Source organism: Drosophila nasuta, chromosome X (genome assembly GCF_023558535.2).
Source record: "Drosophila nasuta strain 15112-1781.00 chromosome X, ASM2355853v1, whole genome shotgun sequence".
Classification (NCBI taxonomy): Eukaryota; Metazoa; Arthropoda; class Insecta; order Diptera; family Drosophilidae; genus Drosophila; species Drosophila nasuta.
Window position 1 is genome coordinate 18,891,138 of NC_083459.1, and position 144,179 is coordinate 19,035,316.

At 37.3% G+C, this 144,179-nt stretch overlaps 2 protein-coding genes and 1 non-coding gene across 3 annotated transcripts; 2 read left to right on the forward strand and 1 right to left on the reverse strand.

Moving 5' to 3' along the window:
• Nucleotides 1–38,464: 38,464 nt before the first annotated feature.
• LOC132796441 (dopamine D2-like receptor) lies at nt 38,465–121,203 on the forward strand. The gene is given in 12 exon segments (XM_060807614.1): nt 38,465–38,647; nt 66,467–66,541; nt 83,793–85,307; nt 88,097–88,287; nt 110,910–111,019; nt 111,092–111,131; nt 111,133–111,345; nt 111,693–111,991; nt 114,901–115,149; nt 117,641–117,781; nt 118,046–118,146; nt 118,272–121,203. Coding segments are annotated over 10 exon segments (2,883 nt in total). The 5' UTR covers nt 38,465–38,647; nt 66,467–66,541; nt 83,793–83,980; the 3' UTR covers nt 118,484–121,203.
• On the forward strand, nt 39,810–40,563 carry LOC132796481 (ubiquitin-conjugating enzyme E2-22 kDa-like). Its single transcript, XM_060807660.1, has 2 exons — nt 39,810–39,871; nt 39,926–40,563. The coding sequence occupies exon 2, from the start codon at nt 39,944–39,946 to the stop codon at nt 40,493–40,495; it is 552 nt and encodes a 183-aa protein (XP_060663643.1). The 5' UTR covers nt 39,810–39,871; nt 39,926–39,943; the 3' UTR covers nt 40,496–40,563.
• Trnap-cgg (transfer RNA proline (anticodon CGG)) lies at nt 76,580–76,651 on the reverse strand. The gene has a single exon. It is a non-coding gene; the product is annotated as a tRNA-Pro (tRNA).
• Nucleotides 121,204–144,179: the final 22,976 nt, after the last annotated feature.

Consider the following 144,179-nt stretch of genomic DNA (forward strand, 5'->3'; position numbering starts at 1 on the left):
GAGGAGGGAAAGAAGAGGGAAAGAGGAGGGAAAGAGGAGGGGAAGAGGAGGGAAAGAGGAGGGAAAGAGGAGGGAAAGAGGAGGGAAAAAGGAAGGAAAGAGGAGGGAAAAAGGAGGAGAAAAAAAGGATGGAAAAAGGAGGGAAAGAGAAGATAAAGTGTAGAGAAAGAGGTAGGCAAGAGGAGGGAAATAAAAGGAAAAGATTAGAAAAAGAGGAGGAAAGTAGATTGGAAAACTGAGGAAAAGAGGTGGGTAAAACAGAAAAAGAGGGAAAGAAATAGGTGGGTAAAAGGATGGTAAAGGAGAGTTGGGAGGTGAGTGTAAGGCGGGGAGGGGAGTGGCGTTGCATGCGATGCATGCTCGTTGTAATTGCCATAAATATGCGTGTTATATGAACGCATTTCCGTTTCCGGCAGCGGGCAAACTGGCAAAATAGCGTCTCACACACACACACACACACACACACTTACAGATGGAGCGAAGGACGGGGAAGGGCAGCATATTTACCGTTATGCTAGGTTTTTAATTGCACAAGTACGAGCTTTGGTATGCGGTTAACCTTGTTTTCGCTCGCCATCCTCTTCAGCTCCCTCTTCTCTCCTCTTCTGAGTTGTGTTGCGGTTATGCTGAGCTAATGATGCTGGCATATTTTATCAGCATGCTCTGCGTGTTCTTTTGGCATCTCAACTTGCCCTTTGACCCCCGCTCTTCAGCGCATTTTTGCATCGCATCTAATTTGCCCTCGCAAATACTCGTATTTATTATTCAACTCAATAGCAAAAGATAAAAGAGTTGCAAAGCAACACTCAAAAAAAATAAATAAATGTACAACACGCAAAGGTTTTAAGTATTTCACAATTCTGTTTTTATGGCTTGACCTTGTCAACGTCAGCATAATAATAAATCTAACCGATTTTTTAAAGCGTCTTCTGCACATTAATTTATGTGTATTTCATTTACAAGTTTATTTCTCTTCGTTCTGTATTTAATATTTTTTTTTGCAATATCCGGTGAAATGCGAACAACAACAACAAAAAAGTCCAATCAAATTCTATTAAGTTGTCTGCTGACCTTAAAAAGCATTTGTAAACTCATATGCGGGATTTATTTGCGGTCATCATGCAAAATAGCACACGGAGGCAGAGAGTTCGAAACAAGTGTGCGTATACTTAATATTCGGAATGGAATTTCTATACTCAATTGAGTTTGAATTTTGTAAAAAATTACAATTTATAAGAAGGAAATTTAATCACATTTCAAATTTCAACAATTTCTTAGTCGCTTTTCTCATTTATTTCTCAAGATTTTTTGCAGGGTATTTGCCAGACAATCATCAAAAGAACTGCTCATTTTTTTGCAGTTATTGTTGATGGAGGTTTATCAATTGAATTTGCTGTCAACTGCAGTTGAAACTCATAGCAATCTGTAACAGTATTCATTTTAGCAATTGACAACTATAAATTTCCAACGTTGTTAATTTGCTTTACACAGAACTCAATTACGAAGTTGAACGCGAGCAACAAAAAAAAAAAAGGAAAAAAAATGCGTGCAATCAGAGTGAGATTCAGGCAGAAATATTTTGTTAGAGTCATGCCTGAGAAGCGAGAGAATAAATACAATAAAATAGTTTGAAGATGGGTTCGACTCATACAATATTTTGTGGGCGCTATATAAATAATTGTAATGCATTTGCAATTGACATTTTCGGTGGTTAAGTGATTAATGCATTTTACCCACATAGTATTTAACATAAAACAAGCTAATAAATAATATTGATTGAGAAATGCGAGAGTGAAGAATTATGTCAGGTTGCGAAAAGTATTTGTAGAATATAGAATTATTTAAAATTAATAAATGCAAAGTATTATAAATTAATAAGTTTTTATTTTTACTGCTTAGCTTATGTTAACAAACGATATTTCTAGGAAAATGTACCAGCAAATAATGATAATTACGAATAATAATAAATAGTGTGAGAATGTCGTTTATGAATAATAACATCTTGATGGGGATAAATGTCCACTGCAGCCAAAATGCCAGCATTATTTAAAAAATTTAAATATCAAGTATCTGATGCTATCCTTAAATGTTCTGCATTTACGATTTTTTTTTATTTATTTGCATAATGGATGGAATGTTGAAACAAATTAAAGTCCAAGAAATTAATTGATACGAAAGTAAATTAATAAAAAATCGTTTAATTTGTTTAATCTCATACCTGTTTGACTTGCAAATATTTGAACTTGTATTTTCCTTACGAAAGTTGAAAGAGTTTTTTATGTGTGTGTTAAGCTATAAAAAAGATTTCGTTGCACCAAAAGATATTGGATGCGATTATGTTTATTTCTCGAAATGTAAGCAAAATTAAAAATATTTCAAAAATACAAGAAGGGTGCGATTTACTGACAAATGATGTTCAATCTTTAGTCCTAAACAAATAAATATCTTTTAAAATAATGCCAGCGCCCGCTTCGGGTCCTTCTCTCACTCCGAGAGCACATTATGTGACGTTCCGTGGAAACGAAAAGAAACTTTCAAGCAACTCCCATAAGTATGCAATACATTTTGCTGTCTCCTAAATATTTCTGTGCTCTGCCGTGCTGTGCTGTTCAGTGCTGGGTTTTAAAGCAGCAAAATAATGAAATGGCGCCCAATACACACACACACACACATACACATGCAGAGATACACACACACTCAGCATCCACAAGCACATTCACAACAAGTCCTGTGCTGTGTGTTATAAACAAATTCACACATTTCGAAATTCGAATTTCGAAAAAAGCCGAATCAACTTCGTGGCACACTCTCTGTCTCTCTTAGAGCAAATCCATCTCTTTCTGTCTGCAGCTCTCTCTCGCTCTCTTTGCCAAACGGCCAAATGCTCTCTTTGGCGACGCAATTAACGTCACAAACACAGGAGCAGGAAATTGGTCGGCAACGAACTGGCGGGCCAACTGTTTGTTGACAAGCCAAAACACACGCTTACACACACGCAGACACTAAGTGGTAGGAGAGAAGAAAGAAGAGTGGAAAGTGAATGGAGGGGGGAGGAGGCGATACACACCACATGCTAATCAAATTTCGCATTAGCGATTGTTTTTATTCGCGTTTTTCGACTACATTTCGTTGATCCAGCTTGCCGACTTGTTTGCCAATTGCAATTATCGCCGCCTCGCTGACAATACCAACAACGTCTGGCTGCTGTTTTGGCTGCTTTGGCTGCCTGGGCCAATGCCAATGCCAATGCCAATGCCAATTTACAGACGCCGCGCCAACTTAATTGCAACAAATAAATCATAGCAAACCAAACGACGGAGTTAACGCGGCCACAATCAAGCCACCAAACAAGTTCAAACTGCCATTTTGCACAATTGGCGGATATCTTGGAATTCTTTTTATGTTCGAAATTAAAGTCAAGAATCTTTACTTTATGCGCTTTTTATTTATTTGACTTCACATGAATTATGTTTGTAAATATTTAACTGCTATATATCTTTTAATTTCTAGCAATTATTTAAGGCTATACTATAACACATTCCATTCATTCACAGGGTATAAAAAACCTGGCAAACTTTCAAATTGTTTTTAATTTATTGACTTCGCCACATATTTAAGTTAAAGTATTGCAGCTTCTAGCTTTTTCCTGTTCTCAGTAATGTGCTCGGAAGCAATAACCATTTATACTCGTACATATCTAAGGAAGCATAATTAAAATGTAGCTACTATAGCTGTTATATCCTCAATTTTATGCCAAATAAAGCATAGTAAACTTATATATGTTTGTAACGGAGGTGGAGGCTAGTCGATTGATCCTATCGGTATCGGTTGGCATTAGTATCATCAGTTCTTTAGTCGTAAGAAGTTGATCAGCAATCGTATGAATAAGATCATCAGTCGTCAAAAGCAAAACAGAAGCAGTTGTCAGCAGGAAGCAGTATTATTCTCGTATTATCACGTGTTGACAGAGGATTGCTTTTTGAAAGGGGAAAATACATTTGAAGCTAAAAACTGGCTTGGTAAATAGTTTCCGGACACTGCCCCACAAAAATCAACTATAAAAGATTATATTGTATTATTATTATATATATTATAGTTACATTACAATATATCATACATTCTAGTACCTCAGATAAAAATATATGTTGCACATTCGGCTTACAAGTTTTTAATTCTTAAAAACTTGCTATCAACTTTTGCTTGAACAATGCTCTATAATCGTATTAGAGATTTTGTATAGGCTTTGCCAAAAAGTTTGCTAGAATTTCTGAGATGTAATTAATGTTATTTGAATACCCAAAATAATATTATTTTACTTAAATATCAGAATACAGAACAGAATAGAACCAAACAAACTAATTGATATGCTAAGTAATTCCCTTGTATTAACTTAAGAGAAAAAATTGTTAATTACAGAAATGTATAAAGTCTGAAAATAATTGTAAGTTCGCAAAATATAATATATATTTTTTTATTTTATTTAAGGCTTCAGTTAGAAAGTATTGTTGAGTTGTCATAACTAATGAGCTGCAGCTGCTGTTAGTGTATTTAATGGTTCGATATGCTGTAGCTAATATTTCAGTCTTATTATTGTTACGGTTATTATTGTGGTAACTGTTGTTGCCACTGTTGTTGCTGATGTTGTTGTTATTATTGCTGCTGTTCGTGTTGTCGTCGTCGTGTGCGTGAGTAAAATGTGAAAGAAATTATTGGCGGGCAACGTCCAACGCAATGGACACAGCGCCAAGCGGACAATGTAGATAGGTGTACAAGTGTATGAATGTGAATGAGTGTGTGTGGGAGTGTGAATGTGCAAGAGAGTCTGAGTGTGTGGGCATCAGTGCTATAGCGGCGTCGGCTTCAGTTGCTTCACTTTCGCACATAAATGTCAAGTGCGCGTGTTGCTCATGTGAAGCTCACGCTCTCACACATGACCACGTACGCAACACACAGAGGCAAGTTAAGTAGCTTTGTACACACACACACACACACACGCACTCTTATTCGCCATTCGACATCGCAAACACACGTACACACACACACACACAAACGCTGTCAATGCAGCACTAAGTCCACACACACAGACACAGCGATGAACGAAGCACACGGGAGAGAAGCATTCCTCGATGATGAATGCGCATAAAGTCGCCATAAATAAAATTTTTCGGCCCCAGACATTTCCGTCTTGTTTGTTGCTGCTGTTGTTGTTATTGTTGTTGTTATTATTGTTGCTATTGTTGCATGTTTGTGACGTTGGTATTATGCCGGAAAGAAAAATCACACGCTTCAAAAGTTTAAATGACTTAATTCCCAGTAAATGGGCGTGGCCCGTCACCACATTTTTATCCCCATACTCGAATTCAATTCAATTTCTTTGCCTCGACTTCAAATTTGTCGATTTTTAGCTTTTGCTGCTTTTCTTCTCTTGTTTATTTCTCAATTGTTTTTTAGCTTTCATAATTGTTTTTGGTACTATTCAATTTGTGGTTTTTATTTGCATTCTTTCTGTATTGTTCGAACTTTTTATTTGTATTTTTCTTTTCTTTTTTTTTTTGTTTTTGAGGCAACAATTGATGGCGGACATCCTTCAGCAGTATTTGTGGCTGACAGTGCTCGAGTGTGTATGTGAGAGAGAGTGTGTGTTTCGGGTGAGTGTCTAAATGTGTGTGTGGATGACACGGAAGTGCGCTTCACTGACACCATTTCAAGTTATGGCTGCCCAGGCACGAACCTTGTGGTTTTTTTAGCTGCTCACAGCAAACATATCGAATAAGTTCGATGCGAGCTCAAAGGATTCGACAACTTAGTCTCGTTTAACACATGTAATCATGCACATACCTTGGCGACACAAGTTCACAATTAAAAGTATGCAATTCGATGTCTCATTATAATTGATGATGATTAAATGAGTGAGGATTCCATATTACTTTATACAATTAGAGAAGTTTAAATTGTGGTTGATAGTATATTTAAATAATAAAGAATAATTCATGAGAGACTTCTTCATTTTAAGTTTATAAAATTCATGTGGATTTGCAATGAAATTTGTTGCTGATGTCAAATATCTTTGCACACCAAACTAATATAGTTAAAATGATCCAGAATTTAACTCAATCTTGTTAAAATTCTAGAACCCAATGAAATCGTTGGACAAGTGAGCAATAACCGAATGAATGCGAGAACAAGTTGAGAGTACTACATAGAAACTAATCTGATTAGCATGCAACATGGTTAAACCCTAACAAAGCTCGTTTGGATCAGAGAGTTGTCAGCATCCCGTTTTCAGTGTCATTCGCTGTAGCCGAGATGAAAGCAAATTCCAGTTTATCACGCTTTTTCCATGTATTATTTTTTTGTTTTGTGCTTTTCGTTGTCGCCGCTGTTTTGTTTGCCAAGTGCTCGTGGCAGCCACATAGAATTTGGCAAATAAAATAAAATGCCTCGACAATTTTTTGGGTACCAAACGTAGGGTAGCGTTAAGTAAAAAATGCAGCCAGCTCCGAAAAGTCGATAAGTTTGTGGGGTGTTGCTGGATGCGTGGGTGAGGCAACGGTGGGGAAGGGTGCTTCAAAGCGATGGGGTGGCAAAAGGCGAAGGTGGAGATAACAATGGCGCAATGGCGACGGCGATGGAGGCGTGATCGGGGCCCTAACTTATGCAAATATGCGCGACTAGGCGAATATATAGGGCACATAGAATCAGAATAACAGAATCAGAATCACAAACCAAACAACAGCAACAACAACAAGAATATGAACAACAGCAGCGGCAACAACAACCGCAACATCAATAAGAGCAACAGCCAACAGGCAAGAGCAACGACTAGGAGCATGTGAACAATGTCTAGCCACGTTCTCAATGTCGACAATCAACTCAATTTGAGGTGAAAGGTGGCAGCAACATTCAAAACTCAAGCAAATCCTCGACTCCAGCTTGACTTGAGCGCGCTTCCGCTTTGCTCTTCCCAAAATTCCCCTTTCGGGCCTGCCACTTTTCTTTTCATTTTATTTCCCTTTTTCTTTTTCTTTTTTTTTTTTTGGAGGCGGCAACAGTAGCCAACATTTGAGCATTTCATATTTTGAATTTAATGCCTCCTTCCAACCACATATAGATATACATGTAGATGCAAATACACGAAGCCATCGCAACTGCTTAAGCAGCGTAACATATGCACCTCAAATTACGACCATGGATGAACATTTTGTGCTTGCTCCTTCGTTCCCTGTTCATAATTCTTGTTCAATTGCTTATTTGCATAAACAGAAGTTGAAAAGAGGCCGAATGTTGCTGATATATTGTAGATAGATATAGATATAGATATAGATATAGATATAGATATAGATATAGATATAGATATAGATATAGATATAGATATAGATATAGATATAGATATAGATATAGATATAGATATAGATATAGATATAGATATAGATATAGATATAGATATAGATATAGATATAGATATAGATATAGATATAGATATAGATATAGATATAGATATAGATATAGATATAGATATAGATATAGATATAGATATAGATATAGATATAGATATAGATATAGATATAGATATAGATATAGATATAGATATAGATATAGATATAGATATAGATATAGATATAGATATAGATATAGATATAGATATAGATATAGATATAGATATAGATATAGATATAGATATAGATATAGATATAGATATAGATATAGATATAGATATAGATATAGATATAGATATAGATATAGATATAGATATAGATATAGATATAGATATAGATATAGATATAGATATAGATATAGATATAGATATAGATATAGATATAGATATAGATATAGATATAGATATAGATATAGATATAGATATAGATATAGATATAGATATAGATATAGATATAGATATAGATATAGATATAGATATAGATATAGATATAGATATAGATATAGATATAGATATAGATATAGATATAGATATAGATATAGATATAGATATAGATATAGATATAGATATAGATATAGATATAGATATAGATATAGATATAGATATAGATATAGATATAGATATAGATATAGATATAGATATAGATATAGATATAGATATAGATATAGATATAGATATAGATATAGATATAGATATAGATATAGATATAGATATAGATATAGATATAGATATAGATATAGATATAGATATAGATATAGATATAGATATAGATATAGATATAGATATAGATATAGATATAGATATAGATATAGATATAGATATGGATATAGATAGACAGATAAATGGACAACCAAACAGATGCTCGTAGTCGGAAATGTCGAAAATTTGTTTGGGTATCGGATTTGAATTATTTGCGGGTGCTAGTCTCGACAATTAATGCGAGAAATTTGATAACTCAATCAGATTGATGTTCGGCTACAGGTAAAACAAGCGGGGCATGAAGCCAACGGCCAGACGATGCTACAGCCACAGCCACAGCCACAGCATCCCTAGTCATGGTCTGAGCATCTGAGCTGTGGAGGAACACGAGTTACTGGCGTAAGCGTAAGCGAGTTGTATAGTAAAACGAAACATGAATTTCAAATGAAAACGAAAATGAAAATGAAAATGGAGCTGCGAATGAAATCCGTTATCCTTGTCGACGTTTGCCAGTCGCCTTTTTGTTCGTTCTGTCAGTGAGAAATCACAACTGGGCTACGGCAAAACAGCACTCAAAATGGAGGAGAAGGCGTACACTGATGCCAAGGCCTGGAACTGAAACTGACGATGTCGATGAAGCCAAAGCTGAGGCTGAACCTGAAGTCTAAGCTGGAGGTGGCCTAAGAGACGGGTCGCTTTTGTGGCAGTGTGTCTGTGTGTGTGTGTGTGTGTGTGTGTGTGTGGCACTGCTGTGTCCTAAGCTTGGCTGTGGATTCATTTAAAGGGGAGTTCAGGTGTGCCAGCAGGTCGAATGCATAGCTGTAGCTGTAGCTGTAGCCGTAGCACTTGAGCTCATTTTCATGCAATGCAGCGCCTCCTTTTAGCCATTTCACTCGTAACCACTTTTTTCACTCTCTCTCTCTCACTCTTTCACGCTCTCTGTGTTTTTATGGATGGCCAACTCTGGGGCAGGCAACACATCCACTTTTGCGGCTGGCAGGCAAACGTTGCCTATGGAATGGAAATCAGATTTGTTGGCCTTTATTCATAGTTTTGTTTCACAGCATTAGAGACGAAACTGTTCTACTGAATGGCACATTCTTCTTATTCCCTCCACTTTGCGACTTATTCTACTCAACTTGTTCAATTGCTTTGCTTTCTTTTGTGTCGTTCAATTGGCTTAAAGTCCAGATCAGCTGCTTAATTAAGCAACAACAACCAGTCATTAGAACAGACGAATATGCCTCACAAATACCTGATAACTTTGGTCATATTCTAAACTTCAGCTTTCAGTTCCTTATTGTACTCAAAACGATGCAATTTATTCTAATTTGCTGTGCCGAAATAAATGAAATACTTGATTGATTCGTATAGATTTTATGGTTACGAGATAATCTCTAGTGCTGCAGATATTCTACTTGTGTTGTATTTAAATTTTAGTGGCTGCAAATATTAAATTTAAAGTTTGAACACATTATTTTAAATATACATATGTACATATTTTTATTTATTGATATTTCTTGCTACTATTAAACAAGTATTACACATTTGTGTGAATGAAAGAAGAAATATTAAATAATTTGCAAAGAAATATGTTTTTTTTTTTTTATATTAATACTACTTACTGTTTGTTCTTCTATTACTCAAATGATTTATCATTATTTTAAATTCTGACTTCGATTTATATAATTTTTTGCTTTGCTTAGCAACATAATATTGTAATACAATTAAGAAGCAAATCAATAAAGTTCAATGCTTCTCTATGCATTTCAAAATGAAAATTCTTAAAGAATTAGAAAAACTTGAAAAGAAAATTGTGAAAAGTGCGGGTAAACGTAATTAAGCTGATGGTGGAAAGAGACGATTGGTAATTGAATTATTATCAATGTTTATGGAAGGAAATACAGCGGACAGAGCGACCGACAGGCGGATAGACAGGTGGAGTGTAATGAGTATCTGTGAACGATTGTGCTTTGTTAACGGCACTTGACTTCAGCTTGACTTGACTTCGTTGCCTTGTTGCGATGTGATTAATTGTTGCGTTATCCTTGGCTAAGGAGGCTGCTCATTAGCGAGTGCTGCAAAACGGTAATAGAAGAGACGGAGAAAGGGTGTGTGTGCGAAAGAGAGAGAGAGAGAGAGAGAGAGAGAGAGAGGGAGAGAGAGGGAGAGAGAGCGATGGAGTGCGAAGGAGAGTGAAAAAGGGCGAGCATCAGTGAGTGAATGATGTTTGCTATTTGACTGACTTTGACGCCATCTGCTGATAAAGTGTGTGCCACGAGTGTATGTGTGTATGTGTGTGTGTGTGCTATTCCAGTGTATGTGTGTGCTGATGTATGCGTGTGTGTGCTCATCTAGACAAAGTCAGTGCAGACTCGATCAAAGCAAAGGGAAACCACTTGCAAAACCTCAGAATGCAATTTTCAAAGTATCGTTGTGGCAGCGCCACAGCCACGCCCATCACAACAGGCGCACTCACACCCACACCCACACCGAACACAAACACACACACACACACACATAAACTCAGAGACTTGCACGCAGATAGTGAGATTGAACGACTTGGCTGCTAAGACCCCGTTGGCAGGATCACAGCGGCAAAGGGAGGCAAATAAAATGCGCATAACACGCCTCATCAACTATAAGCTTCGAATGACAGCAGCGCAACAAAATAACTTGCAGTTCTACCGCACGGTTACGCCCTCCCTCCTCCCCAAAAGCCAACAGCCGCCCACTCGTTACTCACACACGGTTTCGCTGCGCGCGTGTGTGTGTTGGTGGGGTATGGATGGGCCTTTCAACATCTTACAAGAGTTGTGCTCGAACTGAGGACAGACAACCATGATGAGTGTCTTAGTGAAAACAATTTCTATATTCTACCTTGTGCCAGGAGCTTGTGAGGCAAAGAACAGCAGATGGAAAAGGCACCAGACAGACAAGATATACATGCATAACTCTGAGATGAGTTAGTTCAGTTTGTCAGCTAGTTTCAGTTTCAATTGCAATTGCAATTGCACTGTCGTCGACGCACAGTAGCGACCGTAGAACAAACAGCGCTGAAAAATAAAAGCAAATGTGAGCTTTCGATATATTCAGCAAACTCATCATACAGGAGACTTGTTTTTAGAATACAAAATCGATTTTGAAGTGATAAGGCAATTATTTGATGTTATCATGATGTTTTTTGTATATTAAGTATACTTAAACCATATAAAATATCACGTATACGCAGTATTCGCAGTATATTTGGTATATTGTGCATACGTAATATTATGCAAAATATACGCTGTATATCTGGTATAATGCGTGTATGACAGTAAATTTGGTATATTACTTATACGCAGCAGTACAGAACCTATTCGCAGTATATTTGGTGTATTACGTATACGTCGTAGTATACAACTTTTTAGTAGTATTTTTGGTATATGCAGAAGTATAAAACCTAGCGGTGAATTTGGTATATTACTGGTATATTAATTTGGTATATTACGTATACGCAGCAGTACACAACCTTTTGGTGGAATATTTTCCATGTGAAGTATACCAGAATAAGTGGTATATAAAGTATACGTTAAATGTAGCATATTTAATATACGACGATTTTGGGTTATTAAGTATAAGTCGTATGTTCTGTAATGTAATATTTTTGTAGTAATTCGGTAGAGACATTTACAAAAAATGTGAAAATTGAAAGTGCCCAAAAACGTTTATTAGCTTCAAAATTAAACTTCTGCATTATGAAACGAATATCTAAATCTGACTTTAAAGTTGAGTCATTAATTCGTTATGAACTCCACTACAATTTATTTTTATCAATTTACGAATATTTTTTTAATCTTTGATCTAAATTTCTTTGAGTGTATCAGAAAATTAGTCTTAGAATTGGGTAACACACTTTGAAAAAATAGCTCGGTAAGGTTAGGTTAATAAGCGTTTCCACTGTATCAACATATCTGAAGTATAGTTAAGGTATATAATATATACAATAAGTATGTATGTATGATTGTATGAAGTTGACATGAAGACTATACTTTATGTACACTTTACATTTGACTCAACGCATCAGCATGTGTTGGATGGTAGCCCTCTATTCATCATTCCTACTCGACACACACACACACACACACACACATACGCAGCTCCATAGAACGCACTTCTTGAAATCCCTCCACTCTCTTCTCTCCATACGCCTTGCGAGCGCGAGCGCTTTGCCTTTTGTAAATATTTATAGAAAGATTGTTGTATGATTTATGACAATGATAATCTCGCATGCACAATGACGTGTAAGAAATATGAGTTGATATATTCTAAACAAATATTTAATTCGCATTGCCGGCAAACAAGAAGGATATGCGGCCCAAGAAGGAGTACACAGACCTTCAGTTCCAACTGAGTGAAGTTCAGCTAAAGGGCGAATGCCACGAGTATCACGAGTATTCTCATATGACATACACGCAGCTGTAAGTGTGTGGCAATGTTTGCAAAAAGTCTCAGGTAATTATGGATTAAAGGTTAAATTTTAATGGCATGCTTTTAGCATGAGAACATGACAAATGGTTGGCTTAAATACTCTTTACTTTCGAATCGCAAGAAACGTGTCTTGAACCTGTCGATTTCTGATCATTGAGTTATCACATTTCTCTCATAACTCTTATTTTTTTTTTTAAAACATTTCATAGCATGGTGGCCAATTGAAAGTTCTTTTGGCTATTTATTGTGTTGTCTTGTCTTGTCTGAACTTAGACATTACTCGAACTGGCAGTTTGCCTTTTATTTGACAAGAGTTCGCTGTGTATCCCTAACTAGGCTGTCGCTTTCATGCTGGACATGTTGCGATACGCGTTGCGAAAGCACATCAGGGTTGAGCACAAAAATATTGCTGGCAAATTGACATGTGATGGCTATGCGCATGCACTATAGGAAATTTGACCACTTTCTCTGGCCAAAAGTCATTTTTTTGAAAGTTGGCAGATTGAACTAATTTTAGGTGCAATGTGTTCACAATAGATCCTTCATCAATGTTGCATACCAGAATTTTCGATAGATGGCGCCACTCAAGAAATATCAGCTGATAAAAACAGCTGTGTGAATGGCAGTTTACGTGTTTTTGCATATTGCATTTTTCTTGCAATTTTCCAATTGTTAATAGCGAAAAATTAAAGCACATTGCTAAAATTTTTGAAATGAGTTCTATCCACAGTAGTTTGTATTATGTGTTTGTGCTTGTCAAATGAGTAAAAAATTCGTGTTGTCCCCTGAATAGATTAAAATTGTTAGTAACCTAAAAAATGGATATTTTTGATGGAGTTTCATTTTTCGAAAGCTGTGTAAAGTGAGGGCACCCGAGGGACTCGATGAAATGTTTTCTATGTTGTAGAGTATTTCATTCTTGTTCAAATGAGAGTAATTAAAAAAGATCACAAATAACCACAAACCCCTTAAATTTTAATTTTTAGAAGGTAATCTAACTGCAAAAATTTAGAGTTTTAGGTTAAATGAAAATTAATGTCGAGAAAAAACAAAATTGATTTTTTTTGTTAACTCTTATATGTAGTATGTGATATAAGTAGGAAAAAAGCGATTTTACCACAAAAAACAATGAAAAATATCAAACAACAAATTGCATGAAATTTTTTTTTGTAATTTTTATTAAATTACGGCGTGCCACGCCCACTAATGTTACAAAATATATAAAATAATTATTATAGAAACATTTCTTGTATATTAAAATAATATTTTAAACATTTTCGCAAAATTGCTTAAATTAAAAAAAAAAGGGGGCGGTGCCACACCCATTTTTTTATTATTTCAATAGATAATGGTTGTCTTAACCTAATGCAAAAAACCGATTTGAATTATCTTGCTCCGTTCTTGAGATATTAATTTTGGCCAGAGAAAGTGGTCAAATTTCCTATAGTGGCATGGTTTGGCAACACACACAAAAAAAAACAGCAGAAAAGCGGATACTTATTTAACCCAGTTAGCCTCGCCTTCTCGCTTGCAACCAGCTGGGGCCAAGGAGACGCCTTTGGCATCCATGCATGAGTGTCCGTAAATAGATTCAGAGTGTAGTGGCCAGCATCCTGCGTCCTGCATCCTGTTTTTTTTTGCTACCCAAACGAGCGGCTATGAGTCGATTTGCCCCTTTTTTTTTGGTGCTGTTGATGTGCTTCATTTTGTTTCATAATCGATAAATGATATTGTTTAGCGTTGTTCGCTGATATGAATTGTTAAAGCACACACACACACACACACGTATACATCTATAGCATGCAAAATAGCCATAGGCCAGTTGCCGGGACAACTGGTAAACTAAACCCCGGCAAAGCCCAAGCGAACGAACCAATGCCGCATGGCATAACAAAAAGGATTTGGACTTAAGCAGCTTACATGTAAACAGCACACTATCACACACACACACACACACACACACACACATACATACACAGCTGGGCAAAATGTATTGCATACTTTTATGCAGATTATGAACATGGTTGTTATAGTTACGAGTTACTTACGAAAAGGGGTTGCCGTTGCCGTTGCCGTCAAGGTAGCGCGTCTATCGCATTGCAGCTGGCGCCCCAAAAGCGAATATGTGTGCTTCCCTTTCTGCTCTCGCTTCTTCTCCTCGGAGACACACCGCTTCATTTCCATATGCTACAAAGTTGTCGCTGGCAAAAGTAAAATCCCAAGTCATAAGCCATATTCCTTCATCATCCACTTTGAAGTCGACAAAAGACAGTAGTAAAAACAGTCGCGCCTGCGCAACGAAGAGAAGTGGAGAGGTGCTTGGAAAGTAGTAGCATGGATAAATGGCAAAGATGCAGAAGGAGCAAATGGCAAATATGCTAAATGCAAGCTGCCTCCCCAACTGCCTGTCTTCCTGCCTGGCTTGGGCTTCCGTTCTCTGTTTACCCTGCATGTAAATGAGTGTCATATTTTCTCCAGCTTGTTCTTAGCTGGCTTTGCCTTCCTTGGCTTGGGTTCAGGCATCATCGACGTCTTTGGATTGTCCCAGCTTTTACACATTCCAACCGTTTCTTCTCTGCATCTTTACCTCTTTTTTCTCTTTTTCTCTGTTGGCAGCTGTTAGTTGTTAAATCAACTACTTTGCATCAAAATATCAATGCATACTTTTGCTATAGGCATAAATTACCAAAGAGATGAGATTTACGAGTGTCAATTCAATGCCCAACAAGGGTGCAGCATCAACTGACGGATCACGATGGCATGTTGATTTGTCGTTTCCATACCTTAAACTTTGTCCTGACTTAATGCCTCTTACTATTTGACATTATTTTTAAATATATACAGAATTACAGAACAATATGCGAAATTGAGCTTTAGGAATTAAAGCGCAGTTCAAATCTTAAAGCGTGCTTAAATTTGCTGACAAAGCGAGAGAAAAAATAAGACGAAAAAGACTTAAAAACGAGTGATGGATGCATTTGATAGTTGGAAATATTTATATATTGTCAATTTATTAAAAATATTTCATTATTCAATGAACTATTTCAGGTTTTATATTTAGTATATACAAACATAAACGAATATTTTAACTCAAGTTAAATAAAATATTCTTTAAACGATTGAAGTTTTTGTGTGTGTTATTAAAATAATATTTTAATTTTTTGATTTAAATGTAATTTTATATTCCAAAAATTAAAATAAAACCCCTAGTATATTTGCTTTATAACTAAACGGAAACAAATAAAAAAAGATAATCAACAAAAAATTTAATATTGTAATCAAAATGCAATGTATGCAGAATAATTTTTATTCTATTCCGAGAGTTCGGACAATTTCATTTAACTAATATAAATTAAAAATTGCAGAATAAATTGCTAGAAATTACAGCTCGGCGCATGTTTTTTTAATTTAATAAATCTGAATATTTTAATGAAACTGTGAAACTGTTGTAAACCGAATGCACGAGTTTAAAGCTTAACTCTCTGCATAATTGATTTGTCCCCAGAATAAACGATTAATCTGCAACGCATTTATATATATACATATGTATGTAGTATACTTCAGCATGTGTAAATCATAAAGTGGCGCACCAAATTGAGCTTAGCTGTGACTATATGTGCGCATTTAACGCATAATTTATAGGAACACGCATGGAATCTTTAATTAAAAATGAAAAAATAACAAACCGACAGCCTGTGAGAGGGAGAGAGACAAAAATAGAGAGATGCAGCAATGGAATACACGTGCGTCGAGTAGATATTTATGACGGTGAATCGCAGTGACTGCAGATAATTGCATATTAGGCATACGCCACGTATGCCATGGCAGTCGCTGTCGCAGTCACAGTTGCCATTGTCGTTGTCGTTGTCCTTGTTGCTGCGCTTTCATATTTCGATGTGCATACTTGGCATAATTTATTTATTTTTACTTTATCTCCTCTTATTTGAAACTATAAAGCAGTTCGTCGCACACACACACCCACACACACAGAAAGAGAGCGTGCAAAAACAAATTGCAACAAAATTGTGAAAAATCAAATGTACTTAAAGTTATTTATATTATTTTCGCTTGGCAGTTGCCGGCAGCTGTAGCGCTTTCTAGTGCACACAAACAGCCAGCGAGCGAGTGGGGTTAATGGCAAAGGGGTTGCCAAGTGGTTAGAGGGGGGGGGGAAGCAGAAGACGAAGAAGAAGAGTGGCAACAGCTCTTGGCAACTTCTTCTGCTTCTTCTGGCATCCTTTGCTCTGTAGTCTTTGCTATCATCAGCCAAGTTGATGACTTCACACAAGCTGCAATTTGTTGTTGTTGTTGTTGTTTGAATTTGCCACATCCCTCGACATGTGTGTGTGCGAGTGTGCAAGTATGTGTGTTCTTAAGTGCATATTGCACTTGCACTTTGACTCAATCTGTCTGTCTGTCTCTGCCTCTCTTGGCATGCCTCAGCGGACTAATAGCTTGATAAACTGTATTTCGCGCTTTCATTATGAATGACGGTTGACACTATTTTTCTCCTCCTCCTCCTCCTCCTCCTCCTCCTCATCTTGTATAGCTCATGACGAATGTGGTAGATTCTTTTTCGGGTTAAACACTTAAGCGAAGCTTGTGCAATAAAAAGCATTCACTGTTAAAGAAAACTCCTTTAAATTAACATAATTTAAATCATTGAACCATAAACTTGATCTGTGATTCGATGCACGAATTCGCTTTTGTAAACAGTTGTCTACACTTTTTTACTGCAAAAACTGAAAAATAATTTACAGCTGTCTTTAGAATGTGGAGCACTCCATTGCGGGAATAACAAGGCACAAAAAAATATGATAAGCTCGCGACGTTGACGTTCGTTCAATCGCTCGATTGCCAAAGAATTTTACATTCGACTTTTGTTTCTTTCTTTCGCTTCTTATTATTTAAATTATATTTTATTTTATTTTCATTTTTTTCTTCTCGTTTTTGAGCGAACCTGGCGGAATATAACGGGCACACCACACGGCAGACAAGTACTCATATGATGAAATACAAATTAAATTTCCACGCACAAAAAATCAGATATGAAATGTAAAACGTAACGTAACGAGAGACGTGTCCCGAACTGTGTATGTGTGTGTGTGTGTGTGTGGGGGACAAGCTGGAGACATTCGCCGCTCGGTTAAGGAACAGAAGCTGAAGCGACGGCCGTGAATATTGCCAACCTTATCCGTGGTCTTATGTATATGCCTCATGCCTCACGCCTCATGCCACACGACATGCGACGTACGCCACATGCCTCATGTCTCATCCCTCGACGTTTTGCATGACACCAACGAAGACGCTTCATCAGCGACGCGTTTCCTCTTGCAGCTGTTGTCTTTATACCCAACAAATATCAACGTACAACGGGGCGTATACGTGCGACACTTTTAAAGCACAAATAATTGTGAAAACTCTTTTTGTATTCTCCATTATTTCCATTACTTTTTTTAAAAATGATTTTCGCATTACATTTTAATACTTCGAAGCAACTACGGATTAAGCACAGGGTTTATTGCTGTTGAGCAGCTTATTAAGCTTACCATTCCCCCAACCAAGCAAAATAAGAAGAAGAGCTCCCACTTGTTTCATTCTGCGTAGGGCTCAAAATTCGCAGCTCACAGCAATTGAAGGCAAATTTAAATGGAGCTCTCCTGCTCCTCCAACGCCAGCCAACGAGACATCGTCGTACGCATGCCATCAGCCACAAGCTTTGGCATATTGCATAAAGGTGGAGTCGCCGCCGCCCCCCAAAACCTGAGCTCAATCGAAATCAGCACTCAACGTTGCCACAACTTCGTCTCTGTTCCTGCCCCTGCCTCTGCCCCTGCCCCATGCCACTATCATTGTGTAAATGCGTAAAAAGGCGTATAATTTGCATGAGATTTGATTTCATGCCATCACCGTAGACAGTAACGGCAAAGTTTCTTCTTTTTCTCTTTTTTTTTATACTACAGACACTTAGTGTCGTTGCAACTTAAATATAAAACTGTGGCAAGGTGCAAGGCGGTTAAACGTTTATCATAGCAAATAGGAGCTGCGTAGAATGTGAAACTAATGCCGCATTTCACTTGTGTAGCAGCTTAAGTGATATTTTGTTTAAAACAATTTAAGCTGTGTGGGGGAGTGAAACTAGGGACGAATAAAAGATGATCTGAGAAATCGTCTCAGTAATTGTATTGTGAAATTTTTGGTAAATTATTCTTAATATTTCTCTATCTTGCAATGCCATTTAAGAAGATTACTAAATACATCTTTTTCATTTAACAATTGGTAAGATTTTATGCAGTAAATAAATTAGGGATTGTACTAAGAAATTAAAGAAATGTTGCTGTTACAATTGGAGACAGAATTTTATTTTTAATGTGAATAAAAGCGTAGTCAAAAATTAATATTAAATTTTCAGTTTTTTTTAAAAGTGAAGACATAGTTTTTTTTAGTTGAATTTTAAATGAATATAGTACAAATGTTAAGGTTCTTAATTAAGATTATTAATAAAACTAATCATAATTCTTAATTATGTAATACATTCTATAAAAAATATAAAAAATGAAGGCATTGTTGCTGTTTGAATTTTAAATAAATAGTTAGTAACAAGATAAATAATAAAACATATAAAATTTTTTTTAGTTGCGTGATAAATTCGTTTATAATCAACTTTTTAACCACCCAATTGGTAATTTTTTTAAGAAGAACATAAACTTTGGACAGCAATAGATACATATAAAAATATAAAATAAAAGTGTTGTTTCTGAGTATTTTTCTGTTATTTAAATATTTGTTAAATAAGTATACAAAATTAATATAAAATAGTATGTAAAATATTGTTGCTGACTTTTTTCTTGCTAATTTAGGAGTAAATTTTATTTGTTATTTACATAAACACTAAGTATAATAATTAAGATTACTGTGTGATTTTATTTGTAAATAATAAATAAATATATGGTTTTTATTCTAATTAGTTATAAGAAAGATAACTCTTGTACAAACCTTTATACATTTTTCTATAATACATTTAATTCCTGTTAAATGAAGAACAAATTTGTTTAACCCTTTAGTCTTTTAAAAAGTGACTTTTATTGGTTTTATTTCGAGTGCAAATTGCACAAAAATTGCAGCAGTTAAATCCGGATTAACCGAGTTAAGGTTCGCTCTCGAGGGATTCTCGCTACCGCACAGCTGGACGTGGCTTCCTTTTGTGGCTGCTGAGCTGAGGTGAACTGGTTGAGCATTGATAACCACTCACGAACACATTGGATAATTTACGGTTGGAGTGGATCTAAATGCAGCTAGAAAAACGCTAGATAATTTGTATTTACGCGAATTTCATGCACGTGCTAAGCTCACCTAGTTGACACCGTCCCGCTCTCTCCTCTCTCACTCTCTTTGCTCTCCTCACGCCTTTCTTCTCTCGCCGGGGTCTGACTCTGGCCTTGGGTCACCTTTCGGAATGGCTCCATGGCAATTGACAGCTTCAGATACAATGTTGCAAATAGATAGCAGCGTGTATTGCAAATGTGTTTTATCCCTTGTCGTTGATGTTGCTCTTGCTGTTGTCGTAGCTGTTTGCTGCCGTTGAGTACATATAAAAACAATAAGCAAAACGCCAAAAGCAGCAGAAGTAGCATCCACATTTGCGACGTGGCTCTGTGGCGATGCCAATGCCAATGGCAATCGTTGTGTGCGCTACGTTATGAGTATCACAATGAGAACGACAGCGAGAGCAAGAAGAAGAACGAGACTGAGACAGAGAATGAGACTGAGACAGAGTCTGAGTATGAGCATGAGTATGAGAATGGCGATGGTGGCAAAGGCAAACAAATACAACAATAAATATTAATAAATTTCACATGATCATAAAAATGAATTTGTGAATCCAACACGCACATACTGAGTTACTCACACGCAAAACGAATACACCCGTATACTCACACACTCACACACACATGCATACAAACATATTACATTATATGGCTTAACCATAACAAGGCAATCACATTATTAGGCAGCACTGAGCACAAATACGACAGCCACAGCACCTTCTCTCTGTCTCACTGTCTTACTGTCTCCTCTCTCCCTCAGTCAGAGTCGCAGTCACAGTCATTCTGTCTCTCTGTCTGTCTGTCTCAATGGGGGCGTGGCTGGTGGTGGCAGGTGGGCTGGCGCTTTTGGGCTTTGGGTTTTGCTTTATTTGGGGCGGTGTCGTCTTTAAGCATCAACGGCTGTTAGGTGTTTTCGCTTCAAGTGCACACACACAGACACAAAGACAGGAGGCACGGGGAAACACTTGGAGAGATACTGGCACACGCATGGCTGTAATATAAACATATGCAATAAGGTTATCTTATTACCAGAGAACCAAGAAGAGGCTGAATCACCACACGTTGGGCGCCACAATGCGCGTACAGTAAATCGAAGCAGATAATTTTAACACCCACCAACACCCTCTACCCTCTTCCTCCACCACTTGTGTCAGTGGATTTTAGGCAATTTGTGTTGAAACTCCTTTCAACCGCTGCGGCTGTCATAGAATTGTTTAGCCATATCCGATCCGAGCAAAGCAATATATCTTTGCACACTCGCTAACCATAGTGTTGAAGGATTTATGCTCTTGAGCCGAGGACACGATGTCACAGATTATAGCTATAGCTCGAGCTGCTGCGATATTTGGTCTTGGTTCAGTTTTGTCTTTTCATTTGTTGGCCACTTTAGTTTGCTTTTCTTCTAGAATCAAGAAAGAAGGCTAAAGTTGAGTGTGCTCAACTGTAAAATATCCACTACCACTTTTTATTAAAAGCAATTTAATATACAATTTAATATACCGAAAAAATACTACCAATGTATGAAATTCTTTATTTGGTGCAAAATATGCTATAGACTTCAAGCCATACCATAGAGTACAAAATATACTATAGAGCCCGAAATATACCATAGAATACAAAATATACCACAGAGTGCAAAATATACCATAGAGTGCAAAATATACCATAGAGTCCAAAATATACCACAGAGTGCAAAATATACCATAGAGTACAAAATATACCACAGAGGGCAAAATATACCATAGAGCCCGAAATATACCATAGAGTACAAAATATACCATAGAGTGCAAAATATACCATAGAATGCAAAATATACCATAGAGTGCAAAATATACCATACAGTGCAAAATATACCATAGAGTCCAAAATATACTATAGAGTGCAAAATATACCATAGAGTCCAAAACATGCCAATTTGCCAGCCAAAGCAGCTAAGAATCCAATGCAGAATCCAATCGCAATCAAATTTTGAGAAATCATATAAACTATAGTTTTTATTATCTGTGCCAAAATTCAAAACTCTAGCTTCAAAGTCGATCTTATGAATTTCTGAATTGAAGTTTTTTCATTATTCAAAATTAATGTAAGCATCGTTGGGAAGTCTTTTAATCAATTAAAACATTAATATCAATTAAGCAAAACAACGAATTTGAGTATTCTTGGAAAAGACAAGCCACAAATTCTGAGAACAATTTGCCGAATGCTTTGCTGACTTGTTTTATGGCATCGCATCGCATTGAATGGAATCGAATCGAATCGAATATGCTTCAGCGATCTGTCAATTTCAAAGTAAACGAATTATCACAACATTGGACATATGAACGGAATGGACTTTACCTTGTGATATAAAGCCCCGCAATGTGTTGAGCTCACACTCGCATTGTGCTCTCGATTCCCATTTGGCTTTGGGCCAGGCTGAAGGAGGCAGGATAAGGATGCGCAGGAAGTGGCTGCTTTAATGACATGACTTGGCCAATGCCAATATTAACGTATGTACCGGTGTGTACCACCTTTCATATGTTGCGGGGCGTGTTTATTATATATACGGTAATTTGAATGTGTACAACAATAACAGCGAGCGAGCGAGAAGAACACGAGACGTCGATGAGCAACAGCAAGAGCAACAACAACGGCAACGGTTGTTGGAACAACAGGCAAAAAGCAACCCAATGTTGCGGCTCTTCTATCGCAAGACGAAGCAAGGGGAAAAGGGAATGAAAGAAGGGGAGAGTGAGGGAAAGAGAGAGGGAAGGAGAGAGGAGAACTTGGAAAAAATGGACCAACCGATAAGAATGTAATTTGCCATAATTCACTGAAATTTGCTGGGGATATTGGCTTTATTTTTTTATACACACACACACATATATATATATATATTTCTGGCCGAGTGTGTCGCTGTGTGTGTGTGTGAGCCATTTATGTAGGTGTGTTTGTGTGTGTGTGAGTGAGGCTGTCCTAACAAAAAATTATTAATGGCAAAAGGCAGTTGGTATTAAAATTACACCTACTAAAGGCAAAGGCCCCCAAGTACAACACAGTCATACTAATTTACGCTGTCAATACTCTCTGTGTATGCGTGTGTGTGTGCGTGTGTGTGTGTGAGTGTGCGTGTGACATATTTATGCATGTATGTGTACATTATGATGTTGCTCTCAGGAGCCTCTTGCGCCCTTGCATGCATTAAATTGACATTCATATTACTTATTTATGCATGGGAAATTAATTTTGATATGTTGATTTCTTGCATGAACAAATCCAGCCACACTCATACTCACATTCACACGCACACACACACACACCTTGGACATGTGTTCAACACGTTTCGACATGTATTTGTAGAGAACAAATTCCGTTTTGTAGCACACAAAAATCAGTTATACGATTCACAGCTTCCGATCTTGTGCAAGCGTGAAAGTTGAGAATTCCGGAATTAGCAAAATAAAAATAGAAAACAAAAAAACATTTCCTTTGCATTTGTCAAACGAATATTACATAATTGAAAATGTTTCACATTAACAAGCAAGAAAACAGGAGTCGAGTGAAATATTCGCTTCCAAGCGTCAATAATAAGAAATAGGAAAAGTAAGTGCAACAATTGCAGCTGCGTATTTATACAGATTTAAATTTATGTATTAACATTTGAATTCAAGTTAGGCTTGCTTAGAAAAAGTTTATAAGGAATATTAGATAGGCTTTCATAAATACATAACATATATGTGGCTAGTTATGTTTCATCTAGAACTGCAACTGTTGTTAATTATAGTTATCGCTATTCTTGTTGTCTATTTAAAGACCTCATTAAAGTCGAAAAAGTTCTACACCTTGAGGCAAAGTATCAAGCACACATAATTGAATAGCAAACAAAAACACAACAAATTCTCATTCAAATTCATTGAGTGACGACATCTATCGTCTGGTTGGAATTAAAAGACTTGTTATTAAATAAAAGTTTGTTCAAATTTTCTTTTCATTTTTTTTCACATTCCAAAATTGCAATTTGATTGAAAAATTATTCATTTTTGCTGCCTACTTTGGGGCTGCTGTAATATAAATGGTTAGAGCCATACAACAATCAAGTTCTAAGATGGGGATCTTGGGATTAAATTTGTAAATATGTTCATATTATTTTCATATACTTTCTGTTAATATGCGCATATGATATTATTACCCGTAGTCCAAGTTTCTAATCATAGTAACAGTAGACAACAGTATAAAACTACAACAATCTTTAAAAATTATTCAGAAATTCATGCTTGCTGCTTATTTCTATTTGCCAGGTATTTCACAAGCAACTTTTTATTAATAATACTCTATAATTACTCTACTCTATTCCTTTATTAGTATTTATAATACTAAAAAAAAAACAAAATTATTAAGATGAAGCCTATCATATGCTGAAACTAGAATATTCCATCAAATATGTAGCTGCAAATCTGCAAAAAGTTTAAAACGCACAGCAGAGCGCACTTAAAATAAATAATATATTTTGCGATTCACTGCATTAAAGACAAGTTCGATTAAATTAAATTATGTTTATGCTCCACATAAATATATTATAATTCGTAAGCTGTCAGAAAAGAAGTAACAATCAATTTGCGATTGTAAAAAAGCTTTCGACTGCTGCTGATGGCCGGCATTCATTCTATGCTCGAATAAAGGCACTTAACATACCTTATCGAGTCGGCTGCTGCTTTTGCTGCTGCTGCTGGTTTCATTAACAAAATCTAGATGAATTTCGAAAGCCTCTCTCTTCAAACGAGCCTAAAGTGAATGAGTGAGTGCGAGTGTGAGTGAGAGAGTACTCGTACTTCACCCCCAACTGCACAATTTACTTATGCCTTGAGCACCCTCTGGGTTATTTCAATCACTGGCTTTGTTCTTAATTTATGCACGCCATTTACCAACACTTTGAACACGTTCACCGAGAGCGAGGGAGGGAGAGAGGGAGACTGTCGTTCGTATACATAAATTGCTAGCTGGCCCATAATAACCATCGCCATTGGCATCGATCCGCGGGCAATGGACATCGTCCACATCCAATTGCCCATCAGAGGTCGTAGTCGGCATCGTCGTCGTCGTCGTCGTCGTCGTCGTTGTCGCACATTCCCCAAAAATGAGGTGGACGGGGCGGGGGAGCAGCAGCAAAGTGGAGAGACTTTGGCTACGCTTTCTAGTGACGCTTCCGTGACGTTAATTCATTATGCGCACTTCCTGTCATCCGGTTCGTTTCTGTTCTCGGTTCGGGACTTGCAATTTGCCATTCCTCATTGCCAAGTTGTCTCGCATCGCTATTTCATTGTTTTTAATCACTTTTCAGTCAACCCATCAAAAAGCCCCGAGCAGCGACGCACTCTGATTGGCAATACAATGATTAGATGAACAGAGCATGCTTCGTACTATATTATGTCATAGTTATTAACATTTCATAGCCCAAAGGCATTGGCATTTGCATTACTCATTAAATAGAGCGCACATCGTACATCGCACATCGATTGAGGCAGGCGTTTACCTAGCGAAATTTTCAATTAACTCCACTTCACTTCATTGTCTATTTTTAGTTGCCCCTTCGTTTGCTTGTTATATACATATAATATTAAAGTCACTCAACATTTAAAACTTGCAGTCCTTCAAAACTTTACACCCACCTTCTTTTTTTTTTTGGCTGGCTGGATTGTCTTTGGTTTCGCCAACTTCTTGACCCGATTCGAAAGCGACTCAAATGTCGAAAAGTTGTCAGCGACATTGGTTGATGGTTTAATTCTTTCTTTGCACTCGCAATTGAATATCCAGCGTTTCGAGTTATTTGGCTGCCAAATTCCCTCTAAAACCAAACTGTTTGAGTTGTGTTTTTTTTTTTATACCCGCTACCCATAGGGTGGAAGGGTATTATACTATTTTGTGCCTGGAGGAAGCATATGTACGAGGCAGATGGAGGTAACTCCAACCCTATAAATTATATTTAAAGTTCTCTTGGTATATTTAAAAAGTAGTAGTATTCTTATAAGTCATATGCAGTATTTATAGCCTCCGGTCCATTTTAACATTTGTTTATATACCATATGTATAGTCTTCGGTATATTTAAGTATATGTAGTATATGGATATACTAAAAAAGCCTTTGGTATATTTGTATTTGGTTTATTTAATGAAATCTGATACTGTAAAGTTATATAACACATTCTATGGAATATATGTATATATTTTTCTGGTATATAAGTTTAGTATTGTATATTTATTATGTATAGTATATAGTATATCTACATACTCAATATATCCTTCGGTATATTTTACTATTTTTGCGGTATTGGTATTTGGTATTTGGTATATTTAATGAATAATATCGCAATTTTTATTTTTACTTAAAATGTGTATCGGGTATTTTATAGTCGAGCACACTCTACTATAGCTTTCACTTGTTTTTTCCGGTTGGTTGATTATTGGTTTCGTTGCGAGTCGTGTTAATTCATTGGATGTTGTTGCTTCGGTTTCACGAAAACTCCAACTCGAATGCTAAACACTCGAAAAGTTTGTTGCGCAAATTTTGATAAATTTGGTATTTGTTTTGTATATTTCGTGTGGCAGTTGGCTTTAGTTTGTGGTTGTTGTTGCTGCTGTTGTACGTCAAGCAATTAAGCGATAAGCATGCTAAATACACAGCACTTCCATTCCCCACGCTCAAAGTTGGGCCACCACAAAAATTTGTGCCATGAAAAGACATAACATTCGAAGTCCAACAACAACAAGAACAACAACAAGGACATTATTATATGGATAAGGTTCGGGCATACATAGAGAACATGGACAAGGCAGTAAGCAGTAAGCAGTTGGCAGTTAGCAGTTAGCAGCTAGAAGCTAGATGAAGATAACCACTTGAAAACTCATTACTCGGAATTATAATTAGACAATTATTAGGTTTTTAATTTGTTGTTCGCTCTGCCGCTAATGCTAGTTATAGTTATAATGACTATTTGCTATTGCAATTACAATTACAAATACATTTACACTCACAATTACAATTATGATTATGATTATGATATTATTGTTAAAATTGCTCATACGCACTGTTGGCGCAATAATTGTTATTACTTCTTGATAATTGCAAAGGAAACTTCAGCGCATCATTAACATTACTTTATGTTTGTTTGTTCAAAAATGTATCTTTGTTTTATATATAATTTATTTACAGTTTTTCTTGCGATAATAATTAGAATATGGTTTGAGAAAATAAAAAAACTAATTTATGTCGGTTTATGAATGTTAGAGATGTGTAAGATAATAATCAATACGCATCAACCATTTCTGCATTCCTCTGTCTGCCACAGATTATCGATATTTAGCAACTTTCAGAAGAATGAGAAGAAATGACGCGACATGAAGAAAGGCAGTCGTCACATAATTTTGTAAGAGAAAAGTTGTCATATAGAGCCTAAAGAGTTAAGTCGCCGCATAGAGTTGTTAGATAAATGTCTTAAAGTCGTGAAAGTGAAGTCGCCATTAAGTTCAAGTTAAAGTGTTTAATTTAATTAACACTTGTTAAATTAAACACGAATAAAATCAATGTTAATTTGTCATTCCTACATTTACAAAGTTTTAAGAATTGCTTAAAATCATTCTTCCATTCAAGAGGATGAAGTATTAAAGTGTTGCGTATTTTAGTTGGTCATAGAATATGCATATTGGATAAAATGCTATTAATATTATATAGTATATGATATTGTTGCAAGCGACAGGAGCTTTAACAGCTTATATAGCTGGCATAGAAAACAAAACTGGGGATTAGCTGCAGATCCATAAAATGATGTTGAATGTTCAGCGATGGAAATTTTTCGAAAACCGCTTGAAAAGCCTGGCAATGAGATGTGAAAATGACGATAAGTAGAAGTGCTGGTATTATTTCAATAATATGAATAAAATGTAAGTGCCCCCTGAATGTGTGTGTGTGTGTGTGTGTGTGTGCACTGAAGTACTTATGGCACGTAGCTGTGCCCCCAAATAGTCGACCGCAGAGTGGAGCTCAAACAAAAACCAACTCGACTCGACTCTGACAACAAATGCGCAGACAAAAATAAATCTAAAACAGAGCCAGTGAAAGAGACAAAGAGAGAGAGAGAGCGACAGGGAGATGCTTGCACGTGGCGTGTGTGTGTGTGTGTGTGTGTGTCGCTGTGTATGTGTGTGTGTCGGGTAATAATCTTATCTTTAACTCGGCAGAAACAGAAGCCGTTGATGTTGCGCTGTTGCTGTTGCTGTTGCTGTTGCTGTTGCTGCTGCTTCTGCTAGCATTGCCCGTAGCCAGCGACTGTGAAAGCAGCAACTGTGACTGCGACGACAACAGCGACTACGACTCTGACTGGGACTGTGACAGCGACTGGCATTGTATGGTAAATGTGCGTGCCACTCAGAGTCATCTCAGTGTCTGCACAAGAGTGTGAGTGTGTGTGTGTGTGTGTGTATGTGTGTGCAGTGCCATTTCCATATGGCGTCATATTGCTGGCTGTCATGACGGCGGCTTCTGCTGCTGCTGCTGCTGTTGCTGCTGCTGTCGTTGGTTTCATACAATTGAAATTTGTAATTATTCAAATCGGATTTAAATACACACACAAACACAGACAGAGGCAGAGCTCACAGCTCGAAGCTCGAACCTCGAAGCTCGAAGCAACCGTCGACAGGTGAGGGAAGCTGCAAAGTGCGGGCGGACTTTAGTTTTGAGCCGGCGAAAAGCGACAAAAGGAAAAGCAGAAGCCGAAGCAAAAGCAAAAGCAAAAAAGCGACGCCGCCAGCTAAAAAATAAAATAATCAAAATTATAGTCTGCCAACAGGCGAAACGAGCGAGCAACTGATGAGAGGCATCAAGTGGAAGAGGGGAAGTGAGAGGGGGGAGGATGAGTGGCAGACAGGTGCATGCTGAATCAAGATGAAGGCCATGCGCCACACTTTTGCAACTCCTCTTGCCTGGGCCTTTGTCACTGTATGTGTGTGTGTGTGTGTGTGTGCGACAACGTCAAATTGGATGAAAATTAATTCATTTTGAAGCGTTAAGATTCTTTACGCGCTAATGAGTTGAAGTGTGTGTACACACACACACAGAAAGAGAGAGAGAGGGGCAAGCACAGATTTGTTTGCAACAGATGCTTTAATGCCTCCGCCTCCGCCTCCGCCTTCGCCTTTTCTTTTTGGGCATGTGGTTGCTAAGATGGGCGTGGCACGCTGTGGAGATGAACGACCAACGAATAGTCCACAGCATCATCTTTGCTGCCTTCGAGCACGCTGCCAAGCAAGAGACCCACTTGAGCCCTGCAAAAACCACAAAAAATAAGATGAGCAGCAACAAGAAGCATAAAATACTCTGCTGGCATATGAGCAAAATCTTCAGCTCCAAAGCAACCGAAACGCTTGGCAACACCCAGGTCAAACCTCAATCCGTTTCACTATCCACAGCTTGTGAATGAATTGCCATTTATGTATGGGTGGAGTTATTATGGCCTCCATTCTTTTGAAAATACGCAAGCCACGAAAGCAAAGCAAAATAATCGAAACGTGAAGTAGAGAATAGGAAATGTTTTAAATATAATAATATTTCCACTGTTCATTGATTTGTGGATAAATGTCTTAAATAATGCCTTGTATTTTTTGAGTTTACATTTTCTTAAATTATTTAATGCTTATTTATAATCTTTTTGTGCACAACTTTTGTTCTGTTATTGAATGTTTTCCAATTTATATTGTATATTGACTATGTAATTTTTTAATAAATTCATTTTAAGCAACAAAACTTTTTTTGCATTTCAGTTATTCTTCAAGATTTTTAAATGTTTAAGTCGTTCTCACTAATTTACTTGTATTACTATTTTTAAATATATTAAAATACATTATAAAAACAAATTTTAAAGCTGATCAATATAATAGTAGAAACTTTATTGTAGCTTATTTTTTGTTTTATTTTTTTATATTTTATTACAGTTTTCTTTTCTTAACTTTTACAAATATTTACTTTAAATATGAAATTCAAAACAATTTGCTAATAACAACCTATTTCAAGTATCTTTAAATGTAAGGTTAATCTATTTGAATTATTTTGTCATAAATTCTATCCAACTAACTGCGTATTTATTTTTATAAAACCACTTTCATTTCTTTATATACCTCTTCGTTTTTACAATTTAAATAATAACTACAAAATAAACTATTTCAACTTGTTATAAAGCCTATTCCATTTAATTCCTTTTTTTTAAGCCCACACTATAAATTACTTGAATCACCTTTTAAATTAAAACCAAACTTTCGGTCTTGGCATGGTAATTTTCAATTGATTTAGAGTGAAATGCCACACATTAAACTATTTGCTGGCTCGTCGGATAGTCGTAATCATGAATACAATTTGCAGCGAATATATGTTTGTGTATTCGCATTCGTATGCATGCGCAGCGGGGATTCGAATCTGCAATTAGCAATTACGCACTTTCGGACTATCTAATCGACTCGATCAGGAGGAGAGCCAAGAAGGAGGACTTGCAGCACTTGCAACGGCGGCCAACGTTGCCTCAGTTGTGGCAAAAGGCGAAGCGAAGACCAAGCAACTTCGATGTGGATACGGATTGTAGAGCACGAGCATAAGAACTGTGGCAATGACTGTGGCACTTATCGGCACTTGGCCATCTGGACAGCATACAAGTGGACTGCGTTCGGCTGCAGCAGTTGCAAGAACGAGTGGCGAGTGGGAAGGGGGAGGCAGAGGGAGAGAGGCGAGACTGGGGCAATCTACTGCCAAATTACTTTAACTCGATTCATTTTGCAATTGGTTCTGTTTGCTGGCTGCGCTTGCCTTTTTTTTTTTTGGATACCCCTATATAGGTGTGTGTTGTATCTGTGTATATGTGTGTGTGTGTTACCCTTCCAAAGAAAGCAGCTAGCTTGAGCTTGAGCTTGAGCCTGGCAGCGACAGGTAAAGGTAAAGGCAAAGCTAAAGATACTTGGACGAGCCTTTTTACGGGTGCTGGCTGCGTTTTTGCTGCTTGCGTTGCTGGCTATGAAACAGATAAATTGCAAAAGTTTTTCCAAATATTTTCACAAGACGTCGACGACAACGACGACACACGACGGGAGAGGGGAGAGGGGAGAGGGGGTGGAACAGCCTTTGAATTGCGGCAAAACGTGGTTTGGTTGTTGGTTTGTGGGTTGCCGAACCGAAAAATGGATCTGCTTTTGGTTTCAGTCTTGGGCATAGCGCAAAAATCTGCAATAAAATTTTACCAATAAACTTTAGACGAGCACACAAACATACACATAGATACACATACAGACACACGTGGAGACGGCACGTGGATGAGAATGCGGATGTGGATGCGAATGCGGACAGGTGGAACTTTTTTGAACTATACTAAATTATTGTAGTTGCTGAAAAAGTTGGCCCTCTGCAGCAGCAGCAGCAAAAATGAAAATATATAAAAAAAACAAGAGCAGCAGCAACATGTCCTGCCATATACACACATGTTTGCTGTTTGACACACTCCCACACACACACACACACACTCACACACGCACACACGCGTGGCGTGTTGGGACAACGCACCTTTTGACATGCCCATAGAGCCCTCTGGGCGTCTGAAACGGAGGAAGGCAAGGGAAAAGGCCGCTGGCATAGATAACGCTGCACATATGCGAGGCGTGACGATGGCGGAGAAGGGAGATGGGGGGAGATGGGCTAGAAGAGCTATAAAATGCGGTGAGCTAATGGCAGAGCAACCTCTGGCCCCCTCTGTCCGCCTTCGCTCTGCAGCTTCCTCTCTCTCTCTCTCTCTCTCTCGCTGTTGCCAGCCACTTCAGCCTGTGGCAGTTATTAACTTTGAGTGATAAAAGAAGTGACATGCAACTGCGCGTGGGAAGGGGGGAAGGAGTGATGGGAAGTGGGGGGTGTCAAAGGAGGGGGAGACTGTAGTTTCAGTGCCATTGCCTCATGTGTGAGTCTGCAACATTTCATTGCACTCAAAATCTCTGCAATTCTCATCGCTCTACATTTTTATACCCGCTACCCATAGGGAAGAAGGGTATTATAACTTTGTGCCGGCAGGAAATGTATGTACCTGGTAAAAGGAGGCATCTCCGACCCTATAAAGTATATATATTCTTGATCAGCGTCAACAGCCGAGACGATATAGCCATGTCCGTCTGTCCGTCCGTCCGTCTGTGTGTCTGTCCGTCTGTCCATATGAACACCTAGATCTCAGAGACTATAAGAGATAGAGCTATAATCTTTTTTCGACAGCATTTGTATTGTTTGCACGCAGATCAAGTTTGCTTAAAAATTTTGCCACGCCCACCTCCGCCCCGGCAAATCAATACATTCGAATAACAATCGTAATTTTCAAGCTAATGCTTCGATTCCTGAAAATTTTGTTGCGATCAGATAAAAATTGTGGAAGTTATTAAAGAAATACTGTTTTCTTTTTTAAATTCAAGTTTATTAAAAAACAGCAGCAGGTATTTAAAAAGTTGATCAGACTCTATTGGCGCAATATTTGACTTGATATTGCAGTTGTTGTTGCTGTTGTTGTTGCTGTTGTTGTTGCTGTTGTTGTTGCTGCTGCTGTTCGCCATGTCCGAAGTGACAAATGTGCCAAACTTGTTTGAAATTTCGAGATGCACAATGGCCAATGCCATCCACAGAGCGCAGAGCAGAGCAGAGCACAGGGCACGAGGCACTGTTGAGCGTCGACTTCTGGGTCAAATGCTGTATTCAAGGTCGCTAGCAACAACAATGTGTGTGTGTGTGTGTGTGTGTGTCCAGCTGGTCTATTGAAACTTTCTGCTCCCAACGGTCACACTACACTCAAATCACACACACACACACACACACACACACAGAGTCACTTGCATTCATTCGGTGCTGTGAATACGCTGTTTTAGTTACGCGTCCCGCGTGGCATCTGACTTAATTTATTGATTTGGGACACTCGCAACTGGCCAAAAACTTTTGACACTCCGTTGACCACACACACACATACACACTCGCTTACACACACATACACAACTTAAATGTGATTTGTGTAATTTCCGCAAAATGCTGCAAAGCAAACCCAGCCGATTGGCGATTAGAACTTACGACCTGCTGCTGCTGTTGCTGTTATCCAAAAAACTACGCGATTGCCGAACTGGCTTTACCTGTATGATTTTACTCAATTCCCAAAATGCTTTCAGCTTCGTGTGTGTGTTTATCCAAGTGGGCAAAACCACCAACTTCAACCATTTTAATTATAACTTTCAATTATCGCACTGTGCAGCTGCTGGCCAAAGCAACGGAGCGAGTTTATCGACAATTTATTTATTGTTTCAATTGCAGCTAAGCTTTGTTTAGCACCATAAATTTCGAGTCAAATGTTTCGATTGCTAGAGCACTCTTAATTCTAATATTTATTAACAGCATTCTATAGTTATTTTATTTAGTTGACACTGACCTCTGGGATTCCACAAAATTGTTTGCTATATTTTTGTTTATTTTATATATTTTTCGGTTCATTTATTTTAACAAAATATTGTTTTCATTTAGTGGCATCATAAACAATATATTTTCTTTATATATTTAAAGTAAAAACTTTCGATTAAAAAGTTTTTATTAATAATATTTCTTAGTTATTTGTTCTTTCTGGATTTAAGTAAATATTTTCTTTTATTTTATGTAGTTGTGTGTTCATTTATTTTAATGAAGTGTTTTATGAGATTTTTATTAATTATGTTAGTACTCCTCAATAAAACTTTTTTTGTTTTTCATATTGTGTTTGTTTAACAAAATCAGTGCAAATAGAAATTTAACTTTGTCTGTGTTGTTAGAAAAACCAATCTGGTATATTTTATATTCAATGGTATATTTTGAATGTAGTCCACTACCAATATACCAAATATAGCAATTGGTATATTTTTTGTTTGTTTTGTGATATATTTTAAAACTATTTTGTTTTAATTCAATATGGGTAGCGGGTATTTTATGGTGAAGCACATTCATTCCTTTTTACTTTAAAACACTTTCTCTTATAAAATTTAATTTACTTTTATTTTTAGGTCTTTCCATTTTTGTTTGATTTTAAACTTCTGCTCAGAAAATAAGCATGATGTCAATTATTCTTTTTCTTACAAAAAAAAGTCTTTTTGTCATTGTATTCTATGAACTTAAACTCTCTCGATTGCAACCATTCAATTTATTAACATGTTGGAAGTGTTGGAGTTTTATTTAAGTCTATTTAATATAATTATTTTTAGAAATTTACATTACTATTTATTTAATTTGCCAAAAAAGACGCTTGTGTCCGATACACAATCTAAATTTGTCGAACATTCTTTTACTCTAAACTCTACTTAACTTTCTTGTGTTCAATATATACCAACAAAATGGATAAACTTGGGGTAAGAAGATAAAAGAGAGAGAGAGAGAAAGAGAAGGAAGAGGAGGCCATCATGTGAGACATTTTGAGGGCAGTTTTTACTGCTTAGCCAAAGTTTGGCCACTATCAAAATCAACCAACTAATATGTCTTTCATATAATTTATGTGTGTGAGCCGCATAAAAACCAAAGTCTACACCCGGACAACGTACGACGAACGCGGCCGTAAACAAGTCAAGTGACAACAACAACAACATCGAGTAGGAGGAATTAGAGTAGGAGATGTGAAGTTTGAGCTTGAGCTTGTGGCGGCGCTGCAAGAAAACTTTCTTTAGTTGGCACACAAGGCACGTACGCTTGTGGATACAATATGTCATAGTGGCCTCCCATTCTCTCTCTCTCCCCTCTCTTTCCCACCCCATGTGAGAGTGGTCTGCTCTACGTGGTCGTGGTCGTGGTCGTGGTCTAGCTTCTGGAGGTGCTCCCGTGGTGCAGAAACCCACAGGAGAACACTTCAAGTAACATGTGTCATTCGCGTCTCTCTCTCTCTCTCTCTCTGTCTCTTTCTCTCTATGTTGCACTACGACTTGCGAGTTGCGAATTGTAGCCAAGTGCGCCGCACAACTTGTGGCCAAGTTCGCTTGCTGTTTTTTTTTTGGTATTTTCCAAGCCGGACTCTTGCGGCGCCTCGTTGACAGCCACTCCTCTCGCATTGGCCTGAAGTGAGCCGCATAAATTGTTGCATTCCGTGCCTGCCAACCAAAAGCTAAAAGCTGAAAGCCAAGGCCAACCAATTCAGCTCAACTCAACTCAACTCAACTCAAGTCAAGTCAACCCAAACTCAACTCAACTTAACTGGCCCGCTGTGAGAGTGTCGTGTAGTCCTCGTGTTATAGGCCTCTACTTATATTGCCTCAGCGCCAGCTTCCGCTTACTTCTTTGTGTTGTAGTGTATGTGTTTGTGTTTGTATGTGGTTGTGTAGCATGCAAATCCTTAAACAATCACTTCAACTTTGGGTCACACTTGCTGCTTCATTTGGTTTGGGTTCAGCTAAGCTGGCAAATTAAATAAGCTCTATGAAACTTATATTTTTGTGCAGTCTCAGACTTGCGCTCACCTTTTTTCAGTTCCTTAATTTCTATACTAATTACTTTGCAATTTTTGTGAGTGTTTAACTATTTGCTCTTCTTTGCAATTGTTTGATGCATAAAGAGTTTTATATGCAAACATGAAAGAATCAATCTGGGCGATGACTAAGTTCATTAATAAACAATTAATTACTCAGAAATGAGACGACATAATGCTTTCATGTGATAGTTCAAGATTCAATTAACTTACGATATTAATGATACGATAAACTATCGCTTATGTACATCGATTCGTAAATATTGCTAGCATAATTATGTTAAGCATCTGTAGAAAATGATTTTGAACAGAGTTTGAACGAACAGCAACTATAACTTAAATTATGATTGCATAGAAATTTAATTATGCACCTTGCAGCTACAGCGGCTAGGAAAAAACTATGCTATATACATATGTATATATACCAAACCAAATGCTATAGGTAAAATATTTTAATTATGCAATAAGAAAATGAATTCTTTCAATTAAGAATTCCGGATCCTATTTGAGTGAAGACAGCAATCTAAAATTCCAATAAGAGTCAAAGCTTGCTGGTGTTCACAAAATATCCTATATTATGATAGTTATCGTACTCACACTCCTAAGGAAGCAAAAGTTGAGCTTTATTCATCAATTGTTTAAAGCAAGCTTTAGATCCATCTGATGCTAGAACCTGCAGCATCTTTTTAAACATGATATTTTATTTCTGCGCTATTAACATTTGAACAGTAATATTTCAATTTCCAATAATTGTTCGCATTAAAATAGTAAATTTTACAGAACTGTATATTTTAGTTCTTTTGTGTACACAAACATTACAATTTGGCGACGAAGATTATAAATAAGAGCGTGTTTTTTTAAAAATTATCTCCATTCTAAATTTCGGGTTTCGTGTGTTCTTTAAGAAACACAACAAACAGCATATAAAATATACATTTTTTCGGCATTTGAGATTCGTTTTAGTTAAAATGTAATTTAAAAAAGGTTAAAAAAATGTTATGTTTCAAAATATAGAATATGAAAATTAAATTTTGTGAATATATTATATCATATGTTGTGATTATTATTAATATTATTTTTCAATATGATTAAAATATAATTTACAAGCTCAGTTTCAGTATCAAACTTTGTCTTAATTTTTTGTTCAATGTCATTTGATTTAGTTATACTTTATTTAAAGGAAGATTGTTAGATAAAATGATGGAGATGACATTAGTATTACAATTGTTTATTTCAGTACACAAATACTGCACTGTTTTGCTTTTATTCACAGTGGGTAACGGGTATCTTACAGTCGAGCACACTCGTCTGTAGCTCTTTTGTGTTTCTATGTTCACTTGCATTTGATTTAGTTTAATTTTAGACTAAATGATAGAGATGACATTCGAATTATAATTGATATTTCAGTAGTTGCTGCAAAGAATAAACAACTCATTCCAAGATATTGTAGAACGTTTTTACTATAGTATATTCAATTGGGGCTCTACTTCAGTGGAGTCAGTGCCAAGCCCTTGAATGGAATGAGAAATGACAACTTTGGCTGCCCAGCAGAATGCTAAGTGAGGAGACAAGTGGAGTGGGATTGAAATGGAGTTCTTTGGATGGCATCGCACATCGCAGCTTTGTGGTGGTGCTGGGCAAAGTTGTCAATACAAGTTGCGATAAGCCACTCAACGCCTTGTGGCACCGCCGCACAATCAATGCACCACTGACCAGCTGACGAATTTGCCGCGCGGCACATTAATGCGGCTAATGGTCAAAGTTTTATGCCTGGCTTCAGCTTTATAATGTGCAACACTTGAGGCATTCGCGCCCAAAGTGCCACACAGCAGTTGGCAGTGAGAGACAGAGAGAGAGAGAGAGAGGGAGAAAGAGGGAGTAAGGCAACATGCCTCGCTTTAATACGCATTTCATTTAAAGTGCGACAAGCGTTTGCCAAGCTGTTATAAAAGTGTGCTACAAGCCACAAGCATTGAAGAGCGAGGCGAAAGAGAGAGTGTGAGAGGACATTCGAAAAGTGAAGAGAAAGCCGAGTGTGAGTGAGGAAGTCTAAGAGAGGCACAGAGCGAGAGAGAGAGAGAGAGCAAGTGCAAGAGCGAGAGAGAGCAAGCGAGTCGCTTATCAGGCAAAGGACCAATGTTGACAATGCTGACCTGTCCAAGGCGCAACAGCAACAGCGCCCCAAAGTCTGTCAAGCCCAAGGGAAATGGGTGTGTGTGTGTGTGTGTCTCTTCATCTATGTGCGAGTGTGTGTGTGTGTTGCTAATAGCGGCATCTTGAAAGAGCAAAGGCAAGCGCCCAAACGACACGAATTTCGAAAGGCTTTTTCGAGTCGTCGTCACTCGTGGCAATCGAGGCATCGAGGCATCGAGGAGCAGCATTCGGCTCGGCTGCTGTCGGCTGTCGGTTGTCGGTTGTCGGCTGAGGCAGCTCTTGTCGGTTAGTTGGCCAGACTGATTCGACAGTTGGTTATGAAATCTGAACGTGTTCGCACGTGCCGTACGGAGCACGCAGCAGCAGCCAACCAGCCATTAAAATCAAAATCAAGCAAACATCACAAACTCTCTCTCTCAGTCTCTCCCACAACCACAACAACAACAACAAAATTCAGCAAACAAAAAACAATAAGCTCGAACAACATTAATCAAAATTCAAAACCAATAACCGAAAAATAAATACTTTGACTAACCAAAAAAATTCTCAAAATCAAAACCAATAAAATAACAAAACCAAAATATATATACTCAAAAGTGTTTCGACAAACAAATTTCTGTGTGATTTCAAAATTATCAGTTTCTCAGTTTCATCGAAAACTCAAATCGCAAATCAAGAATCAACTTCGAATATCAACTCCATCACGCTGCGTGCAATGTTTTTTTGTTGTCTCAATACAATCAATCTAGTATTTTATTCAAAATAAACCGTCGGCAATTAAACACACTTTTTTTTATCGTGTTTGGTTAGTTTGGTTGAGGTTTTTTTTTTTTGTTCTTTTTTTTTGCTTCAATATATATATATATTGATAAGTGTAAATGTGCATATAATTTATATAAATATTGAAATAATAAGCCGCAAAAGTAATAGAATAAAAAATCTAAAAAGTAAAATTGAAATTGTCCGCGACTCTAAAGTGCGAAAAGCGAAAGAGAAAAGCAAAAGGAAACAAAGTTTGAGAAAAGAGATCAATGCAAACTCGAGTAAAATTCCAAAGCGCGCAATGTAAGTATTGAAAAGTGTTAACAATTTATTTTTACTATGCTAAATGAAGCACCACTTAAGCGAATGAAAATTTCCTTGAATGAACTGTGACAGTGTTTAATTATTTTGAAGTGAGTTATTTAAATTTTTGCACAAGAGTGTGTCGAAAGTTGTGCGAAGCACTTGCTAATGTGTTGAAGTGTGTTCTCTTCTCTTGTATTTGCTTAAAGTTAAGTAATGTATGCTAATGCTTCTATGCGAAGTACAAGAAGAAACAAGAAGCAAGAAGCGATGTCAAAGAAGTTTATTTCATTTGGAGAGTGCGGGGTAGGAAATAGATGCGTAGACAGAAACAAATAGTCAATATCGATAAGCAGGGAGGGGCAGATAAATCTCCAAGCGGGAATGTTCTTAATATGGCTTTTAGTTGCTTTCCTTGTTCCCCAGTTGTTGTTTCAGTTGTTGTTGTTGATGCTGCGTTGCTTCGTTGCTTCGTTGCTTCGTTGCTGCTTCGTGGCTCTGACAGTTGTGCCATGTGCTTAAGTTAATTATTATCAATTAATAGCTAATCACGATAAATGTGCATGAAAACGGGGCCAGCGAATGGGGATTAAGTGTGTGTGTGCGGCGGGGGAGGGCGGCGAATGGAGAAGGAAATGGCGTTGGGCGGATGGCAACTGTAATTGAGTAAGAGTAGGGGTGGAGGGGGGCAAGGAATGTGAGGAGGTTTATGTGGTGCTCGCTGGCACGCAACAAATGGCCATGACAGCAATAGGACATGGTGTCCCGCCAGCATATATCCTGTTGATTTGTCACACGCGGCGTATGAGCGACGTCATGCCTTTGCCTGTGCCTTTGCCTTGCCTTGCCTTGGCTTGGCTTGGCAATTAAAAACGCGCATACGCACAGTGCGACGCACGAATATGAATGACAGAAAGCAACAAAATAGAACACCATCAAAAAAAAAAAAAAAATGCAAACAAAGCGAATCAGCAGCCACTTGGGCGCGTAACAAGTGATTGTATGTATGTGTTACGACATCAACAAAGTGTTGGGTCAACTCAATCAGTTATCATTTTTGTCAGCTGCAAAGTCAGACACTTTCATTTGATTAACATACACAAAAAACACTTTGTTTTCAACTTAAATTAAAAATGACTTTAGTGTGCTTTTCAAGCTGCGTCAACTGCAAAGCATTTGCTAAGGCTTCACCAATTTCGAATCCAAACAAAACGAAAAAAGCAAGTAATATTTCCCCAAAGATAAAGCCATAGATCAGCCATCTAGCTTAATTAACAGGTGACAAGGCAAGCGACAATGGCAAACATTTCCGTGGTGCGTATCCATCGCGAGCTGGTCAAATTGCTGCAGAGCGAGGAAGTTCGTCAGGGTTGGATCAAAATCGAGCTGGTCAACGGAAGCTGGACCGAATTGCGTGTTGAGATAATTGGTCCTAAGGACACGCCCTACGAGGGCGGCCGGCTTGCGCTGGAGATCAAAGTACCGGATGACTATCCGTTTGAGCCGCCAAAAGTGCGTTTCACTACATGTATTTGGCATCCGAATATATCGTTATCTGGCATGATCTGTCAGGACAAACTGAAGTTCAGTTGGTCAGCGGCGATAACATTGCGCACAACATTTCTATCGCTGCAGGCGCTTCTATTTGCTCCCGAGCCGAACGAGCCACAGAACATTGTGGCGTCCACGCAGTATATGGAAAAGCATGATTTAGTTATCGTCACGGCAAAGCATTGGACTGCTGCCTATGCAGGGGGTTCTTTCAGTTCTGCCGACTGCGATGCCAAGATCCAGCGCATCAAAGATATAGGTGTCGATGAGAAAGTGGCGCGAGTTACAGTCCAGTGACCAAGGGAGTCTCATTTGCGAGAAAATTTTGATGTTAGAAATACTTACAAATAAAACGACTGTGCTGTGTGGAGAACAGAATAAGACTGTCTATTTCGTCAGTGACAATTTAAGTATTACAAAAAGTATGTACATGTGTGTATGTATTAGTGTATTGCAGAATCTATGTATGAGTGTATTATCGTCAGAGTTGCATGGAGTAGGCTTGGAGTTGCCGGATCTGCGTTATTCCATGTGGCCGGAGAGAGGGGCATGTCAACTCGCGCACTGTACTCTCCATACATAACTGGGTTGCGCCGTCATTAGATCTCTTTCGCTACATAAAAAATATACAAAGTATAGTATTCACTCACGTAACCTAATCCAAATAATATGTAACATTTACCTATTTCCATTTGTTATTCAGTTGTGCTTCTTCAACATTTTGAATTTTGCAAAATTGAATTTCAGCGAACTGAAATTTACATTCGCTTCACACTTAATGCAGATAATTAGCTTTAAATATCTTCTTCAGAAAACACAAAACTTATAATGTTGCATAACCAAATATAACAAAGACATGTGTTCATTGCCATGCTGTTAGAAAATTGATAGAACTTTGATTGATTTGGGCGGAAGAAACTTTTATCAATAAATTTATTTGGTAGAGGTTTGATTCAGTTGCAAAAAAGAAACTATTAACAATAAACAGAAATGCTTTAAAATGTATTCGAGATATTATTCTATGCTTATAATTAAAATCAGTAGTCATCACATTAAATTAAGAATATTGTAGCTTAATGTTGCATTTCACTGAAAATATTTGCATTCGAAATTCATTCGAAAAAAAATACATAATTTTGTATTGCGTGTTGACAAGACTCGATATTTTTGTTTAACTTCGATGCTGCAAGAGGTATTAAGCAACATCCAAATTCAACAGTTTGTCACTATATTCAATTTAAAATTAATTAATTAATAACGTGTCGTATACTTGATGCGGCTGTTTTGCTCAGCTGCATGTGCAATAAGAACCAAAATCAAAAGTTTGGTTTTACATTATTTCACTTTCATTTTTTTCTTCTATTTAAAATTCTTTCATCAAAGTAACTAATTGTACATTACGTACAAGGCGCCGTATACTTGATATTGTTATTCCGCTGTGCAGCACAAAAAAATATTCTATAATAACAAAAATGAATAGTTTGTTTTTCTATTTATTGTATTACACATTCACCAAAATAAATAATTTTGTATCGCTCGCAGACGCTGCGTATACTTAATTTTTATTTTCTCTTTGCTCTGCTGCTATATTGATAATTGAACAGTATTAAAAAATCAACAGTTTGTCATAACATTATTTAATTAGAGCTGAAAACTATTCTTCAAATTACATATTCTTGTTTTACACGCTAACATCACGTATACTTGATATTGTTATACATTTGTGAAACTTCAAACAAACAAAAAAAAAATAACAATTAGTCTTATGTTGATAGGGGAAATTTTAGAATATTCGAGTCATATTTAAAATGTATCAATTAAAACATGGCGTATACTTGATGTGGCTGTTTCGCTCAGTTGCATATTAAACAATAACCCACATCAACAGTTGGGTTTACATTATTACACTTTTATAATTTCCTTTTATTTAAAGTTATTTCATCAGAGTAAATTATTTTACATTGCGCTCTAACATGGCGTATACTTGATATTTTTATTCTGTAGGAAATAAGCAAAACTAACAAATATTAGTTTGTTAATACAAATACTAGAGTTTATTATTTTTATAATAATTAAATTGAGTATTTGAAATTAATACACATAATTTTATCGTATACTTAATAAATTGTTTTTCCGCTTAAAAATCAATTGGAAGTGGACCTCGATAATTGCTTTTAAGCTGTGTTGCCGCAGAAAGTCCTTTAATAAAACTAGTTAAATGCTGCGTTAAGATTTCCCTTCACTGTGTGAAGCTGCAGCTGTTGAGTTGTTGTGCGGTCCATGTGCATAACATTTAATTAACTAATTGATTATAAACTTTGGCAGCGCTCTGCTCTGTCTGACGCATTGGAGACTGTAGCTGAAGCTGAGATGATTCCCTTGCAGATACAGATGCAGCTATAGATACAGATACAGATGCAGATACAGATACATTTACAGCTTCAGTCTGTGTGCATCAAAGTCACTAGCAGCAGCAGCTGCTGGATGTTTGGGGAATCAAGCGAGCAAAGGGAAACGAAAGAGCGACGAACGTTTGGCATTGGTAAAACAAATAACAAAAAAACAAAAAAAACAAAAAAATGAAAAAGAAAAACAGAGGAAAAACCTGAAAACAATCGCCCTGCGTTCGCTCAGTCCTTGCGTCAATAAAGGACATTTTATTATTTTTACTCGACTGTTTGCAACGTTCGTCGTTTCGCTGCTGCTGCTGCTGCTGCCCAGTTCCGTTCGTAAGTCCCTTTGCCATCCAGTTTGCCACTCTCCCAGTTTTCTTTTCTTTCGTTGCCGCTGTTTTTTTTTTTTGTTTTATCGTTTCACTTACAAAGCGTGGCGCATTTTACGCTGATTGCGCGCTCTCGCAAACATTTTGCTTTTGGTTGCTGCTGCTGCTGCTGCTCCTGAGGCTGAAGCTGCTGGGACTCCCCGCCAGGGGACCCGGATCGCATTGTGTGCTCGTATCTGTCGCTGTCGCTGTCGCTGTCGCTGTCGCTGTCGCTGTCTCCGGGTCCAGCCTCAGTCTGAGCCTTTGTTTTCCAGCCCAAGCACACACACACAGAGAGAAGAACGTAGTCAATGTGGCTGCTGGTTGCTCTGTCTATAACTGGATACGATTCGATAACATTGAGTTTATTGTTACTTCCTTTTGCAATTATCCTTGTTAGTCAGCGGAGTCAAATAGCCCCCCCAAACTATCATCATCATATCTCTCTCGCTTTTACTTGTTTTCCTACGTTTTTTTTTTCCTTTCTTGCTCCTCCTCGACAATAATCATCATCGTCATCATCATGAGAGCAGCAACAGCAGCAGCAACGTTGTCATCGTTGATTGTGTTTTGTTTTTAGCATTAGATTGGTTTCGCCTTTTTGCCCTTTTCTCCATCCCTCCCCCCGCGCCTACTTCGCTTCTACTTCGCCTTTTTGCCTTTGTGCCCACCAAATTAGTTAACGGCAAATCTCTCGCTCGCATTTGTCGCAGCGCCATTTGACCCAAATAGTTTAATGACAATAGGTGCTCCATTAATCAGCAGTGTGTCTTCTTCATCCTTAGTCCTCCCCCCTCACTCATCCACTTTCGATTCGCCGACTCCTGCGGTTTACGATCTCTTCTCAATTGCTCAGCCACTGTATAAAATTGCCCTAATGGCGTTTTTGTCGCGCTTTCATTCCCATTACTTACTTTATTTACACCCAAATGCCGTTCAACTGTAATTGTCCTTGTTGTTGCTGTTGCTGTTGCTGTTGTTGCTGCTGAGCTTTAAAAATTATATTTATTTTGCTATGCTTGCGTTTTATCACACATCGTCAAAAAAGAGTACATAATGCTTAAAGATTATTTAGTCAAGTTTTTGTGGTTGCATTTGCTATTTCATATTAAACTTTTGTTGCAAATAATACATTAGACGAGCTGCTTTTAGCTGAAACTTTTTGCTATTTCTGTAACTCAGTGTGACTGAATTTGTTTAAAATGAAACTGATTGTGTAAATCGACATTTTAGAATAGATTTTCTCTGCAAAATACTCAGATAAATTAAAGAACAACTTTTATACAAATTATACATCATTATAATATCATTAATATTACGATGTTTTATTTGTATAATACTATGAATTCATTAATTGTCTTTATTTTAACTATATTTAAACGAGCGAGAGAAAGAGAGAGAAAGAGAAGACGTGTTCTTACTTTGATCTATAACAGCTTCAATCGATATTTCTATAAACATTTTTATAGTGTTGGCTTACATAAAATAAAAAAATATAAAATTATATTACATTACAGACGCTAAAGAAGTTATTCTACATTTAGCATTTTAAACTCTGATTTGGTATTTTTTAAATAATAAATAAGTTTGGTGGCAACAAATAATAATACTATAATTAGTTTAAGTTGTATTTTTACATAGCTGAAACTTAATCATTGAGTTTTAGCAATACAAATATACAACTCACAATTAGCCTAAACTGTTTAAGCTGTAAAAAACAATTTACCATTAGTCACTAGGAGTAAAGCAACAAATCAACTGAGAATCATAACCATATAATTGTTATAATATTATTTACAATATTTACGTTTTACAGTTATTGTTTTTTGGCATGCTTGGTAGTTATTTTAAAATAGATTTAGTTCAAATGTCATAGAGTATTTCAAGTAGTCTTATATTAAATGGATAATTTTCTTAAATTTACCTTTTTATTGCACAGTTATTTATAAAAATAATTTATGTATATTGAATACCTAAGCAAAATGAATAAAAATAGTATTAGGCAAAAGCAATTAGCGACTACTCTTGAGATCACATAAGAAATGAGAATGTTGATGATTATGTTCGTGGAAATTGTGTGTGTGTAATTGAGTAAGTAATTATGATTTGGCTGTAGCCAAATGAATTTCTGTGGAAAATCCATTGGAATTAGAGATACTCCATACAACTGTCAACACACACACAAACACAAAAAGAAAGTGAAATAAGTGGAACAACAAAGCGATAAGCTCGCAATTCTAAATAGCAGCAACAAAGGCAACAAAAGAGAGAAAGAAATAAACAAATACAGCTAAAACGTAACTTTTAAGCGAGCACACCAAAGATGTAGACGAAGAGTGTGGGAGAAAATGACGAAGAAAATGCACAAGAGAGAGAGAGAGAGAGTGAGGAAAATGTAGCATACGCTGTGGCTGTGGCTGTGGCTGGCAATGTTTAATTAAAAGCGTGAGAAAAATGCAACACTCAAGAGCCAAGCTGCAAAATAGTCGTGTGGTTGGTCGCTGCAACAACTGCACGCTGAAGCTGAGCCGGAGACTGCGAAGCGAAGTGAAGAGAAGTGAAGTGGCAAGTGACCATGGACGTTTTTGCAAGTTGCAACCTCCGACGCGCATTTTGCCAATCTCCGTGCTTGCCATTGCCATTTCCATTCGCTGGCTAAAGCCAAAGCCAAAACCAAATTAAATTAATTAAATTGCAAGAAAATCTGCGTTGAAGCACGTGGAAAACTCGTTGTCGTCTTCAACGTTGTCCAAATGAAATCAGCAGAGTGAAGTCAAATTAAGTAAAACTTGGCTTAGCTTAGGCAACAACCTCAACAACAACAACAACAGAAACAACAGCAGTGGGAAGAACAAGAACAATTTAAGCGAGGGCAGCAAATGCGTTTCTCTTGCTTTCGCTTTTGCTTTCCTTTTGGTTTTGGCTTTCAGCTTTTGTTCTTGTTTTTGCTTTTACACGATGTGCCCATTGAATTTCGGCTTGAAAGGGCGTGATATTTTAGTAGCTCCGTTTAAATGCAGCATAATACGTTTGTATGATGTGTCAAAATAAACCCTTTAAGTGTGCTATAAAGATTTCTATGAAGCAAGCTATGTATTTTATTTTTCTCTTAATAATAATCAATATCTGATAACGATAATCTGATAATGATAATGATATATTTTAACTTAATTTAATTTTTATGTACATATATTTTTCTATTTATTTACATATATATATATATATATATTTTTTTTTATATAATGAATTATTGTATAATTTACAATAATGAACTTGATTAAACTCACTTTTCAAAAAATTCTAAAAAATTTTCGACAGCTGCTATTTCAGTGTGCAGCCAAAACGTTGTGCACTTTTGCAAAAGTACGAAAACAGTAGAAAAACAAAACAAATCTAACGGCGTGTTTGCTTATCTCTGATATGTATGTCTTAATTTACAAAAACAATATTCAATCATTCATTCAATTCATTCGATCAACTAACAAAACGAAATATGTAGTTTTCTTTCTGCCACACTCTGCTATTTCAACGTTCACAGCTGCATGTTGTCATATTTTATGAACCTCTCTATTTAAGAGCGTTAGATATAATTAAAATTAATGGTAAAACAATTTCTAAAGCATAAAATCTCTTTATAATAATCAAATATATTCAACATTTTGTTCTAATAAAATATTCTAACTTAATTTGCCAACAGATTTTAGTTAAAATCTGCCATCTACTTTGAGCTAAACCTTTTAAAAAGTGCACGTATTAATAACTGATTTGCAATTAATTTTACAGGGTATATTAAAGTCGCTCTCCGCTTTCATCAGCTGTGTTGAATTTGCTGTTGTTGTTGTTGTTGTTGTTTTTGCTTTGCACTTTTACAGTGTAGCGCCTTTTGCGTTCTTCACGCGGTTGCCAAAGCATTGCACTCGACTTGAAGCACAACTGTGTTTTTTTTTTTTTTCTACCTTTTTCGACTGCCCACATCGTGCTTATTCGCTCTAACTCCCACTCCCAATCCTTCTCTCGCTTAGTTATATTGCTCGTTGAGTCGCTTGCATTTTTTGCAATTAGCGGAATTGTTTCACATTTGCTTCACACCCAGCTTTGGTCCACACAGCTCACAGCTGAAACTGAACTGAAGTTGCTGTTCGCCTGCAGTTTATCTGCGGTTGTCATTGCATTACTTCGCTTTGCTTCTCTTCCCTCTTCTTGGTTTGTCGCTCGGTTGAGTTTATCTGTAAAACTTCCCCACTTCGTCGCTGTCAACTGTCGCTTTCTCTTTCTCTGTGTGTGTGTGTCCAGCATTTTGGCGCCCAAGGGAAGTGTGCTAAATCTTTTAAAATACATCTAAAAACCGCGCTGCGAACACACACATACACACACACACACACATGGACAAACAAGCGCACACAAAGACAACAGCTTTATGCACTTTACTTGGAAATACTCGTATGTTGTTTCCCTTCTCTCCCTCTCTCTGTCGTTTTAAAGAACTTTTGCAGAGCAACTATCTATACGTTCCAGCTGTTTTCAAGCTGTGCTCCTCTAACTCTCTCTTCTCTCCTCTTCTCTCGGTTTGTCGTTGTCGTTGTGGTGCACTCATGTGCATTTTAGTGGTAACCCAGTTTTCGTTTTAGGTGCTTAAAAGGTTTCCCCTCCCCATTCCATTTGAATGTTATTTGCCTTTGTGTGTGTGTGTGTGTGTGTTGAAGGTGTGGCAGCTGCAAAGAGTGGACGACAGATAATAGATCTCTGGCAGCGAACAGTTTTAAATCGCCGCCGCACAAAAATTTACTTACATAAGCTCATTTTCAGCAATTCAGTTAGTTAAAAGACATAAAACTAAGACCCAAACAAAACAAAAAAAGGCAGAGGCAGCGGCAGTCATTTAGTTTGGCAGACAGACAACAACAGTTTCCTGGCCAGAAATGACATCCTCAACCTCATTGAGAGTCGCAAGATGCTGCGACTGTGACTGAGACTGAGACTGAGATGGCGGCTCATCCTGCTTCCTTTCAGCTCAAACGAGTTATGCGCATTTGCCCGCGAGCCGAGAGATTTGCGTTGCTCAGTTTGTGTGCTTTTTTATACCCGCTATCCATAGGGTAGAAGGGTATTATAACTTTGTGCCGGCAGGAAATGTATGTAACAGGTAGAAGGAGGCATCTCCGATCCTATAAAGTATATATATTCTTGATCAGCGGCAACAGCCGAGACGATATAGCCATGTCCGTCTGTCTGTCTGTCCGTCTGTCTGTCCGTCCGTATGAAACACTGAATCTCAGAGACTATAAGAGATAGAGCTATAATTTTTTTCGACAGCATTTGTTATGTTTGCACGCAGATCAAGTTTGTTTCAAATTTTTGCCACGCCCACTTCCGCCCCCGCAAATCAAAAAAATCGAATAACAAGCCTAATTTTAAAGCTAGAGTTTTGGTATATACAATAATTACTGCAGTAGTTATGATTCCTGAAAATTTGGTTCCGAGCAGATAAAAATTGTGGAAGTTATTAAAGAAATATTTTTGTATGGGCAAAAGCGCCTTCTTACTAGGGGTCTTAGTTGCTTTGGCCGACAATCTGGCACATTGTGCCGTTTATGGTATATTTTGAATGGTGTACTATATCGATATACCAAACATACCATTTGGTATATTTGTAGTATTTTTTAGTATTTTCGGTATATTTTGAAAATGATACCGCAATATTTTGCCTTTATTAAAAATGGGTAGCGGGTATCTCACAGTCGAGCACACTCGACTGTAACTTTCTTACTTGTTTTTTTTTTCTTTATATTTTCTTGTGCTGTTGTTTGGCTTCCTTCGGTTTTCTTTTCCACCATTCGTTTCGGGTTGCCTTCTTTTTGGTTTCCGTTGCCACGCAGAAGAAATTTGCAGTCGAAATCCAGGTAAAGGCAAAAAAAAAAACTGAGAAAGAAAACCACCTCAAGGCGTACGTCATTTTGTTTACATAAAATCAGCCAAGTGGAGACAAGTGCTGAAAGATGTCGATTGGGAGGTGCCACACACACAAAGAGAGAGAGAGAGAGAGAGAGAGGGGCGTGGCAGGGAATAGAAGAGGAAGAGGATGGCAACATAAGCGTGGCAAAGATGTAAATGGAAATGGAGACTCAGGCGATGGCTAAAAGAATCTTGGCAACATTACGGCATAACATTTGCATAATTATTATTGTCAGTATGCGTGCGTGTGTGTGTGTGTATGTGCATATGTGTGCGTGGCAATGTTTATATATATATTTCTTTTTTTTTTGGTGAGCAACATTTTGCATTTAATTTGCATTTAAACTGAGACAACCAGCTGATAAGTGCCAACAATTTTCAGCCTGATGACGTTCTAGGAAACCCAAACTCAAGCTTAAACTTAAACCAAAAAACCCACCCAAAAAAAAGCGTCAAAGAAACCTGATTAAGTTAAACAACTTAAAGTCTAGGAAATGTTTGAAGCAAACAAGCATCTAATCAAGTCATTTTATAATCTTGACTGTAGCTACAAATTTGCTTATTAAGTGAAACATTTCTGGAAATATTTTAGAATTCATATTACGTAAGACACCTTTGGGAATATATTTCATAAACATTTCCGCAAATATATTTAAATATATTTTGTATTAGGAAAACTGTTTTGGAAATATTTTAAGTAAAACACCTTTGGAAACATTTTAAAATACATTTGGAATTATGTAAAACAATTTTGGAAATATATAAAATATATATAAATTTAGTTCATATTAAACATTTAGGAAGTTCTGAAAATTAAAGTATAAAGTATAAAGTGTGGTTTTACCAATTAATTTTGTGACTCCATTAACAGTTTCTAAAAATGTTTTTAAAATTTTAATTTAATAGTTTCTTAAAATCGTTCAACAATTAAATGAATCAGTAACTGAGTTTCAAGAAAATTCAGTTGATCTATTATTCAGCTCAAATATTCGTAAGAAGAAATAAATATTGAATTAAGTAATTTTTTGATTAATTTTATTCAAATATGTATTATAAAATTCCTTCATCGGTATTTTCTAAAAGTCTTTCTAAAATTGTTTAAATTGTTTGCTTAACAAACTTAATTTTCTTCATTTTAAATGTAGTCAATCAGTCCGTTTTTTATTTATTTATTTTCTGCACACTCTGCAGTTATTTTGATAACTTTATTGCAGTTGGCAATTCGGTTATTTGTAGCTCCGGAATGCTGTTTATAGTGCTGAGAGTGCTTTAAGGCTTATATTCGAGCCATAAAATTGTGCTTCAAGAATTATTCATTTCTTGCTGACTCTTCGAAACTTGGATTGAGAACTCTTTATTTTTTTTTTTTGGTCGTTTTTATTTTGCAATTGGCAACAATGAATGTGAAGCTTGCGGAGTCCGGGCAACATGTCAATCTTGAATGCTGAGTGGACGGTCAAAAAAAAAAATTTCCATAAAAAAAAGATGCGAAAACGAAAGAAGAAAAACAGTTGCAAGCAGCATCAGCGGCATCAAATGAGCGCCAGCTGTGTCGCAGCAGCAGGTCCTTGGAACTAGGAATGAGCAAGTGAGTGAGTGAGTGAGTGAGTGAGTTTAGAGTGAGGCGCCTAGGCGGCAGATAGGGACAACGACTCAAAGCCAGAAACGAAAACGAAAACCAGAAGCAGAACCAAAAAAACCCTGAAGAGGAGGCAGAGGCTGAAAAACGGCAGAGCAAACATAAATGACAATGCATGCCACATTTTTCGCAACGGCACAAAAATTCCAATTAAGTAGCAGCTGTTGGTAACTCGCTTTGAAAATTGAACAGCGACGCAATGGCAGGAAGACAGGAAAACCAAACGAAAACCAAACCAAATCAGAAAGCGAACCAAAAAAAAAATAAAAAACGAAAACGAAAACGAAAAATGAGAGAAATGCGGAACGAGATGAAAAGCAATGCCGAAATGTGAGTTCTCTGACTTCTTTCGCCTTGCTGCTTCTGCTTGCCTCTCGTTGAAATGAAAATCAATGTCACTTTGTGTTTGGAGCAACGCTGACAAGTCAAGCTACTCTTTCTTCCCCCATGGCCAACTCTTTCTGCAGGCTAGCTGCCCATCTCAACGGGACCAACTCGAACCATGTGCGATGCCATGTGCAAGGGTCAAGATTTTGACCACAACAAAGATGCGAGCTGGGCAGGCATAAAAGTCACTAACATTCGGTCGCGCTCTCTCTCTCTCCCACTCTCTCTCTCTCTCTCTTTCTGTTTAGCTACCCCTCTCGCTTACACTGTTTTTACGCTTCTTTGCTTGACAATTGGCCAGGACATGAGCACCAAAAAATTATATAAGACAAACATGTTTCGTATACCTTACTTAAGTGCTGCACACTGAGCGTATGTTTGTCCCTATGTGTGTATGTGTGTGTATGTATGTGTCTCTGTTTTGGTGCCTGTGTGTATGAAAGTGTGCGCTTGTGCTTTAACCCAGCAAACCAAGAAAACTCGAACAATAATACCAAGTAATGTGAAGAGAAAATATACAGAAACCATTTTTAAATACATATTTCTGAGTTTCAACTACTTTTATGTTTTTTATATTATATATATTTATTGAAATATTTATTAGAAGATGTGCAGTGATATTTGCTGTAGTTTGTCTTTCAAAATAAGAAGAAGGAACAAGTAAGAATTCAACAGTGTAGTGTGCTCGACTGTGAAATATCCGCAAACTATTTTACATAAGATCATATTCTACAAAAATATACTGCAAAAATACTAAAAGACACCGAGGGATATATATGGCATGTCCCAATTGTGGTACATTAGTCTGCAAAATATACCATATTGTTAGCCATATTATAGCATTTTACCTCAAAGTCTTTATTTAGTAGTTTTAAGGAGAAAAATATATATTTTTAAAATTATTTTTATAGAAATTTTAACTTAAAAGTAAAGTCTATAATATATTAACTAAAAGCAACTATAGCTTTTTTTTGTTTTTTGTTCTTAGAAATATTGTATTCTTATAACTATTACAAGATTAAGTATTTAGATAAGAAAGTTGGTGAAATATATTATAAAATTCAATTTTTTTTTTAGAAATGAAACTAAATTTCTGGATGGCTGGAAATTATTCGAACATGATTATTCGGCTCTTTTAAATTAGAAAATTCAATTATTCTGTATAGAAATATTTCAAGTTGCAAATATTTCGTGCAATGAGAATTAGGTAAATTTATAATTGCTCTTAATTCATTCATTTTCTTCTTTTAATTGATAAACTGTTGCTCACTAAATTGTTTGTGTATGTATAATTGGTGTGTTGGGTTGCGCAGCTCTAACTCTATGTACTTGTGTGCTCTTACCTTGAAATCCGTAAATGGTTTTCAAGGTTCAAAACCATTTTAAAAGCAGCTCCAAATTACTTACAAGTCTGCCAAGATTAAAGTTAAAACAAGTCTGGCAAAAAAAACGAAAACACAGAGAAGGAGGAAGAAAAAAAGTTTATACTTAGTCATTCGCTTCGCTCGCCTAATCGTTGCTTTGAATAACTTTTTTTATTGCGGCTTGTTGTTGCCGCCAATTGTGGCAAATTGTTTTGCATCCCCAAGAACATGACAATCGAGCAAACTTTCGGCATGTCGCATGTTAATATGAGCATGATGCGAATTATTTCCTTAAGCGCACATCAATTTTCAATCAGTTTTGTAATATCATGCCACACACAAACACACACACGCATGCACACATTGACGATTTTATAATTGGTCGACGCCTCCCCAAAAAGAAGCTTGGTACAATTTACAGGGTATTCAAATGTTTCCAGTAGCAGCAGCAACAGTGGCAATAAAACGAGAGCCGAAACACATAAAACAGTTCAGCGAATGTGAGAATGTGAGTGTCTCAGTGCGTGTGTGTGGGTGTGTATATGTGTGAGTGCATGGGTGTGAGAGTGTGTGTGTGAGGCAAGCTAACAATCAAATCCCAGATGCCGGGCGAACAAGACGAAAAGGCTCACAGAACGTCGACGTGTCGACAAACCACAATTCTGCCGCTTGGCGCCCTTCATTTAATACGCAGGCACACACATACATAAGCAGTTACACACAGACACACACGCACACACTCGCACACTTGTTGAAATATAATAAAAATTTGATGTGCTTAAAATATTTCATAAGGCAGACGCAAACAATGGGCAAACAACGCAATACGCACACAGGCATGTAAAAGAAGACACACACACACACACATACACATAGCAAATACATACACTGTTACACACCTATACACATAAGCTTCGACGTAAACGTTAAATAAAAGAAACGTTGGATACTTGCAAATAAGTTAAAAAAAAACAACGTGAAATAAAACCAAACTGAAAATGTGAAACGAAATAAAATTTATTTAAATACATTTACTTGCTTCGGCTTTTGCTGTTTGTATTGGTGTTGTTGTTATCTATTGTCTAAAGTACAATCGAAATGATTCGCGGAGTGTTCGAGCAACAATAATTTAAAAAATAAAACTCGTAAAAATGCAAATAAAATAAAATTCAACAGGAAATAAATCAAAATACTAAACGCAAGCATGAAATATGCAAACAAAAAACATGGAATAAAGCTGGCAATAAACATTTGAAAATGTTGCCATGTTTTGTTCCATTTTTCATACACTCGCATTTCGTTGTGGTCATTTTAGCATTTGTTTGCTTGCAAATATTATTGCGAGAGTGCAAAAATAATCTCCACATAGTGGCACGTTAGTAATAGAATTATTTGCATTGCGGCCAAACCGAAAATGCTGTAAAAAAAAAACTATTCATACACAACTATTTTTTGTGCAATATTTTGGACAAAAGTACGATACGCATTAAAAGTACGATTGGTTAAAAAACAAGTTAAAAATTGAGTTTACCTAACATTTAATAGCATATTTTATAGTGAGTCATTTTTATTATTATTTTTAAATTGCTAAAATAATAATACTTCTAATAACTTGAAGTTGATAGTGAAGCACAGAAATTGATTTTACAATAAATATATTTTTTCCCAAGAACTTAAAATTTTAAAATAAACAAATATATTTGACTCCACCACAACTATTTTTAAATGAAATGCAAGAAATATTTAGTGCGAGAAAACCTTTAAGTAAAGTAATTAAAGTATTGTATTTAAATACTTTTCCAATGAATACTTTTTGTAGATCAAATTAGAGTGCCAAAAATATATTATAGACAGAATTTTATGTACTTTTAAGGTAGTTTACTTTCAAGTCAATCATTTTTGTTTGATAACCTGTTATATTTAAAAAAAAGGTTTAATTCCACTATATACAATTTTAGTGATACAAATTTAAATATATTACTATAATTACTTTTACGATGAACACTTTCGGGAATAAAAATTAGATTTCTGGAATTATTTTAGATGTAATATGATTCACATTTAATAAAAGTCATTTCAAGTCACTCATTTTAAGCAATATAATTAGAGTGCTTAAAATATTTAAGACAGAATTAGATTCTCATTGTATATAAGATTTTCTATAGTCACTCTCTTAGGAAAATACAATCTGACTAGGGTATATTTTTAGTCTCTTATTTTGAGGAATAAAATTAGGTTACCACAATTATCTTAACTGGAAATTGATTCACTTTTAATAAAGGGTATTTCCAAGTCAACTCAATTTGAAAAATAAAATATGTAAGACTGATTTTAATTGACATTTAATATAGAGTATTTAATAGTCACTCATTTTGAGCAATAAAATTAGACCTCTGGAATTTGATTTACAATTAATGTAGGGTATATAATAGTCACACATTTTGGTTAATTTCCCCCTTAAAGATGTAAAGAACATAATAATATTAATAATTCAGCTGGTTTCGTTTCGTTGGGCATTTTTTATTGGCATTCTTTCGCCAGGTATTTATGACAACGACAAAAACTTCATAAAGGACATTCGACTAATCAAGACAAGGTGTTTTTTATTGAGCCACCTGTCGTTATTGCCTCAGTCCCTTCTCCTGAGTCCCTTGCTCCTGAATCCCTTGTCCCTTATCCTCAGCAATGACAATGGCATTGGCAACGAGCAAAAATATTCGCGTGTGGCAACATTTGGCAAACATTTGCGCTAATTTGTCGTCGTCAAGCACGAAACGGGGCCAAAAATTCCTGCCCAGCCAAAGGGACACTTAGGGTCGATTAAGACAGCACACAGAGTGAGGGGGCCGCGAGGGGGTGGGGTGAACTGTATGCAGAGGGAGAGTGGGGGGCAGTTTTAAGCTGTGAGTTATGAGTTATGAGTGGAGTACCGTGAGCTAAATGCATAAATCTCAAGAGCTCGGCTCTATAGTCGGGAAGTGCGTGCCGTCGATTGCCGAGATAAACTAACTGTTCAGCTGAGGGTGGAGTGTGCAGTGGGGAGGAGGGGTAAGCGAGGGGATTACAACTGCTAATTGTTTGCTGTTTGTTTTTCGCTGACAATTCATTTTAAGCCCCTTCCCAAATTCCAAATTCCGTGCAGCAAACAAAAGTGTCACGCAAATGTTTTTCGTTTTCTTTTATTTTTTGTTTGGTTCGCACAGCCTCAAAAACAGATCTGCGAGCGTCGATTGCGATAGCGATTGTGATTCCGAGATTCGCGATTGCGCGAGAGTTGCCAATTAATTAATTAGCCCACTTTCACTTTGAAGGCGTGGCCGGGGGAGGGCGTGATTTATGGCTAAACTAACTGCTGACTGCCAGCCCCCAAAAAAGCCACGAAAAAAACATAATGAAATAAATAAAATGTGAGCTCAACTCTCAACACGCAAAAATGACATTGTTATTGTCGCGTTTTGCATGACATTAGCATGGAATTTGTTGACGAGTTCAAAGCTCAACAGCCCGAGTCTGCAACCCACACACACACACACACACACACACACACACACTCACACATTTCATTCATTTCACTCTTGCAAATGACGCTAATTAGCGCGGCCTAAAAAGAACGTGACTCGTCCTGCCACCTGGCTTAAAAAGACCAAAAGGACATTCGCATGTATGTAGTCATCAACAAACTTAAATCTAGAAAACTATGTTTTTAACCCTGCACTTAAATTGACTCATGTGTAGATTAATAACTACATTTAGTTGGCAACAGAAAAGACATAAAACAAATATGCATTTCTTTTTTGCTTTCAGCATATTTTATGTAAAAAGTTTATTTCAAAATAATTCATTTTTAACTGAATTTTACTGACAACCAAAATGAGATAACTTAACTCTTTTATGTTTTGGAATATTTCACTTAAAAATTGTATTCATGTGTATAATGTGTATATTAATAACTGAATATTATTAACGACAAGAAATATATTAAAAGTCTATTAAGTTTATTTATAACTGAATTTAACTTACAGCACAAAATATGTTATATAACTAACTTATTATTTTATTTAAAAATTTATTTTAATATAACATACTCTAACTGCAAACATGATGTTTTATTTTATTCAGGAAAGTTTAAGTGCCGCAAAAATGTAAATTTTAATGATGGGTTTTATTATATTTTTTTCTTTAGCTTATTCTGGCAACAATAACCTGAAGATTTGCACTCCAATGACCACACACACTTACAAAAACACAGACAGAGACATTTTTTGATGGCTGACAAGTTTTGAGTTAGGTCATTTTGATTGCAGCTAAGCTGAGTATATAACTAAATATAGTATATTTGTATACTGTATATTTATGTGGCGTGTGTGCGCATCATTTGGGCATCATTATCAGAGAGAGAGAGAGAGAGAGATGAGAGAGAGAGAGAGAGAGAGAGAGAGAGAGAGAGAGAGAGAGAGAGATGGAGTGACTGGGAGAGTGCTTGCGAAAGCGTCTTTAAAGTATTTTCAGCACTGTTACTAAAAATACTTACACAACAAATGGGCCGCCAACAAAACAAACAAACACACACACACACCAACACACACACACAATGGAAACCAGCTCAGTTTGTGTGGGTTAGGTTTGCGGGGGATGGAACGCCCCAAAAAGCAACAATACAACAAAATAAACAAAAGCTCTGCACTGCCATTGTTAGCTTAAGACACACTAAGAACATTCATAAATTTTTTTTTGTTTTTTATTTAGCATTGCGTATACGTAATTTATTTTGAGAAGACGCCTGGCAAAAAATATGCGATATAAAAAAAAGCTCTGCATACTTTGCGGGGCGCACAAGCGTGCCAAAGAGACGACAGCCAAAACAGCCACATAAACAAAGCGAAAATGAAAAACAGAAAATGAAACCAGCACACGTAAACGTCTCAAACACGACTAGCAGATACCCTAGAAACGAATAGAGTGTGTCTTTGTGTTTGTAACAAATTGGAAATTTCAATTTCATACAACTCGCTCAACGAAATATGATGGCCACTTTCTTTTGCTTGCGGATGGCATCGAAACGATAAATAAATAAGGCAAAAGCGCAGAAACGTATGAATAATAATAATAGCCCAAAATTGGTTTGAGCTTATTTTGGCACAAGTGAAACGAAATGAAATTAGCTTTAAGTTCTGATGACTTTCGTCGTGGCGGTGGAGAAGAAGAGAAGCCCTCTAGGCTAGAGCCTGACTCTCTGATACAGTTGGCCGACAATTTGTCAATTGACGCGCAGCCAGGCGCTGAAGCTGCTTCCGCACGGCTGACTGTGAATAGCGGCGGAGGCGGGGGCGAGGTGCGGGGTCGGTAGTCGGTAGTCGGTGAACAGTAAGTTGCATAGAATTTTGTTGCAATGAACAAACGACGAAGCGACCATCGACCTTCTGCTCTACTATAAGTATATATTATAGCGAGAGAGAGAGAGAGTTTTGGTCGGACTTGGTGGTCCTCGCTTTTGCCATGTTGCGGACGGGTCTTTATCGCTTTTTGAAATCATCTGGCTGGAATAAATACATTTCAGCATCAAGTTGCTTGCCTGCTTTCGTTGCCTTCGCCATCAAATTGCTCGACCATTAGCTTGGGCCAACTAATGCACTTGGCTTTAGATCTCCTTCGCTCTCTTTCCTCCTTCTGAGTTGAAGTGTATGTCGGCAGCTGCTGCGTGTAATAAGTGACTTTCCTTAGCTTTCTCTCGCTTGCTCTCTCTCTCTCTCCTCCTATGCAAATAATCCACGAGTGACTGCAGGCACATTGATATATTGACTCTGGCAATAACATCAAAGTCTCTGCCTTAGAACTAAATCTTTGTATTAACAGCATAAATTATGTTGACTTAAGTTCTGCCCAGCAAATCGCATGCGGGCAAAAGGCATCGAGTTGAGCGCAAAACCCTTTACGTTCAAAACGTTCAAATTGAAAACTGAGAACTGAATGTGAAACCTAATGACGCATTTGATTGGCTCGTCCGGGGAAATACCACTAAAAATAGACTTTGCGACAGCTCCATGCGATTAGTCTTTATTAGATGCTTGGCTGATTCCCTTAACTCAACTCAAATAACTCGATTACAGAGCATGCAAATCGATATCGATAGCAACCCCATGGCATCAGTTTGTTTTTTTTTCGCTTACCACATTCCTCTTTCAAATCTGTCTTCGCCGCTTCCGTCCCTGGTCAAAGCGAACAAGCTGAATTACATTGTTTAAGTAAAGGTCATGCTGGCTAATGTTCCATAAACTAAAATAAACTCAAACTCAAAAGCATATTGATTTTCAAATAAATTATGAGCGAAAGTTCATTGGGTTATGTCTTCAAGCTGGCATTTCAAAACGAATTACAAGAGTTTAAACTGCAAGTTTTGGGGCAATTGAAGTGAATGTAGTTATAATCAGATATAAATTGTAGAAACGTTTTAAGAAATCGGTTTGAATGGCAAAAACAAATGCTGAAGACGGATATTACTTGGTTTGTTCTTCAATCTGTATATTTTGTATTTAAACTCTTTGGTATATGATATGGTATTTTTTTAATTTAGTAGTAGATCGATGAACCAATTATAATAATTAGTGTATTTTAATAGTTTTTAGTTTTTATATTAATTTGGTAAATAATTTGGAAGAACAATCTGGTGTATGGTGTCATATATGTATGGTATATTTTGAACGTAATAGTATATTGATATACCAAATATATTAATATTTACATATATTAATATAACATTTTTTATGCATACTAATTTGGTATGGTGTATTTTAAATGCTGTACTGGCTCAACTACTTAAAAAATCTAGAAATTTGAAAAATAATATATCAAAAAGAGCTCTAAGTATATTTTAATGTTGTTGGTATATTGATTTTTTATATTTTATTATTTATACTGCACTATTTGTTTTTATTTCTTCATTTACTTTGGTATATTTTGAAATGAAAAGGCATATTTTATTTTTCCATTTGTGCAGCGCCTTCTTTATTTTAAATGTTTAACATAAAAGTATCTCAGCTGTTGCTTATTTACATGCACAATATGTGTTAAGTATGAAAATGGAATGATCATCCAATGACACTGCGTTTCTCCGACTCAATGAAAGCCAACAACAATTTGTATGCAGCATTGAGAAAGAGAGAGAGAGAGAGAGAGAGAGAGAGAGAGAGAGAGAGAGAGAGAGAGAGAGCAACATAAGTCATTAGTTATCATATTACGCCCTTTGACCGCCGCGCCACGCCCACCATTTATGCTAATAAATTATGCAGCCCTGCGCTGCTCATTGACCCACGACACCAATTCCCCACTCCGCATGCTGTTTGTTTCCCTTTTTTTGTTTTTTGGTTTTCAGCTTCATTGCGAAACGGAATATGTAAAACGTTTGATCCCTTCCGGCTTAGTCAGCTCTAAAAGTAGCGCAACGATGAAATAAACTTAAATAAAATTAGGTGCAGTGGGACAAGGGACAGGTTGTCACACAGACAGGCGGATTGATGGATAGATGGACAGGGGAACCGAGAACTTTGAATTTATTGCAAGCCCAAAGCGGAATCAAAATTATTTATTTGTCCCAGCATTGGGCACAATCAAAAAAAATGCCCATGACAACCCTTTGTCAGCAGAAAAGCATAATTTATTTATTTTAAGCATTACTATTATCATCAATAAAGTAGAGAAGCCAAATTTTCGGCAATTTCCTATTTGCTATAAACTCTGCTCTTTCAATACCCTGTAATAATTGCATCTGTTTGGGGTCAATGGGATCATTTTTGATTAAAAAATCCGGTTGTCTGATATTATCTGTTGCTGATTTGTCCACAACTATCGCCCTCTCTGTCCCACACTCTCTCTATCTCTCACTCTTGAATTTAGGTTCAAAGTTGGGCTCAGTTCATTGAAAGTTTTGGCGCAGCAGGCACGTAGCCAATGCCACGCCCACACACACATAGCAACTATTTGCCCCCCCCGCCTGTACGAAATGTAAAAGTCAGTCTGCGCTTTGCATTTTTTTTTGGCCAAAGCAAACAGCAATAGCAACAATAACAACAACTGAAGCTGAAACAGAAACTGAAACTGAAACTCAAACGCAAACTCAAACCATGTCGTGAGAGTCATAAAAAATGGGCAACTTTTATATTTTGTTATTTTATTTATTTATGTTAAATTCATGACATGTATTTAAATTAGTTGCCGAGCAGTTTTGTCCCTTTTTGTCTCTCTACAAGGCTTTCCAAATGAGTGTGTTAGTGTGTTCAAGTGTGTGTGTGTGTGTGTGTGTGTGTCTCTCTTTGTGTATGTGCCATCAAACGCAGCCGTTGTGAATTTGTGCCACCCCAAAAAGTAGGCAGCAGAAAGGCTCTGCTGCATTAGCAAATATTCAATTATGAACCAGCCTTTTCTCTCTTTCTTTTTCTCTCTCTCACTCTCTCTTCATTGGTTGCTCTTAGATTTTTGCGTATCTGTGTCTGGCTGCCATTAGCATTTCAAATGCAAAGACAGCATCAGCATCAGCATCAGAGGACACACAGAAAAACCGAAAAGCGCCGAAACCCAATCCTCAGAGTTCGACCTTCAAGCTCACACCAAGAAGTTCCATCTTCATCTAGCTCCAGTTCCACAGTTCCACACAGTTTAGTTCCCCTCGTTTCAATTTTAGTTCCAGGCGAGGAACATACAAAACTTTTGCCATTTGCCTGCAAGCGGCAAACGGCAAACGACAAACGACAAACGAGAAACGAGAAACGACAAAGGGCAAAGCAAACACGCAAACTTTTCCTGTATATATCTTGTCAGTTAGTGATATGTGTATACTAAATAGCTGCATACATTACCGCATAGCCTCTATCTGTCTCTTTCTTTGTTGCCATCTCCTTTGCACTTGCTTTTTGAACAGCTTAAAAATTGCGTGTCTGGTCAAGTAAATGAGCTTTGCTGTGGCTTTTCCACTTTTGTTTCTTGTGCTTTGGACATGCTTTGCCATCCGACAGATCAAAGACACACACAAACACACACACAAACACACACGCATACATATACACATACATATACATATAACGAACGACACAGACACGCTGAGAGAGATTTGTGTGGCGGATGCCCAACCGGAAATTGATATTTAATTAAAGTTTCAGACGCAGCTTTTGTCGGTTTCCCACTGCAAACTTTGCCCCCCAAACGAGTTTAGTTTTCCACGCTGCTGCTGCTGCTGTTGTGGAAATGCAAGTGAAAATGCCATAATGGTAAAATTGTGCAGCTGAAGCATAAACAAATATAGGCAAAAATTTCTGGCACAAAACAACAACTCGACAACTTTTGAAATGAAATAAATTTGTCACTTTATCAACGCATGTCATATTATTTTCTGCTTGAGCCCGGAAAGAGAGAGAGAGAGAGAGAGAGAGAAAAGAAAGAGAGAGAGAGAGAGCAAGAGAGAGAGACTGAGAGAGAATGAAGTGGGCAATGTTGTGTGGTTTATCAAACCCACGATAGCAACAACATCAAAACTTTAAGCTTGTTTTGCCAAGTAGCATTTATGCGCAAAAATTCTGCCATCAGTTGTAGATCAACATTAATCTCAGCGCAAAGCTTCCATGATATCAGCCGAAAATGGCACTTGGACAGTTTGTGAGTTATGCGAGAAATACCAAATACAAACATATAATATGCATGCGATAAGGTGAAGTTCTTTGCTTTATGATATGCGCTATCCATAGAGTAGAAGTTGCAGGAAATGAATGCAACAGGCAGAAGAAGTCATATGTGAATATTCTTGATCAGCGTCAACCAAGACGATATAGCCATGTCCGGCTGTCTGTCCGTCCGTCGGTATGAACACCTAGATCTGAGAGGCTATAAGAGATATAGAGAAAATTTTAGACAGCACTTGTTATGATTGCATACAGAACAAGTTTGTTTCAAATTTTTGCCACACCCACTTTGGTATGGCAAATTTCGCCCACTGCAATGGCGTCTTAGATGCTTTGGCTGACAATCTGGTATATATTGCACTCTATGGTTTATTTCAAATGTAGTACTGTTTGGTATATTTTGCACTGCATGGTATATATTGAATGTGGTGCTTTATCAATATACCAAATTAAAGATTTTCTATATTTTAGCATCTTTGTGGTATATTTTTGGTTTATTTATATAATATTGTTTTATTGAAAATGGGTAGCGGGTATCTCACAGTCGAGTACACTCGGCTATAGCTTTCTTACTTGTTTCAAGTACTTCGAGTACTCCGCTGCTGCACACTTTAAGTTAATTACCTTGAATGCTTATTGCGTTTTCCCTTTGAGCGAGCAATTCATTTGGATTAACTCAGGATTTAATTGCCGCGACAGTCGTCGCATTCCAATCGAAACTAATCGATTTCTTTCTCAAATATTGTCATTCTCTTAGTCTCGGTCTCAGTTCAGAGCGCACACCGCAAACGCAGTGTGTCGACATTTTGTTGCTCATTAAATGCACTCAGGCAAATTTATGCTCATTTATTTTAAAGGCATCGTATCTCGTACACCCAAAAAAAAAGAAAGGTGGCAGGTGGAAAGTGGAAGGAGGTGCACATGCTTTAATGTCGCCTCGCGAAAATGCTCTTTTTATATTTATTTATTTAAATACGCGACCGGAAAGCAACAGCCGCGTCTCAGCTGCTTTGCTGATAGCGAGTCGAGTCGAGTCGAGCTGGAGATGCTTAGGTAGAGTGCTGTGTGTAGTGTGCAGGAGAGAAAGAAGGAAGTTGGAGAGTGGTGAACAAACTTTATGACTTTTATCTACGCGCAACTTTCGAAGTGGCATCTCGCTTTCTCTCTCTCTTCCTCATTCACCGACACCGACGACGCTCATCAGCTGAGTTTTTAAACATGCCTTACGGCCGAATGCATAAATATTTTCCCAGTGTCGCGAAAAGCAGCCGAAAAAGACAAGCATCACATTTTTCATATAAATTTATTTGGCTTTGGCAACGTTGACGACGACGCAACATTTTGGAAGCATGCCGCATTTGCATATTTGCAGCAAAGCGGCAGCAGCAACAACAACAAGCTGAACAAAAATAAAACCCATAAAAACTGGTACAGTTGAATGAAATGAAGTCAAATAACAGAGCAGCAAAGTACAACAAGCAACACAAGAGACACAAGCAAAGCAAAAAGCACTGGACACGACATCTCACAGCAACAAAGCAACACCAAGGGGGTGGTAGAGGGTGGGAGTGGGAGTAACAAAGATATAGGTAATAAAAACTTTTTACAATAGCAGATGCCACAGCCCAACGAATGGTTGATGGCCATGCCAGCCAACGGTCAACAGTCAACAGTCAACAGTCAGCACAACAACAATCCACAGTCTCGGTTATTCTTCTTCTTCATTCGCTCTGTCATTGCTTAAAGGTGTAAAGAACAGAAAAACATTTGCGGAATGCCCAGGGACAGTTATCGATCACTCACAGTTTATCATCCATATTGATTCCATTACAACTAATGACACTTTCGAATATGTAGATATATTAAATTAATCTTGTCGGCTTCTGGCTACAAAATCCAAAAACTTAACGTTAATTTACATAATCTGTCCAATTGCAATCTTTAAAGAAAATAAATATTATATTTTACTCATAGAATTTTGACAAATGTTGCTAAACAATTTCGGTTAAATTAGTTTAAGAAATGTGGGACTTAAAAATACAAAAATTATCTTCATTCAAATGACAAACTTTATCCGAAAGTATCCTAAATCAAAACTAAATTTTTCCATAAATGTCCTTCTACTTTATTTCCTTATTTGTTAGATAGAAAAATTTCGATTTTATTGCTGCTTGTCAACCGTTAAAAAACAATATTGAACAAAATATTTATTAAAAGCTAAGACAAGATTAAATGATGCTAAATAATTTTAAATTGAATTATCATATTTTGTAGGCAGATAGGTAATAAAATTAAATAAAACTTTTATATTTTCCAGTCAGATAAATCAATCAGCATTATTGCAGTTAGATTGCCAAAAAGGGTAAATCATATTTGGGTTTGGCGTGAACTGTTTACTTAATCATTTTGGCGAGTCTATTTATTTGCCGTGAATATAATGAAATTGCTTCAAACATAAAGTGAGCCGTGTTTCCATCATTGCGCTACAAGTTCGTTTACATTCACGTGCAAAGACAGACGAAGAGACAAAAAGACAGACAGACAGACAGTGGGTTCTGTGCCTATGAAAAAATGTGGAAAATAACAACAAACATTGCGTTAATTCCAAAAAGAAAAACGTAATTTTTCGCACTCATACCCTAACCTTAAAAAGTAGTAAATGGGTATGCTGAGAAAGTTGAAAGTACATTAAATGAAATATAATTTTAAATAAATAGAAATAATTGATGAAATATAATTAAAATTAAATATATAAATTATCACGAAAATAGTTTATTTGATATACAGGATATCTGCTAGTTGTTTACACCCTTTGATAACAGTTTACTTGTGTTTTTTGGAGCTTCGCGGCAGATTGTGTCAGATATTAAATTTATTTACGCGAATTTCTCACTTCGGGCTGTGTAAAAGCAACGACAATAACGTCGCAAGCGACTGGCCATGTGGCGCAAGGACGTTGTCAAAAAAATGTGTATAGTATATAAAAAATATATATAGGGAAATATAAATAAATAAATAAACAACAACAAAATAGAAATTGTATAAAACAAGAAAAGAAAGCAAAGTGTTCAACTACATTGCACATGCTGTGAATGCTGCTGCGTTGCTTTTTCCTTTTCTGTACCCAACTTGTTTTTGTTTTTTTGGATTTTTTGTTGTGTTGTGTTGTGGGTTTTCATTTTTAGTGTTTCCCGATGCGGATTACCAACTCAAAAATGCGCTTGGCTATGCGAAGTTGGAATTTGACTGCACTCACAGCTTTTGGGGATTATGTTTCAATTAGGCAATGGAACAAAAGGACTATGGGGCGTTGATTGGATTGGAGTCGAGCACCAACAGCAACAGCAACAGCAACTGAAACTGAAACTTGAATGCTGTAAACTTAACCCTAGCAAAAGGCCCTCTTTGCCTCTTTCCTCTTGCCACTTGAGCCATTCACGTGCCATGAGTATTTCAATTACAAAACCCAATTAATATTATGAATAAAGTGAAATAAACACGAGTCGAGTGGCCTTTCCCCCGCAGCCTCTTAATTATTTTTCTTATTTTTATTTAGGGTGCAAAATTCACGCGCCGAGCACACAAAAAACAGTGTTGAATAATGCGCGTAAATAAAACATATTTTTTTCTCCCATTGGCCACGCATTATTTATGGCGTGGTGAAAACGAAACGAAACGAAAAAAAAAACCTCAACGCACAGTCTACAATTATTATTTCAATAATTTATCGCTGCCATTTTTTACGAGCCAGACACAACATGTGCTAAAACGAAGCAGACCAAAAATATAAAATAGAAGAGAAACAAACTGAATTGAAATAAGTAAAAGTGATCGAATAACCAAATAACACGTATACGCAATGTTGGCCAGCAACTTGTCTTTTCAGTTTTACGATTACTTTCGCATAACAATGAGAACAGGTTAAACTATGCTGACAAGCAAATACGTTAGCTATTCATCTTCATATGAATATGCTTATGCTTATGTCTGGGCACTCAAACTCAAACTCAACCTCAAGCTCAAACTCATCCTCAACCGCATCCGCATCGTATAAAGTATTTTGCTGAGATTCTGCAGTTTGCAGTGTATGGCTTTTATGCAAATAGCTAACAGCTTCATGGATATTGTTGTTATTTTTTTATTATGAGCATTTTGTTTTTGTTTTTGGTTTTTGTTCTTTTTTGTGTGTTTTCTCCACCTCTTTCGAAATTCTTCCTCTTTTAACTGCAACTACGAGTTGCTACTATTCTTGTTGTTGTTGTTGTTGTTGTTGTTCATGTTGCTGGGGTTATTGTAAGCCGGGTCATAAAAATATAGTACGTTGATTTTCCAACTTGTTTGGGCTCGGTCATAAAACTCTGCACGGCCAATTGGCCAATTGAACAAGGTCAAAACTGTTGCTCTTGCTTTTGGGTGCTGAACAGTTTCTGCTTCTCGTGTGTCTAAAAAAATCATTCAGTTTTTATTTGTTTGTTTTTGTCTTCTTTGTTTTTTTTGCAGACTAAATACTTTGGAATTTACTCACTTTGGATTGATCATCACGTAGATAGCAACGAGAGTGAAAGAAAGCAATTCGTAAGTATTAAATCGATTGTTTATGCTAAGACGGAATGCTTGTCGCCATTTTATTGCTGAAGCAGTGCATTAAGTTCTTAACTTGGCCTTGCCCGCTTCCTACTTCCCACTTCCCACTTCCCAATCAGCTTCAGTAACGACAACTTTTGCAACGGGGCCAACTCGTTTGCTTGGGGTTAATTAAAATACGAAATACACTTTGACAAAATGCCATTTAATCTACTCAGCTCGAACTCGAAAAGTCCAGGCAAAAAAAATCCAAATAATTCGAAACGAAATGAGAGGAAAAACCAGGCGGCAAATTAATTATGCGCATATTTGTGGGTTCAACATCACCCGAAAAAAAAGAAGAAAGAAAGCAACAAAATTGGCGAAGGAGTGAAAAAAGGTTCACTTTGATTTGCATTTTTTGGCGCTTTCGAATTCGCCTTTTATGACATTAACCGCACCCTCTATTAATTACAACAACAATCTACTACTAATCAGAAGCGTAGGCTAAAAACACATTTCCTCCCACTCGCCTCGCCTCAACAGTGTGTCCAGAGAGAAAGAGTGTTTAATGAGCCGCTGAGCCGCATAATTTACCAAGTGTTAAGACTGTCATCGACGAGTCCTTTAATCCATTCATGAACAAATCCAATTGATCTAGCGGTCGATATGTGAACGTCTCTCTGGTTGTGCGGTTCTCAAAGTTATAGAACTTCATTTTCTACTGATTTTTATTAGATAAATAAACCGATTTTTATTGACAATCAATCGGTCAGGGAAAATTTCAGAAAATTATAAATTTATGATATATTTTTATTCATTTTATTTTGAGATGTAGCTTATAAATTGCATCTGAAGAAATTCCAAATAATTTTCAATGTAATTCGGATTAATTTCATTCGGATTAATTTCATTCAGGGAAAAAGTTGCAGGTAATCATTGGTTTATTTATTTGTGCAAAAAGTGCTTGCCAGAAATTATTAATTCTTTGCGAAAATTGCATTGCGGTGAACCAAGATATGAGAGAAGGCGAATCCGATAAGTGGGCGTGGTCCGACAGATGATCTTCACAAAGATGGTTAAGCTTGCTTTGGCGTATAAATGCGTGCTTCTACTCAACTGTTGCTAAACAGTTGTGTCGCTAACAAAGTAAACTGCAAATAATCGTTTGGTAGGTAAATGTCTGAAAAAGTATATGTCAAAAATTTTGAAGTATGTCCGTCATATGTTGTGTGTGTATTTGACTAAGAGTTATTGATGGGGGCGGATGTGTTAAGTGGGTGTGGTCAAACATCAGAGCCTCACAAAGTATGAAATCATTTGGTGACTGATAGGTGCAAAAAAGTGGCTGCCAAAAATGTTGTCACATGTCACATTTGTCTGTCACATGATGTGTGTGTGTGTTTGACTGTGAGTGGGCGAACCTGCTAAGTGGGCATGGTCAGGCAATAGAGCATCAGAAAGATTTTACTTTCTGTAATTACATGTATCTATATATGTATGTGTATATGCGTATGTGTTTCTTTGTAATCAATTGGATGGAACCTTAGACTTAAAGCTAGAAAATTGTAACTTAGCGATAATAAATTTACTTAAATTATTGCGAAAGAATTAACTTTCAAGGAGTGAAACTTTTTTAAGTGAATTCCCAGTCAGAATAAAGAATATTCGTGTATCGAAGCCAAGTGCAACATTTATTATTTGCCAAACTTTGAAATTTACTTACTTTATTTAGACTTAAGTTTGATGCTCAACAGATTTAATTGAATTTCAATTTGAAAACGCATTAAATTTGGTACTCAATTTTGAAAACTATGATTCTGGCTGGATATTGATGCTGATTTTGTGTGTGCGATATTGCAGAAGGGAAAGTTTTCTAATTTTTGCAAAGCAATAAAAACACACACACACACACATGCATGCACACTAATGTAAATATAGTTATACATTCCTTTGTTGTGATGTTGTCCCCGAGGCGCTGCAGCAAATTCAATTTGGAATTTGCATGGCACAGTTCATTTGACAATACATAATGAATTTGGTTTGCTGAAATCGAGTCCAGCGGGCAAGCTTCGTCCCCGCCTCCATCCATCTAGCTGCTTTTATGATAGAGTGGGACAAAGAGAGACGGGGAATGAGAGTGTGAGGGAGAGCGAGGAAAGGCGTTAAGTGCCATAAAACTGTCTTTAGCTTGGGCAAATGAACGGCACTTGGCTCGGACAATGGCCATGCTTATAGCACTCCAATACACACACACGCACACACCCGCACACACACAATGTACTATGTATGTAGTAATAAATTGCTGAGCCGCCTCACTCATTAAATATACATACATAGCATACAAGTGTATGGGTATATACGAATACATGCATGCATGTGCGTGTCTGTACATGCGTGTGCGTGTTCGTGTTCGTGTTCGTCTTCACGTTTAATTCAATAACGCAGCAGCAACTCGTTTACCACGCCCACCACCAAACGCCCCACAGAAGGCACAGCGACAGTGGAACGTGCAGATGCAGCTAACTAGCTCGCTCTCTCTTACTTTATCTCTCTCTCTCTCTCTCTTTCGCTCTGTGTGTGATGGGCATGTTTTACGCTTGGTTTTTGCTGTTGCCGCCTGTCGCTTCATTTTCATGTTCGATGCCAGTCTTGACGCGTTCGAGCATGTCGAGGCATTCAATTTCTTATTTCTTTCTCGCCTCTTGTCACAAATTTTCGTGTGGTGTCATGTGTGGCATGCAACCTCCCAACATCTCTCTTTCTGTCTCTCTCTCTCTCTCTCTCTCTCTCTCTCTCCCTCTCTCTTTTTGCAAATAATTTCATTTTTGCGCTGTGCTTTTATTTTTCTGCAGGACATTCTGCAAACAACAAAACTTTTTGCTCTCATTATGAGTGCAGAGAAATTGTTCGTTTTTCTTGTTGTTTCTATCTTTGATATTCATTGGTCTCAAGTTCACACAATAACTTCATTTGCAGGCAACTTTATAATAAATATATATATATAAACATACTATATGTATATATAGTCACATGTACAGTGCGCACTGTCAGTTGAAGCACAAAGCTCGAGGCTGGGCAAAAATCTATTTAATGCAATTATTGTCAACATCAAATTGATAAAGTGCTCTCCACATAACGTTGCGACTGATTGAAACGTTTACTGGAACTGAAATTGGAAGTGTGCCAGGCTGGAAAACTGGAAGTGGAACTCTTACAGTGCACTATTAGCTTAAGTAAAACTCTATTTAATGCAACTATTGTCAACATTAAATTGATAAAGTGCGCTCCATAACTGATTGGAAAGTTTACTGGAATTGGAAGTGTGCCAGGCTGGAAAACTGGAAGTGGAACTCTTACAATGCACTATCAATTGAAGTAAAACTCTGCTTAATGCAATTATTGTCAACATCAAATTGATAAAGTGCTCTCCACATAACGTTGCGACTGATTGAAACGTTTACTGGAAATGGAACTGGAATTGGAAGTGTGCCAGGCTGAAAAACTGGAAGTGAAACTCTTACAGTTCACTATTAGTTGAAGTAAAACTCTATTTAATGCAATTATTGTCAACATTAAATTGATAAAGTGCGCTCCATAACTGATTGGAAAGTTTACTGGAACTGGAAGTGTGCCAGGCTGGAAGACTGGAAGTGAAACTCTTACAGTGCACTATTAGTTGAAGTAAAACTCTATTTAATGCAATTATTGTCAACATCAAATTGATAAAGTGCTCTCCACATAACGTAGCGACTGATTGAAACGTTTACTGGAAATGGAACTGGAATTGGAAGTGTGCCAGGCTGGAAAACTGGAAGTGGAACTCTTACAGTGCACTATTAGCTTAGGTAAAACTCTATTTAATGCAATTATTGTCAACATTAAATTGATAAAGTGCGCTCCATAACTGATTGGAAAGTTTACTGGAACTGGAAGTGTGCCAGGCTGGGTGACTGGAAGTGGAAAGCTCTTCCAGCCTTTGCACCTGGCTCACACACACACACGCACACTTCAAAGCTCGCCCAAGTTGGGCCCTAAAATTAATTACCAGTTAGAACTGCGCACACCAACCACAAGATACTTTCTCTGCCTTATCGGCAACTGTGCGAAATTTCATAAATTTCAACGAGGGAGACCGAAAAATTGGCCCACTTCATAGGCAAACAGAAAGTTGGAATCATTAAAAATAAAAAAAAAAAAACACAGCACACAAAATGTTCTACGCAAAACTTTTGCAAAAAGCATTAAAATTTAAAAACAAACGAACAAAAAAAACGAAACGAAACACAAAATTCAGAGAGAGAGAGAGAAGGAGAGGGACAACGGACCGCGTCATGGACCATGGTTAAAATATTGGAAAATTTTGCAGCATACTACGATACTATATATATATATATCGTATATATAGTATATATGGCGCACATTCCATATTCCCAGCAGCCTGTTAATAATTCGTTTTGTTTCTACCTTGCGGTTGAGGAACTTTTCTCTTCTCTGCTGCCGGTTTTTTTCTATTTTGTGATTTTTGACCAAAATGTTAATAATTGGCATTGCTCGGCCATAGCTCAGAGCGAGGGGCAGGGGCAGGGGCAGAAGAGGAGAAGGAGGCTTTTTTCCATAAATTGTTTCGGAAATTACTGTTGTACCGCCAGGCCGACCATTGGCCGACTTTGGGACTTTGAAATTGATTACAGTTCATTTCATTTTTCGGGCTTTGTTTTCGCTCAACCACCAACCCAGCTCCCTCTCCCTCTCCCCCTCCATTCGTCCATTCGTCCTTGTCATATTTGCTGACCATTGACGTGTATCGCTGCGTTTCACTTCGATTATCCACATTTTCCACAATTTTCATTTTCATTTCTCGTTTCTCGTTTTCATTTGCATTCGCATTTGCATTCGGCATTTGTTTATCTGAGCAGTTATTGCTCATATTTTTTTACTTAAATGTACTTTCATTATTATTATTAGTATTATCTTTATTATTATTATTATTATTATTATTATTATTATTATTATTATTATTATTATTATTATTATTATTATTATTATTATTATTATTATTACGATTAATGCCGAGCTTATGCATGCAATTTAAAATTTCACATTTTACCTGATTTCATTTGTTTCGATTTTCGTTTTACTTCAAATTTTACATTACTAAACTTTCTTCATGCTTTAATGCTGATTATTAAAGTGAAATATTCCTATGCATTATTTTGTATTTGATGTTTAATCTAGACAATTGGCTAAATCTATTCAAATAAGAACAACAATTGCTTTTTAAATGATTGGCAAGTGTTTGCACGTAATTGAATAAATTATGCATTGCGTGCTGTATCAATGCTCGTTAATTATTAAATAATTAAGTGCAATTCCCAGGCGGAAATTTAATTTGAGTTGCACAAATATATATTTAGTAAATCGAAATTAAAATTTAAAAAGGTTAATATGAATGAAAGAATTTAAATACTTTAATAAAAATTCATCTTGCGATATTTATTTAGTCTGTATACCCGCTAGGGAATTATAACTTTTTGCCAGATGAAGGCATCTTTGACTATATAAAGTATATATATTTTTGATCAGCTTCAACAGACAAGAACTCTGTCTGAGTGTGTCTGTCTGCAAACGGATCTTTCTTGCTTTGGCTGACAACATGCTAAATTTAGTACAATATGGACATGACAAGTATGAGCTTTGGTATATATTAGCATTTTTGTAATATATTTTTGGTATGTTTGCAGAATCTGGGTATTTCACTTTCTTATTTGACACTAATAAATTCTCAATTTAGTCTTCAATTTTGAAGTATGCGATGCCACTTTTTGAACGTTTTAAATGCTCTAAAATGGGTTGTTAATATGTATATATAATATTATGCTTGCAATTGTTTATTTAGCAATTTTAGTTTATTCATGAGACTTCAAAAGGTATTTATGTTTATTTTCCATAAACGTATCAAAATCAATGAAAATAAAAGTTACTTTCTCCCCTCTTTCTCTCTCTCTCTCTCACTTTCTTTCGATTTTATCCTTTCATCTCAAACTCCAATTCGCTCAACTCCTGCTGCCCTAAAGCTAAATTGTGTAATAGGTTTTGCGTATTATGCGCATTTAATTGGAGTTTTCGTTGCTGGATTTGTTTTCGCATTTCGCTTTCGCATTCGGTTTCGCTTTCTCTTTTCCGTTATGCGTGCCAATGTATGTATGTGTGTGAATTCAATTGAATAAGCTGCAATAATTGCATAAGTTTGATTAGTTGGATAAGTGGTTTTATTTGAAACGCCAGCCACGAGTCCAATTAATTAACCCAACTTAGCTCTAGCGAAATTGATTTATTTTTTAACTTATTCCATATATTTGCATTCTTTATTTGATAATATTATTTCGTTTTGTTTTAAAAAGCTTTATTGTAATGCAAACTTTTTCATTTACATCATTTTCTGCGAAGCAAATTTTCTTTTAATAATGAAATTGAAATGAAATTTCTTTCGTTATGAGCAATTGAATCAGTTCATGGGATAATAAGCATATCTAAATAATTTGTCGCCCAAGTTTCAATTACTCATATCGATCTAAAGGCGAAATAAAACAAAAACAATGTGCGTAAGCAAAGGCTACTTCAAAGCGAATTTCATAGTTATTTCTGTGGAATTTTCTACTTCAGTGGAATGTGGAAAGAGTTTGTCTCGAATTATTCGAATTTAAACCTAAACAAGGCAAAAGTTTAGTATATTTCATCACTTGAAACATATGAGAAGAAACACTAGAAAAAGGTTTTTAAAGTAAATGCAAAAGAAATGTTTTTAAAGTATTAAAAAAACTGTTTGAGTTGATTAACTTGTTGGCTTGAAGTGAGCATCTTTTTTTAAGCAAGATAAATTGGCAAAGAGAGTTAAGAAATGCACGCAGCGAGCTCTAAACAAAGTGAACTCCAAATCCAACTCCAACTTTAGCTTTGGTCGATTGCAACCAGCACCTTTGACTAATTTGCGTCTGATTATTTGGGCAACCTTGTTGCTGTCGATGACAACGACAACGTCGACGACGATGTCGATTACGATCGCAATGACAATGCCCATGAGGGAGGCTTATTCAAATAAATTTGGCTGGCTCGTCACTGCTGCCATGGCGGTCCATTTAATTGTAGGCTGAATACAAAGAAAAAAAAAAACGAAACATACACATAGAGCAACAAGGGTTGGGTTTGTTTAAGGAAACAAGAGAGGGAGAGAGAGAGAGGGAAGCGCTTGTATTTTTAGTGGCATCTAATGAAGTTGCCCGCTAGCTGCTGCTGAAGGCAGCTGGCAGACAAGCTAGCTGAAAAAGGCGAATGCGGAATGTGAATTTGAGCAGGAGCAGAAAGAGAAGGCCAAGCAGAGGGGCAAACGGGGTGTGGCACTGGTTTTAGGGGCGCAGAGTAACAGCAGTTGTCTAGGACCCTCATTTATTTTCACTTTAATCAAAGTGAACGGCAGCAACGTTGACGATGCAGGGCGTCCGGACAGCAGGACAGCAAGGATGGCAGGTCGGCTGGTTGGTTGGATGGTTGGTTGGTTGGCGAGCCCAACGTTTGCTCAACAAATTTTGCTGCCTTCCCAAAAGAATTGTAAAGCGTAAAATAACAAAGACAAGGAAGAACAGAAGTGAAAGCAGCAGCAGCAGCAAAAAGTGTATTAGTAGTTGTATTTTACACGTTATCCTTTCTGCGTGGGCTGGGGCTAGGGCTCAATTGTGGCAGCAGCAGCGAACGTGGCGAAACAAAAGCACAACAGACGCGCCGTGACGACGGTGGCAAAGAGATTCCCCAGACCCAAGTGAGCCAGATGAAAAAGTAAGCTAATTAGTTAATGAAAGATATTTTCCATTGTCTTCGGCAGCAGCAGCGGCAAAAAAGGAAATGCGCAAACTTTGATCGAAAGCTGCGATCTTTGTGTATGTGTGTGTGTGTGTGTGTGTGTGTGTGGTGTGAACGAAGCGTTGAGCGAAACCTTCGTTCAATTATTTAAATGAAAATGAATAAAAAAAGCGAAGAAAAAAAGTGTTGCCTACTTTTAGGCATGGCCTGCAAATGAGCGCAGCTCAGCTTCGTTGTTCGTGTGCGCCACATCTTCAATACACCTCCGCAATTGGAGTGTGTGTGTGTGTGTGTATGTGTACACAATTCATCGCATGTTCATTGTGCGGCAATTGTGGCCTTTTACCTGCCCCACAGCCAAGCTCCCGCCTCGCTTCCTTCTCGCTTCTCGTCTCGCTGCTTTACACGTCAATCGTGGGCTCCTTTGTTGGGCAATTTCGCCGTCCGCTGCTCATTTTCCATTGCTGCTACTTTCTTTTGTGTGTGTGTGTGTGTGTGTGTGTGTATGAGCCGCAATGTGCAGCATAATTCCGCATCCATTTCACCCCTGCCTCCGCTCACTTATTCCCTAGCAGCAGTGGATTGGTTTTGTTGTTGCTCTTTCTGCTGGTCCGCTGCTCATTTGCGTGGTCAACGGCGGTTGGTTGCACCCTTTTGTAATGCAAAAATGTTTTGCTTCAATAAATTATGAACTTAAAAAAAAAGAGCCGCTGGCCCACCACAGAGTTACTTAAAGTCTTATTTTGCTTCTTTTGACCATAACACAAGCCGTTGAATTTAATGTATACTCAAAAATATATATATATATTTATTTTATTCACATTTCCATTCGATGGTTATGCAGTTAAAGTATAGGAGTATTATACCTTTTAGCGCAACGAAATCCGGCATTACATTTGCCACTGCAACAATGCGAGTCTTTGGTACAGGCGCGTCCATTCTGGTGGCATCTTGCTGTCGCTTTACTTGCCACACTCAATAATAGAAGACAGATTAACCACAGAGAATAATTCATGTTGTCAACTCAATTAGAGTTTTAACAATGATGCATAAATATACAAAAAAAGATTTAGCCACACGACTCAAATGCTTTTAATATGCAGCTCAAAGCAATTCGTCTCAATTGGTTAACAAATTGCTAGAAATTGTTACGTATTGATCGAGACTATATATACATATATGTATATATATTTTCTGTACCGTGAAAACTCTGAAAAGTACTCAGCTATCTACTGTACTTTGGTTCACTTCAGCTGTTTAACATAACAAACTTTCATTTCTAGCGCACGATCGCTGTTTGCTTTACATCGATTAGAAAGAGATGGCTGATAGCTCCAGCAACCAAGGTTCGAGCGAGAAAGGTAGATTAAGCTAATGCTTTGCGCTGTTTGCCAAAAATTACTCGCCAGCTTTCTCTCATTTTTGGGCTATTCTATTTATATATGTAGTACATTTTTTGGTTTGGAGAGTTTATTTCTGTTCACGTTGTTGTTTTTTTTTGTGGAGAATTTGTGGGCGCACTTTGGTTTTATTATTATGATTATAACGTTTATGCTTTAAAATTGCTACAAAATGACAAGGGAAGCCTTAGTATCGCATCGCAGAGCGTCGTTGCTAAGCAGAAAATTGAGCGTGCAATTTGGCTTTTCTTTTCAATAATTTTCCATTAGACAAGAAAACGAGCAACAAAAGAGCGCACGACAATGGTTCACAAAAAAAATATATAACAGGAGCTGTGGCAGGAATACAGCAGTAGCAAAAAAAAGGGGCAAGCCAGTTGATGCAGGGAACAGAACAGCAAGGCTAGGGCGTAAAAAAAATAGGTTTGGGGGAAGAACGGATAAATGGCGCGTAGTACACACACACACACACACTCTCACACAACTCATGTAGGGTGTTATATATATTCACAAATATATATACTACATACATATATAGTATAGCATCGATGCGGACACGACGCGAACGTTGCCGACGACGACACTTCTGGTTCAGTGAAGCATAAGAAATTCTCGAATGAATCGCTCCGTTGACGCTTGAGTAGACTTGAAGCGATAAGCGGTTTTTGCGCCATATACAAAAATATATTTTGCTCTAGTCGCGCATCCGCTTGTGAAGCAATAGCAACAACAACAACAACAACAAAATATAAATATATATATAGAGCGCAAAAAAAAAAGAGCCAGAACCCTTGGGCTCGTCCGGGAGTTGAACCCGGGACCTCTCGCACCCGAAGCGAGAATCATACCCCTAGACCAACGAGCCGTGTTGTCGACCGCTTGCTGATTGAGGCATATGGACAAAGCGAGAGAGCGAGACAGCAACAGAGAGTTGCAAATTAAAAAGGGTTAAATGCATACAAACAGAGAGAGAGAGAGAGAGAGAGAGAACGAAAGCGAGAGAGCGAAGATAGCGATCTATTGTACGAGAGAAGAGCGCGCGTTAGCCCAACTCATAACTCATACGCAGCGTTCGCCGCCCCCAAAAGTTAACGCATAAATTTCAATTGTTCACACGCTTTTTTTTGGGACGCTTGGGACTTGTGACTAATAGAAATGGAAATAACCAAATGTCATGCTGAGTCACAAGCAACAACAACAACAACAAATGCGAAGACAACACACAATACTCGGTAATAAAGCACGTTGCCCATGTCAAGCCAGACAGTCTTTCCATTTTCTTTCTCCTTTCGCTACCTTTGAGCTAGCTACTTTCTAGGTTCTAGCTGCTGCTTTGCGGTTTGTTTATTGACACTTGTCAGGTGTTTTTTTTTTTTGTGTGTGTGTTTGAGCTGGGCGCTTAAACTTTGGCAATTGCCTTCTATTTGCTGCCAACTGCATAGTTAACAAGCATATGTCATAGCAACGCCTACAGCAGCAGCAGCATCAGCATCAGCAGCAGCATCAGCATCAGCAGCAGCATCAGCATCAGCAGCAGCAATAGATGGAATAGCAACAGTATCCATTGCTGTCGAGCTGACACAGAGCGAGGGAGAGCCATAAAATTTATCTTGCGACAGCTGCTCAGGCCGCAGGCAATATTTAGAGTGTGTAGCGCATACATATCGCTGGACTGTATCGCACACACACACACACACACACACACACACACACACGCTTATAGTGGCCAATGGAATAGCGTTTGGCTCTCGCCTTTGGGCTACATGTGTCCCAAGCGCATGCACGCGCTAACTAAATCGGAAACCAATTTGCTTATCGCCGTCCTCCATCAGCATGTGTGTGTGTGCGTGTGCGTGTGCGTATGAGTGTTTGTGTGTGTGTGTGCCAACTCAATTTGAGTTAAACGCTCGGCTCAAAAACTGTGAATGTGGCACGTAGAGCTGAAGCAGACGTTAAACATCATAATAAATACATCGCAATGCGACGCAATGCAGCTAAAAATATTATAAATTAATTGCCACACATTCACACACAGAGGACACAGCAGCATGGGATGGAGAGAAGAGGAGAGGAGAGCAGAGGAATAGAGGAAAAAGGATGAGGATCATGCGGGGTCATGGCCTCTAACCTTCCAACCGTCGAGCCAAACGACAATTTTTGCTGACAAACTTTATACCAATTGTTTGCCTTACTGCGCGCAGTGTGTGAGTGTGTGTGTGTGTGTGTGTGTGTGTGTGTGTGTGTGAGTGTGTGTGTTTTCGTTGTTGTTTTTCGCTGCTAACTCGCATGCGATGAGTGCCGCAACGCGGCGTCGAAAATAATTACACTTGCTGATTTATTGAGTGTCGTGGTTGTCGTGGCTGGCAAAAGGAAAAGGAAATGCCGCCGCCTCTCCACCTCTCCCTCTCTTTCTCTCTCTCTCTCTCTCTTGTCGCTTCCACCGGATGTTGTAAATGAGCCGCGACATTGCGACTGCAACGACGTCATAAGTTTAGTCCGCTTCACTGAAATGCTGAAATGTACCGAATACGCCACATAACTAACCCGCCAACTAATTAGTTTTGAGACTGTTCGCTCGCTCCATATGCTTCAACACATTGGAGAGAGAATTTTGCGATTTGCGTCTCTAGGGAATAACTTAAAGATACTTTATGCAAAGAATAAAATAGTTTGGCAAAAAGGTTCTGCTGCCTTTTATGATTTGCTTAACTAAAGTTGAAAGCAGAAAATTTTAAAGCATAGCTGATAAATATTATAGCTAAATATTAGAATTTGAGAAATCAATGGATATTTTTGCACACTTAGAACATCAAGTATTTGATAATAATACATTTTGTATTTAATAATTTTTTTATAGACGCAACGACTCGGATGAATTCTGTTATTGAACTGATGTTTATTTCCATTTTCTATTCTTATATTATAATAATATTTATTTATTTTAATATTTATATTTAATATTTACATACGAATACTTAACATATTGTACACTCAATTTAATAATATACAATATTTGAAAAGTTTGCTATGTGTTCAAAATTGATCAACTTTTGCTTAGTCAATTTATTATTACTTAAACCTTATTATATTTGCAATAATATATGGAAAGTTTATAAGTTTTTTTCTTTGTAAATTTATAAATATTTAAAAATGTTAATATTTGTGATAAAATGTGAAAAATTTCGGAGTATTATGTCTGCTATTTAATACGCGACTTTTTGTGGAATAACGAAAAAAAGTATAAATTTCAAATAAAATATGTTTAGCCAGCAAGCAGCTAGAGGAAGCTCATTAGCTCAGCCTTGAGCTTGCGAATTATGTTCGAGTTTGGAGCGTATTTTGCTGCATGCCCAAAAGGAAGACAATGTCAGGTTGAGCATAAAGGCAAAGGTTATTGCTAAAGGACCCCTGAATGATTTCCATTTGGCTGAGAATGCAAAGAGTGCGAGTATGAATGCGTTTGAATACTCAAGTCATGGCTCGCTCTCTCTCTCTCTCAATCTCTTTGCTCTCCTTTGAGTGGATGAATGGAATGAATATGTCAGAGATTTTGGAGACGAGACTGAAGCCAGTTCCATCATAATGCCATTAGTATGGCAACAAGGCTGATTAGTATGGCAGAGAGACAAAGCAATTCCAGGGGCAACAACAAACAACAAGTCCAAATTATGTGGTAGCATGCCATTTAGCCTTCTTGTCGGCCGGGTCGATCTCGGGGTTTGGCTTTCGCTTTGGCTTTGACTCTTGGGTAAGGGTCTCTCGGATGGATGGATGGATGGATGAATGGATGGAGTGAGTACCAGCAGCAACAGGAAATGACACTCTCACACTCTCTGTGCTTAGCGTTGCTGAGGCAATAAGTTGTGGCGCCTCTCCGACTTTCGCCACTTCCTGCCGCTGTCTGCGCGCCGCATTGTTGCTGCTCGGTTGTCATCGGATGGCGTGCGGTCGTCGCATATTCAAAAGCATCGCTCAAGCGAAAGTGAAATTAATTACACAACTTGAGTTCAGTTCAAGTTCGGTTCCAAGTTGATTCTGATTCGTGTACTTTTCCTTGCCGCTGGCGTAATTAATAAAAAAATCGTACACACACACACACACACACATCTAGCTTTAACCCCAGATTTCCTACAATTTTACTTTGCTTTCTTTTTTTACTTTAGCTTCGTTTCGATTCTTTAGTTTCTTTCGTGTTCTTTCCTTCTCGCCTGCTTGTTTGCGTATTGCGCCAAAATTTCATTAGAGCCAACCATTTCCTCTTCTTTTAGTTTGAGGGGAAATCCCCTCCCTTTCCCCTTTCCATTCCCATTCCCATTCCCATTCCCATTCTCTTCCCTTGTCAGGCAACTGCCAACTGGCAGCTGGCACGGATTTTGATGTGGCACGTCTCTGCGGTAACCGTATCCATCTGTTGGCATCTCAATGTGAGCAACTACAACACTACAACTACAGCAACAACAACAAGTACACAGACTATATTTAGTTGCGTCTAAGGCAAAGTGCCACACACACACAGCACCACACACACCACATTCATTATGTATACGCCTAGTAAGCACGCACACCACGACACGCTTACGATCGCATTATGCGCACATTTGATGAATCATTTTGACACTCAACCTAAGAACACTTTGAGTCGCATAAGTCGTGCTCCCGTATGCGAAGCCTGCCTCGATAACTAATCGCTCAGCTCGCAGCAAAACTCTCGCACAGTCTCTCGCATTTAGGAGTTAAACCAGCTTAGATATTTACGGCAAAGATGTCGCAATTTATTACAACTTAACATATATTTTAAATTTCTGATAATAAAGCAGTTGTTGCTGCCACGTCGAAATTAGTGGGAATTTACAACTTAAGAATTAAATTGAATACTTATTTAAGAGTAAGTTTGAATTTAATTCTCTTCAGATGTCAAATTAATATATTTTGCCTTTCTTCATTTCACATTTGTTGAATATCATTCAAAGTATTTATTTACAATGGAGAAGTTGGAATATTTGGAAGATACCTTAATATATAACTGACAGTAAAGAGCTAACTTATTCGTTTAAAAATAAAACGCTGAGAACAACTGATTTAAATAAGAAATAATTTTGTAATATTTAGTCTTTCAATAATATTATATGTTTATATATTATTAAATACTTATTTAATAGGTAGTTTTACAATACTTTTTAAACAATTTCCTTTTTCAGATTTCAAATATTTGAATTACTTGAAATATCTATTGCGTACCATATTTCATTTATACGATAAATAAAGTAAAATAATGTATTTAAGTAAGTGGAAATTTCTAAACGTCTTTAGCAGCGCCGTAAAGTAAATTGTAACAGCTTTTTATCTTTTTTTTATATCTAAGTGTTGCAATATTTAGTCCTTTTTTATATGCTTATTATACCCGCTAATCATAGGGTAGAAGTGCTTAGCTCTTATTGAAAATGGGTAGCGGGTATCTCACAGTCGATCACTTCTTATTTTATTACATTTATAGATAAATATTTCAAATTCGCTTTAACAAAACATCAATCACAACAGCATAATAATGTTTTGCCTTTAAACTGTTCAAAGAAGTCTGTGACACTGTGAGTTGACTCATCGAATTCGTGCGATTAATCGATACTCAATTGACCTATAGTGTCCAATGAAGGGGATGACTATAAAACGCAGTTGGGGAGCAAGTAATTGAAGGTGGAAATATTAGATTTCCTCCATTTGCTAAGCTTCGCTCAAGCTCTGGCTGACTCTCGACTTGAAAACGTTGAAGTCTTGAAACGAAATAGGCAACAGATGAAGGAGACCTGATCTAGATCAAGATCCAGGTCAGAGGGACGAGTAAATAACATAGAAGTCGCACATTTCTAGTAGGTGCTCAGACAATGGCAGCTCTCATTAGGACATAGCGAACCATCTTTTAATTATGGGCCAATGACTGAGACGGCTTTAATCAGCGCCAATTGGCAAATACAAAAGCGAAAATTGCAAAATTGTAGCGCCAAGAAGAAGGACGAAGGACGAAGGACAAATGAGGCGATGTTGCGCCCTCAATCTGAATCTGAACGTGAAGTGGTTGGCGTTAGGGTTGGGTTGGAGTTGAGTTGAGTTTCTCGTCTCTGCCTGGAAGATGGCAAGTGACGAAGAAAAGAGGAGAGGAGTGGAAGAGGAGGGGAAGGAGGCCAGTTTGCAGCAGCTGGGGGAAAAGTGACACACACAAAAACCTTTTGCTAACTTAATTAAATTATACAATTTTCACTGGCGCTTTTTGTAGAATAATTGGCAATAAATTGATTAAAGAGTTAATTAAACGTGCGGGGGGCCGGCAAAGTACACAGTTGGATAGATAATTGCATTGGCGCAAAAGGAAGCGTCAATTAGAGCAAGTACTCGCATGTGTGTGTGTGTGAGTGTGTTGTGTGTGCGTGTGTCTGTGTTTGTTGCCTTTTAAATGCATTTTCAATTACACTTGGGCAACAACTGCGCCTCCGGCCGTGTCACTTGCATTTCCGGGCAAATCTTGTTAATAATTTATATAAATTGTTTACTGCAATCGATTAATCGCATGCATGGCAAATTAATTACACATTTATAACTAATTTAATGTCATTACAAATGTTGATTGAATGCAGTTAATCTGCAAATTGCAAATTATAAATAACGATGTCCATTTTTTTTTATTTCTCTTTTTGTAAATCAAATTCAAATTGGTTGAATGCTTTAGCAGTTGATTCCACGATTCACGTTTATGAATAAGTAATAAATACATATTTTTTTACTAAAAAAAATAACTACACATATTTAGAACATACACAAGTATTCATAGCACAAACGATTCAAGTTAAAAATAACTGCGTGACAAACACAAAACAAATGAAATTGACGGCTTGCAAGCCAACGGCAATGAAAACAAACATGGCCATCGAACAAACGAATGAACGAATGAACGAACGACAGCAGTAAATCGACTGCAAAAACTTGCTATGAAAAATGTCAAAGTGTCGATTTCCCCCCCAAAGGGAAAACTGCTGTCAACAGCAGACTCAATTCGATCGTTACACAATTTGCTTACAGCAGCTGTCTGATTAAGCTGTTTGCTGCACACGACATTTGTGATTGTTCTCCAGCACAATTCGATCAATGATTACCGACGGCAAATCACAGAAAAATCAAAGAGCACAAATGGGTCTTTCATAAATATGGATTCATGCGTAATGATAGTATATGAAGTAACCATTTTTAACCCTTTCGAAACAAATGAAATTTTGGGAGCTTAAGAGAGAGTTGAGGTTGTATTACAAAGATCATGAAAATATATATTATACTAATACTAAACTATTTGGTGGAGATGAAACTATTTTTGAAGCTTTTTAGAAAGTTCCAATGTAAATTGAACTATTATCACTGCAACTATTTTTACTTTAGCTGTATCGTGAACTCATATATTTTAAATAAAGTTGTTATTCATTAGAGCTCTTAAAAAAAAAAAAAGACAGCAGGTCTTTAGCTAATTCAATTCTATGTTACCTAGATTTGTTTTTCTTTCAGTTCAATTTTCATTGTCTACCACTGAGATTAATACAGACTTCGCGTCGCTGAAGTCTAGCTAGACTTTTATTCCTCACACTTATCTCATTTATTCAACTATCGTCTCAATGACTGCGTTTAACGTTTGTTCAACTCCGTAAGAAATTGTTTGTTATTCCACAGAGAACGATTATCGTTTTATTGCTCAAAAGAAAGTGAAACACAGTTGCAGAAATTAAATGTGTTGGAATTGATTTTAAGCTTCAATTGTAAAACTCAATTGAAGTAATTCTATATTAATGAAATTTATATACTTTGACTGCAATAACTAAATGAGTTTTTAATATAAAGGTTTGTTTTTTAAATTTTACCTTTTCTATATTCTATATTCTATATTCATTCTATATTAAAGAAACTTATATACTTTGACTGCAACAGCTAAATGAGTTTTTAATATATGTATTTTTAAATTTTACCTCTTGCAGAGTGACTTGCAGCGCGATGCAGGCGATGCTTTGCCTTGTCGCAACTCGTGCGGCGTGCAACACGCCCCTGGCACAGCCGCACTAGTGGGGCAAGGGCAAGGGCAAGGGCAAGGGCGAGGCCAGAGAACGAGAGCGAGAGCTAGAGAGCGGTTGTGACGGTTTGTTAGCCCCAGCAAAAAGGACCTAGCATGGCTGCGGTGGCAGCCCCAACCGCAGCGGCGCTGTCTGCCACAGCAGCAGCAGCAGCAACGGCAGCAACAACAACAACAGCAGCAGCAGCAGCAGCAACTGTGGCAGCAGCAGCAGCAACAACTGGCGCAACAATTGCGAGAGCCTCGACAACAACGTTGGCCGGAAAGTTGCTTGGCCATTTGCAGAACCGCACAGCCGAGCTGAGTGTGGAGGATATTGGCAGAGTCCGTGTCAGAGGCGTTGGCATTGGCCGAGGCGGTGGCAGCGACCGCGTCCCTGGCGATGATGATGCTGCTGACGATGATGATGTTGGCGTCGGCGTCGGCGTCGTCGTCGGCGGGGGAGAAGGCACCGACGACAGTGTGGATGTTGTTAGCTCCTCGACGCCCAACAGTTATCTGTCCCTTTACGATGAGGTGGCCAGCGCCCTAGATGAGACGCAGGCGGTCGAGGAGGATGAGGCGGCGGCGGCTGGCTATGCGTTGATCGATGACATTAGCGAATGGCTGCTGAGTGCTGCCGGTGGCAACAACCTGACCATCAGTGCAGGCACAACGCCAACATCCGTTAGCAACAGCGGCAGCAGTAGTTTAAGTAGTTTAAGCAACAGTGGCAGCAGCTCAAATGACACTCTCAGCTGGCTGTCACTGGACATCGCCGAGATGCAGAACACAACGCTCTCGAGTGCGAGTGCGAGTGCGAGTGCAAGTGGGAGTGGCAATAGCAGCAGCCTTTATGCGCTGCGCAACTTTGTCGAGCAGCAATTGAATGGCGGCGGCGACACGTCGCAGGACACACAGGACATTGCGCTGATTGATAGTGCCGAGGAGAGCGCTCTAGAGAATGTCGCCGATGGCGAAACGGATTACGGCATTCTCGGTAGCTTTAATGCGGCAGCCGAGGAAGCGGCAGCGGCAGCGGCGGCGGCGGGCAGCGATGTGGAACTCCTGCGGCGCACAGCAACGAGACTAACAAATCGAACGACAGTCACATCCAGCTACGATGCGGATGCCGTTTGGTTGGCGCAGGGCGCAGCAAACGCAGCCAGTGGCAGCGACTCCTCGGGTGGCACTGGAGCTGGGACAGCGGGCACTGGCACTGGCACCGGTGGCAGCTCGTTTATGCTGCTGCTGGAGAACTTTAACGATTATTTTCCTAACTATAATGGTAGCACGGTTTCGGGCACAACAGTCGGCACTTCAACGGCCAGCAGCGTTCTCCTCGATCAGAATCTGACGAGTTTGTACATTGAGAACTATCGAACCAATTGCACGAATGCAACGCTCAATCTAACAACGGAATCCTGTCACGAACTCCGAGTGGGTGAGTGTTGTACAAAACTATGAAGCAATGAAATCACTGTTAACGCAGTACAAGAAGAGAGATGTGATAAAATACTATTATTTTTATACTTTATACTTTTTGAACTTTATGGTAAAATTGATATTTGTGCATCATATTTTGTTGGTTTATTTTTTAACTTTTACTTGGCGCATTTTTTTTCAATATTTTTTTTCAATAGGTAGTTGGTATTGAAATTTGATAAACATGATTTTTATTAAATTATAAAATGTTTAATACATAAAAAATTTTATTGAAAAAATTGTTCAGCGAAAGTTGATATTTGTGCAAAATTGAAAAAAACGCAAAATATTAAGGAACTAAGTAACAAAATGACTTGAGATTATTATTTTAATATGGTATTGAATCTCCGTTTTCTTGTACGACCAATTCTAAACGTTGGGGCATTGAGTTTACCAAGATTTGGAGCGTGTTTGTGTCGATGGCATCCCATTCTTTAACGATGGCTTCCTTCAAGCCCTTCCATGTCTCAAAGTGTCTTCCACCCTTGTAAACTTTTGCTGACAGGATGCACCAAAGGTTCTCAATTGGGTTTAAGTCCGGACTAATTGCTGGCCTCTGAAATAGGGGTATATTTTTCGATTCCAGGAACGACATCGTATACCTCGCAACGTGTATAGGAGCGTTACCCTGTTAAAATATCCAGTCCTCGCCATGCAACTCTTCTGCAAATGTATAAGTTCACTTGCTACCGTCCAGGTACAAAGCATATAGGAGACTTTCCTTTAACACTAAAAGCGACCGAAACCATAAGTGAGCCACCACCGTGGTTTCGCTTATGGCAAGTCTGTCTGTCTCTTTCTTGGATGCCTAGGATCCCTCCAATACTTTTGGTTACCGTCTGGGCCGTCCAGATTAAACATTTTCTCATCGCTAAAAATCACTTTTTCAAATTCATTTTCCCAAAATTTATACTTTTCGTAAAATGCAAGCCTGGCCTTCTTATGTCTTGGTAAGAGCTTTGGTTTGTGCACCTTTGCATCATACTGCAACTTCAAATTTTTTTGCAAATCTGTTGCACTCTTTGTCTGCTTAATGGCAACTGCAATTCCGCTTTTATTTGTGCACAACTCATTGTCTTAGCTGTTGCCAAGGCTCGAATGTGCCGTTTAGTGCGCGCGTCTATTTTCGAAACGGCTCCCTTGCGGTTCGTTTGCCCATATTTCTCTGGGTTTTTTAAATAATTTCCAATTGTATTGCGATGCCTATTAATTCTTTTGGCAATTTTGCTAACTTTAACGCCAAACTCAGCCATTGTTTTAATTTGAGTCTTCTCTTTTTCCCTTAATTCGAGTGCACGCGGCATTTTTAATCAATAATTTTAGAAATCTCGCGAAATAGATCAAAAATGGCAACAATATAAACTTTTTACATTAAGAAATGAACAATTTCTTAAAATAAACCACTTTTTGCTGGAGGTCAGTTGACGTGTCGAGCTCAAAATCTAAATGCAGAACTTTGCACAAATATCAACTTTCTACTAAACACATGACTTTGTCTTCTTCTAAATGCTAACGGGACCATAGATTAAAAGCAGATAAGAAATAAATGCATAGAAACACATGTCAAAGCATACGAGAAAAAATGTGTATACTCGAAAAATTAATATAGTTATTCGAATAACCGTTACATCAAAAATAAGTTTTGCACAAATATCAATTTTACTGAGGTATATTATTAATGTAATACAATATCGATATTTTGTTGGTATATTTTTGGTATATTTGTATATTTATATACGTTTTGTACTCTATTGTTCTTTTTGAATATAGTACAATATCGATATACCAAATATAGGCTTCAGTATATTTTTATATGTTTCGGTATATTTGTATATATGTTTATTTTTATACTTTGTGTACACTATGGTATATTTTGAATGTAGTACAACACTGGTATTTTGTTGGTATATTTTTGGTATATTTATATATGTATACTTTTAAACGTTTTGTACCTTGTTTATTTTGAATATAGTCCAATGTCGATATACCAAATATTGGCTTCGGTATATTTTTATAGTTTTTAGGTATATTTGTATATATGTTTATTTTTACACTTTTTGTACACTATGGTATATTTGGAATGTAGTACAACATTGGTATTTTGATGGTATATTTTTGGTATATTTTTAGTATATTTATATATGTATACTTTTAAACGTTTTGAATCTTATTGTTTATTTTGAATATAGTCCAATATCGATATACCAAATATAGGCTTCGGTATATTTTTATAGTTTTTCGATATATTTATATACCATATATGTTTATTTTTATACTTTTTGTACACTATGGTATATTTTGAATGTAGTACAATATCCTAATATCAAATATTGGCCTAGTTATATGGTTTCAGCATTTTTCTGGTATATTTTTGCGGTATATTTTTGGTATATTTGTGGAATATATTTTATAAAACAATACAATTTTAGAAAATCTACCATTTTTTATTATTTATCTATTTCTTTTACTTCTGTTTATTATGTTTTTGTTTAATGTTATATTATATTGTCTTATATATTTCTTATTTTAATTTGTAATCCTTTATTATGATTTATTTTAAATAAATTTATGGCCTGTATTTTAAGCAACAAAACGAAACAAAATATACCAAGCCAATTAATATTATATAAATACTTCAATTTTAGGTGATTGGTTTTTTTATTGCTTTGAATTTGAACTATTTTATATTTTTAAGCTCTAATATTTTAATATTAATATACTTACAAGCCAACAATTTTTTCTTTATAGTGGACCACAATTATTGGGCGCTGATATTGATATTGTTTCCAATCCTAACGCTATTCGGCAACATTCTGGTCATCCTCTCCGTTTGTCGTGAGCGGTCGCTGCAAACAGTTACGAATTATTTTATAGTATCATTAGCCATAGCAGATCTGCTGGTCGCCGTAGTCGTAATGCCGTTTGCTGTTTATTTTCTGGTAAGTATTCTGTTAGCTGTTCTCAGCATTAAGATATATGGCCGCCCATTTACGCAATGGCCAGAGGGTGTGTCGATGTCAAAATCAAAATGCCAAATGCAAAATTGCCGGCAACTTGTTTACGCCACCACAGTTGGAAAAGGGATCCATTAGGTTGACGGCAAAGCGAATACAGTTTTCTGTAATATATATATATTTCATGTTAATTTTGCAGTTAAGAACCGGTACTATTCTATTTTATTGTTAATTATTTTATAATCTAACTACAGGGTGGTAGTAAGTCGAATACGCTCGAGTGCAGCCTCGACGTCTAACTAATTTTATCAAGTGTCTGGGGGCCATCTAATAAATAAACAAGCTCATAAATAACAACAAGAGGGACGCTTTAAGAGAGTGGATATTGTTTGTGTAGCCCTGGTTGGACCTGGGCGGGGGGCGTGGCAAGCCAAGCCAAGCAAACGCAAGGCAAAGCAAAGCAAAGCCAAGGCAAGGCAATGCTCTTTACTAAATTGCGGCCATTCAAGCAATAACATTCAATTTTTGGCGGCCTAAGCATATAAATCAATGTGCATGTGCTCGCAAAAAATGAGAATGAGAAGTGGCAGAAAAGAAGAGAGAGGGAGAGAGAGACAGGAAGAGAGAGAGAGTGAGAGAGAGAGGCTTACTTATTTCCTTTGACTTAAGTCGACGTAGCTGTCATTCCATATGATTGATTGTTCGATTGACTGACTGACTGACTGTTTCCCACCCGAACAGTCTGTCATGTCTGCATCCGTCTCTCCGTCTCTCAGTCAAGAATTGTCTATCGATTCCGACTGCCTGCCGCTTTCTCCACTCTCTCTCTCTTTCTTTCTGTGATACATTAATGGAGAATGCGTCAGAGGCTTTTAGAATGCCGACAAAATCGATTGCGACTCCGATTCGCATTGCGATTGCGATTGCAGACGACGGCGTCTCAACGAAAAGGTGTTCGAATTGAAAAATTGTTGACTAAGGTCGGCAATTTAGGCTAATAAATTTGTGCCATTTCCTTGGAGAAAGTTTTATGCTTGTTTAACCCTGCAACATTCGTCAGACTGAAGAAGGGTTCATTTACAGTCGTTTTGCTTAACAGCATTTAACTTAATAAATACATCAATTTAACTTCACTTATACTATAAGGAACTAAATTTATAATATCGATACGAATTTGGAAATTCAATTAATACTCGAAATTTCTTAATGAAAGTGGAATAAACCATTATTATTATTACATTTGAGATTCGATTTTCACATAAAACTCGAATTAAACTTTTCATATTGGAAAGCAGAAAGATTTTCTGATATCCACAAAATTCAATGTATTTTGCGGTATTCATTTGCATAGCAAAAGTTAAGATAAAGGTCAGCTTGTCATCCCAAGTCAATAAAACTCAAATTAAATTGCCAACTTCAATATTCGTATTGATTGATTTAAACTTTAAATAATTTGCATAGTCAGATGAAGTCAAGAACTTAAAGCAAGGGTCACTTAAATATTTCGATATGAAAATTCTAATTCTTTTTTATTTTTGGTTACCTTTTCAAGTTGAATTTTTTAAATTAACATGAAATTTCACATTGAAATATTTTGTGTGCACGGAAAAAGAGAAAAACAAATTATGAAATTCTTGAATATGAAACAATGGAAAATCAAGCTTCGAGAAGCTGTTTTTGCTGCTCGGTATTCAGATTGCTGTCAACATTGAAGCGATATGGAATATCATATACGGTTATTGTAATATTTATGTACATTTAAATCAGCATGGCTCGACTCGACTCTGTGTTTTTTGTGTGACATTTGACAGGAGCTCAACGTTTGTCATGTTGCCCACAATTAATTGTGTGTTTATTTAACAAGTGTCTCCGCTCAAGTGTAGTTATAATAAATACAACAACAACAGCAACAGCAGCAATAAGAGAAAACAAATGCCACATCATGCATACATATTTAATGAAAAATATAAATTGCAAATTGCGAGTGGCAAGTTGTGAATTGCGAATTGCAATTTGCAATTATAAAACCCAAACATTTGTTACACGCGTAAAAAGCTAACTGTCGCGTCCGTCGCACACAATCGTCGTAATTAAAACGCTCGAAAGTCAAATGAAATTAACAAAAGCCGCACGCCAACTGGCAGATCGAAAGAAATGCGCGAAAGCGAGCGGGCGAGCGAGCAGAGCCAGAGTCAGAGTCAGAGCCAACAATTGGCTGCCTGTTGACAATAATTAATGTGCGAAACTTTTTACATGCGAATAGAGTGCAATTTGCTGCAAATATATTTTTCAAACGTTTTGCGAAATTGCATTTGTACGTTGCCTGTCGCGCTCGCGTTGTTCGTTGTTCGTTGTTCGTTGCTCGCTGTTCCTTGTTTCGTTTTGCGGGTTAATCTTCGCTGACAAGCGCAGTCAGAGTCACAAAGTTTGCAACTTGCCAACGACTTAAGTCTGTCCTTTGAAAAGATTGAGAAATTAAGTGGAGCTGTCAGCATGATTAAAATACGTTTCTACCATCAGAGGAAAATATTGATTAATTCACTGACCACATTGCGTATACGCAATTACTGCAATTAGCCAAGCTATTTAGTACGTCTTTAACTTGTGCACACTTGTGCGTATACGCAATATGACACTTAAATGACAGCCACAAATATTTAAGCATAGACCAAGCATCCGCCTGTTGCGGCTTTACATACATACATACATATTGTATATGTATATGTATATGTATATTTATATGTGTATGTATATGAATGGCTTTCAGTCGACGGCAATGACAGCTCATTTAATTTCATTTTGATCATTAAATTGACACTCACCCAACCGACCGCCCGCCCGATGCTGCTTTATCAAAGGACCGACCGCCTGCTGCGTGTTGATTTTCTAATACCGTTCGCCATTCACCAAACACCATACAGCATAACACCCACACATCCACACACACACACACATATACACACACTTACGCATAGTGGCAAATTAACTTGTCATTAAATGCGCTTCGCTTTCCAATCGGACGACGATGTCGACGCTTTCTCTTTCTGCACTTGTGTCTGTGTGTGTGCATATGTCAGGTGCTAATTAAGCTTTGCACACACACACACACACACGCACACACACAAAACTGACAGTCGAACAGAGAGACGGACACAAATACACATTCAGCATTGAGTATAGAGAGTTTATATGTGTATAGAAGTACATTCAAATGGAGTCATGTTGGCGTGTCAGGTGCAGGGCACTGTATCAACTCTATAGCAACAACAACAAGTGGCGGAAACAACAGCAGACAGACAGACAGACATAGAGAGAGAGAGAGAAAGAGAGAGCGAGTGAACATTTGGGAGACTGGCATTTGCTGGCAGGCAACACTGACGAAGTGTTACACCAGCTGCGACGTGCTGAACATGTCAACACACACACACACTTACACACTTGCAACTTAGTTTGTGGCAAATAGCCAAGGGTAGAAGAGCGTATCCCATTATGTGCACTGCGAGTGTTGAATACACGCATTACACGTTGCATTGACAACGTCACCTTCCACTTTCGCAACAACTACTTCAAATCGATCAAATTAATGGCACAATTTAATATTCATTGCTGATTAATTCAATTTGCTAGAAATTTACACCGAAATACTGAAATTTTATACTTCAAATAATATAAAAAAAAACACACAATAAAAATCAATTGTAAAGCAACCACCGTACACAACATGCCAAGTAATTTAATATTTATTTATTTTGTTTTTGTTTTTTTTTTCATTTTACAGACTGCAACAAAAACTGAAAAAAAACAATGTGAAATATTTGCCATATTAATAATTTATTCTTTAATCTTTGCAGTTCTATTATAATAATTTTATTTGTTATCTAAATCAGTATATTCTTAGCACAAATACGAACTCATTTTCCTTAAGCTTCATTTGTTGTAGAGCACTAAATAAAATAAAGTAAAATCTACCAAGTAATATGAAATCATAAATATATATTTTCTCATTTATAATCAATTTAATTTAGTAACTTTAATATTGATTTTATGCGCAATTTAAAGTCTTCGTTTTATTGCGTCAGCACTTTACATTTTATTTCCATGCTAAAAAATGAAGTGATGAAATTTCCTTCAATTCTTAAAGCAGTCGCAAAATTTCCGGAAGCACTTCTTGGTTTTTTTGTTCGTACATAAAATATTTCATGCAATTTTTATTTGCCCCGAAGGAATCTGCATTCGCAACATAACTCGCAAGTAGATTTGATTACTCACCGTTCCCCATTCCCTTCGCCCTTTTCCACTCTCCCCTTTCCCCATTTAGCTTTTTCATTTTTTTTGTGTGGGTTGCTTTGCTGACTGCGAAAATCTAAATGTTGAATTCGAGGTTCAGAGTCGAAATATATTTATTCGAACCATAACTAAAATTCAGAGTAAACAATTTCTTGTCACGAAGCTTTATTCGCTTTTGTGGCAAAGTAGAAGCAAGAAGAAAAAGAAGAAGGCAAAAAAATGATAGCATACTTTTTAGCGCGCCAGCAAACGACATGAAGAAATCCGAAATACAAGCGCAATTATTTAGCTCGGCCAAGTCCATGGGCATTTGTGTTTGTCGAGGCGCCCCCAAGCCAGCATTCAACTGCCACACACACACACACACACACACGCGCGCACAGACACAGACATGCGAGGGGCACACACGTAAACACAAATGAAAATTGATTTAGTTAAGAGGATTTGCGTCAACAACAGCACAATAAGTGGGCAGTAACACGGGGCATTGGGCGACGTTCCAATTGGACAGAGGTTGAATGAAGAAGATGGCCAGTGTTTGTATGTATGTGTGTGTGTTGGCATTGTGGATAGCACTTAACTCATAAAAATGAGTGAGTGTTTGGGTGTGTGTGTGTGTTGGCTGCAACGCGCTGCGAGTGCTGGAATGGGTGACAAAGCTAAGGAAGCAACAAGAGGCGACGAGCAAAGCTGGCAACTGAGCCAACAAAGAGAATTATTGTGGAGCGTGGAGAGTGAGAGGGAGCGGGAACGGGAGAAGGAGGCAGAGTGGGAGAGGGAGACGAACAGATAGTCAAACAAGCAAACCAACAAATAGACAAAATATACTCTGGTCTGCGTTACTCATACGCAATGTGGTGCCAGGCAAATGCTGACTGGCTAGAAGCTTGGCTCGTTTTAACTCGCGGCTAAAACAAATACACACACACACACACACACACTATGTAAGTGTGTTGGGGCAGTGCTTTTCTATTTTAAGTGGTTGTATATGTCAGTTGAAAGCTTTTGTTGACATTCAAGTGCCCCATTGACAGTGTAAAAGCGTGCAACGTACGGGACACAGCTGAGGCGTCGCCCCGCCTGCCCCGCCCACTTCAACGCCTCTCAAAACTGCGCCATAGAGAGAGGAAGAAGAAAACTTGCCCAGGGCACTTGAAAAGTCAAAGCATTCGCCTCGCCCAAAGTTCAGTTCCTGTTCATTGCTATAATCATATCAAGCAGCTCTCACGTTCATTCCCTCTCTCTCTCTCTTTATCTTTCTCTCTCGCTGTTAATTGCAATGTCTTTGCTGCAACTGCAACGTTGACTGCCACTTGTTGTGCAAGTGATTTCGAGTGATTGAAAATAAGCATTGCAATTGCTAATAATTCCACTCGAAGATTCCACTGGAAGTCTTCGTTGAGTGTGTCCAAAAATACTCGCCAAAGATTGCATTACATAAATAAATAAACTGATTAATCCACACAAAGAGCGACACACACACACACACAGAAGAGTGTCTTACAAGCACTTAAGCGTGGCGAAATGAAAGGAAGCGTCAATGTCCTGCCACTGGCAGTTGTTCTCCTTGTTGTTGTGCTCCTAATCCTGGAAGGGTGCGTGACTGTTTACATCCTGCGGTGTCCAACAGCAACAACAAGTGTCCGAAACGCACCAACAGACATTCGCTTATAAATATGTATGTGTGAGTGTTTCTTTCTCCCTCTCTCTTTCTGCTGCGGCGCATTAAATTTATTTATTTGCGCTCCAGTGAAAGTAAAAAGGGTGCACAGACAGACAGACAGCCAGACAGAGCGGCACTTAGTCAGCATTTGGTGTTGCAAAAAAAAGGAAAAATATTTTTGGCAAAAATAGTCGCGTAGTCGCCTGGCAGTGACAGGCAAGTGTCGCAGTCGTCGTCGTAGTCAGAGTCCTCCCTCAACCGAAACCCACTTCGAATCGCCATCGCAATCGCAATCCAACTTCTACTCCACTTTTGGGGCCACACTCATACCAAATTCCAATTTCCAGAGATATTTGCTTGATATTCCTCTCGACCCGTCGCCCTTTGACCCTCTTCAAACAAAATAAAAGTAGGAAGCAAAAAAAAACAAAACAAAACACACGACGAACCCTCCGTTGTTGTCCATGGCATTTTTATTATGTATGAGCTGAAATTATTGGATTGGATTTGCTTAATATAAGCAGGCAGCAGAGCCTAAGCAGGTTCACTTTTCCCTTCATTCTCTTTTTTTTTTGGGTCCAAGAAGCTAAGTGGCCAGCCAACAGGCCATGGCAACTGAAGGGTCGTCACCTCAATTTTATGGCCAAAGCCAGTAGCGGAAAAACCAACATCTTTCCTTTTCTCTTTTTTGTTATACCAATATCGAATCATTAAAATTGCCAGCTGTCAGAGCGAATGAAATTAACTACAAAACTAGGCTGTTAAATTTGGAAGTTTTATGACTGTTAAGCTCTTAAATAGAGCAAAATATGATTTCAATTTATTACAAAATTAAATGTGAAATATTAGAAATTACATCTAGCAACAAATGCAATTAAATATGCATATACAATAAATACTACGGGTGCGTCCTTGAAACTTCTGAGTGCCCATTTGCACATTAGATTGCAAACGAATAAAACTTTTTTTTAACCGAAACAGGTGGCTGCCTCTCAACAAGAGCTGCACACAAAACTGTTTCATGCGGCAAAGCAATAAAAAAGGAACAAGTAAGAAAGCTACAGTCGAGTGTGCTCGACTCTGAGATACCCGCTAAATAAAATAATAACAGCAAAAGTACTAAAAATATACCAAAAAAATAGATATTTGGTATATTTGTATAATACTACACTTAAAATATACCATAGAGTAGAAAAAATGTAAAATAGTTGAAAATATACTATGAATTTGGTACCGCAAAAATACTAAATATATACCTAATGCTTAATTTGGTATATTTATATAATGCTGCATTCAAAATATACCTATTCTGTGGTATTATATCCATTATATTCAAAATATACCAAAATATTTTATCGCAAAAATACTAAACATATACCAAATAAACATATACCAAATAGACATTCAAAATATATTTATAATATAGTACCAAAATATAATACCGCAAAAATACTAAAAATATAGCAAAGGCCAAGATATTCTACTACATTAAAAAAATACCATATAGTGCACAATATACCAATATGTCAGATCTGAGATGTAGGTGTTCATACAGACAGACAGACAGACAGACAGACGGTCATGACTTCATTGTATCGGCTGTTGACGTTGATCAAAAATACATATGCTTTATGGGATCGGTTATGCCTTCTTCTGCCTGTTACATACATTTCATGCGGGCAAAAAGTTATAATACCCTTCTACGCTATGGGTAGCGGGTATAAAAACTGAGAAGCGAATTTGCCAGCTGCAACTTGTTTAGCTTACACCAACAGCATCAGCATCAGCATCAGTTTGAGCTTGAGGTTCGGCTTCAGTTCTGTTGCTGACAACAGTTCAGCTTCAGTTTTTTTTTTTTTTTTTTTGGGTGGGCTTTTGTGGCAACTGTTCTTCGGTTGCTTCGGTGCAGCAACAAAAATGTGGCACAGGATAAGAGCGAGAGCTAAGTGCTAACTGCTAACTGCAAAGCAGAGTCGAGAGCACAGCTCGAAACTTTTTTAATTTAAATGGCCATTTAGAGGGTATGCTGGCCGAAATGGCCGACACTCGTAACTTCCAGCATAGTACTTCAGCAAAGCTGAAGCAAGCTGTAAGCATGACGCCCCTTCGCCCACATACATACATACATACACGTTTGTATACATAGCTATATAGTGTAAGCATAAAACAGGTGCAATTTGGACAACGACTTAAAGAGAGTTTTGGTAGTATTTTCTATTTTTTTTTCGTTTTTGTTACAACATTACCATTAAAATATTAAAAGTTAGTTGGGCAATAGTTGAGCTTATGCTCTCTCAGTATGTTGCAACTTTGAAGTCATTATTTTGTTCGAGATCGTTGTGGAGCTTTTAATATATATTATAATTAATTTGCATAAGTAAAACAATGGATTTTAATGAATTTTTAATGAGTCAAACAATGAATCAACAATAGACAGACTTCAATACTCAAATATACTTTAAATTTTCATATAACATTCTTTAATAGAATAATCGCATATAGAAAATAAATATCTAAGTATATTTGCTCTCAGACCAAATGAAACCATTTCTTTGCAATTATTTTAAGTAAATTCTGTTGCTGCTTTCTATAAAGTACTTGGAAATTTATTTCAAAATGCACTAAATGATAATCTTTGCAACATAATTGAGTAAAAATGTATGTATAAGACAAATTAACAGAAAAAAATGTATTTTCTATAAAATAATTTTTATAAAAATATTTACAAAAAAAGCTGCAAATATAGAAAAAGATAATTCGCTGGCGAAAAAGTCGTGAGCGACTATTAAAAAAATACATATAACAAAAATTTATTCATATTGAGTAAAGATGAATCTTGTAACTCTTGATAAACACTTTAATTAGAGCTAAGAATGATTTGGTATTATTTTTCTGTTTCAAGATAATTGGAAAAAAAAACAAATCCGTACGAAATCAAAAATTGAGACACTTTATTTTAATTTATTTTTTTCGCCAGAAAATTACCCATATGTCTTTTTGCTGCATTTGATTTGCGCTGTCTACCAATCACACACAAAGATAATTAGCAAACGCCTGGTAAAAGACTAATTGCGAGCTCACATTGAAGTCTCTCTATATACTCGTATTTGCCCAGGCCAGATGTCTAAGATGTGCTGCCAATTTGCAGCAGTCAGCAGAATGAATATCTGCATCATGTTGCTTTGTGCCATTTGTTTGGGGTCAAGAGTTCGAGGCCGCGCCAAGTGTGGCAAGTAGCTAAGCAAACAACAAGAGCTGAGCAACCAAAAAAAAACACAAAAAGTATAACAAATACAATACAAATAAAAAACGAAGCGCAACAAACTCCAGACACGCTGCAAACTTGGAATTGTGTGTTCATGTTGCGGCTGTTTATTTATGCAATGCTGCAACGCCAATGGCAATTGCCAATGACTGGACGGAAGTAAAGCTCTCGGTGCTCTTCTTGGCTCTCGGTGCAAAAAGAGGCGTCCAACCGTGGGGAGTTTGGGTGATTGGGATTGGGCTGGGAAGCCAGCTCAAGTGGCTCAAAAGTTCAAATGCCAGGCACTTGAGTTGAGCGACCAGAAAATTTATATAAATCCGTGGCTGGCGGCTGCCACAGGGATCCCAGTTGGTGCTTCAGAGAGGGGGGATAAGAGCCACAGTCACAGGCCGCACATCAGTTCAAATAAATAATCCAAGAGCATAAAATTGGCCACCGACAAAAGTTTTCCACACTCACACGCTTAGCCAGTCGCTTTGCCTTCCTGTCGCCTTTTCCGGCAGCATTTTAAAGGTTTCAAGAGCACAAAAAAAAAAACAAGTAAGAAAGCTACAGTCGAGTGTGCTCGACTGTGAGATACCCGTTACCCATTTTAAATAAAAGCAAACTATTGCGGTATTAATTTTAAAGTATATCAAATTAATATACCAAAAAAATATTAAAAATTTGCCGGGTGTCATATTTAGTATATTGATATAGTACTACATTCAAAATATACCGAAGACAACATTTGGTATATTGATAAAGTACAATTGTGAAAATATACCATAGTGTGCGAAATATACCATATTGTCAGGCAAAGCTAACATAGATGCCTCATTCTGCCTGTTACATACAGGCACAAAGTTATAATACCCATCTACTCTATGGGTAGCGGGTATAAACACGAAACGAGCGGAGAAGAAAGATATGAAAATTCAGGCAACCTTGTTTTTTTTTTTTGTTGTATTGTTGTTGTGTGTGTTGGGAGCCTCAGCTAAATGGCTGCTATCAAAATTATCGCCAGTTGTTGCTGACGGTCGAAGGGTCGACGTCCCTGACCCCGACCCTGAACACACTTCCACACACACACATACACACACACACCAACACACGCGAGAGTTAAGTTAATGCGCGCACTTCCTGCCCAACCGCAGCCTCTCTTTGGTCGCATGCTCCACATGCCAGCGAATTATGTGGCGCCGCAGCGCGTGTTGTTGCTGTTCGAGTGTGTGTGTGTGTGTGTGTGTGCGTAAGTCCTGCCATGCTATTTAGCTAATTTAATACCACTATGAAAAGCTTCGCTCCCCAGACGCATCTGCAACTTAAATAATTAACAATGCTTTAAATTTGCACCCAACTCCAAAGCAGGGCGTGGCATTTAATCAAACCCCCAGAAAAAGGTCTGCTCAAGTGCTGTAGGGGAATAGCCAAAAATAAAAACGAAAAACTTTTGGTTTTTTCGGGCTTTTGTTTAGCTGTTTTTCGAGCACTCGAAAGGGGTGCCAAACAAATCTCAAAAAAAAAAAAAAAAAGAATATGTAAAACTATTGGCATTATGTGCATTTGTTGCTCTGAACTCTTTTGTTATAAGCATAAGCACTTGTTGGCCAGATTTGTGTGTGTGTGAACGACAGCAAAAACTAAACGAGTTCTTAAATCACAAATAGAGTATGTTAATTGAGTTGGTTTTTATTCAAACGCATGATTGATTCTTCAGTCTCAGTGTCATCATTAGCGCAAAGTCTAATTTGTTGACTTGACTCTCTCTCTCTCTGTCTCTGCCTCTGGCAGCATGTAAACGTAATCAGGCTTATGCAAAGCTCTCATTATATCCAAAAACAAATACAGACACACACACAAGCAGAAAGACAGAGAGACAGTCGTATATAACGCGAGTCAAGTAAAACCCATTTAGGGGTAAAATATGGCGCCAGGGCGCAGAAAAAGTCATCATAAAATAAAATTTCCCTCGACGCTAATGACAACTAATTTGTGCTAAAATCTCAATACACACGGTAGCTCTGGGCTCACACACATGCGCACACATACTACATATACAAATACGTATATATATACTACATATGTATATACTTGCATAATATATGTGAGAGTTGACTGTGCCGTCGTCATCGCCTTCGGGGGCGTCCGAGGCTATTAAAAATGGCGCAGAGAACACTAAAGTTGTTACAGCCAAAGATGGTACTTTTAGCAACACCATCACACACACACACACACGCACACATACACACACACGTAGCGACACACACTCGAGACGAGCGAGCACACAATAAACTTAATAAATAAGTCAATTAATTGCCCTGCGCGCCTGATATGATATCACAGCAACAGCGTCAAGTGCTCCTGTGTCGCTGCTGTCTCCCTCTCTCCCTCTCTCTCTCTCTATGTTTCTCTATCTCTCTCTTTCGCTTTCGCTCTTTCGCACTCGCTGTATAACGTTACTCTATTAGGGCAGCAAGTTCAATTAACTTTGTCTTTGGCATAACAAAATGTATGCGGAACTCGTTTAATAGTCGTTGGGCTTTTACTTGTGGGTGTGGTCGTTTACTCCTGCCCCCACCCCGCTCCATTTCTCCACTCTTTCACTCGTTCAACGTTATCACACAGCGGAAAGGGTGTCGTGCTAACCTAACTTGATTTTATGCTCTCGGCTTCCGTTTTCCATTGCTCGCCTAGAAGTAGGCAACGCTTTTTTTTCTCTAACGCTCAACGCTTTACAACAAAATAAACAAGAAAAAAACGTTTGGCAATAACTGCAGCATGGGGCTGCAACATGTGCTTCATGTCCGCATAAGTCGCAATTGCAGTTTAGTTTCCAGAGCGCGCGTTCAAGCTCGCATTTAATGTATATTAAATGAAAAATGACCGTGTGGGTGAGAGCTGCTCGCTTGGCTGGGTTTTTGGCAGGCAGCATTTGGCAACATAAACAAATTATTTGATGGCTTTTACGCGACTCTGGCTTGGCTTTCAGCTGTGTTCAGCTATCAGCTTTCCACTTTTCGCTTTCAGCCATTCAGCTTGCGGTTGCTTTTCGCCTTCACATGCGCCTTGCGCCTTGCGCCTTTTGGTTTTTGGCCATTGCATGCTTGGCCACTAAGTAAACTTTTATGGCCCTCATAAAATAGGCAAAAGTCGCGCCCATTCCCGCTCCCTCCGTTCTCCGTTCTCGCTCTCGTTTTCTCTCTCCATTATACACATACTCATATATAAATATGTAATATGCGTGCCGCATAAAACCGAGAAACAAGGCAGCGAACCAGCATCCAAGTCAAGCCAGGGCAAGCGAAGCGAAGCCAAGACAGCAGCAGCAGCAGCAGCAGCCAATGCCAAACGAAAATCCCTGGCAGCATTTTTATGCAGCTGTTGTGACATTTTTATGCTAAGCAGCTTCCTCGCCCCTCACGATATAACATAGTACACAATGTTCTTCCCCCTCTTCACACCCATCGCTCCCTCAGCATTATAGCGAATGCGCCAAATTATGAAAATTCATAAAAAGCCAAATGTTATGGCATACTTTGAGCCCGGTCCTGTCGCTGCTTTTGATGCTTTCTGCCATCGTAGTGTTTCTTGCTGCCAGAGCGTGTCCTAAACTGAACAGAAACTGAACTAAAGTGAGCTGCGCTCTGAGTGCTGCCAATTTTTAGCTCTTTTTTGAATTTCTCCTTGGTTTATCACTTGCGAACTAAACTCGTTTGCGCTGACTCGTTTATCATGTCGTTTCGTTGCGACAAACATCAACAAAACTGACAACACCAACACCAACACAACACAACACACAGACAACAGATGCTCAACCGAAAGGCAAGACAAGATTAGGATAAAACACCGGGCCGAAGGGGGAGAACCCAAAAGCAGATGATGGTCGCTCAAGTGGTTTGACGTTGACGTTTAATGCAGCAGCTTATAGCCGGCTCTCCCTCTCTCTCTCTCTCTCTCTTCCCGCTCTCTTAAGCTTCTAAGATGCGATAGGAAAAAAAAAGTAAAAGAAAAACGAAAAACGAATAAAATCAAAGACCACTAAAAGGCCGGCAGCGTACGTCCGCAAAGGAAGCTATGAAATATGCTCCACTGAAAACTTGTTACCCATAAAAGTACAAAAATTTATCAAGAAATTTATGCAGTCCGACATAAAGCTGTGTGCAGAACAAGTTTTCACCAACTAAACCATAAAACAAAATGCCAGTGTCATTTGAGTAATTTATCAACGAATATTTCTATTTATTGTCACATTTTTCATTATTCAATTTTGGTTAGTGAATTTGAGTATCTACTTTAATCGTTGCTAAATATATTGCTGATAAAATCAGAAACCCAAAATATAGGATTTATAGCTCATATTTCTAATATTTTTTTGAAGCTGATCAACTTGTCAGCGCCATTTGAATATTTCTATTTATGGTCACATTTTTCATTATTCAATTTTGGTTAGTGAATATGAGCATCTAGTTTATTCGCTGATATATAGCCAATAAAATCAGTATTTTATATACTTTTAAAAGTAGCAAATAATCAACATAATATGGATTTTATAGGCTGGCACATATTTCTGATATTTTGCAGGCTGATCAAGTTGTCATTTTAAAGATATGACAGTAGACTTGCCAACGATGATGGCTTTATCGCTGGCCATTTCTAAAAATGAGTTGTGAAGCTTGGCAAGCCAATTAGCAGCTTCAAGGATCAAGCAGTTGCCCAGTTGCCAGTGGATAAGGGGATTGTCGATTGAGTGGTTGCCACTCGAGAGAAAGGAATGAGAATCCGGGGGCAAAAGACTGACAGTTTTAGCCAAGCTGGTTGCTCGTTGCTGGTTGCTGACGCTTGGCCGTTGTTAGGGGCAGCACACAGAGGCTTGACGGGTGCTTAGCCATCTTAGGGCCACGCGTGCCAGCCATTAAAAGCTTTTTAAAATTAATTATAAAACCAAAAGTAGGCAAACATTTTCGGAGAAAAGCGCAACCAAAGAACGAACATAACGAACTGACAACCCTTTTGGGCTCATCATCAGCATGCTCTGTCCCAATCCTCATTCCATTTTCCCATCTCATATTTTGGCAAAACGCTTTCAACTTCAAACAGATTTTGGATACTCCAGTGGGCAACCGCAGGGCAGCAACGATGGTGGGGTGGTGGTGAGGTGGGGAGCATAAACATACGTAGCAAATTATGCTCATTATGTGCCGCATAAAATAGTTGGACTCATTGACCATGGCCATGGCCAAAACGGTTGAGAGTTCGTGCTCGAGTCCTTCGACCAAAGTTGAAGTTCGCGTTTACGTCCAATGCTCTGACATGCAAAAGCGTAAAGTTTTTTTGATTAGGGTTTGCCCCTAAAAATGCACACAGAGAGACGTCACATCAACATGAGAAGCGAGAGCATTTGGCATTCAGCATTCGCATTCGCATTAGCATCAACATCAGCATTAGCATGTTTTGCCATCTTTTTGTTTAGCTTGGCAATTTTAATTTCATTTCTTGTATTTTTTGTTTTTTTTTTTTGCTGTGTTGTTGGGCCTTTTAATGCTCGCATAAGTTTTGCGGCCTTTTGTTTAATTTGATTTTATTCGCTTTCGCTTTCGCATTTCCCGCAATCCTTCAATTCACATCCACATGTCAGTAGTTCAAAGTGTGTTTGTGTGTGGTCAGACGGTTTGCTGCGGCACGTGGCAATTTTTTGGAGCACGAAACAACGAATGCTTTTGCTTTTGCTTTGACTCGCATCTCAGTCTCAGCTACGTTGCCTTTGCCAAACGATGTGGTTACACGCCATTGCCACGCCCATCCAGCTGCCTCTGACACGTCTCAGACTCAGACTCAAACTCAGGTTCAGCCTCAGTCTCTGTCTCGGTTTCAGCCTCATTCTCATTCTCAGTCTCAGTCCCAGTAGCAGGTCAGCGGACCTTCACCCCCAACTGGCAGTTAATTAGACTTAGGGCTGAGCTATTTTTAAACGCTTTTGTGTTAGAACTTCAACTCTGCAAGCCGAATTCGTCTAATGAACTGACCAGCAACGACTCAACTTTCCATTTTTACCCACAAGAAAAAACCTTTTTGCCAAGCGCCACAAAACTGAAAATAAATAAAGTAAATCTAAAAATGGATGATTAAAGCATTTCTCGAATATTCTTTTTCTAGTTCAATTTTATAATCATATTTTTTTAAATTTACACTTAAATCTTATAAATAAAAGTGTATGTCCACTAAAATTTATAATTTAATTTTGCTTAAATTTTAATAACATTGAAATTTGTGAATTAAAAATCGAAATAAATTTACACTTGAATCTAATAATTAAAAAGTATTTCTAATATGCACTTGAAATTTATAGGAAGGAATTTTATCATTTAAATAATTATTGACTTATTTCAAGTGATGAAACACTTAACATTTTTAAATTGAAAATTTCGCTTTTAATTATAAAAATTAGAAAATCGAAGCTTAAAAACCCATTAATATTTTCTAGTTACCTTTTGCATATTCCACCCTTTAATCGGCTGCAAATTATAGAACGCTTAAGTCAGTCATTAAATAGCAAGCAAGAATCCGTTGATGCTGCAGAGCTTTATATACCCGATTGTGGAAAGTAATTGAAATTCAAATGTTGGGGGGAAAGCTTTTTGGCAAGTTGCTGCTGCTAGAGAGTTGAGTTTTACGTTTTTTCGACTATGCACTAAGGCAGTAACAATTAGAAAAGACGCTCGAGGCTGTCAAACTTTTAATACCCCAAAAAACAACCGAAAGAACAACAATAACATTAAGAAGGAACAAAAATAAAAACAACGTGAACGTGCGACACGTGCGATGTGTCCCGAGGTCCTGAGGCAACATTTCTGCATAAAACTGAAAACACGCACATGCCCCAAAAGCGAGACACACACACACACACACAGACACCGACACGAACACTCTCACCCACAAACACCCACAATGAATAAGAGACAAGGTCAAGGCGCCATCGAGTGCTACAAAGTAATTTGTTTCCGCTTCCGCTTCATTACTTCAGCCGCTTTGCACTTGCCACATACCACATGCCACACAGACGCCATTGCTACTGTGATTGCTGTTGTTGTCGCTGTCAACAGACAGATAGACAGACAGACAGACAGACGAAGCACTCAATACTGCAGAAGTATGAGTGCAACAGCTAAATATACAAATAACAACTCTCAACGCAACTGATTTGACTTTTGGATCATCGCAATTTTAATACACTTTCCGACTGAAACCTTCATTTTTCATAGCCAATTGAATTTATACTTTATTATGCTGTTTATTTAGCGCTTTGGGTTTTTTTTTAGAGAATTATTTTAAAGGAGAATCTTTTAATGACTTTTCAGTACTAAAAAACTTGCATTGCAATTTATCATAAATTTAATTATTGATTTTAAGTATATACAAGATTCAAATACATTTATATTGTATTAAGAACCAATTAATTTTTGATTCAACTGAATTGTGGCAGTCTCTGTCTCTTTGCCAGTGTATCAATGAAATGCGCAATTGACAGGCGCCAAAGGAAATAATGTTGTTCCAGTAGAGGAAAAGCAAAAGAACGACCTCATTCGAATGCCATTCATACATACATATACATATATGTATATAAATATATGTATGTGTATGTGTATATATAGTGTGTATGTATATTTACAATATGTCAACAAGAACTCGCGGAGCAACATGTTCATCGTGATGATGGAGAGCGATGCGACTCGAGTTGCCATCGCCAAATGTTTATAGGCAAATACAAACACAAATACAAATGCAAATACAAATAAACAAATACACATGATTGTAAATAGCGAAGGACGCTTATAGAGCAGCACAGATAGAGAAAGGAAGAGAGAGAGGGACAGAGAGATGAAGAGATTTAATTGCGGCTAATTAATGTGATATCGGATTTGAGGCAATGGCCAAAAATGTTGCTGTCAGCAACATCAGAATACGGATGCCAAATTATAAATGATTTCTGGCTGTCGCGACGAGTTGTAAACAATTCCTCCCGCCTCCGCCCCTGTCTTGCCCCCTGTCAAAGTTGCAGCTGCAACAATGGCAACATCGACGACGGCGACGACGATGACAGCGAGTAGAAGTTGTGCAAAGCAAATTGACATAAAACTGCTGCGTGGAGTTCTCTCTCTCTCTCTCTCTCTTCATTTTTTTTTTTTTTGCGGCACTTTTAGTTCTTTGCTTTTCCATAGAATATTCAACCCACACGCAGCAGCCACGCATCAGCGATTGTTCTTTGTCCTTGCGCTTGCCAGGAGCAACAATAAACATCGCTGGCTTCGATAGTAGAATTTAATTAAAAGCTGTTTCATCTGCCCAGTTTGTCCAGTGAACATTGCAACAAATGCCAGCGGCAATAGCAATAACAACAACAACAGCAACAACAACATCGACATCAAACAAAAAGCGAATTGTGAATTGTGAATTTTGAATTTTGAAAGAGCCCATAAAATTCCAGAACACTGAAATCGCCTTGGGATTATTGACATATTGCGTCAACTTCACCTGAAATGTTAACGATAATTGCAACTCGCATAACTGCAACTTTTCCAGCGATTGGAGTTGCAAATTTAACTGTCACACTAATTGCAGATAAATACAATACAAAATTTAAAGAAAAATGTATAAGTAAATGAGCAGCTTGAAAGTAGTTTTATTCAAACATTAGCGTCAATCGATTAAATCACTTTTGTATCACAAAACATACCAATTTATGATTTAACTGATTTTATTTATTTTGCTAAGTTTAAATTTATACAGCCTTTAAGTTAACATGACCTTTAGAATATTAGAAGCTTAAAGTATTGTATTATTTTGTTATTTACTATAATTTATAATTATAATTAAGATGTCTTAATTTAAATGAAATGCATAATTTCTTAATATTTTTATTTAAGATTTTATCATAATAGAAATTAACTCTCTGTTAAGTTACTACAACATATTTGTTTATATATTTAATTTATTATAATTATGTAGATATATAAAAGTGATTTAATTTTATTTAAAACTATATCAATGTCTCCATATCTCAATTTACAATGTTAACTAGAATATTATTATAATTTTTTTGTATCTCTATAATTTAATTCATTCATTCATAAATTTGATTCCTTTTAATTTAAGAATTTATTACAAAATAAATTAGCTATCTCTCCTCCCTCCCCCTTAAAGAGCTGTACATAAATAAAGTTAATATTTAATGGGAAATATTTGAGTTATTAAACGCTGCCTAATTGTTTTGTCGACAACTTGCTGAACGCTTTATGTTAATTGCCAAAACACTGGCAGTGAACATGGGTCAAGTTTGAGCCTCAAGCGAATGAAATGAAATCTGTGTTAGTGGGAGCTAATCAATTATTTTGTACTGAGCATTAGCTTAAGTCTGTTCGAAGAGTACATGTTTGGTGTATTAACTATGAAGGAATGAATGCCAGTTCAAACATTCCCTTATTTACTTATAGAGATTACAGTCCATCTATTAATAAGTTCTATAATCGATATTACTTCTTCTGTTCTTTTGGCCAAAATAAATTCCATTGGTTTTAGGGAGGCATTCGATATTTATGCTTTGTTCGGTGAGTGGGGTGAAAAAGTCTTGCTGAATTTATACAAGTAGTTACTTACATCAAGTAGCACACTCTCAAGGATTTCATCTGCTTGCCACAAGGGGATACACACACACACACACACAGACTCGCACTCACACAAATACATGCTCATACACGTCTAAACTCTATCTGCGTGCAAACCATAAAAACCAGAAGCTCAATTATCAAAATGCTACGTGTGTTTGCTGTTGTTGTGGCGAGTGTGTGTGTATGTGTGTGAGTGTGTGAAAGTGTGTGTGTGTGTGGGTGTCACATCTATGGCCAGCATTCTTATAGCCATTCGCATTCACATTGCCATTTCCATTTCCATTCTCATTGTCGCTGTCGCTGTCGCTGGCATCGTCGTCGTCTTTTTGGGGGCTTTGTCCCTTTGGGGTTTGTGTTTGTATGTGTGTGTGTGTGTGTGTGTGTGTGTGGTCGCCTTTGACTGTGCAAATAGATAAATTTATTTATTTTATGCTCTGTTGCTGCAAAAGCCACACACATTCACACAAGAGAGATAGCCAAAGAGGTAAAGTGGGGGAGAAAAGAGTTGGTCGCAGATAGCGAAAAGAAAGGGCATTGAAATTCTTTTATGAATGCAGTCGATTTAAACGTACGACTAACTTTAAATGCCATGCCTTTGCGCTTATGTGCAAAAATCTACATAAATTGAATGCCATTGAACATTTTTTGAGAGAGAGAGAGAGAGAGAGAGAGAGAGAGCGAGTGAGAGAAATAAGCCGTTCCTTCAAGTGTGCTAAGTACGTGTCTGTCTGGCCAGTTGTATAGAAACTTGGGGCAACTTGGGCAATGGGGAATCTAAGTCTAACGGGTCAATGGAAGGCCATGTGAGTGCGAGCCACTGACATTGAAATGCTTTCGTGCTAGACACATTTCACATTTTTAAATTTGCATTAGATTTAAGCGTAAGCAAATATCTTTCATTTGCAGACAGACAAACAGACAAACAGACGATCAATAATCGATTCAATTGGCGCCACAAACAAATCGAGTTTCAATGGGAAAATATAGTTAGTTTTGCTTTTGCCATGCCCATCGATGAAATGAAATGCCAATACATTATAAATTATAGCTTACAGCTTTTGCCGAAAATCTTGAGTTGCTAACGCGACGTGGCGTGGCGCAACGGGGGCGTATACGTAATCCATGACATACAATAGCCTCAACAAGAACCAGAAAGAAAAAAGGCCAACGACTGGGAGAATAACAGCGGCGACAATAGAGAACAGGAAGCAAATAAACGCTGTAAAAATTCCTGAGCAGCTTACGTGTAACGTTATGTATTGCTTAGTGTGTGTGTGTGTATGTGTGTGTGCCTGAGTGTGTGTGTGTGTGTCGAAGCATTCGTGCGTATGTCTTTATATCGAAAAGTTTTTGCCACTTTCTTTGCGCTGCTCATCTTTTGTTATGCCGGCTTCATCTTCTCCTCCTTCGACTCTCTTTCCCCCTCCCTCTCTTTCTCTGTCTGTTTCCCCCTCCATCTGCGTCTCTATTTCCTCCCACCATACACCCCCGAAAATCTGGTGCTTCTTCTGCTACTTCAGCTTCATAGTACTTAAGTACATCTCGAGCAAGCTATTTTCGTCTATAGTATTTGTGCTATGCTCTCTCTCTTTCTCTCTCTTGCCTGACTTTCACTATCACGGCTAAACTTTTGGCGCCGTGTGTGTGTGTGTGTATCAAACTTGTCTATGTGTACGTGTGTGTGTGTGTGTGTGCATGTCTGTCTATTTTCTCTCAAATATTTTGCACTTTTTTGTGTGAGTTTGTTTGCCTACTTTAAACATAAACCGATCGGCTTTCTATTTATTTGCCTCACCATTGTTCGGAATGCTGAAAATATTGATGCAAGAATGTATCTGCGTGTGCGTGTGTGTGTGTGTGTATGTGTGTGAGTGCCTGTCAGATACAAACAGCTTGGCCCTGATCATCCTTCCTTTCACACACACATACATACACACATCTCATCTGTTTGCCTCTCTCTCCTTTTGTTTCCTTTCGTTTGGTTTTTCTTTTTGTATTTCGCTTTTTTTCTCATTTTATGTGCTTTGTGTGCTACAAATTGTTTGGCTTTCGAAATTCCTTGCGTTATTGAGGTTTTTATGGACTTGCGGGTGGTGTGGATGCATCCCAAGCCAAGCCATGCCAAAGTAAAGTGAAACTCATAGATAGATGCGCGCCATAAGATAAACTCAAAAACTAATTTGCAGCCAGAGTCTGAGTCAGAGTCAGAGTCAGAGCCAAAGTCAGAGCCAGAATATTGTTATTGATAGATGACAATGGTCCGAGGACTGTCGGAACAGTTTGGCCACAAGCTCGGGATTTATGTATGCTCGCTTCCCTAGCCCTCGACCTCCGCCTCCGTCTCTTCATCTTTCTTCCTGCACCCAAACGAATCACAAACACTTGGCGCTGGCAATTGGAAATTAAATTGCTTTTCCATGTGACACTTAGGCTCAAATTGACATCGTTAAATGTATTTGTGTTTGGCAACGAACGGCCAATTCCCGTCTGCAAAATGGAAACACATTCATCTTTGCTTCTATCCAAAAAAATCGAAAGAAAGGAACATTGCAATGGAAATATTTATGTGTTTGAAAAAGATATTGTTACTTACCTAAATGATGCAAAGAAAAAGAGAAAAATGTAATAATAATAACACAACAGCAACAACAACAACAATCAGCTCGCAGCGATTTGAAATTGATTTAAAGCATCTCTAGCTTGGGTCAAAATCTGTCAGCTAAATGAAATTTGACTCGAAGTCCAAAAAAGTAATAAACGTCATCTCTCCGTCACATGTCTTGATACCCAACTGAGCGCACTCGCATTGCAAAAAAACAAAATAAACCGCAGAAATACTTTAAGACCTGCGAAAAGAGAAAAATGAAAAATATGATTGAGAGATGCAAAACATTTTAACTTTCTGACTATTCGAGATTGTGTTCAATCGACCTGACAAAATAAAATGAAAAGCGAAAACTTGCAGAAAAGTATTTATGGGGAATTAAAACTGAAAATAAGAAGTCAAAACTGGGTAGGGTATCTGTTAGTCGGACAAGCTTTAAAGCTGCGTTGGGGTTAAAAGGTCGCAACTTTTCCAAGAAGTCAGACAATTGGCGCCCAACATGAACACAATAGCTGAATATTTTTATTGATATACCCACTAACCATAAGATAGAAGGGTATGAGGCAGAAAAATGCAATATAGAGTATATATGATATATTCTTGATCAGCTGTCCGTCTGTCCATATGAAACACTAGATCACAGAGATTAGAAGAGATGGAGCCATTAGAATCGGTAAATACAATAATAACTATAGTATTTCTAATTCCCAAAAATTATAAAAGTTATTTAAGAAATATTTTTGTATGGGCAAAAACTAGGAGTATTAGTTGCTTTGGCTGACAATCTGGTATATTTTGCGCTTTATGGTATATTTGAATGAAGTACTATATCAATATACCAAATATAATTTGCCAATATACTAAATAAATATATATTAGTCAATTTGGTATATTTTAATCTGTGGTATAATTTGAATATAGTGCTAAACAATATACCAAACATAACCTTTGATATAATTTTAGTATTTTTGTGGTATATTAAATTTAATACCGCACTATTTAACTCCTTTTGAAAATGGGTAGTGGGTATCAAACAGTCGAGCACACTCGACTGCAACTTTTTTTTACTTGTTTTTGTTGATTTTCTGTTAAAGGTTGTAGGCAAACAATAAAGGTTACTCGAATTTCTTTTCGCTTTTCCAGGTGAATGGTGCATGGGCCTTGCCTAATGTTGTTTGTGATTTCTATATAGCCATGGATGTGATATGCTCTACTTCATCGATATTTAATTTAGTTGCCATTTCAATAGACAGGTAAGTTGTCTCTCTGTGTGTGTGCATCATATTGTGGATAAGTATATGTACGTATATTTCTCCATCCGTTAGATACATCGCTGTGACGCAACCAATAAAATATGCGAAGCACAAAAAACAGTCGCCGCGTTTGCCTTACAATACTATTGGTGTGGGCGATATCGGCTGCCATCGGTTCACCCATAGTGCTCGGATTGAATAACACACCGAATCGCGAGCCGGATGTGTGCGCCTTCTATAATGCTGACTTTATACTGTACTCATCGCTAAGCAGCTTCTATATACCGTGCATTATCATGGTATTTCTCTACTGGAACATATTTAAGGTGAGCGCAAACAAACAAGTTAATCAAAAACGGATTTAGCTCGATTCGCATTCGCATTCGCATTCCGATTCGGATTTCCTTCCCACATTCGCATTTTGATTGGATATATTCAATGCGGTTGCACTTGCATTTGCCATTGTCGAGCCGCCTCCCCCCGCCCCATATTGAATCAGCTGAATCAGTCGCTATTGATTTATGCACAATTTCCCATTAAATTACAAAGTCAGAGTTGTTTACACACATTAGCTGGGCGTCACTTTGTGGGCAAAAGAAAAACCTGCATAAGCAAGAAACTAAATGCTGTTCCCCCACTTTCTCTCTTTCTCTCTCTCTCTCTCTATTCGCAGGCGTTGCGCAGTCGTGCACGGAAACAAAGGGCTGCCAGGAAGCCGCATCTGTCGGAACTAACGGGCGGCAGCGTTATCGAGAACATTGCACAGACGAGGCGACTGGCGGAGACGGCACTTGATAGCAGCCGGCATGCCAGCCGCATTATGCCCGATGAGCCGGCCACGAATACGGCGAGTGGCTCGAATGAGGAGGAGGACGAGAATGCCATATCGCCCGATATCGATGATTGCCATGTCATCGTTAACGATAAGTCCACGGAGTTTATGCTTGCCACAGTCGTTGAGGAGACCGGCAAGTAAGTAACAAAAGTGCCATCAATCCCCACAAGCCAAAGCGAAAGCCAAACTCAAACTCAAAGCCAAAGCAAACGCAGTGAAATTGTTTTGCCAGCACTTTTCACTTCACTGCGCTGCACATAAAATAGAAAGTGTGAAAAACGTGCAGCGAACGCAATCAATAGTAGATGGGAAAAAAAAACAATCTCACTAGAAATACCGCATTTCAAAATATTTTAATTAACATTTAACTAAATTTTTTTCATTTACATTATATTTTATATATATTTATGGTTCTTGTTGAGCTTTAGAGCTTTTTCTTTATCTATGAGTAGCAAATAATAGTACCACGAATTTCACTTTAAATGCATTCTATATTGTTCAAAACATTAAAATCATGCAACTAGTCGAAATTAAAGTTCTAATAATTAGCTTAAGTGGCATGACAGGTAAAAAGGAAATACAATAACGATCGAAATTACAATGTTCAAACTGCAGTGACTAAGAAAAACAGCATTTGTTTCCTCTTTAACTTTAGTTTCATTCATTTATCTTTTAATGTATTTATCAATTTATTTATTCCTGTATTTATTATGTTGTTTAAATTTCAAACCCTTTATAGACTCACTCGAAGCACCCAAACTTTACTTTAGTGCTGTCCAATTTCAGCAGCTTCACCTGGTCAACAGATTTCCATGCTATCAGTTGCAAATGCCACCACGTGCGGCACGTAAAAGATAAGCAGACTGGCCGTTAGAGCAAAGAGAGCAGGAGAGTCAGATTGGCTGTTGGGACAGTTTGCTGACACAACAAATTGGTTGAACAGCATCGGGGAGAAGCACACAGAAAAAAAGCTACTCTGTAGTCAGTACTGTGAATGCATTTAGTGCCAAGTTCCACTTAGTGGCAGCCAATGGAAAATTTGTGAATAGTACGCGTAATTGCAACTTCTTGGCAGACAACTGGCAAAGCCCCGCTCCTTCTCCTTCCCCTTCCACAACCCTCTACCCTCTGTTGAAAGTGCCCCAAATCACTTGCCACTTGCTCATTTAAATTCACACGCGCTGCAATAAAATGAAAATCCGAAATGAGCACTCAGAATCTCGCCCACGCCTCCACCCCCCCGCAACGTCTCTCATCATTGAATAGATACACATTTGTATCTGCATCTCTGCAACTGAGTTGGAAACTGAGTGCGGCAAAAGTAGAAAGCACACAAAGTGTGGGGCGACAACAACTGTCACATACATACAACATTGCAGTTGATGTGCTAAGAGATTTGGCATTTTATTTACTTTGCATTCAATTTGGCAGTGATTGCCACATGAGCTTACTGCTGACAGGTCGCAAGACTGCTCAGATTAGTCTCATTGCACCACTTGGTTTCGCCGCTTATCTGCAGACCAAAGAATGAATGATGCGATTTTTCTTGTAATGTGCATCTGCAACTTTTTATTGACAACTGCTATACAGAATATAAATCTGAACTAATTTTTTGGATCATTTGTATAGTTGAGGAAATTCTTAAGCAAATCTCAGTTCAACTTCATTAAATCCGAATTTGTTGTATTGTATTGAATTGATCGATGCTGTCTCAGGAAAAGATCTGCAACTTCTTTAGCTGAGAATTAACATGAAACATGATACAAGTACAGCAAATAAGAGAGAAACTAATAGGCAACGTTCAAATAAAAAACTCGGATTCTGAACAACTTAAAGCTGCTTGATTCATTTTTCTATTGAATGCCACAAAATTTAGCTGAGAATGATTAAGATGATCTCATACAGAATTTTCTCAGCATTACCATCTCTTATGACTGAGTGATGCTTAAATTAAATACAAGCAATTGCAATGTTATCAAATGCTACACTTCAAATGTGTTCCATCTTGTAGCTCAAATAGTTGAAGATATTCATAATATTCTAAGCCTGTATTAAAGATTTCTTCGATTATCTTTTCGTACTCGTCAATGAACTCTTCGTGCTGCTTTAAGTACTGTCAGCGAGACACTATTGCTTTTCTTTTCACAATTTTCAGCGAACATTATCTTCTTTTATATAATTATGCAATTGATTTCAATTTATGTACTTACAAAACTATAAATTTATTTATTTTGTATATGCTGAATAATATAAAAATCCATTTCAAACGAAATTATTCACTTTTCTCTACTGCATGTACTATTATTTTTTTATAATTATGCAATATCTTATCAGTCAGCTTTCGAATTGAGCTGAGACACTTGCTGGGTAATATGATGCTCAAAAAAAAAAGAAAAAAGAGCAAGTCAAGGGGAACGTTAAACGCAGTCAATTAGCGAACTGATGGGCTGCTTAATCCAATAAGGACATGAAATGAAACCATTATTGATAGGCCCTTGGAAGTGGATGGCCGAGAATGATGGCAAGAGAAAAAGAAAGAAAAGGACTGTGGCGAGACGAAGCGCGGCGGTAAACCCGACAAACGACCGAACGAACAAACCATATTGAAAAGTTTTTTTCTTTTTTTTTTTTTTTTTTCTGGCTGCTGCCAGGGAACATAATTGGGAAAAAGCTTACACACTCTCTCTTACTTTTTGCCCACAATGTTTCAGTGTTCGCTTTGTGTGAGGCTCAGTTCGTTTGGGGCCAGTCAGGGAAAAATAAATCTCAATAATTCAATTAATGCGTCACTTAATTAAAACTCAATTTTTGCCTTGTTTTTAATTGACGTTGCGCCTCGTTTTCTCTTCCACTTGCTGCCGCCTCATGCCACTCGCAACAACAACCACAACCACTTTACTTCACTTTACTTTACTGTGCTGGCTCACTTTTGGATGGACTGACCGACTGTCGCTCTCTCTCTCTCTGTCTCTGCCTTTGATTGATTGCGTTGCGTTGGATACCATCCTTGATTGGCTATCATCGACATCGATGTGACTCGTGACAGCAGCGTTGTGGCACAGATCACCACGCAGCCGCAGCTGGTTGTTGCCGATCCGAATGGTAATCATGATTCTGGTTATGCTGCATCAAACGTTGACGATGTCCTTGCAGGAGTGAGCGTTGGTGCCGCCGTTAGCAGCACAACGCCGCCCGACAGTCCAGTGCCCAGCGGCGCCACCTTGCAGCGCTCCAGTGTCAGCAGTCGCCGCAACACCGCCGAGGACTCGCCGAAGCGCGGCGAGCCAGCCCTAAGGTATGCAACACAATTTCCTACTTCTAAATATGTATGAAAATATTTGTGCATGAGCATTTACAAGTAAATAGAATACAATGCACTATGGTCCAGGAGACCACTTTTCTTGATGGAAATGAATAACTCCTAAACTACATGAGATTTTTTGATGCGGTTTTTTTAGTTGAACTAAGGAAGGTCCCTAGAATAATTTGTGTCTACTCCTACTGGAAATATTTTTTTTTTTTAATAAAATTTTTTTTTATATGTGGATGATTTTAAAAATTAACAATTTTATAAATTTTGACCTAAATTTGGAGTATTGCATCTTTAAATTTTCATTAATTTCACTTCTGATCATAAGAAATTGAGTTTTTTGCTAGCTCAACTAAACTGTTTCTTCAAGTCGGCTTCATAATATTAAGGGATAAAGACTCAATGAAAAATAATTTTTTGCTATACGTTTACGTATAATTAAAGCGTATTCATCAATTATAAGACTATAAATATCTGTAAAATAAAAAATATTATAGTTTACTGCATCATCGCGCTCAACAAAACTAAACATGTTCTCTTCTTATTAACTTTTCAATTTCACTTTTCATGTGTAATAACATTTGTTTTAGTATATAGTGTTCTTTTTTAAAATCTGTAATATCCGCAGAGCCATATATAGCTTATAGAAACGGACTTCAAATATCTCACTCTTGTTGCAATTTATTGTCCGATTTAACCAATATTTTCGACTCTTGTTTTGGTAAAATTGCTCTTAAGTTACTCATATCCAATTACTATTTATAGATATTCCTTAAAAGTTAACAAAAAATATAAACTTTGCCTTTTTTTCTCAAACTTGATTTTTATCTAACCTAAAATAGTGCATTTTTGCAATTGAGGTTATGATATAAAAATGCAAAATTCAAAGAAGAACGGCACTTATGGCCTTTTGAACTATATACAATCGAACAGGAATAAATTTCTCTACGACATACAATTGGTCTCTTGCCTGAACAACCTTGAACACAACTTCATATGTCTATTTGAAAATGAGATTTATTTTCAAATAGGCCCATGTTGCACGACACACTTTAACATAAAATTACGAAGACATTACAACTATTTTATTCGCCACACATAACAAAACACGTAGAACAAACCACACTCTTTATAATTCATCGCAAAAATTTTAACAAATTATCGTTTTATTTAGTTTTATACTAAATTTAAAATTGCACTATATTCTGCACTTTTCTACAACACGTGCTATTGCATCACATCAGCTGTGATTAAAAGCTGATTTTGCGAAAGTGGCGCCCTCTATTGATTTTCTTGGTACGCAACATTAAAGTCTATTCTTTTTTTGATCCAACGACGCCAAAATCACAGACTTCTGTTAACTTTCAAAAATTGGTTTTCCATCAAGAAAAGTGGTCGGCTGGACCATAGTGCAATGGTTTAATGCTTAAAATATAGTACACTTGGCCCTCGCTTAACACGTTCCTAGAAATCTTCGTGTTAAGCGAAACATGGATTCAGTACAAAATAAGGAGTTACGTTCGCAAAACTCAAAATTCAAAAAAATTCAAAGTTAAAAAAGTTGCTTCATATAATAATTTAACAGGTTAATCCTTATAGAAATTTAAAAATGTTAAAAAGTAAGGAGATCAAATGTTTCTATTCATATCAAGTTTGATATGCTTCAACATATTTTCTCATTTTGGTGGCTCCTTATCAAAAAATCGTGTAAGAACGAGGTATTTAGTGTTAAGAGGGGGATGGGAGCAATTTTGTAACCGTGTAAGACCGAGTTCGTGCTAAAAGTGTCCGAGTTAAGCGAGGGCCAGGTGTATATATTTAAACACAAATTAGTGCATGTTTGTGAAACTTATTTAAAAAAGCATTTTAAATGTTGCATCCACAAATTAGTGCCGCAATATTTATGAATCAATTGAAGCACCTGTTTTTATTTTCTTTATTTGTTTGTTTCCTAGCACTTCAAGCTAAAGCATATCAAAACGATCAGTGTTTCTTTTTTTTACATTTATAAATTAAAAAATGTTACATAGTTAATTACATGCTACCTTCAACACTTTCAATTATTCCTTATTTTATAAAAGAGATAACTTAACTGTCAATGTAATCAAATTTAATAAATTGACTTGTATTTGAGTATTTAAACAACAATTAATTTTGTTAAGATTGGCAAAGTGTCTTCTCTTTAAATAAGCTTAATAAATTGATTTAGCTTTTTAACAACCCCATCACTATCTCTGTTTTGATAATTACTATAATAAATTGAAAGCACCCGAAACTTAGCATGTCGAATAAATTTGTTAAGTTTAATTAGAACACTTTCAACTCTAAGATTGTAATTAAGTTTGGCATTCATTCAGTGTATAATTATAAAGATTTTACATGTAATATATACGTATAAGATTTATATTATTGCCGAATTCACGTGCTCACCATTGGCGTTGTTTTTTTGTTTGGCTTTGCTCTGTGTGAATTTCAGCAGCAGCGTTGCCATGAAGCCATTGTCCTTTGTGCGCTATGGTGTGCAGGAGGCCATGACTTTGGCACGCAACGACTCAACGCTATCGACCACATCGAAAACGTCCTCGCGCAAGGATAAGAAAAACTCGCAGGCGTCAAGGTGAGTACAACAAGAACGCGTAAACTTTTCTGCTCAAAATTGCAGTTATTAGCCAAGTTCGGTTAATAGCTCAACTCGGCCAACAACGACTAAAATTGTTTGTGGCCTTGCCCTAATCCAAAAGCCAACTTTCAAATACTCATAACAAGCTTCTGCTTTTTTCTTCTTTCTCTCTCTCTCTCTCTCTCACTTTTTCTCTGTTGCAACATGAAATAAAATTGCAATTTATTGTGGCTTATTATACTGCACTGTGCGGCGTCGTAGATTCACGATATACAAGGTGCACAAGGCCTCCAAAAAGAAACGCGAAAAATCGTCAGCGAAAAAAGAACGCAAGGCCACCAAAACATTGGCCATCGTTTTGGGTAAGTCGAGGTTACAATGAACTGTTTTTCTTTCATCTTTTGGCAGCCAATTTAATATTGAATTGTTGTGGAAAGTAAATACAATTCATTTCGCTTATATTTTTGTGTATTTCTCATTCACAAAGGTGTCTTTCTCTTCTGCTGGCTGCCGTTCTTCACGTGCAACATTATGGACGCAATGTGCGCCAAATTCGATAAAGACTGCCGGCCGGGTCTGACGGCCTTTATGTTAACCACTTGGCTTGGCTATATCAATAGTTTCGTCAATCCCGTCATCTATACGATATTCAATCCCGAATTTCGCAAGGCATTCAAAAAGATAATGCACATGGGGTGATTATCAACTAGAGTAACAGCAACAACAACAACAGCAACAGCAGTAAAAACTAAACTGGATTAAGAGAAAATTGTACTCGAACTGTGCCAAAAACAAATGCAAACAAATGAAATTGAACTCAAAACTCGAAACTCAATTAGACTCCTAAGATTGTTGGTTGGTCTCAATCGACTTACTCGTATATACTCGTAATCCACATGCAAGAGAATATATACACATATATATATATATATATATATGGGAAAAAAAGAATATAACTAGCAATATAAGCATGTATACTTGACTTGTTTTGTGTATATAGCTTTGTAAATAGCGCATAAGATTTAATCTAAACCGTATGTAACTAGAAAGTATATAGATATATATATACTTGTGTATGTTGAGCATTATAATGAGCTGTAGGCTAGGCAACAATTTTTAACATTAACACTTAGCTAATGTCTAATTCTAGTTAATTTCATTGAGCTGTTAGCTATATATTACGTATACGCAATGGTGGTATACAACACATACAAATTTCTAGTATTACAAAGTTACAGAGAGATTCCCATTCAATGATGTGAGAACATTTTAGCGTGTAGGACATTTGGCTTTCTCCCGGTGACGAGATGCAATTTATTTATATTATTATGACAATTTTGATTATTCTTATTCTTATTATTATATGTATATGTATGTATGTTTGTACTTACTTCCGCACACATATCACACATTCAGTTTTTTGAGATACTCTTATGGATTTTTTGTGGCATCTACACACTGAACTGCCCCCACGAAAATGAAACCAAATAAAAAGAAAACTTAGTTTTATAAACTGAAAAGCAAATCCCACGATGGCATAGCATATCCTCTAGAAGCAAAATACAAAAAAAATACAACTTTGAGAATCCACGCCTCTCGCCCCCTCTTTTGATACTTGCTGCATTACGCGTAGTTCTATCGATAGTATGATGTCCTAATAATAATATACACTACAATCATACATACGCATATCAAAGAGTTAGTTAGCAGAAGCAGAGACTTGAAGTCAGCGCCTCAAACACGAACTCACCGAATCGCTAAGCCGAATTGCATCTGTTAGATACTTAGGAATGCTTGAATACGATTTGTACTCTAGATTTATATGAAGTTTATCTTCATATGGCAGACTTACTTGCGAGCATAGTTTCAGTTGAGTACTGCAATTATTATCGCAGCAAGTCGAGTACATTGAAAAGTTGCACATACACACCCAACACACTCACACACACACACGCACAACAAACACAGAATCAAATGAGCCCCACAAATTGAAAGAAATTACATAATTACGGCGCTGACTTTGATTATTCTCTGCTTGAAGCACACACTTTGGTTGGTATAAAATAAAATACTAAAAGCTGCATATGGTATGTGGTATGTATGAATGTGGAGAACTAAAGAACGTTTCGTAATAAAATGTAAGCGCATTTAAAACCTAGTCTAAGTTCTTAAAGTATATACACACACAATTAGTGAATATCGTTAGGTAAAAAAAAGTCCCAAACAACAAAACTGTGCACAAAGTGCGCAACAAAACATGAACTAAAATACTCACTCAGTATTTTTTGTGTGTTAAACGCAAAAAGAAATGAAGTGCGCTAGTGTGTGTGCACTCAAATAAAGCTTCAAAATGTTCGAGTACTACAAGTCGGTACTGGAACTTAAATAATGTACACTATAAGTTGCATCAGGGTATCTAAAGCGTAGGCTTACAAATTACTAGAGGTGTAAGCAGCGTTCGCATTCGTTTCACTTCGTGAAATGAAACTAAACTTAATATAAAAGAACAACATTTAAATTTAAAGATAGAATTGAAACGGGAACCGAAATGTTGTGTACGATGCTGTCTTGAATTCGCATTAACTGAGGTGCTAATAGAGAACTAGCTGAGTATCGATCACAAAGGACCTGGACGATCACACAATTACACACACACACACGCACACACACACTCTCTTCCATCCACAAATACACTGAAAACAATTGGGAGTTCAAAGGAAATTTAGGAATTGGATTATGATTAACGATGAGCCTTCATTTCGAACTGCTTGGAGTATGCCCCTTGCTCACAACCAAAGAAATAAACAAAATGGACGCGAATTCGATGCGGCATCGTGTAAATCGCACACACACACACACACACACATACATACATACACTAAGTCAAACACTCACATATACACAAATTTTGGTCCCTGATTTCAATAACCGTCCTCTTCATTGTTTCTATGTGACAAATAATGTAAAATGCAGTATATAACAAAAATATACTATAAAGCAGATACTGAAATAATACCAATATATAAATACTAAATAAATACTAAATAAGCGTAAGTATTTAAATACTTAGTTGTTGACTCTAGGCTAAGCGTGTTTCCAGCTCAAAACTGTGGAGCCCCCCGTAGGAGAAGCTCAACAAATTTTTATACTTTCCTAAACAAAATCAAGATGAATCAACAACAATAAGAAACCAATTAAGAATGTAGCATTTTTTGTGTATTTTTTTTTTAAATCATAGAAGAAAAAAAACGGTAAATTCTTAAATTCTTGAGATTCTTCTAGGTGCAATAAGTGTCTCTAGGCCCTAAGACGTAAGTACGTAAGATATTGTGCAATATTCGATGTGCGATTAAATAAAATTATAGAATAATCTAAAAAAAAAAAATGAGAAAGAAAAAGAAAGCTGAAGAGACGAAGCATTATGAGGAATGCTTTAGTTAAGTTCTTCCAAAGAAACGCTTATTAGTTATAGACGAGATCAGAATGAGTTTTTGGAGTAATGATTGAAGAGGAGGAGAACACAGCAAATTGATAGTTGGATGGATGAATGTGCGTTGTTTTTATCAATACACAACAAAATATACAAATATATATATATTATATACGTACGAGTGTTCGTTGAGTTCTGGGTTTGTTTAAATTGAAATTGAAAATGAAATTGAACATTGAACATTAATGAATGAATTAATTGTACATTTTGCATTATGCTATTTATTGATTGTTAAATTTGTTTTTTAAGTACATAAGCGTACATAAGTATTTAAAGTCATACTCTTAAGATCCCTCCGCATTATCCTCAATGTGTAATGTGTAACCTAAAAGGCAATTCAAACAAAGAGGCTAAATAACATACTGAAACAATTCTCAACAAATAAAATACATATTATAAAAAAAGACAAATATATACTAATGAAAAGAAACAAAACAAAACAACTAAAAATACACCACACAGTAAACAATTAATAAAAGCAAGTAAATAAATTGTGGAAAATAAACACAATACAAAACAAAAAAGAAACCAAACAAACAAACAAAGAAAAAAAAACCAAAGCAAAGAATATAAAGTAAAAAAACTGAAACTATTTTAAAGCAATGATAACGTTTGTTTTTTTTTTTTTTAGAATTAATCGATCCTAAAAGAATTAATAAAATGTAATCATAAGTGTGTGGGCTGCAAAAGAACCCAACTTAAAATTAAAGCAAACTATTTCGACTTTATGCAAGCATAATTACCATAGCATTATTATAATAGCGAAATGAGAGATGAAAAAAAATGTTGATGAAAGAAATGGCACGGAGGAGAATGAAGGATATAAATCAAATAAACACAAAAATGAAAATATTTCAAACAAAACACCCAACTGCATTTCCAATTATTTCTCACACAAAATGCGGTAAGTAAGGGAATTTATATTCTTCTTTTTTTTTTTTTTTGGTACACTTTATCAACCATGTTTAGTTGGCTGAAATAAAATGTGGATTACTGTAGATGCAGCTAAATAAGCGGCTTATTGTGCATATTTCAATAATTGCCTGCTTTTGATTATTGAAAAATTCACAGATAATGGTTGGAAATGTTCGAGTGCTGTGCAAAATATCAAGTATACGCAGCGTTGTTGCAACAGCGGCGGGAGCGCATTCGTTAGTGTAGGCCAATCCACTTCATATGCAAAAACGTAAATATTTCTTTAACCAGCATTGCCTTTCACCCTCGTCCCCGCTCTCGCTCTCGCCCTCGCCCTCGCCCTCGGTCTCGTTGTGCGTGTTGTAATATTGAAAATCAAATCGAATGATTGTAAACACGCTGAAGAGGAATTGCGAGCGGCGTTTCGGCTTTCAGTTGGTGCCTTCGTTATATGGTCACTTGGGCGTCGTCCTCGATTGGCAATACATGACCGAATTTTTGGCATTTATTCAGTGTGAAAAGCGGACTCGCATTTTTACCCGTCTGTGTGTGTGCTTGTGTGTGTGTGTGGGAGTACATTGTACATATATCAACATTTTATTGCATTTATATGAGCTGATAATAAAATTCCAATAAGCATGAAAAGAAATAAAAATACTTACACAAGACAAACAAGAACAACAATGGAACGTTGCGGAAATAACGAAGCTTCGAGTTACTCACCAAAAGGACGAAGGCCAAGTCTCTCTCTTCATCTCTCTCTTTCGTTCGCTTGGCATCAAATCAATTCGCATCTCCACATTCTCTTCACAAACAAGAAGAAAGAAGCAAGCAGCAAGCAGAAAAAAAGTGAATAAACTGAAACCAAAACCTAACTAAAAGCGTCTAAATAGATAAATGCAGAGTAGTTTTTGTGTTGCCCTCGCAATGGTCGACAACTTTCATCTTCCGTCTACAGTTTCCTACCACTCTCCCTCCCTCCACCGACACACACGACTCTAATGGACACTCAGCAATCGAATGCGAATTCGAATACGAATACGAATGCGAATGCGAGCACGCATTCCAATACGAGTACGCGCACGCACTATGAGTGTACTCGCATACTCAACTATACTAGATGAAGTGTTTACATATGCACTGCGAGCAATTCATAAACAACTATGGCGTATATGAAGTGCCAGCAAAAAGTATTCGTGCATCGAGTGAACTGAATATGGAATGTGATTAAAGCTAATGCCATTTGATTTATCTCGACGCTGTCACATTTCTCGTTTCTCGCAGTGTAGCCCAATTTTATGGTGTGCTTAACAGCTACCCCGCCATCGACATCAACATCGACATTGCCATCTTAATGCTCTGCTGTGCTCTCCTGGCCGTTGCTCATAAATGCTCGACGAATGTAAAAAGGGCAACGAGCGAGCCAAAGTCTAGGGCGACCTCATCTTCCACTCGCTTGTTACTCCTCCAGGGCGCCATTGGATTCCAAAAACTTTGCCAAAGACACAGAAGTCGAGGGAACTGTGCGGCGTATGTCCATAACTAATTCTCACTAAATGATATACTAAAGTGTTCCAGCAGCCATCTCCCTAGGAGTCATACCCTCTTAACGTCACCCTCACACACATATGTGCGTATCTATGCAAGGGAGAGAGAAAGAGCGTGAGAGTGTGTGAGTGAGTGTCTGCAATGTCTTATGCCTGAGGCGATATCTTATCGTTACATTCACTGGGTGGCGATAATTGACAGACCATTAACGTTTAGATTGTAAAGGCTAAAGTAGCAGAGAGCACTAGTCCTCTCTCTCTTTCTTTATCTTCTTCTCTTTCTAACCAAACCAACATATGCATGCCATGTATGCTATGTACCATACAGACACAGAGGCCTCTAACAGTCAAAGTCGCAAGCGAAGGACTCAACCAAAATAGTAGTCTTCGTCTGTATCTGTGTCTGTGTCTGTGTCTGTGAAAGTCATTTTCGATATACTTTGACTGCCTTTGGCCATTTGTGCTTTCGCTTTTGCTTTGACTGCTGTGTGTAGTACATCTTCTTGTGATTTGGGATTTTGCAATTGATTTAGAAAAGCCATTGAAATGCAGACGCAGACAGTGTAGAGGGACATGCAGAGGGTCAGACAGATAACCGGACGGAGAGACAGACAGACAGACAGACAAGCACTTTGCCGCTGCTGCTTGATTCCCCGAAAATCTTTTGCGAGTTGCGTTACAAAAACTATCACAATAAGCAATGGCTGTGGCTGTGGCTGTAACAAAGCGATGGCAAAGTTTTTAATTTATTAAGGGAGAAACCTTTGTGAATCATTTATCAATTCAATTTAATCAACTGCACACAAGACGGACACACTGCGACCACAAACAAACATCACTCACTCGCTCACTATACGAGTTAACTTGCATCAGATGCAGCAAAAGTCGGATGATAAAAACGAGACACTTCGTTGAAGCAACGGCAAAGAGAGATGAGTTTCTTTTTTTCGCACAAAGAATTTAATTACAAATGCAATTACTTAAATGCAGCAAAAGATCATCTCCCGAATGCAAATGGACGAGTGAAATTGTAAAAGACAAGCATTCTGCAGTTGCAGATATAAAGTATAAAGTACGAAAATTACAATATGATTTTGTCTTTTTTTGGAAACAACTGAGTTCCCTTCACGCTTTTCCCAAACTACGGTTCTTAAAGTAAGCTTAAGAGAACAAGTTTTAATACATTTCCACTATTTGTACCAAGAAGTATTTTAAATATAAACGCAAGTAACAAAAATATAAGGTACATAATCTGCAGATACAAATATCTGCAGATACTTACAGCCACAACTAACATTCGAATAATCTTTTGAATTTTTATTTCATTTTTTTAGTTTTGATATTCATTTTTATGAAGAGAAGTAGTAATTAGAATAACTGAAATAATAATAACTTGCTTTTAATAAAAAATATTATGTGGTAATCAAATTTGTCATGTAAATGTGGTTACTTGAAGTATGCATTGCGTATACAGTATATTGTGTATACGCCCTACATGTAAGTGAGCTGCAAAGTGTACGCATTATATTTTAGGTATAAGGAATATGCAGTATATTAAGTATATAACGGAGTCTATGGGAATATGATTTTACGCAATATATTTAGTGATATGAAGTAGACGCAATGCATTTAGTATATTACGTATACGCTCAATATGTGAGCAACAAGCAATATATTTAGGGTATAAGGTATATGCAATACATGTGGAATATTACGTATACGTAATATATTTGGTTTCATGAACAATGCGCAATGCAATAAGTATATTACGTATACGCACTATATGTGAGCTCTGAAGTACACACAATATATTAAGGATATAAAGTATTTCCAGTATGTTTAGTATATTTGGTATATGACGTATACGCAGTCTATGCAATTCATTTGGTATATTACGTATACGCACTATATGTTAGCTATGTATAAGGTATACGCAACGTAATATATTTAGTATATATATATATTTAATATATACGCAATATATTTCACATCACAGATCAACTTATTGTCTAATTATTATATTAATTATAAAATAAATATATTTAATATATACGCAATATATTTCACATCACAGATCAACTTATTGTCTAATTATTATATTAATTATAAAATGTAAGCCAACAAATTGCAAATAAATTAAAACTTTCTACAGAATCTATTAAATAATTACTTTTATAATTAGTAAAATCCTTTTTACTGTAAAGTGGTTCAAATACTTTTTGATTATAAACGAGTGTTTTAATAATTAAATATTTTATTCGTGCAACATTTAACAACTGTCATTTTCGTCTCAAGTCTCAGTCTTAGTTTTACTTTGGTGTATAAAATTTAATTTGAAATGTCGTGCACTATTAAAGTGGCAATAAATAAACACAATGGGAGCGTGTAGCATTACGTTGACGCAGTTCGTTGGCATTGTGTTGAGCGTGAAAGCGTGAAAAGAAGGCGTGGCAGTGCTAACTGGGCTGTCTAGTTAAGCAGACAGCTTGACAGGAGCCCCTATTGTGGAGGCAGTCAGTAACAGCATCAACATCAGAATCAGAATCAGAATCAGAATCGGGAGCAGCATCAACGCCATGATGATGTTGATGATGATGATGTTGATGATGAAAGCGTCTGCGTTTCACTTTCAGTTGGCCACAAGTGCGACATTTGTGCGGCTTAAGCGGCATGGCTTGGCCCTGCTTAGCCCACGGTCGTGACATTATCAAAAATGTTTCATGCCGCAATACAGCAGCAACAGCAGCGACAGCAACAACAATGGCAACAGCAACAGCAACAGTTCAAGTGCAAAGTATAACAAGCAAAGTGCCAAACAAGCTGCAGGGCCGTAAGAAGAGTAGCGTGGAGAGAATGGAGAAAAGGAGAAAAGAGCGTTGAATGCGTTTCACAAAATTGTGCAAAAAACTTTTGTTGACGTCTCGCATTACAGGTGCAAAATGGCAAAGTTGATGAGCGAGGGAAAAAGGTGTACAAAAAGAAAGAGAGAGAGAGAGAGAGAGCGCAACCACATTTCTTTTGGTGGCAGTTATTTTGATTGCATTCTAACTGCGGCTGCCAACATCCAGTTGAATTGTCGCCCGCCAGGACAAGAGAAAAGCAGGAAAATCGAGCGACAGAACAACTGTTAAGGAGGCACATAAATATTAAACAGTCGTGATACCTGATAAGCTGTTGCTATGCTATTTTGTGGCACCGAATTTGGGTCTTGATTAGACGGCAACATCAGTTGGCCATAAGTTGGAAATTTTATGCCTAACCAAACAAGGTTAGCTGCTGAGGCATATCCTGACCCCTGCAGGGTCCCAGGGCCCAAGCGACCTCCCTTCCCCCCTCCGCCCGCCTGGTTAGCACTCCACACTCTGACCCTAGAGGAAACTGGCAGCTTCTTCAAGGCTCAGCGAACCAAAGTCAAATCGAAAAATAGTTTCAATGTAAGGAAAATATTAATATGTTTGCCCCACATGGACACACACACACACACACACACACAGAGACAGACAATCTGTATCTGTTTTTGGGTGAAGAGCTGCTGGCTTGCCTCATAAAACTCAAATATTTTGGCAACGTTTTGGCCAACATTGCAGCAACCAGAAAAGGCAAGAAACTCCAGCTCAAAACTCGTTCAACTACTCGCATTTAGCTGACGCTGACAGGCGACTTTCACATCCCGCCGCCAGGGATTCCAAACAGATGGGAGAAGCAGGGGGGGAGGCGAAGCTGGGAAGCTGGGCGCAATCAAGCATGGGTCCATGTGGATGTGGATTACTGTGAAGCCGTTTCAGCTTCACGCTTAAAATCTTTACGCCCGGTAAACTGCACACCCAACAAAAATTTATATAAAAGTTTCCAGTCAAAATATAACAACAACAACACAGAAAACGGAAAAACTGAAAAGCAAAAAAAAAACAGAGAACCCATTGCCTAAAAGGTTTTTGTCTTTCTACTTCATTGCCCTGCCAGCTCATCTCGACTTGCCGCAAATGCACACACACACACACACACACATACATAGATAAATATATATACATAAGTGTGCGTTGTGCCTTGTGTATTTTTGACTTTAAGGTAATATATGGACAGCAGCCTCGAGTCCACATGCATAAGTATGTATTTCAATATTTTCATGCCCGGTTGCCCATCCAAGTCAGCCAACTGACTGACTGTCTGCCTTGGCTTGCCTTTCCTTGGCTTGCCTTGCCCTTCCAATGTCGATGATACCCTGTAAACTAATAGGGAAAGGTATACAGCGTTTCCCATTCAATAAAGAAAATAATATTTAAAAATGAATGCTGACTTTGGTTTTTATTTCTAACACAGTATTTTAAAATATAATTAAATACATTTAAAGCAAATCAATTTTTCATATCAACTTGAGTTCACCACATAATTGTCAATAGTTACTTTAAATGAATCCACATTAAACTATCTTTGTTATATACCATTTCTAACATAGTTTTAAAAGTAATGCTTATTTTAAAATTTCTTAAATAATAAATTAGTGTAAGCTACTAGTATATTACTATATTACTATATTACTATATTACTATATTACTATATTACTATATTACTATATTACTATATTACTATATTACTATATTACTATATTACTATATTACTATATTACTATATTACTATATTACTACATTACTATATTACTATATTACTATATTACTATATTACTATATTAGAATATTTTTATCATTATTCTACATTTTCTATTCAAATACATAGAATATCTCATAGCTTAGCGCACTCCTCGCTCTGTTGTTTCGCTTTTGGCAACGAGGATAACCACTTGACTGACTTTGTGGCGCGTGAAAATAAACTTCTTGGCCCAATGCAATATGTGGGTACATTTCTTGGAATGTACTACATACTTACGACTCGATGCACAGACTCGTTCATATACATACATGTCTATTGAAGTAGAGTTCCAGAGGTTAGCCCAATCCGGTAAATGTGCATTTTATTACCATGAAATTATCAACGAAAACTTTAATTTCGATGAGTTTGGGAACTCAACCAACTCTGACTAATGACAACGCTGTATTGAATTCAATCTCTAATGGAGCTATTAAAAGCGTGTGGAACTTTGAAACTGCAGTCAGATCATAGGGCAAATCAGTGATTGACTGATTGTTAATTGATATGCTTGCTTACTGCGTAACTGACAGTTGTTAAGTGGCCGAGGCATGAGATGCTAGCATTGACATATCCAACTGTCTAAGTGAATAACACACAGCTCTCCCTCTCCCTCTCTCTCTCTCTCTCTCTGTGTGCTGACAGTTCGTCATTCCGTCAGTCTGATGTGACTGACTCGACAAGCGGACAACTCGCCGCAGCCAGAGGAAGAACAACTTAGTTAGGCGACAACAGCAACAACAGCAACAAGAATCGCAAGCGATACATTATGCTGCCCTTGGAGCTGAGCTTGTTTGCCGTGTCAAGACGAATAGTGGAGGAGCAGGAGGTGGAGGAGGTGGAGACAGCACCTGGTAAACCTGCCCAAGACAGCGCAACACTTTTGGGGCAAAAGTTTGTGCATAATGCGGTCAGAGGAAACTTTTGCCTGCGCCTCCCAAAAAGCGTTGCGTATAATTAATTTAGTTTCCTTTTGCTGCCACACGTGTCTGCGTCTGCGTCTGCGTCTGTGTGAGTAGAAATATGTTTGCTATTTTGTGTGCTGTTCGCACACACTTTGAATTGATGTCCTGCGGTTGGCGCACGCTGCGTATACGTAACACAGTTGCTCCACTTTCCTCCCCGCAACACTTTCACTTCCTTTAGGTCGGTTTTTTTTTGTTTAAAGTGTTTGCACGTGTTCTGTTAATTGATTGATTGATTGATTACTTGATTGATGTCTTTGGTTCACAGCCCAAAAATAAATAGCCACCATTAAAGTCCAGCAAAGACCACTCTCAATGCCAGTCTCCAGTCTCCAGATAACAAATCATAAGACATCAAGTCGATGAAGGCTGAACTGAGTCCAAGTGCAAAATTGAGTTGGTGTCAGAGTCAAAATGTTATTGTGGCCAGGGCGAGTGCAATGGAGACAGTCAGAGAGTCAACCGCATGTTGTGCATTTCGAATGAGCCAGAGACGGGGCTCACTTCTCTGTCCCTCTCTCTCTCTCTCTCTCTCGGTCTCTCTGTCTGCCGCTGTCCAGAATGAAGCCACAGCAAACCAAGGCAAACCAAACCAGAGCCGACCAAAACTTGTCCTTGTTGATTTCATTTTGGGTGTGTGACAACTACAAGTTGTCGCTTCTTGTATTCCATCTTGGCAGAGTCAAGCTCGCTTCTCTTCTCTTCTCGCCTCGCCTCGCCTCGTCTAGCGGCAACTATTATTTATTAATTTTAATATCCTTGTCGTCACCAGTTGTTATCCCATCAGCATTGCTACAGGCCACAAAAACCGCACCAGACTGTTAGCTGTTAGCTGTTTGCTGGCACACACAACTCTCACCTTCAAGTTGCCGCAACTCAACTTTACATTTTAAACGCATTTTTCCCCCTCAACTCCTCTGCGTCTTCTCTTTCTCTCTGCACGACAAATCGAAATGTGCGCCAAATCACGGTTGAGTTGAGGACATCGTTGCTTCAACGACTGCAGAATAAAGTGACGTTGCGACGTTGTGACGTCGTGACGCAACGCTCAAAGGCATTTGAAATGCATTAGCTTTTTGATACCCTCCTCGCTTGGGGCAACATAATTATGTTGCTGCATTTGCAACGCACAAAAATCTCGAAATTTTTGTTTGTCTCCCATTGCCTGCAACAATTTTAAGGCAATAAATTTTACTTCAAGTTGAATTTAATATTTTTTATAAAATTAATTTAGAGTGTTTAATGTTCGTTGTTTGAATTGCAGCTGTTTTCACAGTTGCATTACACAAGGACTCGAAGAAGTCGTGGTAGCCAATTGGTTGCCATTTCCGGTGCAATTTTGATTGGCATGCGAATATCGCGAGTTTCATGCTGAGATTTACTGCAGATTTACTCTAAGAAGGACGGACAGAGGAGAGAAGAGAGAGAGAGAAAGAGAGAGAGAGAGAGTGCACTGCGCATTTCTAATGGATGCAACAAGCAGGATGAGAGCCACAGTCTCTGATTGGCCGTGCGATTAATTGGATTTCGAACCAGAGTCCTGTTTGGCAGTTAACTCAATATCACGATGCTCATTTCCAAACCACTTTTGAATTCAAAGGCTATTTAAGAGGCAACAATTTGCGACAGTTGTTCGCTGTATAACAAAACTAAATCATTGAAATTATAGTAAAACTAAGGAAGACTATTATTGTATGCAATTACTTTTCCCGATATTTATGATGTTTTCAATAATAGTATTTATGTATCAAAGGGTCCTTTAAGAAAAACTAGGATAAAGGAACGAAATAAAGAATTATCGGACAAAATTCTTCAATTGCAAGCAAATTCGTTTCATTAAGATGATTGAAATTAAATAAAGAAGGTCGTCAAAAATTTGATAAGAAAGTGATCCAATTGTTAAAAAGACAACCTTGTGTTTTGATGCATTTACTATTACTATTTGATATATAAATTGATGACTTTTTTATTTTAGTTGTCATTTATTTATTTATATACTTTTAAGTTTGTTGAATACAAAATTTGAAATAATTATACAGACACAAATATATTAATTTGACATATTATCTATAATTCAATTAGTTTTCTAAATCTGCTCTATTTTATTTTACAAGCAATACGAAATTTTGTTAATTTCCCACATCATTAATAATATATAATGTAGACAGAGACCTATGTACACTAACCTTAAATTAAGTCAATAATAGTATATTATTTCTTAACTAGTAGTAATTTATTTATTTCTTATTTATTTAAAATGACCTGACTGATGTGATTCATCTCATTGCAATAAGGCATTGTATTCCTGAATTTAATAAAGTTATAATAATTATAATAAAAATAAACAAATATTATATACTTTTATGAATTGCAAATCAATTCGACACAAAATTATTAACACTCTACGTAAACCATTCATTATTACGTTTGCCATAAATTGTGAACAAAATCGACTTAATGCAATTGTAACAAAATTTGTTTTTTTCAGCTCTGCACTTGCTGTAGGAATTGTGAATAAAGGCTAATAATTGCTGAATAGTTGCGAGCATTTGCCATGACAAACAGTTGCGAAAGCGTAACAAAGACACAGCAAGCGGAAGCAAGAGCACAACAAAAAATTCTTAACAGGCACATAAAAAACACTCGCTGCAAATTAAATTCTACATGAATTCGCTATAAAATGAAACCCAACTCAAGCTCAACTCAAACTCAAACTCGACGCAACTCAAGTCGACTCGATGCGACTTCGAAGTGGAGTGAAGTCAAGCAACATGGCTGTTGTTGTGCTGCGTATCCCGTATCCGCCGTGTTAACCCGAGACTGAACCCAAGGCCAAGGACAAGGTCGGTGAAGCGAAAGAAGGGAAGGAAGGAGAGACGAAGGCTGAAGGCTCGAGGCGGAGGCGGATTGCAGGAAATGGGAGCGAACCCTAGGCGGCAAGAAGTCACCAAGGCGCATGCAAAATGAAACAGTTACATAAAAGGCAAATACACACACACACAGACACACACAGAGACATACACCTACACAGAATGTGTGTGTGTAGGCAGCCGCCACATGCAACAAATAAGCTAAGCCCCCAGATTGTCTTATCGCATTGAATTAGGTGTCTAACCCTTATTTCAACTGCCAGAGAAACTCTGACATTTTAACGCTTATTCTTGTTGTGTTCGCTCTTCCTTTATTTTTTTTGTATTTTTTTGATTTTGTGCCGCTTTGCATTTGTGACTGGTTGTTGTTGATTTGCTGGCATGTACTTGCCACACCGCTTGGGGCACAATGTTGCCGTTGCCAAAGCTGTTGACACTTGGAGCATTTTCGGTGTTGTCACGCTTATCGCTGATGCAGGCAAAGTAAAGACACGGGACAGCATGGAGAGACGTATTGTCTGTTCTGGGCTTTAAACATTTTTAAGTACGGGAAATTGCCTCAATTATGCAACACAAACTTGCCACCACACACTTTACTCATTTGGTTGGACACGTGGCATAAGCAATATTTGTGGAATTTACCGACAAAGACAAAGCTCAATGGATTTGCACGAAAGTTTCTAAATGCGCCACACGAAACGCAGCAAGGAAAGAAAGAGAGAGGAAGAGAGGAAGAGAGGGAGAGAGCGAGAGCGCTGCTGGGATTTCACTTCATCTAATTGCTTGTTAATTGCCAGAAACATTTTAATTATTTGCTGTTGCAAGCAAACGGTAAATGAAACTCAAGCACACGTATCCCAAGTGACTTGGCCAGGGGGGTCAAAGGTTGCAGGCGCATTGCAGCTGAAGTTGGAGTTGGAGTTGGTGTTGGGATCAAAGTGCAAGCAAATGGCGTTGCCAATATGCGTTGTATACGTATATAAGGAGGTGGCAGGCAGCAGTTGGTGGCAACACCCTCAACAGCAACAACAACAACGTCGACGTCGACATCGACGTCGTCGTCGATGGCAACTTTTTGCGCTGACTTCCGGCGGAAGTCGGCAAAGTGTACGTACTAAGTGCTCATCAGTTGGCGGCCCTCCAGTGGCTCCAGCCTGGCTTACATGAACCACCCCTCAGCTCCCCTCGCTTCTCTACGCTCACCAGTTACCACGATGCGCAGCATGGAGTCGGGACTGCAGTGTTCATGACACGATTTCACGGCACGTTTTGGGTTGTTTTTAATGCAATCAACTCGACGGTGGCCCATACCGAAGCACACACACACACACAGCGTCGTCCTCTCTCCTTTCACTCCTGCAACTGCCTCCTGCAGCAGCGTTCCTTCACTATTCCCCCTCCTCTACTGCTGCTGCTGCTCTGCTGCCCAGCAATCCCGTGTCATGTTTGCTGTTGGCGGTAGCTATATTCATTCTTTTTTTTCACTTTTTCGTTTTTTTTTTTCATTTTTTTTGTTTCGCTTCCTTTTCTGTGGCTGCTGCTGCCACAAATTAGATTTAGTGGCAATTTATTGCTTTGTTAGCATTTCCACGTTTCCCACTCTTCCCCCCCTTTCTCCATTCTCCATTCTCCATCGCCCTTCTGTCCGCCAAAGTTGTGTCAAAATATGCCCGAAAATGGCGGAGCTCTCATCTTGGCTCTGAATGTGCAGCAAGTGCTCGTAATTTGCAGCTGCCCAGCGCAGCTTTCTCTACTCTCATTTCGAAAAACGTATTTACTTTTTAATAATGTGTACTGAGTAATTCCATTTGATTTCTTTTCTATTTCTTTGCCACGCTTATAATTTATTATTGTTGCAGTTTGCTTCCATCAATTTGACTTTATTTAGTTTTAACTTTTGAAGTTGCGAATTTCCATTTAAACTAAGTTTAATCGCTCATTTTTTGTAACTCTATTTTACAGGGTAACTCATAGTTGCCATTCGGCCAAGAGAAGAGACAGCGGCCACTCGGCACACACATTAAGTAATTGAAAATTGATGCTGCCACAGCGCGAAAGACACTAAATGCCACAAAAAAAAAACAAAGAACCAAGACAGAAAGCTACACTCGAGTGTGCTCGACTGAGAGATACCCGTTTCCCATTTTTAATAGAAGCAAAACAGTATGGTATTATTCGAAAAATATACTAAAAATAATATACTGACAAATACTAAGCTATACCAAAAGTTTGCGGTATTAAATTTTATATAAATTTAACTGGTATACCACAAAAATACTAAAATTTACCAAAAACTATATTAGGTTTATTGATATAGTAATGCATTCAAAATATACTATTAAGTGTAAAATATACCAATTTGTCAGGAAAAGTTGCGTTCCCATGCAAAAGAATTTCTTGTATAACTTCTACAATTTTTATTTGATCGCAACCAATTTTTAAGGTACCATAAATACTGTGAATATTATTGTAGCTTCAAAATTACGCTTGTTATCCGATTATTATCGATTTGCGGGGGCGGAAGTGGGCGTGGCAAACATTTGAAATAAAATTGATCTGCGTTCAAACTTAACAAATGCTGTCAAGAAAGAAAGATAGCTCTATCTCTTACAGTCTCTGAGATCTAACTGTTTATATGCACGGACAGACAGACAGACAGACACGGCTATAGACGGATAAGAATTTATATACTTGATGGTGTCGGAGATGCCTCCTTCTGCCTGCAATCACAAAGTTGTAATACTCCCTTAACTTATGAGCAACGGGTATAACAAAAAAGGAAAACAAAGCGTGTGAGAGATAAGAAGACTTTCGCGCAGTGTATTTAATACTGAAGAATAACCGTCTTTATTTAGTGCGTTGAATTCTCGTGCAAGTTGCGAGTAAGAGAGACTTAATTCTATTTATGTATATCAGACACTTCAGACGCGCTGATTTCCCTCAGACGGCAAATACATTTTTCACACTGCAGTTGATTTCATTTCTCGCCTTTCTTGCCATTTCTCTCTCCTGCAAGCAGCTCATTGAAAATTTAAATGGAAATGGAATTCTTGTTGTACTTACAAATAAATTATATGCAGCTCAGCAGCTTGAGCTTGAGGGAAATGGCAGAATGTTCTGTTCTGCTCTGTTCTGTTGTGTTGTGTTGCACTGCGAATGGGAATGGGAATGGGAATTAAGTTGTGTTGGTTACTAAATTGTTGACTGTTTAGTAATTAATTGCATGGCAATCTGCTGCATGCAACCAAATGCGGCAACTCCACTCAACTGCGTCTCAAATGCCAGCGGCTGCAAAGTCTAGCGACAAACTTTGCCGTTTACTTCGCTTTATTGCTACAATTATTGCGATTATTAATGTTGTTGTCTGCTGTTGTTGCTGTCATTGTCGACACGCAGGAGACAGACAATCATCATCGTTGTTGCCAAGGACCGTGTCATTTAACTGATTCTGCCAATTAGCTCTCCATATTTTAGTTCATTTATTCATTCACACGCTCTCTCTTCGACTTAGACACATTGTGAGTGTCTTCAAATATACCTTGTAATCGAAACTCGAAATAATGTGCACTTATTTCTTCGTCTTTATTCTGTTTTTATACTTTCTGAAATTTGTTTAGATATTTTTTTTAATTTACATTTTGATATATTTCAGTCAAATAATGCGATGAATAATCACAACAATACTTTTTTAAATAAATAGTAAGAAGAATATCGAATTATTGAATGAGTTGTATAAATTAAAGTTAAAAGAAACAATAATAAAGAAAATTTGTTTAAAATATATACACATTTATTAATCGATCAGATATTCTAAGTATTTTCATCTATTTCCATCAAATAATATGATTGCAAATCACAAGATTGAATGTTGATAATGTTGAATGTTGATAAATGGAATAATTATTTATTGAAAAAGTAGTCTAAAAATTGGTAAAAACAAAAATCTACACATCTCTGATGACACATTCTAAGTCAAAACGTTTTTATAAGTTTCCATCCAATAATGCGATAAGTGAAAGCAATTTTGAATCTGTTTTAGATATTATTTGTAATTCATAATTGTTTGAAAAGAAATATTTATCAAAAAATTAGTCTACATGTAATAATAAACATATCAATTTACTTCAAATAAATTAGCACACATAACATATTATATATTTTTAAAGACTAAAATATGTATATAGAATACAATTTTTTAAATGATAATTTTAATTTTTATGTTATATTAATTTTCGATTGTCAAAATTAAATATTAGCAAAATTCATAAATAATATTTTGTCGAAATAACAATAATATAAAACTGCAATTTAATTATTGTATCTAATTACATACTTTAAATTCTAGAGTATTTCTTGTTCCATGAAGTTTATTTAACTTTCAGTAATTTCAAATAAAAATGTTGATTTGATTCTGATTATTTATTTGCATATCGATTCCGAAATTATTAAAATTCGCTTATTCTCTTTAAAAATTGCCATTGAAAATATGAAATGCTTGGCATTTAAGCACTGATTAAATGAGTTAGTTGAAGTCGATATTTGGCACTCTCGTATCGAGTGGGAATTCTTTGCATTTGCCATTTGGTCTGCTTCATGCTGTTAACTGATTGCCAAATAGCCAAGTTAATGCGCAGTGGCCATAAAAGAATCGTCGAATATTTTTCTGATTCTACCCAAAAGGTAATTGTTGTTATTGTTGTTTGTTGTTTGTTGTTTGTTGTTGTTGTGGGCAGCGTGTGATTGTGATTGGGAATGTGATTGTGATTGTGGGTGTTGCCTGGCGCCGTCATCATTCGCGTTGCCAATGCAAAATGTGTCCCATCGTTGTTGTTGTTGCCACTGTTGATTCGTTTGCATTTGCCACAATATTTAAGAGGCAGTTGACACACGTTGTGGAAGTGGAAGAGTGTGAAACTCAAACTGGAACTGGAAGTGGAAGTCGCGAAATGAGGAACTGGAAGATGGCCAACAACGGCAAAGAGGAAACAAGACTAAACCCAGGGGACGACGGCGAGGAACATTCTGTGGACAGTGGACGAATGACAGTTATTATTGTATATCGCATCATTTCAACAAAATGGCGGCACATGTAAAGCAAACAAATTTTGGGGCACGTTGTGAATTTCGAACCAGCTTCCATTTAGCAGCTTTGAGTTTGCTTTCGACACAACAACGACATAAAAATGCTAAAAACAACGACACTGAACAGTGGCTGGTTTTCCAGAATAGAGTATGTGAATGTCCAGTGAACAATCGAGTGAAATTCAAGCGATAGTATCGTATAATAATCACGAAAGTGCAAAGAGAATAGTTTACATATTTTTAGGTGTTTTATCTTTCAAAATATTTTTTTCGCTCTTTGTTGGCATGTAGAGTTAATTGATAAAGTTGGTTAATAAAGTGAAAACTTTTTACTTTATAATTTTTTCGATAAATAAATTTTAAATTTTGCAATTATTTTTCATTTTGAAGTGTTTTATTTTTAAACAGTTTTGTACTTTTTTAAGCTTGTATATTTTTTAAATTTTTGTCGATTTTGAAATTATGATTTCGACATCAAAGTTTGTCATGTTTCTATTTTAAATTAAAAAAATAATACATTTTTTGATGTATCGAATTATTCAAGTCCATAATGCTATATTCATGTTTGATATTTTGTAAGTTGAAATATGAATCTTTTAAATCGTAACGAAATTGGTTTTTCCAATATATTTTAATCGAATATTTTGGTCCACTGGGTTGTCAATATGTGTGCCAACAAATATGCAAGTGACAGCATGTGTGTGTATAGGGTTGTGTGTGTGTTTAGTGAAAAACAAACGCAGCTAAAAGTATGAAAATGAAACAATGGAAACGCTACGAAAAACCGAATGAAATTCAGTTTAACATACACAGCTGGATAGAGCAGATAGACAGACAGAGAGAAAGAGAGAGAACGATAAAGTAAGAGAAAGAGAGGAATACAGCTAGCGACGCATCGCGAACACAAAGGCAAAAATATTAAAATTCAAAATTTTTGTCACGTGTCAAACGCCATTTATGCGCTTCGTGATCGCACGCAGTTCAGTCTCCGGCTCACACACACACACACACACACATACCCAAACACAAACACACGGAGAGACAAATGCGAGCACTAATGCACACACGTAGCCAACCGACTGGAGACGCACACCACAAAACACGTAGATGGCGGAACATTCGGTAGAAGCGATAAAACGTTGGGAAGCCGAAGGTAGAAAAAGAAATCATGGGAACAACTCTAGTAACAGCACATCATTGAAGAAATGGAAGAGAGAAAGGGTGAACAAGATTGAGGCATCATTTTCATTTTTTTCTAACTATTACATTTGTAATATTTACTTTTAATTATCTACTAAATACTTTCCAAATTCATTAATGGTATCAGAATTTCATTTATTTTGTAAAAAACGAATAACATTTAGCGCCAATTTCAAATTTGAAATTTTAATGTAACCAAACCAAAAAAGAGAAATCCTATTAAATTCAAGACTAATTTTTTTATTATTATTTTTTGTTTTTTTGGTATTTTTTTTGGCATATCTCTCTTTCATATCGTTAAGGATCTTGCTAGAACTTACCTTTTAGTAATCAGGATAACTAGTTATTTTGGATATATATTATTATAAAATGGGTCAAAATTTAAAAAAAAATCATCGTATCTTTTGGTCATATTGTTTCAACTCTCATCGAATGCACTTTCAGAGTTAGTTGTGATACGAATATTACATTTCACAGTGCTTTGGGCATGCTTTTGACATTTTCAAGGGGCGACATTTGTATGAGTTCTTTATTGTTGTGTATTTCAATGATGCATCGTGTTCAACCCCATTTTCAAACTGTTTCGCAAAACATAGTTTGATTAGAATATATCGATTGCACTTGAAATCAAATCTAAACAAATATAATAATCGCTTTGTTTATGTTTGCATTCGTGCCGTGTTTTTGTCTCTTAATTAAAATTCAACCGAATGAAGAACAACAAACTAAGATGAACTATTAAAAATTGGATTTTATTAAATGGCTTTAATGAAATTTATGTTTAATGATTTATTATTGCGAAAGCAAACATTTATATGGTGTATAGTGTGACTGTCTGTAGGCACTTTTGAAATTGCCCACTGCAATTAAATTTTCGGTTTAAATATGCATGTTGCGCGATGTTGTGGGTCAACAATGCGTATACGCAATATTACTCATACGCCACACGCGCTCAACAATTATGTTTGTCGACCACAGAAAAGCGAGCAACTGGATCGCGAGTCTAATTAAAAAATGCATTTAACAATTGCAACAGCAATTGCAGTTTTAAAGTTACTTAAATGTGCAGTTGATTAACAAGTTAAATGCTAACAGAAAACGCCAAATAATGCTGACAAGACAAAAAAAGAAAAACAAAAACAAAAAATCAAAATGACAGGAAGAAGAGACTGGTTGGAATTTACTTGGATGACTCGGATTGTGCAACTAATGCCAAGAGATGATACTCAACTGGGACACAATATGAGGATGAGGCCAATGGCTGAAGTAAAGTCAATGATGTGGCACATTAAGTGGGCTCCTAATGCAACTTTAGACTTCAACCAATGCAGTCAGTTGCATCTCACTCTCTCTCTCTGACTCTTCTGTCTCTGTCTCTGTATACAGGTTCTCTAATCGAAAACGACAGAAGCCAATCACAGTGCCCCAAATGACCAAAAGCTGCAGTGACTCAACAACAACTCGTTCATCTTTCGTCTGTGTTTCTGAAATTGTGCCAGAAATTGTGGAATGAACTGATAATTATCGGCCATAAGGTCATTTTCATTGAGCCAACCTACCTGAATGCTGCTCAAAATTGGTCCCTTCTAATGGCATTCTGTTAACCCTTTTGTGCTCGCCAAGCACTTTTCATCCAACTTCATCAATCGCATTCGAGTAGCTTAATGCTCTAGCTAAAGCTTGGCAGCTTTTTGTAATGCAAACGACAACTGAAAGCAAGAATATAATGAAGCAGTGATTTTACTAAAATGTTTACATTAAAGTTGATAAATGTTATCGGGGAAAAAGTGTAATATTATATATTAGAAATAAATATTATTTTAAAAATAGTTGAAGAAACTAATATTTGAAGCACACATACATTAAAAAAAGCATTTGATTATTTCTTGACGTATTACATTCAATAAATCAACTGTCCGATACAATGAATTTAATAAAAGTAATGCATTATAAATGTAAGATTAATAATGAGAATTAAATAATAATAATAATGACAGTGAATAACGATTTTAAAGATTTAATTAAATTAATTTATTTTGTTATGGAAACGTCACCCGGAAACCCGATAAGAAAGCATTAAAATGAGTAAAACTAATCCATAAAAAGAATACTTTTATTTTATGTTATAATCAAAAATTACTTAATAAATAATTAGAAATATTTAAAGCATACATAACATTTTAAAAATGCATAATGTATAATTTGGAATGAAAATAAAGTGCATATAGAATTTAAAGTTTTAATTTAATTTAGTCGGAAAGCAAGGCGACAATGAAGCCGTGATTGTACTTAATAAAAGTAAAACAAAAACATTAAACGGTATTCAAATCTATAAAAATGAAATATTAATACTGAATTATAATTAATTACTATTCAAGAAGTACATATGTAAACGAATATCTTTATTAATATTTGAAGCAAGCTTAAATTAAAATAAAAGGTATTTACTGAACTAATTTGAATTTTATAAATTGTCTAGTTAGCAATGTATGAAATTTTTACAGATAAATATTATTTATACTATAAATATATGTATGTTTGAACCAAAAAGAGTGGGTAAACATGTATCTTAATAACTTCTCAATATGTTTTCTAACGATTTCGGTCATAATAAATATTAATTTACCTTTCACTTAAAAGCTTCAACGGTTGCGGCTTAAGGCCTATAGACGAATGGAGTAGACAGCATCGAATGGAATCGCTAACGATACAGCTTTTGGTCGTCTGTTAATGAGGGTTATATTCGCGCAACCCTCTTATGAGACGAGTGTATCCATAAAAAGGCCAAAAGAGGAATTCCCAGTCAGTCAGTCAGCCTCTTAAAGCCGCATCAGCAAATATTTAAGCTCATTTTAGGCTAAAAATACGTGACGCCCACCAGCCCACCATCCCACAAAAAAAACGCCTCCGAAACGAGGCACGGATGAGGGGAAAGAGCACAAAACGCGTTTAAAAATAGCAAAAATGAATGAATATTAAATTACGATAAATAAAAAGCGAGTCGAAAAACTTAAAAGGCGCTCCCATCCACCAGAAAGAGCAACAGAAACAGAAACGGAAAAAAATATGAAGCACAATCTAGACTTTCTTTCAAATAGCGAATAGCGAATAGAAAGAGAGAGGGAGAGTGAGAAAGAGAGACAGAGAGAGAGAGAGAGAGAGTAGAAAGCATTGGACTTATGGTTGTTGCTGTTGGCTGCTTTTATTGCATTTCCGTAAAGTAAGCCATGTAAATCACTTAAGAGTTCTGACTCTGGCTCGCGACTCGCGCCACGTAGATGCTCTAAAAAGCACATAAAGCAAAAATGCTGTGAAAATCATTTGTTACACTACGCGTATGGATAACTGTAAAGTGCCTTTCTCTCCACTCTCTCGAACTGTGGTTGTGTGTGTGTGTGTGTGCAGCTCGCTGTTACAATAATGTGCACTTATTTTTTTATGGCAATCATTTAAGACAAAAATGTAGCAAAAAGCACAACGAAGTAAAAGTAAAACAAAGCAGTCAAGTCACTCACTCAAAACAAGAACAACAACGACAACAAAAGAAGAAAACGTATATTCATACATATATATTTTATAAAAGTCTAACAAATAAAACAAAAACAAAACGAAAACGAAAACGAAAAAGATGCGAAATGGCGCCGGAAATGTTTGCGCAAGTGGAAGTTGAAGAAGCCCAATTTCCACTCCCAGTTCCCAATGTTATTCCCAGTTCCCCGATCTCCGATCTCCCCGCTCTCTCTCTCTCTCTCTCGAATTTCCACTCGCATTCCTATTCCAAATTCAACTCCTATTTCCCTTTCGAGCTGCTGCCAAGTTGTGACTGCATCAGAGCTCAAAACGCAACGGCGCCGCCGACTGCTGTCCAATCTGTCGCTGTCTCGACTTCGTTCTTTTTGTTTTTTTGATTTTTTATACCCGCTACCCATAGGGTAGAAGGGTATTATAACTTTGTGCCGACTGGAAATGTATGTAACAGGTAGAAGGAGGCATCTCCGGCCCTATAAAGTATATATATTCTTGATCAGCGTAAACAGCCGAGATAATCTAGCCATGTCCGTCTGTCCGTCCGTCCGTCTGTCCGTCCGTCTGTCCGTATGAACACCTAGATCTCAGAGACTATAAGAGATAGAGCTATAATTTTTTTTTTCGACAGCATTTGTTATGTTTGCACGCAGATTAAGTTTGTTTCAAATTTTTGCCACGCCCCTTCCGCCCACGCAAATCAATAAAATCGAATAACAAGCGTAATTTTAAAGCTAGAGTTACGAATGCGGTACTATATCGATATACCAAATATACCATTTGGTATATTTTTAGTATTTTTGCAGTATATTCGGTATATTTTGAGAATAATGCCGCAAAATATATTGCTTTTATTCAAAATGGGTAGCGGTATCTTACAGTCGAGTACACTCGACTGTAGCTTTCTTACTTGTTTTTTTTTTTTACTTATTTCCAACGCACTTCACATTGCTGTCTATCCCCGGTTACCTCTTTCGTACCCTCTCAAGCTCAACCCTCAGCAATTCCGCTGATGAGCGTCAATCAAGGAAATTGCTACTTTTTCAACAATTTTTCACTCGCTTTGTGCTTAAGCCGCGAGCTACTCGCGCTCACTTTCGCAGTCGCAGTCGCAGTCGCACTTGTTCGAGAATATGAAAGTCAAATCCTCGCACAGCCGACCGTAATCTGAGTACTCGAATACACTTGCATTTTGTATTCAGATTCGTGGCAGCAATCACTTTGCCAAAGACTTTTCAATTGGGTGAAACAATTGAGTCTGCGGATCAACTTACGCTGCGCTTCTTTCTCATTTATGATTTCATAATTTAAGCACAGTTTTTTCCCTTCACTTGCACAATTATTTCAATTGTTAATCTACTTATTGTATTATTCATATTGAATTTAACTTTGATTTACAAAAATGCATTTTTTTTTTAGATTTGAATTAACATTCTGCGTGGCAGCTTAACCAAATTACTATTCATTGCATTGCAAATGCTGAATCTGACTTTAGTTTTTATTTGACTGGCAATAAATCTTATTATAGCAGTATGAATATTTCATACTTCATTCTTCTTCTATTAATTTGGTTATTGTGCCAATAGTTTTGCATTTAAATGATGATGAGAACAGATCATAAAAAAATATATAATTATTATATGAAAATGTAACTAGGTTTTATATTTTAAATGTAAATTTCATAAGCCATCTTCTTGTATATTAAATAGTTGTGAAAATCACATTATTAAGCATTATTCGCATTACGAACGTTGCCTCTTTTTTTGTGTTTTTGTTCTTCTATTAACTTGGTTATTTTGCCAATAGTTCTGTATTTAAATGATGATGAGAACAGATCACAAAAAAATATAAAATTATTATATCAAAATGTAAGTAGTTTTTATATTTTAATTGTAAATTTCATAAGCCATCTTCTTGTATATTAAATAGTTGTGAAAATCACATTATTAAGCATTATTCGCATTACGAACGTTGCCTCTTCTTTTTTGTGTTGGTAAATTGAATAATTGCTGAGAATGTTTTTATTAAATTTGCAATACGACAAAGTTTTTCACTCGCCTTGCATTGCGCTAAAAGCGTAATTGTTGAGCTCTTTTCGTTATAGAGACGTTGATACCTGGTGCCTGGTGGCTGATTCCTGATGCCTTCTGCTTTCTG

Coding starts and splice junctions, on each gene's coding strand:
- LOC132796481 (XM_060807660.1), top strand. CDS start 39,944: ATGGCAAACATTTCCGTGGTGCGTATCCATCGCGAGCTGGTCAAATTG.